The 113,703-nt window shown below is 43.2% G+C and overlaps 5 protein-coding genes, 1 long non-coding RNA gene and 1 other non-coding gene across 9 annotated transcripts; 2 read left to right on the top strand and 5 right to left on the bottom strand.

The window, feature by feature from the left end:
- Nucleotides 1–27,383: 27,383 nt before the first annotated feature.
- Nucleotides 27,384–28,617, bottom strand: lky (leaky). Its single transcript, XM_017174639.2, has 2 exons — nucleotides 28,485–28,617; nucleotides 27,384–28,407 (listed from the first exon to the last, which is right to left on the bottom strand). The coding sequence occupies exons 1-2, from the start codon at nucleotides 28,531–28,533 to the stop codon at nucleotides 27,524–27,526; spliced, it is 933 nt and encodes a 310-aa protein (XP_017030128.1). The 5' UTR covers nucleotides 28,534–28,617; the 3' UTR covers nucleotides 27,384–27,523.
- A 2,789-nt stretch (nucleotides 28,618–31,406) lies between these two features.
- Nucleotides 31,407–50,058, bottom strand: Dop2R (dopamine D2-like receptor). Of its 3 annotated transcripts, XM_070288628.1 has the most exons (10): nucleotides 49,198–50,058; nucleotides 48,938–49,128; nucleotides 36,205–36,314; nucleotides 35,873–36,125; nucleotides 35,191–35,489; nucleotides 34,283–34,338; nucleotides 34,033–34,231; nucleotides 33,540–33,674; nucleotides 33,314–33,414; nucleotides 31,407–33,237 (listed from the first exon to the last, which is right to left on the bottom strand). In XM_070288628.1, the coding sequence occupies exons 1-10, from the start codon at nucleotides 49,994–49,996 to the stop codon at nucleotides 33,026–33,028; spliced, it is 2,355 nt and encodes a 784-aa protein (XP_070144729.1). In that variant the 5' UTR covers nucleotides 49,997–50,058; the 3' UTR covers nucleotides 31,407–33,025. The 3 variants fall into 3 exon arrangements, with proteins under 3 accessions (XP_070144729.1, XP_017030058.2, XP_070144728.1); XM_017174569.3 differs by having other exon boundaries at nucleotides 34,033–34,338; XM_070288627.1 differs by having other exon boundaries at nucleotides 34,033–34,335.
- Nucleotides 47,331–47,402, top strand: TRNAP-CGG (transfer RNA proline (anticodon CGG)). The gene has a single exon. It is a non-coding gene; the product is annotated as a tRNA-Pro (tRNA).
- A 177-nt stretch (nucleotides 50,059–50,235) lies between the features above and the next one.
- Nucleotides 50,236–77,328, bottom strand: LOC108080034 (uncharacterized). The gene is made up of 3 exons (XR_001770895.3): nucleotides 76,624–77,328; nucleotides 61,024–61,091; nucleotides 50,236–50,411 (listed from the first exon to the last, which is right to left on the bottom strand). It is a non-coding gene; the product is annotated as an uncharacterized lncRNA (long non-coding RNA).
- LOC108080033 (uncharacterized) lies at nucleotides 65,992–67,166 on the top strand. Its single transcript, XM_017174610.3, has one exon. The coding sequence runs from the start codon at nucleotides 66,177–66,179 to the stop codon at nucleotides 66,918–66,920; it is 744 nt and encodes a 247-aa protein (XP_017030099.1). The 5' UTR covers nucleotides 65,992–66,176; the 3' UTR covers nucleotides 66,921–67,166.
- Nucleotides 77,329–87,602: 10,274 nt separating the features above from the next.
- LOC108080002 (G2/M phase-specific E3 ubiquitin-protein ligase-like) lies at nucleotides 87,603–88,612 on the bottom strand. The gene is made up of 3 exons (XM_070288433.1): nucleotides 88,403–88,612; nucleotides 87,841–88,340; nucleotides 87,603–87,776 (listed from the first exon to the last, which is right to left on the bottom strand). Exons 1-3 carry the CDS (start codon nucleotides 88,502–88,504, stop codon nucleotides 87,692–87,694), a joined length of 687 nt encoding a protein of 228 aa, XP_070144534.1. The 5' UTR covers nucleotides 88,505–88,612; the 3' UTR covers nucleotides 87,603–87,691.
- A 237-nt stretch (nucleotides 88,613–88,849) lies between these two features.
- On the bottom strand, nucleotides 88,850–89,472 carry LOC138929189 (pineapple eye protein-like). The gene is made up of 2 exons (XM_070288487.1): nucleotides 89,168–89,472; nucleotides 88,850–89,109 (listed from the first exon to the last, which is right to left on the bottom strand). The coding sequence occupies exons 1-2, from the start codon at nucleotides 89,470–89,472 to the stop codon at nucleotides 89,019–89,021; spliced, it is 396 nt and encodes a 131-aa protein (XP_070144588.1). The 3' UTR covers nucleotides 88,850–89,018.
- Nucleotides 89,473–113,703: the final 24,231 nt, after the last annotated feature.

Genomic DNA, 113,703 nt, shown 5'->3' with positions numbered 1-113,703 from the left:
TTCTACTCTATGCGGGCAATAAAATAACAATCAACGCAAGCCGCGGTTGTTTGGATGGATGGAGACCCAAAAAAGGGGCCGAGGGAGTGGAGAGTGGGCTGCCAGTGCCACAAGCCAAAAAACAGTGGCCAAACAAAGAAGGTAACAAGATTCAACGAACTAAGAAATACCCTTTAAAGCTAACAATATACTTTCCCTACCTCAGCAAAAAGAATTCGAACCATTAGAGCCTTTCTAGAATTTTTTAAAATTATTTTTTAAGGTTAAACAATAATTTAGAAAATTATATAAACACAATTCTGAGTTAGGGTATCCTTTGGCAAGAGAAATCTGCTTCTGGAACTCCAGGAGCACCAGTGATGGCTAGTCCTTAGGGTCCTTGGCGCACTTGCAGGCCTCGCACTTTGCATTTGGCATTGGAGGCTGCTGTTGGAACAAAACTAATAAAATAAATTAAATCGCTTAATTGAAGTAAATTGCCTATAAAATTGTTTTTCGAAAAGCAGCCGCAAGAGGTGGTGGTGATGGTGATGGTGGTCCCTGGCCTTGGCCATAATTGAGTAATAAATTCAAATATTTATTGCATCAACAAATGTACAAATTGTGTAAGGACTTGGAGTGTTAAGTGTTCCCCAAAGAGAATGGACGGCTTTGGGCAATTTCAATTAAGTTACCAACAAGTTGGGCAATCCTTTCCTAATGCTACACATTTTTGCACTATGCTGTAAAAAAGAGAACAAAAAAACAACAAGGGGGCGCACAAAATGGCAGCGCCATCGGGGCGTATGCGTAATATGCATAAATATTGAATGACTTTTTGGTGTGACATCAAGCGATGTGCACTCAACACTTAAGCACACCCAGAGAGAGAGCGAGAGAGAGCCACGACGGGGAAAGTAAAGTGAAAGCGTATGTAAAATACTTTCACGCGCCCAGTGAATAATTTAAGAGCCCAAGAACACCGAGCACAGCGATTCGAGTTTCGAGTTTCCCAGTTTTTCTGCTCCCAGCTTCCCAGCAAATTCCAGCGGAGAAAGCCCATCAAGTTTGCACCCCATCTCGGGCGGCTTCATCAAGCCACTCCACGGCCGAAAAATGAGTTACTTTACATAACTAAGTAATTGCCAGGCGGCCGGGGAGCGACACAAACGTAAAATTATTATAAACAAACCATTTGGCAGTCGTAAAAAAAGAGAAGAAGAAACTCACCCAAGCTGTCAAGCGAAGCCGAAGCAAAAATGAGCAAAAAATCGCATAAAAGGTCCTCGCAAATTTCTTCATTATGCAAACATCGGCTGGCAAGGAGTATAAAATACAAAACATATTTAAATGCAATAAAGCAAAACGCAGAGTGGAAGGGAGAGGCTGAGGCCTTGGACAGCGGGAGGTAGAGGCCTCCACCTCCCCCATAGACATACTTGAAAGTGTGAAAGCACGAGATTCCAAAAGGGAATGAAAGTTATGGCGTTATTAGGAAATCATAACTTAAGTGGCAGGAATAACTCAAAAGGATGGGGATAGGATATTATTTGAATTATCTTAAGATGTATATTTTTATTTTCAACATTTTAAATCTATAAAATAGAAATATACAGAAATAACAAAGAATCTATATCATTAATAATAATTTAATTTATTTTAAACTTTAAATCTAAACCAGCTTCCCATAAAACTGGGCACCAAAGTCTAAAGTCCAGTTGCTTCTACCAAGCATTTAGTTCCAAATGATTGGATTAATTGAGCATAGTCCAAGTGCGAGAAGGGGATTGGTTGAGTTTACAGCAGTATAGCCAAAGCCACCTAAGAAACCCAAGCAGATTGTTCGTCCTTCCGACTGCCCATCAATCAGATTAAAATTGAAATTCCAGCTGTTCAAAATGGGCCTCAATCCGTAACCCAAGTTCAAGTCCAAGCAGATACTATGTAGGTTGGCTCACTCACTTAATATTTGGCCAACAGCTTCAAGTGATTTACGGAGATTAGGGCCTGAAAGGAGCTAGAGCTGAAGCTGAAGTAGAGGCCGTAACCGAGACCAAGACCGAAGCCTGGCTGGATGAAGCTTTTGTAAGCTGATTTTCCTGCTGGCCCTCCTCCGCCTATTGTCTAAGCTCCGCGCCTTATCCTTGTGCGCTGCTCCTTTGGCTGCCCACGGGGCCATTTGGAAGTCACTACCATTGCCTTGGCTGCATTATGAGTTAGTTGTGCGGCCAACTAAAACGCCATACAATTTATTATAAACGACTGCGGGACTCCGGGGGCCGGCCACCCGAGGAGCCTAAGCTGCTGGAGCATGTCCTTGGTCCTTGGTTCTTCTAGCATCTTGACTGGCTTCTGGCTATGCGAGCAGCTCTTGCTCCCTGCTCCTTGCTGCCTTGGCTCCCTTTCCGGCTGGCCACCTTTCACCTTTCCATCCTTTGGTCAATGCATTCAATGCATTTCAATTGCCGGCCACACACAACATTTTAATTTGCTCGCCACGAGTGGCTTAGCTTGGGTGTTACCAGGAGTGGGAATGGTCTTAAGGCTAGGGATTTGGGATTGGGATTGGGACTGAAAAGGAAAGATGGTCAATTGGCTATAATCTGTAAAAGGAAATATTGGGATAAAATAACTTAAATTGATGTATAAATCTATGTATAAATCTACTCCTTTTTTAATAAATTCAAGTTGTCAATGAGATTATTATCATAAAAACTATCATATTTCATTTTAAAAATGTATTTAAATATAATATTATCTCCCCTTCAATATTATTTAAAATTTATAATTACTTTGTCCTTAAATCTAGCTAAATGTTCGAATAATTAACCAAAAACTTTATTACGATTTAAATTTATTAATTGATTTCAAGGGGATTTCTCATACCCACTCGACCCCTGACCTCTGTGCTTCTGCCATAATTGAGACTGGTATTGAATTTGATTTTCCACTGAAATAAGAGTCGATTGTTGGAATAATAAGGAGCTCATCAGTACGGGATTAGCACTCCCTGCCACCGGAAGCGAGGCAGACGCAGAGGAAGGGGAAACACCACCCCCCGACCACCTGAATCTGTGACCTTCAATGGATTTGTGGCTTTTCAATTAGCCAGCGACAGAAATGTCAGCGGGCGAAAGGGAAAAAAATGAAGAAGGATTTCCATTTTCACACTCAAGTGTCAGGCATGGGCGGGTAGCCGAGATGAGCTACCAGATAACGCGGCTCCGAAAAGGTCCTGGCAAACAGGATCAAGAGGGGGAAGGGGTAAAGCAACAGAAAAGGGAAAGGAAAACAGGCTGGCGACAGGAATAAAATGCGTGAAAAAGGTTAAGGATTCAGAGGCCGTAGCAGTGTGTCGCTGCTGTCTTGGGCTTTCTAGACTTCAGACTCATGCTTATCCTCATCTTCCTTTTATTCCTTGCCAGGGGAATAAACTTATTTATTTTTTAAGAATATTTTTACACGGAAAAAAGGGTAATATACTTCTTCTAGGAAGCTCAAAATGTATATATTTTAAGGCTTTATTTCTTTTTTATTTAAAAGCAAAATGTAGTATTTTCTAAGTAAATATTTAAAGTATTAATTGATTAATTTAGAACTTATTTATTTCTGTGACATTTTCTCCCTGTGCCGAGGCTAAAATATTATTTTATATGTGACCAGTCTGCCAAGAGCCAAAGTAAACTGGAGACCGTATGGCCTCAAAAGGGGGAACACACCCAGAATCCTTCCTAGAAATGCCTCCAGTGGCACTCGATCCATTAGATAAGCTCTTACAGCTGGCAGCTTTGGTTTGGAAGAGGGGAGTTGTGGTTGTAGAGGGGATTTCCACGCTAAATCAAGCAAATGAAGTGTTAATTGGGGGCAGGGGCTGGGGCCAGGCATCGTTACTTTGCTCCACTTGTCCCACTGGGTAATCCTTTTCCTAAATAATTAATATTACTTCTGTCCTGGTGGGGCTTCCATTTGCTGCTCAATTCGCTTAGTTTATCAGCTTGATTGCTAGAAATTTCCGATTAAATGTGCAAAAATATCACAATTTTGTGGCCACTTCAGCAGTTGGAGTCCCAATTTGAACGTTATACCCTGGCAATTATTGAATTTGAATTGTTTCCGAAACTATTCGATAATTTGGTCTCAATTGTCGTGATTTGTGGCCACAAAAACAGGTGAGCTAATTGGGTTGTCAATGAGCACATTTTCCAACTGAAATTTATAAATTTTGGAAAGAATATTGTGAAATTAAAGTAGTTAAGCTCCACAAAACTTGGCTAATGAAGAAGAAGCCCAAGTGTTATGCTAATTAGTGACTTGATCTTGATCGATTCTGGGTTCGGCACTTCTTTTATTCCCTGATAACTCTCCAGTCGAAGTGCCAATTAATCAATGCGAACCAGCTTGGAGGATTTGGCACACAAACTATTTTCACCGACCAGTCAGAGTCAGCCACTTGTGTGAACTTTCGTCCTCGGTTTTAACCCCTAAACCTGATTAACCCTACCGGGTAGCTATCCCCCTATCGTTCCGTTCCGTTCCGTTCTGTGCAGAAGCTCGAGTTGAACGTTGATGAATCGTCTGCACTTTATGGAAGGCAAAAACATGTTGACGGCTCACTTGTATCCCATATCCTGGCACAATCCCTTGAGCACCTACCCACTCACACCCCCTACTGCACACACACACACACTTATATATATATATTCGCCCACTCACCCTGAAAATCCACGACTAACAAGCCATATTAAAAACGCTCCGACTGCAAGTGCAGAAATCTAGATCCAGATGCATGCAAACATATATCAAATCGGAATGGCAAAGATTTTACCCGACAACGACTTAGGTGCACAGAGAGAAAATAATGGTAAGTTTTTTGTTTCCTTGGAATTATATATTCTTTTGAGATGACTTGTTTTGGTGTGGCCAGCTGCCTTTGAAAAGCAGAAAGTACAGTCACCAAGATAAGACGGATCTTTGACTAAAGAATTGATTTAAAATTATATAAAAAAAAATATATTCTTATCAATAGAAATAGCTTTCAATAACTTTCCTTGGTCACATTAAAATATACAGTGTGGCCAGCCCACTTTGACAAGCTTAACCCTCTAAGCCCCAAGCGATGAAATATTAAAAAAAACGGAGTTGAATTATATTTTTTGGGGTAAATGGTAGCTTTTAATTTCAAAAATGACCTCAAAAAGTGTGTACTAAATGTAGTTTACCTATAAATCAAACAAAGGTAGACTGCTGCAACGCACTATTTCTATAAAATTGCAAATATGCAACTTGATTTGGATTATATAATATCTTACCTTCTCGAACAATAATTTTTATTTGACTGATTTTGAAGATATTTCACTTCTATTGATAGACAAAAAAACACTATATGAAGCACACAAAAATTTTTGCGCGCGAATGCATGATGCATGTAAACAACACGAAAAAAGTCCTGTTATAAAGCTTAAGAGAGCTTTGAAACCTTCTACTCATAAGTTCACATGTTTATTGTGAATTGACTAGTATAATATAAATAATAAAAAGGCTCCTCGTTTTTTAGATAATACAAATTATATAATAAGTGCCTCGAGGCACTTTTGGGTATTAGAGGGTTAAGTACAGGCTCTTTGGCTTGTTTATCGAATTAAAAGCAGATATATATATGGTTTTTTGATATAAAATAAAAATCAATAGCTACCGATTTCGTTTTTCTTGGTCACACTTAAATATAAAGTGTGCCCATACCCATTTACAAAACTCAAGTACAGTCAAGCACAGAGTACTTGGTGTTCTTCCTGTGTAAATGAAAGGGATTGTTACTCGGGGCTTGTGGATATCCTGCTAAGGGGACATCTTATTACGTTGTTTTATTGCCAACTTGGCAGCAAGAACGGGCGAAACACTCAACTGCAATAAGATTAATGACTTTTATAAAATTTATTATTGCCGCTGCTGACTCACCTTCTTGTGATCTGCTGCTCCCGAGACTGACCTCCTTCTCCTCCTCCTCCTCCGCCTGTCTCCTGCACAACTATTTGCTCTTGATGGGAGCAGGAGAACCCTTTAAAGCGTCTCATTTATTATGCAATTGCCGCTGCAGTTCTCGAGTGTTGTTGAGTAATCCCCATGTCCTTCCGAAACTCCGGCTCAAATCAGGACCCGTCGTCTCCTGTTGGCAATAATTTATTAGGGCTAAATTGTCATCGGGGGCATTTTAAAAATCTTTTTTTCGGCGGCGACATTTCGTGTTAGTTGAAAATATTTCGGCGTGCTCGTCATGTGATTAATTATGTGTCCAGGGGGAGCTGCATCCAAGCCCCCACAGCCCGGGAAAAAGCTCACTCACAACTAATGTGAGAAACGTGTCAGCTTGGAGCCTTCAGATTCGCTTGACCATTCAGGAGGAAGGACTGGGACTGAGACTGGGACTGGGACTGAGACTGAGAGAGTGGCTTGCCTGATTTTAAATCAGGTCATCATCGAGTGGCCGGATGCTTAGGAGTTCCGGGAAAATTCCTTTCCCTGATTGCCCGAAATTTGCATGACAAACGCGAATGGTTGTTCCTCCCGGTTTCGTTGGAATTTTTCACAAATTTTCAATTCAATTGAAACGATTTGTAGAGTACTCCTGTCTCTCTATCTGAAAATATGTATTATAAATTAACATTACAAATAAGTACTGAGAATAACCAATAACCTGGCAATATATACAGCTTTTTGTTGTCTTATTTTCCCTGGCTTTCCACTTACCATTCAGCAAGGATGCAGTGGGGAAATATGGTCCATAATTTGTGTCAAGGTTCCATCCGTTTCGCGGTTTAAAGTCTTCTTTTTTTCAGGGTTTTTCTTTTGCATCCTGGGGGCTGCCAAACCCAAACCCAATCCCAACTTGAACCTGGGGCCTCGGCTCCAGCTTGTGCGACGAGTATCAATTATCGTTCATGGCGAGAAATGCATCAAATTGAAATGTTCATTCATGCATTTGCCGGACTGGTGCGGCCCCCTCAGGCAGCTGCTGTCGTTGCTGCTACTGCCATCCATCGATCTGGGCCTAGGTCCTCCTCCATAGCTCCTCCTCCATAGCTCCTCCTCCACAGCTCCTCCTCCTCCAGCTTTTTTTTTTTTGTTTGTTATGTTTTGTAGGCTGCGGCAAAGGGTTCAACGATTTTCAGTTAAAAAGCATTCGAGTGGATGAACAATATTTATTGGTTTCCATGTGGGTCGTCTCTGTCAGTGGGAGTTGCTATCTGGGCGTGTGTGTATATGAGTGTGTGTGTGTGTGTTTGTATGGGTGGGTGTTCCCTGTTTGTGTTCTGCATGTGTGTGTGGCCATGTCCAAGCTTCCGGTGGGCGGTGGAGTCGCCGGAGGTGAACTGAACCGAACCGAACCGGTCAGTGCAGCGATGGCCATTGCCCCAGGGATCGGAACCCCATGAAATTCCACGAAAGGTGGGAGTTATTTCTGGTCGAAAAAAAAAGAGAGAAAAACCTTTAATGGAAAACACAAAAGGTTTGTGGGAATTATGGAATTAGAAGCCTTTGAAGGCGGAGATGAAGCTTGGAGTTACAATATAGATAAGTTGAAAATGGAAATGTGTAATAGCTTGAATGATTTTGTGGGTAGTAAGTAAGTAAGAAATTATCTTTTTTAGAATTATGAATTATTTTTGTAAGAAATTTTAAATATTAAACCCCTCCTGTGACTTCTTCTCCCACTTACCCAAAGTTCCAAACGGAAAAGTGCCACTGGTAGCTCTTTCGTTGCGGTTTCGACTTGTTCTCTGATGATTGCTGTGATTAAAGGATCCCGCCCACCGCGGATTAGTGGGGTCGCGAAATAAGCACCCAAAACACACACACACACACCCATTCACATACACACACACACTCCTGGTGTATTGGCGGCAATGCAATGTCGGATTTGCGGCCGCGTTTTCCCTCCGCTTTTCACTGTATTTTCTTTTTTTTTTCTCTCGCTTTTTGTGGCAATTTTCATGTACGGCCTATGTGCGATTTTACGGCTTCCGGTGAGTGGGGGTGGAGGTGGACGTTGTGCTGGTGACATCGGACAATATAAAAACCCAACCCAAACCAAACCCAAAACCCCTTTTGCCTGGCGCTATAAAGTTCAATCGAGTCAGTCAACAATTGGCACAGAGAAAACACACAGAGATCCAGATACAAAGATACGGATACATGTGTGTTGTAGTCCTCGTCGTCTGCCTGTTGTCAAAGTCAATTGGGTGCTTTTTGGGTGGGGGTGGGTGGCCTGTGTGCGGAAAGGTTAAAGTTTTCGCCGCTCTCTCTCGATTCTTTTTCACTTTTCGGGTAGGCTCAGTGCTTAAATACATTTGATTGTAATTCGCTTTTAAATTCGATTCGTTGCGATTTCGTTGCGATTTGTTATTGGATGTAATGGTGCGACATCTGAGCCCACTCTCTCTGTGTGTGCTTGTGTGTGTGTGTGTGCGAGTGTGTGTGTTTTGGGCCATTTTGGTTATTGTCGGGTTTTCTGGGCTTTGCGCTTTGGGTCGACTTACATATGTGATTAATGCGGGTCGCCAATGCAATGGGATCCTCATGCTGTGTGCGTGTGCTTGGTTCTTGGTCCTTGGTCCTTGGCCCCTTCGTTTTTGTTCTTCCCAGCCGTAGGTTTACTTGGCCAAATCGGACTTTTGGCCCTCTGCTTATTTATTGAGGCTCTCCATTGATTCGGTCAGCCGTTGGTAGTTTCAGTCGGACTTAATTTATTTATTATTTCGTTAATTGTGGCCTTGACCAAATGCCAGATAGCTTTGATTGCTAAGCTGAATGCTTTGTCCCAGGCAAATACTGTAATCAGGTAGGGTCTTTCGATGACGATGGGGTTTTGTAAGGAGAAACAAATAAGAAATTAATACAGAGAGAGGAGAGGCATTAAAAACGGTGGATTTAGTAAACATTGAATGATTTACGAGTTGTTCCTTATCGGGACTCTCAAAGATCAAGGCGCTGCGGCATATATTCCATAGGTCCGCCATTTTGTAAACTATTGTTTATAGCAAATTTTCTTTACCATCTTCGATCCCCATTTTAACTATCTTCAAAGTTTCACAATGTTAACTTGACTCTTTCCTATCAAAAAAAATTCATGAAAAATGCCCTAATTCTAACCTAATTCACTCCCAAGGCATTCCTTGGTGTACATTTCGTATATGGCCAACATCCCTAAACCTGTTATCAATTAGCCATGGCCAACAAGGCATAGAATGTCACAAGTCTGTTTTGCTGATTGACAAATCTGAGAAGCCCTGACGAGTGGGATTACAGGACAGGTGTGTTTTCCATAAACTCGACAAATTTGTTGTGCTTACAACATCGATTTGTTAACTCTTTGATCTAGCAGTTTTTGGCCCGTTTTTACACTACCCCCACCCCCTGGAGAAAAGTTTCGATTTGTTTAATTCGTTGTTGTTGTTGGTAGCTGTGTGCTATTTGGCAACAAAGTTTTACCGCATGTCGCACGCACTGCCGCCCTCTGGATGCTACTACTACTACCCCTGGCGCACAAATCATTTTCAAATGCGAAACTTTGGCAAGTTTGCTGCAATAAAGTTGTTTGGTGCCACGCCCATCGTTCCACATGGAGTCCTGTAAGCCTCTGGCACACCCCTTTGCTCCAGTCCCAACTGAAGCCAAAAAAAAAAAAAGAAAAAAAACAACGAAAAGTATAGCACACACCTGGGTCGATGGCTTGTAACTCTTTGGTTTTATGTAGCTGGTAATTTGTGTGTTTTAAAACTGTAAAACGTAAATTTAATGGAACGTTTAGGTGTTGTAAGGCTGCCTGGAAATTGTTGTTATTTCTGCTTTTCTGGCCCTCCTGTGAAAGTGTGGTTGGTAACACGGCATGTTGTTTGTTTGCCGGCTCGCCAGGCTAACCAACTTGCTCCTTGCATCCCTTGGAGCAGAGCTGCAAAGTTTCGATTGTTCGGATTCGGATGCCACTGAGCCGTGTACATTTCATATTTGAATTTCACAGATACTCGGGCATTTATTTGGAGGCGTCGGATGTGTCATTATCTAATTGGTTTCCGGAGTTCTCAGAGATATGGCTTGCTGGGATTTAAAATTCAATGGTTTGGGCTAGGGAGGATAATTAATCGGTTATAATAGCAAATGTTGAACCATTTAATTAACTTAATTAGCTTGATGCTGTGCGACCAAGTGAATCAAGGAAATACTGAGTCAGTGAGTCCTGTGGGTTTTGCAATATCCCTCAACATTTTAATAGATTTTTGAAACTTTTTATTCAACTATTTAAAGTAGAGTAGTCAGGTTCTACTTCAAGGAATTCTCCAGCCTGATACGTGTCCTGCCTTGATTTTATTTCACCAGGATTTCAAGCCTTGCTTTCCTAATTTACTCAACAACTTGAGAGAGTTTCCCTTATCATCTATCCTTACATAGGATCCTCTTTCCACCCACCTGCCTCCCCACCACTCATTTCCCTTATCGCCTGGTCAACACTTTGCACTATTTTGCATTATCTACTCGTACACTTTTCATGTAAAAAGTTTAACCAGCCATGAATTTCCCCGTCACATTCTTCTATAATTTTCTTAACGCAAAGTTTTTGCGAACAATTACGTACGTGTGGTGTGGCCAGGGGGGATGAGGGGATTTACCTGGAGTGCCGTTCGTGCCACTCAGACCTGACGTAGACAGGTGGCTCTCTGGGCAGACAACGTGGATGGGGAGACAACTAACCATATAACTGGAGAAGGAACATGTCGCTGTTGAAGCGGCCAAGGTGAGCTACAGATGACAGACAGCTAGTTGGGCGAGGGACTTGCACTGACAAAAAATAGTTCGACTTAAAAATAAGTAAAATATGCAAAATATGGCAAGCCAAAGTTTGTATAACCTAGCACTTTGCTATTGTTTCATTAAGAAACATGTTTAATATTCTTTAATTAAGCGTAAATATTAAAAGATAACCCTTTTTTTTTGCAGTGCTGGAACAAGCCTCCACATCGTCATAGTCAGCGTTGCCGGCGATGCCGTGGCTTGTCGCAAATAGTTAGAAAACTTTGCACTATATAAGCTTAACTTTTCAAGGGGGAGCCGGCAGAGCTGGCAGAGATCAGGCAGCAGGCGGTAATAATATGACAATAATGACACTGTTGACGGCGTCTGTACAACAAGCCAGCCTTCAGCCAGAATCCAGGATCCGTGCCCTGCCCTGCCCCTAGTTCCGCAAATGCTGGCATACTTTTCAGCGCATTTTGCATAATTTCAGGCGAGCAGCGGGGGTCAGGAGGCCAGCTAAATGCAGTCAGCAGCTCCGTTTAAGCCAACTCGGACTTTAAGGTCCTTTTGGCTTTTGTTTCTGTGCTCCTTGTAGTCGTCCTGTGGCAGGACTGTAGCTGTAGCTGCTCCTGGGCACGGCCTCACTCAAAAAGGAAATGAGAAAAATTTTCTTCATTTCCGTTAAATGTCACTACACTTTGACTCTGGCCAGTTGCCTGCTCCTCTCCCTGAGATGCCTGTTGAATAGCCGCCAGGACCTTTAAAGGTTTAAAGAGCCTCCAATCACAGCCACAAATCTGACCCACAGAAGAAATGTATGTACGCTTGCTACTTTTTAAGATGAAATTGAATTTATACCTTTTTTCTTGTTTAATTCTGCTTGAAGACACAACTGTTAAGAGGTCCATTTCTCTTAAATATTTCTAATATTTTTAATTTAATATTTAAAATTCCTACTTTATGTTGTAACCCCGCTGGCCTGTTGCTCCTGCTCCCCCCACAGTGGGTGCTGACATCACCAACACAAACCTGGGAATCCCCGGTTTCGGGTAAGAGTCGAGTCGTAAAGCGACATTAACTTAACAGCCTTAAAAGCTTTGCTTCGCTGTGCTATCGCTAACTCAATTTTTCACTGCCAGCAGCAGCAGCAGCAGCAGCTGCCAAGTGCCAACAAAAAACTGCCTGCCGCCTTGACAAGACCGAAAATCCAAATCCAAAACACAAATCCAAGTCCACCTCCTAACCCTGTCTCTCGATTCCTATTCCGATTCCTATTTCAAGTGCGGAAACCTACATTATCTGATTTTTATTTCACTTTGTTGGCGACATTTCGTAATGCGTTGCAAATCGAAAACGAGCCAAGGCCTTGTGCGTTGTGTAAACAACAATTTTTTGTTAATTAGCCAAAGAAAAGGCAAATATGAGGGGGAAGAGACTGAGAGAGAGCCCTGTCCCAGCTGTAATTGCCGGGATCTTCTCCGCATGTTTTTGGGGGAATTTGGCAAAGTGAAAGCACTCCCTGCCTGCTGGGTGTAATTAAAGTGAGGAAAATGCTTCGCAGATTACATCGCGATGGGTTCCCAGGACCCGACTTACTGGCTGCTCCATGGACGAAAAAAAGAAGAGGAAACCACACACTCAGCAAAGTGTGTAACCGGATGTTATCTGAATTTTCTACACCAACTTTTAGCAGACATTAGTAGAGCCAGCGAGGGAAGCTTATAATGCCATAGGGTAAGGCATATTTAAAATATATTTTTAAATATATTCTAAAAATCTTTTAAAAATCTTTTCCTTTGAAAACAAGGTTTAAATTTCCTTGGAATTTATATATCTAGACTCCAACTTGTATACACCTTTGGCTGTTGTCTCTACTTGGACATAAAGGCAGCTAAAAGGTCATTTAAAAATCCAGGTAAACTCCGGAAAGCCACTCTGACTGCTGCAGATCTCCGGGAATCACTGCCATGTTTATAGATCGTAAACATATTAAATAATGATGATGGCGCTTTTTCTGTGTGTGTAGCTCTCTCGACTTCGTCAGTAGCTGCATGCACGTGACCCTGGCTGGTTGGTACAGTCACGCCGCCGCACGCTAATGCAGCACGCCACATAGCCAAGGACTCAGGTGTGCTCTCGCCCAGGTGCTCTCAGGTGTTTTGGGTGGGAAACGTGAGCTTGTGACGGAAGTCAAATCGTTATGCTTATTTCTTGTTTGTCTTTCATTTGTTTGTGTATTCCGCTCGCAGCCAAAAGGACTTACCTGTATCCTGTATATACCTGTATATACAACTAAAGTTTTTTCCTTTTTCCCCAAAACTTTCCCACGTCTACTTAAGCGATTTCAGATTTTGTCATCGGCTCTTGAGGTTTTACCATTGAGTAGTAAGTAACTTCACAGACTTAGGGAATTAATTAGGACTTCTTAAGGATATATTCAGGTTTATAAGGAGACTTGAGCTGGCGGAAAGTATGTATATATATCTTTTATTTAAATTATATCAATACAGCAGGATCTTTCACTCTATAACTCTCAAATAATAACCCCTTTTTTATATATTTCAAAAGGTCCTTGCGGCCTCTCCTTGCTTTTCCCTCAAAAATAAACCCCAAAATGTTTCGTTTTGTGTAATAATTACATACATATGTTACACTTGCCGGAGACGAAAACTCTCATATATATTTTTGAATGTTGGGCAATTCGTGTTTGTCTTCTGTTTGTTGATACAATGTTTTCCGTAGGGGAAGAGAGTCGACTAATTAAACATTTTAGCCAAGATGAAAATGAACATTTTTTGAGGCGGGGGGAGAGGCGCTCTCTCGCAAGTCAAATATTATTTTTATGGGTGGAGGAGGCGCACTTCTCAAGTTTCCTTTTTTGGGGTTCCCATTTCTGGTTCTGTTTTTGATTCAGTTCGGTGGCAGGATGTGTCCTTGTTGTTATTGTCCCTGCCATCTGCAGTCTGTTTGCCCAATGTCGAGCCCCCCACTAACATTTACAGCTTTGAAGGATTCCGTTTTTGTGTTCCTATATAAATAAGAAAACTTGAAGCAGTTTTCCATCTTGGTTTTAGAGTTTTCAGTTTCCTGAAAGAGTCTTCCATGAAGTTGTCTCTCTGTTCGTGGACTGGCGACAGGCGAACGCAAACAATTTAATGCCTGACAACGAACCAAATTAAAGCTGTCAAAGGAAATTAAATGCCCCAGTGACAAATACAAATGCCACAGCTGACAATCCAGTGGCAGCACATACGCGGGCCCCAGCTGCAAGGAGGCAGGAGGAGGAGGATGTATGGGACAGGAGGCAGGAGGCAGGAGGCTTGAAGCACGCGGCTGTTGAGCACTTCACTTACCTGTCACGTGTAGGCCAAATAAAATTGAAATTTGCAGGCCAAGCCCCAGCCCAGCTGCGGGGAAAAGTATAAAATGTAGAGCCAAAAGAGTGATGCATTCTCGACAAGGGGATAACCAAGGCGTTGCGAGTGGTGCAGCCTCGACTAGGCGATACCTAAGGTCTAGGAAACATATATAAATAAATTAAAAGGAGTTTTTCCTAGCCAAAATCTATACTATCTATAAGTCAGCCAAAAAAAGCATTAAAATTAATTCGAAAATATGTCTCCAGTTAGTTCTTAAATTGTTAATAATATTGAATTTACCTTAAATATTTATCCTATTGTTACAAAATGTTATGGTTCCCAAATCCAGCATACCCCCTCACCCCTCCAACCATCTAGGGTACCATAACACGAGGGACCCGTGCCGGGGTCAGGGGTAAATGGGTATATTGACATTGCATGACTTGACGCGACTTAAGCACGCCGCAAGTAGCGCATTTTCTCATTTTGCTTTGCAAAAATCATAAATTTTAAACTAAATAAGATATTCAAATAATTTAAACGACATTGGACAGATAATTCTTCTAAAATTTATACATGTACTGCACAAGTTGCCACGCCCACAAATTTGCATTTTTAAGGGGTATCAAAGTGAAAAAATCAATTTTTGTGATGTAAAAAATGAAACAAAGTTAAACTTTGAATGCTCATATCATCTACAAAAAAAAATCTTAAAATTAATTTGATTACAGATTCGAAACCCTTGGAAAATTCTCTATCGAAGTTAATTGGCTTACAACGATTTTTGCAACGCTGATTGTTCGAGAGGCACTACTGTGCGCCGGCAGGCTCATTGAAAAATGTGTCTAAGTGAAACGTCTGTTGATCTTAGGGCACCCTTCACCCCGCCTCAGCAGGACTTACTCGTGCGCCAACTGATTAAAGTTAATATGCACTCATATTGGATTATGAGTGCTGTCAAATGGGCTCGTGTGTTGCTGTGTATCTGTGTATCTTTAGATACAAAGTAAGGCACTCAAGTTGAAAGCTAAAGGCATAGACCGAGTTGAGGTTAATGTCGAAGCGCGTTCACTGGATACGCGCTACTTTTGGCGCCCAAATAGGCCTTCTTCGAGTTTGAGTTCGAGCCAACAATCCAGCCAAGGCCACGCCCCTTCACACCCAAACACCACCATCCCTTACCTATGCCATTCATCATTGTGCGGCGTACATCAAACGGGAGAAAGGAGATGGGAGAGCGGATGGCATGCGACAGAAATACGCATAAATAAGTATGGACATAAATTATACACACGCTCGTTTATATACATATATATATATACATATATGTTTCTATATACAGATTATATATGTGCCTTGTCTGTGATGTGCGTTTATGTATTATGCCCTTTTAAGTCTTTCAAGGCAACACATTTTTGTGTCACATTTTAAAAGCCGCCACAGAGATTCATAGAAGAAATTAACGTGTGTTGTAAGGATTAAAATGCAATTTGCACGCACACCAAACATTTCTTTAATCAAAAATACATTTTGATTTGTATTTTTCGTTGTAAACTGGGGCCTAGTTAAATATTTATTAAGTCACAAAACGTTGTGTTTGGTTTGGTTGAAATATTCACAAGCAAAGTGAGAGATTGAAGGGAATTACCCTAGATTTTTCTTATTTTTTGTAATTTAATTTTTTTTATGTTTAATTTAACTATTAATTATGGCTTAAAGTTTAATGAGTGACTTTGTCTAGGGCTTTAAAGGCCTGACACTCTCGTTTGAAATATGACTTGGCCTTGGCTTCAAGCGGCAAAGTCTGGCTGGCTGGGCTTGGCAAATATGTTGGCTTCCTGCCTCGAAGGATCAATATTTGATATTGGCCTGGCAGAGAACTCTGGGAGGAGGTTGGTAGAGCAGGGATCCATCCGCAACATGGCAAAAAAGTAATTATTGATGTGGCCAAAGATGCTGCTGCTGCTGGCTGGCAAAAGTTTCTGCCATTCGTTTTTGACTTCTAATTGCGGCACAAAAGATGGCAATAAGCCGGCTCTGGACTCCCGGAATGCAGCTGGCGTTTGTTTGGCCAACACTCAGAAAGTGCAGAGTTCCAAAATGAAAATCCCCCAGCGATTGTGCTTGGCTTTTATTTGCATATATTGCGCATACGACGGGTGGGCAAAGGCTAAGGCTAGAGGAGCACCCTGGGACGAGCCCAGTGATTAGTCAGCGCTCGTTTAGGCCAAGTACTCCAAGGTTGCCAGCCAGTCCTAGTGGCAAGGCCATTTAGTTGGCCTTGGGCTGTGGGGGCCATGTTAGCCTTGACCTCGCTGGCGTTTGGGAGTTGCGGTCGAAATGTGAGTGGAAGTTGAAGTTATGGTTAAGGTTGCTGCTGGCCTTTGCCCTTATGGCCTGGGACAGTGGTTAAGGAATTACTGAAACTGAGAAGATTTTTGTTTAATTAATATAAAAGAATTTATAATTATTAATGAATATTTATATAAACTTTGTAAATACAAATAAACTGTTGCTGCTTAACTGAATTCGCTCTCCCCTTGGTTGATTTTTTCGGCTCGCAGGACTCGTTCTCCACTGTGCAGGCTTGCTGGCTGACTCACCTGGCATACACTCTCCACAACACCAACACACACACAGGAAGGCCAAGCTTATTATGGTTGCTTGTACACCTTAATGAGACGGCATAAATCAGCGACAGGAGCACGCACACACACCTCCTCTCCCTTGGCGGCCTGCATAACTGTGAAATGTTAACAAAATACTATTTGATCGCGTGCTCCACGGACTCGGGTTCAGGAGTCGGAGTCGGGGCGGAGGTAATCTCCATATTGAATTGCCTTTAATATTTTAGCGCGAGTGCAGCGCACACGGGGCGTATACGTGATGCGGATGATATTCGGAGAAATGCAAAACTATTTGCATAGTTCAGTGGCATTTTGTTTATGGCCAAACTCTAGGCTAGGATCGGGACTCGGGACTCGGGACTCGGGGCTCCTCTGCTCCCCACGGACTCGATTCCGTTTCGTTGTTAAATTTATGGCATTCATTTTGTGATCAATCGCTTGTCAAACAAAACGGCAAATGGTAAATGGCAAATGGCAGCGACTGAAATGGGAATTTGCGGTCGAAAAATTGAAGAGCCTGGCTGCACAATATTATTGGGAGAGAAAGCGTTTAAATTGCAAAATATGTGTGTGGCCGTAAACATTTCTATACATTTATTTATCTTTCATGTGAGAGCTTTTCCCTATTTTTTTTTTTGCTTTCTGTATGACTGTAAAAACTGCGGCTAATTGCAAACATTTTTTTTTCTCCCCAGGTCACAGAGATTTCCATAAAGCGTTTGTGTGTGTGTAATTTATGTTTGTTTATATGCATATGAGCACGGACACCCACACAGCACCTTTTAATAAACTCGACAGAGCCAGAAATGTTAGATAAGCATAAAGCACACACACAGCACCAACATGAAACGGAATTATGTTTAATTTGAAGAAGGGTTTTGCTTTTTTGCCAGCAAGCATTCCTCCTCGACTAATTCAATATGCCAAGACATTCTGTCTGGCAAACTACAAATGCAAATTGCGAATTTAATATGCCAGACTAAAATAATAATAATAATCAGGCGGTAATCCTGGACCTGGATCGGGTTCTGTGCATACTATTTGCGCAATTAAATGGAATTCCAGCAGCCATCTCTCTTCTTCTCTGCAGGCAGCAGCTGCCGAATGTAATTCATTAAATTAATGAAATTGCACTGCACACAAGAGAGGAGAAGAGATAGAACCAGAGCCAGAACCAGAGCCAAGTCAAGCCAAGATGCTGAGCAACTGCTGAGCTCCAACTGCATTGTTTGCCTTGAGCTTTGAGTGCTTAGTGTCAAGGCAAAGGACCGCCATTCAGGCGTCCATTCAGCCATCCAGATAGCCAGCCAGATATACAGATATCAAAGTGTCCAACTATCCACTCTCTGCACTCTTGGCACATGAAGAAAAAAGTGAAATAGTGGTCGAGTTTTTCTATTAGCGCAGAAACTTTTCACAGCAACACACAAATATATATATATTTACTGGGAAAACCTTTGAAAATGAAATGTTATTTAGTTATTTTCACATTTTATTTAGTTCAAGCTAAATCAAGCCACAACTGAAGTAGTAGTGGAGATGCAACCGCAAATAATATCCTGGCCAGGCCTTTGCCTAAATCAACTGGGCATATGATTTAATTACACAGAGTCACTTGAGGCAACACATTTCGTTATTCTTTGTGGTTAGTTTTAGTCGGAAGTTGTGCTTGGATTGATAATTTTATGAATTTTTTAGTTGCAAATATTTAATGTATATATCTATTATAATATTTAAATAATTATGACAAAAAATCAAATCAAAACAACCAGAATTGACAGGGAAAATATGAAGGCAGCGAGTAATAACAATAGGGATGAGTACCAACGAGTACAGGAAAACGAAGAGTTAGTGAAACGAGTATTTAATGGGAAATATAGAAGGTATTTGTATTTTATACATTTTTAACTTGGAAATATTTAAGTTATTTCAACAAGATTAAGAACAAACAGACGAGTAAGGGCGGCGAGTAATGAGGGTTGGGTTGAGAGCCAGCGAGAACAGGAATGCGACGAGTTACCATAACGAGTCTATAATGGCAACGAATATATTTGTGTTTTACTTGATAATTAATACAAACTAAATAAATAAATTTAATAAAAATACTTTATATTATTTATTTAAATTAGTAGATTATATACAGACATTCTTCGACTTTGTATTATTTGAAGAAATAATAATATATAATAATAATAAAAGAATAAATTCATTTAAATTTTCAAAAATGTATAGACTCTTTCTTTGACTATAAAGCAATATCTAAGCAATCGTTTTTAATAATTTAATTAACAATAATACTTCCTTGTATTCATTTAAATTATTAAATATTTTATAGAATTTTTTCCTGTGCAATCTCCATCGCTTGTGCATCCTTGTAAACCAACATTGGCTTTCAATTGGATTTTGATGTATTTGCTTTGACACTTGCCCTATATCTTGTGAGCCCGCTAACCATCCACGCAACTAGTTGCGCCTCCCCAAGACCAACCCAATTCCCAAGCCCAAATATTGTATTACAGGTGTTTAACAGCGAACAATAAAAATGCTGCCGAGCATAAACACTGGATCGGCGGAGGCAGCAGCATCTGCGAATGGCAGGCCATAAAAATGCTGCCCAAGGCAAAGGTGCAGGTGGAGGTGGAGATGGTGGAAACCAGGAGCCAGGAGCGAAACACGGAAGCTCATGGCAGGGAAACATATTTAAATAAATTCCAATTCGCACACACACACGTGGAACGGGTCTAACACCCGTAAGCAGAGCCAATAAATAATGTTTGCCGGCAAGAAAAAAAGAAGGGAAAAAGAAAGTATGGGGAAAGGGAACAAACAAAAAAAAATAACTGAGCGAAAGAAGCAGGAAAACTTGCAGATACAATTCCATTCAAGACCGCCTCCTGTACCTGTGTGTACCTGTGTATACCTACCTGTCTATCTGCATTTGTATACATTTTTATTGCCAACAATTTCGTTTTGATAGTTGCAGGAGCAATGGCGGCAGTGGCAGTGGCAGTGGCGGGAAAATGGCAGCGCCAGCGATCCCGCACAAAACTCAAACAAAATGGCGTTGAAAAAACAAATGGCGTCATTTACAGAAGGATGTGGAAGGACTCAGTCGCTAGATGTGTGTGTGTGTGTGGGAGTGTGAGTGTGTGAAGCGTGAAAACTGCAACAGCAACAGCGCGTGTTTGCTCATAATTCGGTTATGTGTGAGTGCACCCCACGCCCACCCCCTCCACCGAGCGCACAACTGCTTGCCGAGCATATTGAGTTCTGGTGAATAACGAATGCAATTTATTTGATTGACTGTTTGATTGAATGAAACGGCAGCAGCAACGAGTCCGACCAGAACAAACGGAATGCGGCAACTGCAGTTTTGTAGTGAGAACAGGGCATCCTGCGGCCCAAGGATCTGCACACTGGGAGAAGAGGGGTAAGAGTGAGGTTCATTAATCTCAATTCGTAGAGATTATAGATTTATTTAGATACTATTATTGATGTTTTTTTGTCAAGCTAAAGAATTGATCGAAAAAAATATAATAAACTAAACTATAATTATTTTAGATAATTAGAAACATTGAAGAATTAATGAAATAATTTTAAAAAATACAACATTTGCTGATTATTATATTCCTAAATATTTGATTAGAAAAATATAATACATTAGATAAGAATTATTTTAAATAATTGGGTTAATTAAGAAAATAAATTAAAAAATAGGAAATTAGCTGCTTTAAATATCAGAAAAATATTATAAATTCCGCTGGAATTATTTAAAAAAATTAGAGAAATTAAAAAAGGAAGAGAACCAACGAGAGAATTGAGTTCAAGCGGGTAGCTTTTCATAAACATCTATTTTCCCAAGTAAACCCAATGTTTTTTCCACATTTTCTTTTAACTATTTAAAAATCGTAGTTAATATATAGTTAATAAACAAATTAAAAAATAATAATCCAACCAAAAATCGCATTAGCTAAGTATAAGTTTCTTCCTTTAGTCTACAACTTCTGTTTACAAAAAAAAGTAAATAATTAAAATTAAAATCAAATCGGTTCTTTTTTTAAATTTTAATACTTACCTGAAATATTTCCAAATAGCAAACCAACATCCCTCTACCCATTCTCCCTGTGTTGCTCGCTGCTCGTGCGAGTAACTGACATCAATTCAATTGAAGCCTTTTGTTTTTATTAGGGTTTGCACGAAGGGATTACAACAAATTGAAACATGAAAGTAAAGTGCGCTCCACTAATTTATGAAAAGTTGTTAAACATCCAGGGGAAGTGGGAGCTCCGAAGTCGATACAAACTCTTGGAGCAAGTATAGCCAAAGGCGGCTTCGATGGAAACTTCAAGGACCCATCACAAATCAATTTCCATAAGCAGGAGGAGTCCTACCTCTCCCTTCCACCCCGAAAAAAACTTTTCGCTAATCGCTCATTTGATTACCGAAGTAGATCGCCCCAAGTTCGTAATTGAGGTATTTTCCCTAGCAGTTATTTATCTTCATTATCGCTTAATACTGGCCAGAACTTGGGCACAAAGAAAAATAAAAAGGAAGGAAAAAAAAACGGTGGCCAGTAATTAGAGTTGCCCTTGGATCCCGGGATTCTGGGATTCCGTTCAGTGTATTTGGCCAAGTTGTAAGTGCTGCCCAAGTCCACTTCTAGTTCTTTTTCTCACAAGTTTGCGCTGTTTTTTATGGCGTCCCCGGGTGGACACAAATCACGGCCAGCAGACAACCAACGGCCATCAACGTCACGGGCGACAATCAGGGAACACACGCCAGGAAGGAGGCGGACCAGGAGCAGGAGGAGTCTGGAAGAGAGCGTGCCTAGTAAGTAGTAATCAAAGCATGTCGACAAAGGAAAGTCCAGACAAAGTTGAAAAGTTATTAAAGTTAAACCAAACGCGATTGGAATACCAACTAGTAAGAAGGCGGCAAGAGCAGGGATCAGGGAGCAGCCATGAAATTTTTAACTTTGACGTTTTAGGTTTTATAATTTCCTAAAATCTAAAACTAGTAACCCCTAGATACTAGCTTAAATCATAGAAATCAGAAATCTACAACTCTTTTGCTAGATTAAACCAACTCCAAGTGGAGTCTCCCTAACAACCTTGTTTTCTTCCTTTAACTTGACCCTTAAGCCAGTGTCATAGGGTCTTAAGTCAGCGGACTAAAAGGAACTATGGATGACCTTAAAGGGGAAGGGAGTTGGAGTGGGTATAGCAGTGGGTTGTGCCTAATGAACTGTGTGTGCCTGGCTGAACTTTAAAGTGCCCTCCAATGGGTCAACTCGTATGTATCGGCCAGAGACCCATCTAGACAATAATTGCCTGGACATTAAGCCGAGAACGAACCTTTCTAGGTCTCAATTTCGTTTTATTGCAATACGTATACGCCATATTAATTTCGGATCATGAAATCAACAATAAAGAGGGAGAACTTGACGCTGGTCAAGGAAAACAAGACAAAAACAAGGCCTACAACTTTGTATTGTATGCAAATCCGTTGTATAAGATTTTAATTAACAAAGGCCGCAAATATATATTTTCTCAGTCAGATCTTTTTGGGAAAAATAATCCTCATAACCAGTTATCAAGAGTCCAGTTTTTGGGGGTTTATTTTCTGAGAAATTCCGAGTGTATTAATGCGACCCTGCCTCCAGAATTACTTCCACTCAATAGCAATGTCCCGAATTTCCCCAAAGAGAGCAAACAATTTTATCTTATTTGCCTCTGCACATATGCCCGGGGACTTATCCAGCTGTCTCAGGACCCGGCATGTGTGTGGGTGTCCCCAGCCTGTGGCAACTCCTAAACAACAATTTTATTCCCATTTTTGGCCATCTCCCTGGCTCCGCCTTCGGTTTTAGCTTTTGATTGGGCTAAAATTTTAATGGCACTGCAACGGACACAGGCTACAGGCACTGAGAGAAAAGTAATTCTTGGTTTAATTGCATTCTAAGGAGTTTCTATGGTATACATATATAGCAGGTTTTCAGATAAAGCTAGACACCGATTTTTCTACGTGTGAGCTTGGTCCACTGCCTGGACAAATGTGGCAAAAATTGTGGCAGGCCAAAACGAATAATTTTTGTTTTTGTTTGCCCTGGCTCGGTGCTTTTTCCTGATTCTCCAGCTACAGTTTGTGTTTGTTTCTGTTTTTTCCTCCCCTTTTTTTTTGTGGTTGTTGCTGTCAAACTCTGTTGCAATTCGAGCAGCCAACAAAGTTGGCCATCTCTGGCAACCGGCGCCACCTAAGGCAATGACGTTACCCACTTCAACAAGACCCTCTGAGGTCAACAAATGTAATATTGTCTAGGGCTTAGCTGCTGCTGCTGCTGCTGCTGCTGTTGCTCACAATTTTTGTTGACGTTGCGCTAAACAGCGGAAAAAAAGTTACTTTTCGACTTTGGCGCCTCAGAGTGGAAAGTTTTCCCTCATCTTCCGCCGCGTTGCACTCGCAGTTGGAGCCCGCAAAAGTATGCCACAGATATAAGCGAGTGGAAATGCCAGAGTATGTGTGTGTACGAGTGAGTGTATGAGTGTATAAGTGGGTGTGCAAGTGTTCGAGTGTTCGAGTGTGTAAGTGAAACTGGTGTGCCACTGCAGTGCACTGCCACTGATGTCTGCTGGCATTGAATTGACGCTCACGATTATTTACGCAAAGTGGATTAGAAAATTTTTATGGTTTCGATAAGCCGCAAATTAATTTCCCTTTTGAGAAAGAGAAGGAGAAAGAGAGAGAGAGAGACACTGAACTGAAAGGGCTGAAAGTAAGGCCTGGCCTTGGGCGTGGCTGCCATTCACAGTTAAAGCCAGTGACAGCCGCAGCCTGCAAAGAGCGAAGCCCGCTAAGGGAGAACCCCAAAGACAGGGTTCTGGGACCTTTTTAACCAGCTCTTTGGGAAAGAGTTTTTTTTTTTGTAATAATATTAAATGATTAAGTTTAAAGTTCTCCGGGGTTTCTTTTAAAATTTCTTATATTTTTTATTAAATTTATGTCCTATATTTCATGCCTATTTCCTGGTGTAAATTCTTCACCAAAAAATTGAAACAAATTAATCTCGCATAAATTATTTAAATAAATCCTTCTTTAAAGGGCTCGCTGTCTCTCTCTCTCTCTTTACCTTTGGTGTGGTTTTATGATTGTATTAATATTAACCTGTGTGGCAACAAGTGGTTGAGTTGGTTGAGTCCTTTACTCCTTCCTCAGCATATGCCCCACTTTCCTTGCCGGAAGAATCAAACGGAGTTGGCTTTCGACTTCGGTTGGCTGACGTCAGCGGCTCAACGCACTGAGAACGAGTGAAAAATTGCTGAAAAAGTAGCAATTTCCTTGATTGACGCTCATCAGAGTTGCCGGCGTCCTGGGAGAGAAGCCTTCACATTGGGCTGCTTCACCAACTTCAGCAAACATTTCCGGCGCCATTTCGTTCTCAAGCTACTTACACACACACACACAGACCAACACCTACGCCCCATTTAGATATATATATATACATATATATAGAAGGACTTTTAGAAAAATACTTCTGTAAGAAGGTTCTTCACTTTCTGTTCGTCCTTTTGAGTGACTTGGCTGCCTTTGTTTTACTTCAGCTTCGTTTTGCCGCTGCTACATTTTTGTCTTAAATGATTGCCATAAAAAATAAGTGCACATTATTGTTACAGCAGTGGGAGCGAGAGGGCTAGATGGAGAGAAAGAGAAGGAGCTGGAGCTGAAGAGAGAGAGAGAGAGAGAGAGAAGACTGAGATGGAGACGCAGGCACTTTACAGTTATCCATACGCGTAGTGTAACAAATGATTTTCACAGCATTTTTGCTTTATGAGCTCTTTTAGAGCACCGCGACCTGCCCCTCCAGTCGGAGAACTCTTAAGTGATTTACATGCTTACTTTTGCTGCGGAAGTGCAGCAAGGATACAGCAGCTGCTTCCGGCTCGGCAGAGACCCTATGGTAGTGGGACATCAATTAGGACAATGCTAGAAATAGCCTTTAATAAAAAAATAGGGCAGCAAGTAACGATGTACTCAGTCTTTAAAATAAAGGTTTTATTAAATGGAATTCAGAGGAAACTTTTAATTAATTAATTAAAAACAAAAATCCCTAGTTTTAGAGGAATAGCGATTATCCTTGACTGATATATATCATAAATACAAGGCAAAGATATCAGTCTTAGCCCGAAGAAGGACCTCTGAACATGCACTTGAACCGAACGCAACCTCTGACAACCCAAAAAGAATAAATATAAATATATATTTTTGGCAGGGAGGACCTGCCCTCCCCCATCTGGCTTGCCACTTCCCTTATTTATCGCAATTTAATATTCATCCATCCCTCCGTTGATCCCTGGCTATTTTTAAACGTGGTCCCTGTTACACTCCTGTTGGGGAAGCGGAAACAAATGGCATTTGTCACTCAGTGACACGTGGCCCGGCACTTGGCAATGATTCCCCCTCCCACCCCCCCACAACTGTGGGTTGCAGCAGTGTGGCGGAAAAAACAAGGGCATAAATAGAAGCGGGTAAATTGATTGGACCACCACCAAGCGGCCTTAAAGCGGGCTCCAGAGCCCAGAATCCCGAATCTCCGGGTGCACAATCGCACAAAGGCGACGGGTCCTCGGGGGTGATGAGCCTTTGGCTTTTGTCAAGTGCACCTACCAGTTTTTTTGGTCATTCAGCAGTCAATCAGCCAGTCAGTCAGTCAATCGCCTGGCAACGGCTTTTTACCCAGCGACTGTGCCTGTTTTCAGGTGAAATGTTATTCGCTGGGCTCTCCCTCCTCATAACTGACAGTCTGCCTGTGAGAGACAACACTGCGTATACGCAATGTGACATGGCTAGTAGAGGGAGTGCGTATACGTAATGTTAATCATATGCAGAGGTGGCTATACTATACTACATAAATAATCATTTTAAAGACAAGAAAATGCACAACTTTTAAAGAGCCAAAAATACAAGCAGGAGGAAAGGGAAAAGCAAAGAAACTCACAAATAAATATGCTGAAATAAATCAATATACATAAACAAATCGAATTAAAATCATAAATGAAAATCAAATTTGCAATCACTTTATTTTTTCCTCCATTTCCTTTTCCCTTTGCCAATGTGCCCGAGGCTGCCGCAGGTTCGGTTTTGTGTGCGTGTGTGTGTGTAAGTTATAAATTAATTAAAAACAATAAAGTAAACAAAGAGAAAACAAAATTTTTCGAGTTGTTTTGAGTTTATACTTGGCTGTTTTGAAGTTTACATAATGGCCGACGGACGAGTGCAATCGGTATATGATAATAAAGCTGAGACTTTCGGGGTTTTTTTTTTATAAATATAGAATATATAACAAGAAAAAAAGCTAACTTCGACACGCCGAAGTGTGTATACCCTTGCAGATGGCAATTGGATCACTAAACGTAGTATGCAGTTTGGTTAAACTTAGAAAATCTAATTCAGAACCGCTTTCCGAATTGAATTTTATGCAATAACCAACTTAGAACAGCTTTCCGAATTGAATTTCATGCATTTTTGACTGAGCTAAGTATTTTATTGAAATGTTCTTCATTTCAACAAAATAAATGACTACCAGGGTATGTAGACTTTTGTTAATTTACCTATTGTTCCTATAACAGTTATATATGATGCATACAGATTTATATATGATATATATAGATTTCTAAATAGTTTTACTATTCGACTTTGGAAGGTTCTGCCCCGCTGTAGTCCAACTTCCTGAGTGCGTCTCCTGTTTCCGGCATTTGTGGTGCCCCCTCTCTCCCAAGCCTTTTACCCCCTTTGTCGGTGTATATATATATATATGTCTGCTGCTGTAGCTGAAGCTGAAGCCTGGGTCCTTGTCCTAGCCAAGCCGCGTGCGATCACGAAGCGCATAAATGGCATTTGACACGTGACAAAAATTTTGAATTTTAATATTTGCACCACTGTGTTTCGTGTTTTGTGTTCGTTTCTGCGCCTGTGTGTGTGTATTTGGGTGTGTGCCTCTTGGCTAAACTGAATTTCATTTGGTTTTTCCGCCCCGCATTTGTTTCTTCGATGCCTGTTCTATGACTGGACCCAGGGACCCGTCGATGCTTCGGGGGCTTCGGGCTCCCCTTTTGGAATTTGTTTGCTTCGCATGTGCGGACACTTTGTTCGAATGATGCGACATAATAACTGCCAGGAACCAGTTTTAGGCAAAGCCTTTCCCCAACTTTTGACTGCCCATTAAATATTATGGCAATGCAAACGAATCAACAACAGCCACAATCTATAGCCATACTCACAGCTACACACCCACAATCCCACAATTCACAACCCTCACCCAAAAACGGTGACAAACAATCCACAGCAAACAACAGCAGCCAGCCAGGATCCAGGACATCGAGAGCTGCGGCGGGGAGTAGCAGCAATCATTGGCTGGACATTTTGCATTTTTGGCAATTTTTGGCGACGTGACGGCAAATAAAAGTTAAATGAAAATGAAACTATGCAAATACTGGCGAATTTTCTGTATATAGTATAGGTCTGGGTGTGTGTGTGTGTGTGCGTAGAGACCAACTGCTGGTCATTTGCCAATCAGTCCTGGCCCCCGATTGAAATATTTATCCATCAGTTCGATTCTATTTTATATTATAAACATTAATTAGGGATATATCCACAAAATCTTGCATTTATTAACAATTTCAATATAAAAATTTTTAAAGATTTAAACATCAATAATTAGAGTGAAAGCTTTCAACATGGCTGATGACGGCCAACAATTGCCGGGCGTCACTAATAAATTTAGGAATATTTCTGATTTTTGGAAGAACGATTATTAATACGCTCGCCAACGCCCAGGATATCGGCCACGGTGGAGGTACGCGGAGCATTCACAAATATTGTTGAAGCCGGAACAACCTGAAGCTTTCCATTCTGATTCTGCTTTAGCATCTGGCCTCGTGCATTTCCATGCTTGTATATGTCCTTGTTTTGGGTATTGAGTATTGGTTGGTTGGTGCCGTTTCTGCCTTGGAACACATCACGGACTCGCCCAGGAAACGGTGTTACCTGATCGTCGAAGAAGCCCTCGTAGAGTACGAAATTGTTGACCTGCGGTATGGTGCGCACCAAGCCATAGTGCTTGCCCAGGAATGCTCTCATATTTGGCGAGGGCCTGTCCACCGAGCACTGGAATGCCTTCCAGCCCTGATCGGCCAGCATGCGATCGAAGAGCCGCTTGCCCTGGCCACGGCGCTGGCGAGTCTCGTGGACATAAAAGTCCAAGATGGCTGGGGTGCGATCACAGCGCTGGATGACGCCCTTTTCATTATAAAGGAAGAGGTTTTTGGTGCCCACCTTGAGCAACCCGGTGACGGCCAAGCAACCAGAATCCTTGTCGGCTATTAGGTAAACCATTTGATCGCCGGACAGCTTTCCGGCCACGGTCACCGGCTGGCGCAGGCCCTGGGCAAAGGCCGAGAATTGTCCCATCGAGTTGAGGATCTGGCTTAGCTTGCAGCCAGATCCTGCGGGACGCAGATGATGGGGCTGAATGCGAATGATCGCATCCTGTGGGAAGAACGGCTTGAGGTCAAAGGCAAACTCCACCATGGTTTTCACTTCTGAGTTCCCCGGTTTTCGAGGCGAGCGATGGCCTATTGGCTTATTGTATATTGAGCGATGAGCTATGGGAAGCCAGTTTTTAATTTAGATTTTTTTTGTTTTGTTTTATTTCTGTACGAACGACTCTGACTCTACTTACACTGCTCAGACAGCTGATACAGTGTACCCTGAGGCCAGAAACTTGACATTGAACTTAACAGGGCCTGCTACGTATAGACTTTTAGCCAGGGAAGAAGAATAAAATAAAATTCAAGCAGAAAAGGGGGATCCATCAACCATAATCGGATGACTGTCAAATTATATTGACCCTAACGGAACAGTATGACTACAATGACTACACTCCCTTGATTATATTCATAATTTTAAGAGATTCCAGCCACTCGAAGGAAGCCCTTCTGTTCACTCCTTTTTGTCTGAAAAGTCGTTGGGCGTGAAGTTGAAACGATGCCAGGCCAGGCTGGGAGTGTAATCCACTGGAGAAGCCATGCTTGATTGCACTAAACCCATTGCCTGGGGACCAGGCCCATCCACAGCCACATTCACATTCACACTCACACTCACATCCCCAGACCCACTTACATCCACATATTAATATTCAGCCTTGTATTTAAACTATTTCTGGTCATGTGCATATTTTTCGATTTTGACTTTGCACCGTTGAGTTTCCGGTTGCCAGAATTCCATTCCGGGTCAGAGAGATGCCCAAAGTTAACTGCTAGGGGATTGGGATTGGGTTAGGGTTATGGTTAGGGTCTTGGCAACAAGCAAAGCAGTTTAAACCGGATTGTGCCTTTAATGTGAAAGAGTTTTAGGTATTTTCCAGCTCTCTGTCTCGTTTGGTAATGCCCAGAAAATCACACACACGCACACACATCGACTCCGGGCATATGCCTTTAACACCCCCCCCATTGCCCGGCCTGGGAATGGATATCTGTGTAGTTGTACTTTAGCTTTTGCAATCCAAACGTTAATGGTCTGTCAATTATCGCCACCCAGTGAGTGTAACGATAAGATATCGCTCCCAGGCGCAAAACATTTCATACGCACTGCGAGCCAGGATGTACACACACATATGTATATATCTATATAAATGTATATATATATATATGTTGTGTATGCTTGGGCGAGTATCCGTGTTCCCTCAACACTTTAGTACATCATTTAGTTCGAATTAGTTATGGACATAGAGCACACAACACACAACTCCCGACGAATCGAATGGAACAACTTTTGTGAGAGAAGCTCAATGGAATTCCGGGCAAAGGAGAAGGGGAGGCGTGGCCTCATAGTCGGGGTCAGGCTCTGGTTGCCCTTTTTACATTTGTATTTATGGTTGGGCCAAGACACAGCTCCAAGAAGGCGAAAACAAAATTGGTGTTTATACACTGCTAGAATTTTGGGATAATTATTTATATTTTTGGAGAGATAAGAAGTGGGAAATGGGTTAAACTTGGCAGGTCTAGTATTAAGTTAAGGAACTTTAAGGGTTTTATTTATTATTTATTTCTTTCTGCTGGCCTTTTTCTCTCAGTGCCAGGCCACTTCATATTAAGACGCGGACAGCAGACAGACGGACGTACTCACTACAGTTCGTTCCCATTCTCATTTTCATACCCGGACTGTGTCTTGGTCTCCATTGCCGTCTCTGGAGCTGCCTCCTCCTTCGAGCCGTCTGACTGAGTGCCCATTAGACGATGACGAGTGGCGGGGGTGCAGCGTGGGAGGTGGCCTGGGTGGCTGCCACATCCTGTGGGCCGCGCGTTTATCTATTTAGACGCTTTTAGTTACGGTTTTGGTTTCCCAAGAGGTGGCGACGGCCGTGAGCGCTGTTCGAATTGATTTCACTATCCGCCCGCCCTCCCTTTTGTCTTGCAAAAGTATTTTTATTTCTTTGCCTGCTTATTGGAATTTTATTATCAGCTCATATAAATGCAATAAAATGTTGATATATGTAGGCTTGTATGTGGGCTGCGTACTTACCGAAACCCCAGACGACAGTTTTCAGTTTTCAGTTTACCATTTCCTTTTTTCCTTTTCCCAAAATTGAAAAGTTCTTCCTTGTTTTTTGCCTTGAAATATTTTCAGTTTCGCTTTATTTATTTGAAGTATTCTTATTCTTCCTGTTTGGTATCGTACTTTATTGTTTGTTATTCGCTATTATTACATTCATTAGCTATGGTAATTATTCTTGAAATAGTTTGCTTTTCTCAGAGCTTAGCCTACGGTTTCATTTAGTTTATAATTCTCATAATTTCTCTAGAAAAAAAAATAAACAAACTTGCTCTCTCATTGCTTTAAAATAGTTTTTCTTTTCAGTTTTCCTTTCGCGATTTCGCTAATGTTAGATACATATGAATATATGCTTAATTGGTACAGAGATCTGGCTATGTGTATATGTCCTTGCCGGTGATTATGCGGCGGGGGTCTTAAGAGTACGCTATATCATTCACAAATTAACGATAACGATAACAGATAACAATTCAACGCCTCGGAAACTCAGGCTGCACTTTCGATAAATCAACATTGAAGGTTTTTGTGGTGTTGTTGGAGTGTTTGTGGTGTATTTTTAGGAGTGTTGTGGAGTGTTTTGGAGTGTTTTGGTTTGTTGTAGAGCTTTGTGGTGTCTTTTGGTGTGATGTGTTGTGGCTTACAAGTTCCACATTTACCGATTAGCTATAATTAATAAGCGTTTTCTTTGGAAGAACCTAACTTAGGAGGCCTGCGCACTGATCTGAAAGTAGAGCCGTTTCCTTAGTCTTAATCTAAGCTTAGTCACTAGCCACTAGAACTCTATGCTTACCTTAAAGACACAAAAATAAAAGAGACTCAAACAAACACACTCCGAGTCACGCAAACATGCACACACCGAGATACACTGGAGTTCTTAGGAAAGTATAAAAACAGTTGAGCTTGTACCCGAGTTCCATGGAAATTGGGGCCGGGCACCGCCTAAGCCTAAGTACACATAATCCGAGCTTACGGCTACACAATATTCATTCATATCATATATGGAATTTGTATAAAGTACTACACATGTAGGAGTAAGTGTCTATCAATTATTTGTCACATAGAAACAGTTAAGAGGACGGCTGTTGAAAGCACGGACCAAAGGACGAAGCCGAGGCCCACAGATGATGATGATGATGCCCGGCCGGATCTGGCCTTGCTTCCTCCATCCTGCTCCTGATCCTGGTTGAGAGCAAGGGGCGTGCTCCCAGCAGCGTGACCTGCCAAACTCGAACTCTGACTCCACTCTCAGCCAGCCGATGCCGATGATGTTAGGCCAGATCCCCGGGGGCATCTAGTCTGTCGGGGGCTTGGTCCGTGTTTCAAAAAACTCTGTTTTGATATTACCCTATAGACTATATACGCGATGGGTATATATATATATATATATGCCATGTTCGGTCTTCAGCTGGAGCTCCTCTCCTCCTTGCCATTGCACATTGCTTCTAGCAACGCTCTACGTACCCTGATTCTAGTCCTCGTCCTTGCTATGCATCGTGGCCTCTCCTTGGTACTAACATATCTGATATAGGTAACGAATACGAATACATTCTCTCCGCTCCTTGGTGTCGTACTAGGTACGCCGCTGCTTACCCTAATTCCTAGTCTAAGTGTCTAGCCTAGGTACGACCTCTGGGTTTTAAATGCGCTTACATCGTGTGTCCTTCTTAGGTATGAATATATATATATATTTATATATATTAGCTACTTGAACTGAAAGTCAAACGGAAAGTGCTCTGTAAGCGGGGGCATCATCATCGGGGTCAGGGCTCTTCGAATTCGTTTTGATTTGTGGGGCTCATTTTGGTTTGTGAAGTCTGCTTGTGTGTGTGTGTGTGTCAAGTTGGGCATATAATTCCCAACGGGTTCTGTCTGTGAACGATAAATGCTAGTCGGTTTCAAATCCAGAAAATTCATCGTCGTGTGTGCAGTGTGCGAGTGTGTGTGGTTAAGGGCTCTGACCTCGAGGCCCCGCTTGCTCTACCTAAACCTAACCGATAACCGATAACCGTTAACCAATAACCGTTAACCGATATACGATAACTAACTAACTCTAGGCACCGACACCAAGTATCGATATGGCCTTAAAGATATGCTTTCTTCTAAGCTTACCTATTAGTTTTCATTTGTATTATTTTTCTTTTTTTTTTTTGATCTGGGGGGCAGGATGGGGCGTGGGTGGGCATATAGCTTGCTGCTCGTGATATGTGACAGGTCCGGGAGCAGCTTACAAAAAAACTCTACTACTTCTGTTTATTTTGTTAAAGCGAATCGTATCTTAGGGTGCTAGCTGATCCTATAACCACAACTTATGGCTACTTTTGGGGGTGTGTTTAGCGCGTGTGGGGGACTTTGGGTTTAGCTAAATGTAATTGTTAAAAATTGTACCTATCCTACAGCTCGTAATGCTCTCTCCCCATTGGACGTAGTATCCTAGGGGGAGTTTATATACAGATCTATTTACACAAGTAGCTGGTGCTTAATGCTATTTTGAAACAACCCAGAAAACAAACCAAGTAACTGAGACTTAACTAAAACCCAATGCCTAATTGAGTGGCGGGCTGAGATCCTTGGTGCGTTGATTGCTTGCTTTTGGCACACTTTTCTACTCTGCATATCCATTTCCAATTCCATTTGCCACATCCTGGTTACTATTGCTATGCCCGTGATCAATCACCCCATGTGCATGATCTTTTTAAAGGCCTTGCGGAACTCGGGATTGAAAATCGTATAGATCACCGGATTCACGAAGCTGTTAATGTAGCCCAGCCAGGTGGTCAGCATGTAGGCCGTGAGGCCCGGCCGGCAGTCTTTCTTGAACTTGGCGCACATGGCGTCCATGATGTTGCAGCTGAAGAAGGGCAGCCAGCAGAACAGGAAGACACCTACAGGCGAGGGGTTTACGGATTTTATGGCAGACCCAAAACCAAAACCAAAACCAAAACGCCCCCTTGAACTTACCTAAAACGATGGCCAGTGTTTTAGTGGCCTTGCGCTCCTTTTTGGCCGACGATTTTTCGCGTTTCTTTTTCGAGGCCTTGTGCACCTTGTATATCGTGAATCTATGGACACGCAAGCGTACGGGGCAAGGATAATAAGCCATGGTAAAAAAAAAGGGAGCAAGAAAGGCCGAACAAACTCTAGTTACTAATAACTGTAATTAGGGGCGATGGTAGCCGTTACTCACCTTGACGCCTGCGAGTTCTTCTTATCCTTGCGCGAGGACGTCTTCGATGTGGTCGATAGCGTTGAGTCGTTGCGTGCCAAAGTCATGGCCTCCTGCACCCCATAGCGGACAAAGGACAATGGCTTCATGGCGACGCTGCGGAACGGAAGTTTGGCAAATGCCGGAAAATGAAAACGCAATCTTGGGAAACGGAAAACTAAGGTATTATGGCACTATTTTCAGATTTCAGATTGCCCATTTTGTGGCTTTGTTAGTTTTCAAGGTAGAGAGGAGAGGTGCCTAAAGGTCCTTTGGGTGAGCTAAGTAATGGAAGCTTGTGCAGCGTTTAGGCTTGGATTTCAGGGATTTAATCTGCTGATTGTGTAGCTAAGACATGCTCTTCAAGTGCTTGATGCAGGGAGGGACTGCCTCGAAGGCACTATGACTCTATTTCAGGGCTATTTTCTACTTTAACTGAAATGCCAAATACCTGGAGTTATCGACACCGACTGACCTGAGGGCCGGCTCGCCACGCTTCGGCGAATCATCGGCGGTGTTCCGGCGGCTGCTAACGCTCGATCGCTGCAGGGTGGCACCGCTGGGCAGCGGACTATCCGGCGGGGAGCCATTGCTTGCCGGCGCTGCTGAGATGGCGGCCGCGGAGAAGGAGGAGGCGGAGGCGGGGGCGTTGGAGCCAGCGGCCACGCCCACGCCTGCAAGGACATCGTCAACGTTTGAGGCTGCATAACCAGAATCATGATTACCATTCGGATCGGCGATGACCAATTGCGGCTGTGTGGTGATCTGGGCCACAACGCTGCTGTGGTGCAGAGTGTATTCCATCAGGACATCGGGACATCGGGACATCATGGCGGCATCGGTGGAAGCGGCATTTTTAAAGGACACAAAAAAAGACAGGAAATCGGGGCGCAATGTCAAGATTGAGTTTTAATTAAGTGACGCATTAATTGAATTATTCAGATTTATTATTTTTTTTTTTTTTGTGCTTTCTTTCGCGGTCGCTGCCTCCGTCGTCCTTTGAGTCGGCCTGTCATCAATGGTTTCATTTCGTGTCCTTATTGGATTAAGCAGGCCATCAGGATGCTAATTGACTGCGCTTAATGCTGGCACTCAATGGCAGCGGCGGGAATAAGGCAGATCTGTAGCTGAATGGGGAGTGCCAGGATGGCCAGGATGAGCAGGAGCAGCAGCAAGTGCAAGTGGCAGTGCAATTGCCTTTTGGAAGTGCTCCTTTTATGCCGACAATTGAGTGGCGCCGTTGCGGAACGAGGCCAGCAATTAGATTGACAATTTTGGGAGAAGCCTTGGCAGTAGCTGCTGCTGCAGTCTGCAGGCCACTCAGCAGAAAACAGAAAACAGACTCAGTGCTGGCTTATCTATTACGTGCTTGTGGCACGTGCCCAGGTGGCCAAGGATGCGAGACGATTCTCAACGAACTTTTCGCAGGGCCATCGCAGATAGGGCTGCGCCAGCACTTATCCCTAATGGATAATATTAAAGAGTGCCTCGAGTTTATTATAATTTTAAATAAAGATTGCAGACTCACAAAAGATATTGATAAAGTAAAAAAAAAAAGGAAAACAATTTGGAGGGAAAATCCTTCCTATCAGGTTTCAGACCCCCCAACTCAGGCAGTCCTACGTCTACTCACTTGCCCGTCTCCTCGACAACGGTGGCCAGCATAAACTCGGTGGACTTGTCGTTCACAATGACATGGCAGTCATCGATGTCCGGCGAGATGGCATTCTCGTCCTCCTCCTCGTTGGAACCGCTGGCCGTGTTAGTGGCCGGCTCGTCCGGCATGATCCGGCTGGCGTGTCGACTGCTGTCCAGGGCCGTCTCCGCCAGGCGCCGGGTCTGGGCAATGTTCTCAATGACGCTGCCGCCCGTTAGCTCCGAGAGATGGGGCTTTCTGGCCGCCCGTTGCTTTCTCGCCCGGCTGCGCAGGGCCTAAAGAGAGGGAGAGAGAGAGAGAGAGGAGAGTAGGGGGATAAGAGCCAGGACATGCTAGGCTTGCATCCTTTGAATGTTCCGGATATTCGCTCACAGTCAGCAGTCAGCAGTCAGAAGCTAATGTGCGCAAACAAAAAAAAAAAAAAAAACCAACCGAAAACCAGGAATTGCAAATTGTGAATTGTGCAGGAGTCAGCAGGGATCAGCAGGGTATTGATTCCACACGGCTCGTCAAAATCCGATTTTGATTGGCTGCGGTTTTGAGTGTGATTTATTTTTTTATTTTTTTTTTGAAGACCAATTACGAGACTATTGACTTTACTTCTCACTATTTTTGCTTTAAGAATAAGTCCTTATCCTATATCTCCATTCCCACTCACCTTGAATATGTTCCAATACAGAAACACCATGATAATGCAGGGTATATAGAAGCTGCTCAGCGAGGAGTACAGGATAAAGTCGGCATTGTAGAAGGCGCACACGTCCGGCTCGCGGTTGGGCGTGTTATTGAGGCCCAAAACTATCGGTGAGCCGATAGCAGCCGATATGGCCCAAACCAGCAGTATCGTAAGGCAAACGCGGCGGCTGTTTTTGTGCTTGGCGTACTTTATTGGCTGCGTCACAGCGATGTATCTAAAGGAGCAAATAAATAGAATAATATCGAATAGGATGAAGGATTAGGTTTAGCATCTCCTCGAAGGCGGACACTCACCTGTCTATGGAGATGGCAACTAAGTTGAATATCGATGAAGTAGAACATATCACATCCATGGCTATATAGAAATCACAAACGACATCAGGCAGGGCCCAGGCTCCATTTACCTGCAAGTAGACCAAAGAGAGAGGTAAGGTAAGCTAAGCTCACTTCATTTATTTCCCCAACCCACCTGGTCATATATCAATAACAATATTTTCCCATTTTTCCCTCATGCTGCTGCCGCAAATTAGTTTTAGACTCTATCTCTCTATGGACATCTTCGAGACAGACTCCATAAAAACCTCAACAAAAACGCAAGGAATTTGCCAGGCCAAACAATTTGTAGCACACAAAGGCACATAAAAAAAAGGGACGAGTGGGTCTGACATGGCCACAGCACACATGTGCACTCATTTTTCTGCCCTCCTCCGATCGGTTTGCGTTTAAAGTAGGCAAACACACGAGCTGAAACTGGAGCTGAAACATATTTGTACACACGCAGCCACATGCTCCTGGTGCTTCTGATGCTCCTGGTGCTCCTGGTGAAAGGGAAAGTCAGGCAGAGCATAGAAATGTTCAAAAATAGCTGGGCCAGGTCGCAGACTCAGACTGAGAACCATGGCCGGGGCTAAGCGAGCATAACAAAAGTTGAGCTGAGGAAAGTGGCAAAAAGTTTTCGATATATAAAGACATACGCACGACTGCTCACCCTCCCGTTCGTTATTTTTTTTTTCTTCTCTGGAATATACACATATACGTGCCGGGGCTATGGTTTTTTACAGCTCTCAGCTTTCTCAGCTTTCCGGGGCTTCCTGTCGTATACGCAATGTGGCCCATTGTCAGGCACATTGCGTATACGCGACGTACGCCTGCAGCTGAACTATAATTTATAATGTGTTTTTGGGCATTGAGAGCATAAGTGTATATGCGAATAAAAAGACAGACTCTCTGCTCCTGTCATCTCCGCTAAAGGTTTTTTCCAGCTTGTTTGTGTTTGTGTTTTTGTGCTGTTTGTTGTTCTTTCTGCCGGTGGCGCCAAAACTTTCCTGCCATCGATTAGGGTTCGACTAAGTAAGTGTGGAGTAAGTAGGCGGCCACATTGCCAGCCAGATCTGTGCATTTATTATGTATACTTAATGGTTTCTTCTGGCAAACAAATGTAGCATTTGTCGAATTATTTATGGCTTAATCTTGCAAAGTTTTCTTTGAATTGGTTTTCCCTTCTTTCTATTCTTTTCTCTTCTTTAGCTTTTTTCTTTGGGAAAGCTGCAAGCTTCATTGAATTTTTTAATATTTTTCCAAACCTATTTCCACCCAGCCGGAGTCTATTCCGTTTTGGGTATTGTGTAAGCGATTTCCAATTCAGCGAGAGTGTCTCTCCCCTTCGAGGCAGCAGCAGCAGCTCGAAAATGTTCAATTTATGTATATTGTGAGCATAAAGGCATTTAAAGTCAGCTGTCGGCTACCCTGCTCCTTGGTCCTGGGTCCCTTTTCTCTCTTTTTTTTTTTTTGGCTTCTGGTTTATTTTAGAGAATGGAGAATATCTATGCTATCGCCGTTGCCGTTGCCGTCTCCTTCGACCCTGCCCGTTGTTTGTGTGCGGTTTCTGCAGCAGGGCATAAAATAAATAAATTTATCTATTTGCACAGTCAAAGGCGAGCGCACACACAAAAACCCAAAGGGACAAAGCTTCCCACATTCCACATTCCCCGCTGTCCCGCTCATCTGCAGGATTGCTTCCCGGCACAAGGACTGGGAGGCAAACAAACAAACAAACAAACACACGTAGCATTTTGATAATTGAGCTTCTGGTTTTTATAGTTTGCACGCTGATACGGTGAGCGAGCCAAAGGATATGGCCAGGATGTGTGCCCCACCTAGTATACTTTTCGGCTTAGCCACATTTGCGAAGGATGCGTCAGGCGGCAGTAACTATTTGTACAAATCAGGGGAGCACACACTCGTACACTCGATCTGTATTTGGCTGAAAGGCTCAGACCTTGGGGAATCCTTTCAACGCCCTGAGTATGTGGGTGTGTTGTATATATAGACTCATCTGCCAATAATAGCTGAATGTGAGTTAATCAGTTTGCCAAAGGCCGAGTTTCAATTTACCATGTGAAAATGTATATTTAAAGGGAGTTTTAGTGAGGAAAGTTGGAGATTATACATTGTATATTTATTCATTATTAATTTATTTATACAAAAAGGTTATTTTTAAAGTCTTGATTTCGAATTAAAATAGATTCGTTTAAGACCTTATCTCTGCTTAAATAAATTTCCCAATTTTCCTCAATCTCCAGTGTTTCTCCCCATCAAAAAGAGTAGCATTTTTTAATTAAAAAGAACTCTGGTCAGAGCCAAGGACTTTTGGGTGCACTCAACAAGTTCGAGTCGAAGGACGCGTTAATTAGCCGCCATTACGGCAGGATCTCCTCCGACCCACCATTGCCATCATCGTCATCATCAGCAGCCGCCATTCGCTGTGCATATTTGTTTGTTTGTATTTGCTTATAAACATTTGGCAATGGCAGGTGACGATGCGTCTGTGTCGGTGTATCCTTGTGTATCCTTCTCGCCGCAGCCTCGGTGAGTGTGCCTATGCCTGCTGCCATTTCCTTTTACGCCCGTCAATTGCGCATTTTATTTACCAGTCTCGATTTATTTTATTTTATTTTATTTTATTTTACTTTACTTTACTGTTACTCCTCCTCCCCCCACTCGCTTTTATTTTTCCCTGAGTGCTTTCCGAGTGCGAGGCGGCGGAAGTAATGAAGCGGAAGCGGAAACGAATTACTTTGTAGCAGTTGCTGGAGCCTTGACCTTGCCCCATGTGCGTGTGTTTTCAATTTTATGCATCTTGCCAGGATACCCGGAGAGCCCAGAGAACCCAAAAAGGACCCCGGGCCTTGACGCACGTGTCCCGAGTCCTGTGCTCATCTAGTCCCCGCTCCTGATCCCTGATCCTGCGCTCCTGTTGCGGCTGCTGTTCCCCATTTTTCGGCTATTAAAAGTTTGACGGCCCCCGGGCATCACTCAAATTGTTAGTGACTTGAAAGTGGCCCCAAAAATGTTCATCCAAGCAGCAGCATCATCATCAGCGGCTGGAACTGCTGGAACTGGAAAAACTTCCCTAAAAATGTATGTGGGCGACAGGTGTGTAGGGGCACAAGCTTCTCTTATATTGTCATTCGAGACGGGAGATAGTGTGTCGCTTATCGAACGGCAAAGTAAGCAAAGTCCTTGGTTGCAGGATGTACTTCCTTTTCCCTCTATTCCTGAACCCTTTACCACCAATATTTGGTTTATTTTCCTTGGGAATACAATTAATATCCTAAAAATAAATATAGATATATTTTAGTTATCCTATTTTTCCGCTTATCCTGGGTGTCCAATTCCCCGCAATCCTTTTCCATTGGCAAGTCAATTAGGAGCACTCGAGAGGGCAGCTTTACCTCCTGGCTAAGGACGGGAAACTGGGCCTAGAAAAGGGCCTAGAGCAGCTGCTGGCTGGGCCTAGGACAAAACGCGTGCCAGCCATTAAAAGCTTTTTAAAATTAATTATAAAACCGAAAGTAGACACAGAAAATTTTCCCGAATGAAGCCTACACAGGACCTGACAACCCTTTTTCGGCGCTGTCCTTCGAGGGTGGGTCCTCCAGTATTTTCTTCTTTTTTTTTCTCTCTGTTAACTTCAAACAGATTTTTGATACTTCAGTGGGCAACCGCAGAGGGCATGGGTGGGGGTCATAGCTGGAGCAGGGGGCGTGGCAGGTCGGGCATGCGTAACAAATTGTGAACATTATGCGGCGCAGAAAATAGTTGCCAATGACCCGCCACCACTGCCGCTGCTGTATCGGCCAAGTTAAGTGGCAAGTTCGAGAGGGAAAGGAAAGTTTTCCTGATTTGGGTTTCGGTTCGAGTTCGGTTGGACAGCTTCATTATCGTCTCATTAGAGGCTCCTGATGTGTGTCAGCCTCTCTGGCACACAATTCGCAACTTTTCCATTCGATTTGGGTCGTCGCAGTTCAAAAGGTGACACTACAGGTAGATATATGTAGTATTTTTACTACTGCCAAAGTCATGACATCTAGCTGAGAGGCCAAGAGAGGGTCCAAACCTGTCACAAATACACTAAATTAAGTGACAGTAATTTGATGACTTTAAGGGGAGTTTAGAGCCGAATGGAAGGTATCTTTTCCCAGGAGAATTAAGACTTTTTCAGAATAATATAAATAATAAATATTATAAGGCAGTTTAGATCCGATAATAAGGTATCTTTTGCAAGGAGAACATCCTAATTTTTTTGATGAACATATCCTTTATCCTTGGGAATGCCTAAGGAGTATGTTCTAAACAAACCTTGGCTTAACTTCAAGTTCTTTCCCGATTAATATGTTTCGTGCCAGGCCAAAGTCTGTATATGTGGCCGCTAATCGAGTTATCCACTATGTCCCTGCAGCCTTTTTCCTAACTGGCTTTTCCCAGCCTTGTCAGCTGTAGTTGTTGTTGTTGTTTCGCGATGATAAACGAGTCTCAGCGCCAACGATTTTAGTTGGAAAGCGATAAAGCCGAGGAAAGCGGGCCAAAGGCAGCAGCTCAAATTGGCAAAGCTGCCGAGAGCCTGGGAGCCTTAGCCTGGCCCAAAGCTATCTCTATGCGTGGCTGCATCTATCTCTGTCTGGAAATATGCCATAACATTTGGCTTTTTATGAATTTTCATAATTTGGCGACTGCTTAGCATAAAAATGTCACAGCGGTTGCAGAAAAAAAAAACAAAATATGCTGCTAAGGATTGCCCCGGTTTTATGCCACATCCTATAATACACACACACACACACACGTGTGTGTTTGTGGGTGTTCGCCCCTTTTTGCCTATTTTATGGCTGCCATAAAAGTTTACTTAGTGGCCAGGGCTTGCAACCCAGCGAGAATCCTACCGAAAAAAAAGAACGGCAAGGACGCAAGGACCAAGGCGCGTAAAAGTCATCAAATAATTTGTTTATGTCGCCAAATGCTGCAGTCGCGGCTGGCAGCCATTTCCCTTTAATATTTCATGTACATAAAGTGTGACAAGGAGCTGGAGCCAGGAGCTGCAGCCAGGAGCTGCAGCAGGGCAACGGCACAATAAATTACCGGGAACAGGTCCTGAAAACTCGACACTTGCCAGATGCACGCCTTACTAAAGGGGTACAGAGCAAGAAAAAAGGGGCTAATACATAGAAAAAGATTATTTAATAATTAATTATAATTTTGTTGAATATTAATATCCTTTGAATACTCGTTTTTTTAGGATTTAAAAAGTATTTAAGATCTGAAAAGTATATATATATTTTTCCTTTAATTATCCCCTAATTATCCATCTTCATTAAGGATTATTTTGTACTTTATTTTTGCGTTTAAAAAATATTAATAATATTTTATAAGATATATTATGTTCAAGCTTGCTTCAACCCTCTTCTTACACTCTCTAAAATCCAGCTTTGTTTTTAATTTATGGCTTTCAGATTTTGCACAGTGTAGTGCAGCAGCCGTAGACCATTTTGCAGCGTTGGTAATAAAGTTACCGTTACCAGGGCAACACGGCAATACAGCAAGGAGCAGCAAGGAGCAGCTGGAGCAGGAGAAGGCAGTGTCAAAGCCAAGGAGCAGGAGCAGGAGCTGGCGACTATTAAACGAGTTTCGCATACATTTTCTTACGCCACGCCGACAGACAAAGTTAATTGAACTGGCTGCCGTAATAGACGCACACACACACAGCATATATATATATATATATATATATATATATATATACGGAAAAAGCGGGGCAAAGTGGGGGCCAGTGGGCGGCTTCAGCTCTTGGCCAAGTGACTGCCACTTGATGCTGTTGCTCTTGGTCTTGGCCCTATCAGGAGCACAGGGCAATTAATTGACTTATTTATTAAGTTTATTGTCTGCCCTGGGTATATGCGTGTCTCTGTGTCTCTGTGTGTGTGTGTCTGTGTGTGTGTGGGCTCTTCCCTCTCGCTTGCTCTGCAGCCATTGTCATTGTCGTAACAATTTTAACGTTTTTGTGCGCCATTTTTAATAGCCTCGGACTTGCCCCCAAAAGACCAAGTTGATGCTTATTTATACATACAAATATATGTATATACATATATATTTATATATATATTACGTACACATGTGTGTGTGCTCACTCGAGATTTTCCCAGCTCCTTATTTTCAGCCCCCCAACAAATTAGTTGTCATTAGCGTCGAGGGAAATTTTATTTTGTGATGACTTTTCCAGGCCTCGCCTCTACCCCCAAGGCGACATATTTTTGGGCCTGGATATTGGATATTTATATAGCCATCTGCATGGAAATGGTAATATAATATTTTTGCTCCAGCAACATCCGGCAAAGTGGGTTCCGCTCCTTGCTGATTGAATCTTTTGCCTGAGATGGGGACTGGGATCATGGTGAGGGGTTTTTGGTTTTTTTTTTTTTTGGCCAAATCAAAATCTGTGTTAATTATTCAAGCTGCGCGTGTGGCAAGAGGAGGGCTAGGGGGAGAACCAGAAAAGAGGGGTACAAGGGAAAAGGAAAATGCGACCAGAAACCGAAAGCTGCGGTTCGTGGTGGTCCCGCAACCGGAGCCGGAAGTGCGCGCTTTAACTCGCATGCGTGGCCGGAGATGGCGGCAGGCAGGGAAGGAGCCAGCGACAGGAAGGACAGCAGCCGGGGCTAAAGCTGGAGAAGATTGCAGGCCATATTTTTTGATAGCAACCATTTAGCGAAAGGGCCAAAAAACCCCATCCATCCGCTCATCCGCTCATCCTCTCATCTGCTGAAAACTTTCCGCCGGCGGCCAATTTCATGCTGTTGGATTATTTATTTGAATTGATGTGCGGCCTGCGGTTCGGTGTGGTTCGCTGCCTGACAGGGATTTATATGAAACACCCCATACATACACACACCAAGAACACACCCTACACACACTAACACTAACCGCAGCAGAGTGCTGCGAACAAAGCGCCTGCCTGCTTTCAAGTTGGCTTAGTCAACAAATTGTTGCTGCTGCTGGCCCCGAAGGAGGTTGACTGGGGGTCAGGTCACTGCAGTCTGCACTCAGCACTCGGCAGTCTGTTGTCCTGTAGTCCTGTAGTCAGCAGACATCACATAAATACCCAGGCTAGGGATGGCAGGGACTTCAAAAGCGATAGTCAACAATCAATGATAATTTATTAATTAAGAAATAATTGTTTTGGGTTATTTTAGGAGAGAGGATATAACTGAAACTTGGATATTATATTTATATCTCAATTCTAAATCTTCCTTGTAAAAGGATCGTGCAATATATTGCCATCAGCTAGGGTACATCACCAGGACCTCGCCTCGCTTTTCGGGTGTTTGCAGCTGGCTTTTGCTGCAGCCTGTTTGCTTAGCCACTTGCAGGCACTTTGGCAGCATCGCCGCCAACCGACCGCTCTCTATTTGCCGTTCAAGTGGCTGACGGGAATGCAGAGGCACTGGCTCTGGCTTTTGAGGGACTAGGACACAGGGTCCTCCGGACAGTAATGAGCCGCCTTCCCTTTTACTCACTCCCTCAAACGGCACTTGGGCCAGGCCAAGCATTTGCCTGCAACCTTTTAAATGGCCATTAAAATTAAAAAACTTTACGCCCAGGACTGCGTCCTTCATTCCTCGCTGGGTCCCCTGCCTCTGGAACAACTCGGGGGGAAAACTCTTTTTATTGCCTGCCACATGGAAACAGTTTTTGTGTAGTTTGGCCGATGAGCAGGTGAGTGGACCACGCCCTCTGCCAGCCTGTTTGTAGTTCTATTTTTGCCCCTGGAGTGATAAATGTTTGCCCCCGACCTCCCTCTCCACCTGCATGCCGCACATTCCGGCGAATTCCGAGAATCATTGCGGGGGAGTTTAAAGTTGCAGCAGTTGCGAATTTTTCCAGTTACCTGTTTTCCTGTTTCCCTGACACCTGACGCTTGTTTGTTGGGGAAACTCAAAGCCAATGGATCGAATCATAAGGATATAGAGATTTTAACAATTTTCAGGATTAGCCAAATACATTTTCAGAATGAACAGCCATTACCATTACATGCACTGACGCAAATCCCTGGTGCCCCCCCTCCCTCCGATATCCCAAAAGCAGTCTGGTCCTGGGGCTTCACGGAACCATGGCTCCATGGCTGAGAGTCAGAGAGGTTGACGACACTTGGCCTGTCACTGGCACAACTCTATTTTTAGGACTCGCACAAAATATGATTATTTCCAAGTGGGGAACAGGGCAGGAGGCAGTGCTTTTCCTTTTCCCAAAGAGCCTGCTGCTGCGTCAAATGCTGATTAAGTGCCGTTATCGCCGCCGCATATCCGGCTCCGCCATCCCTCTCTCTCTCTCTCTCTAGCCGGAAGCGGGTCCAAGACCATTCCTTTGGTGGGCTTGAGTCGAGTGGCTCTAGTGACCGAGAGTGGCCCAGTGTGTGTGTGTGTGTGTGTGATTGTGTGTGTACATTAATCAGATTATTTATTTTTTTTTTGCCATGAATTTATGGCAATTTCTGTTGGCTCTTTACGGACTCCTCAAGTGGGTAAAGGAAGCAGCAGAAGCACGAGTGGAAAGAAGAGTGACTGCAGGCTTGAACGATTGACAATTGCCATTTAAGGCTGTTTTCCCAGCACTTCACATCGCTCATACGCCATGATGGCCAGCGAAATAAATTTCACAGTACCACCAAGGCAGCAGCCAAGGCAGAGCCTTTAATAAAAATGATATTTCCACAGCAAAATAAGTCATTTTAAAGAGGTTTTTAAATTTGATGCTGCAATTTTGGAGACCCCCCCCCATAAGCAGGGCATTACCTACCAAAACTGTACGAGGCATTGCCTTGATCCTCTCAGTCAGGATCCCAGGCTCCACTCCCCTGCAAAAGTCAGCTCAAAAACGATGGTCAAGCTGCATACAAAAGCAATTAACAGCGGCACAAAAATACGATAGAGAGAGAGAGAGAGAAAGGCAGCAGGATTCTACTCGTGCAGGAAAAAGAAAGTGGAAATAGAAGGAAGAGTGAGATTCCTCCAATCCCAGACGGAGAGCAAACACAATTCTGATAAGATTAGGGCCCTGGACATGGAGCAAGCACGCAGGCTAGGGCTACGCCAGCTTACTGGGATTATGCACAGCAACAAAAGACTAGTAACCCAACCAACAAAATACTTTTCCTGGATTTCAAGTAAAAGGGTAAAAGTAAACGGGATGCAAAGTCGTATTTTAAAAATAAACTTCTTGAAGAAATTGATTTACTTAATATTTATGTACTATTCCCTTTAATCTCAAAATTTCTTCTATATTTTTGCCACAGTGCACAACTCCTCTTGGCCACAGTCCTGCAGCCAGAGCCCCCTCTTAGCTCCTCTCCCTCCGTTGCCTCGGCCATTCAGTCCAGTGTGCACGCTTTTACACTTTCAATGACCACTTGAATGTCAACAAAAGCTTTCAACTGACATATACAACCACTTAAAATAGAAAAGCACTGGCCTACACACGCACACACGCACACACACATCGACACCCAGCGACACCCTCCCACACCCACTCGCAGGCTGGCGGGGGGGTGGATGGGGAGAGGGACTAGCTAACATGTTTGTGTATTTATTTTAGCCGCGAGTTAAAACGAGCCATGTTCCCAAACAACATCAGCATCAGCATCAGCATCGGCGAAGGGCAGCAGCCTCCGACATGACGTGCCACACGGCGTATAAGTAACGTGTAGTCGCGGAAGTCAGTGTGTGCGTGTGTGTGTGTGTGTGTGCCTTGCCACGCCCATCGCTGACAGCAGAACTGGCCCAGAGCCTCCACCTCCTGCACCCCCTTTGCCCTGGTTGTTTGTCTGTTAGCTTGTGTCATAAGCAATAATTCTCCATTGTTGGCATCTCGTTCGTTCCGCCCTCGGGCTCTCTTGTTGCTTCGCCCTTCGAGGGGGCGGAGTGGGTGGGTCATACCTCAACCTTTGCTGCGCACATTTTTATGAGTTAAGTGCTATCCGGCACAAATGCCAGCGCGCACACAAAGAGCATGGGGATCGGGGACCCGCCTCCCAATCTTCCTCACCTTCATCCCAGGCATCCCATCCTACCTACAGCATCGCTCCCATCGCAGGCACCACTCCTCCTCGCATTTCCCATTTCCTCGAGCTCGTCCTCGGACTGGACCGTGTTACTGCCCACTTATTGTGCTGTTGTTGACGCAAATCCTCTTAACTAAATCAATTTTCATTTGTGTGTTTGTTCGGGTGAGAGTGTGTGTGCGGTATGTCCCTTGGAAATTCCCGTGGACTTGAGTCGCATAATACGTACGTGGACTTGTCCGGGGGAGGGGATTTCCCTTTGTCCCTCGCGATCACGAATATGGGTGACGAGCAGGAACAACAATGGAAATGGGAAAACTATCGGAGAACCAGAAAGGGGAGTGTAAAATAAGGCTACCAATAAGGCATTAAAAAGAAATATTTATATAATATCAAAAATATATTATATTATATATTATTTTTATTTTAGAAAATTAATAAAATATTGTAGTCTACACAATATTATTTGAAATTTATTTATAATTTTTATAATTATAAATAAAATTATAGTTCATCTTTCTAATCTCAACTTGTTTCTTTTTTTTTCAAGTGCAGAAAGCTTGTAGATTCTCGAATTAGAGAGAGACGGCTAGAGGGATCTCCTCCAGATAGAAAGAGAGAGCAACTAACCGCAGCTGGCTCGAAATCAAAGTCGCTTTATTATGAAGCACACAAATTACACCTTCGGCTGACAGCAGGTGGGTGTGCGTAATTAACACCTGACACTCACACACAGGCAGACCAGACTGATGCATTTAATGACAGGTTAAATATGTGTGTGTGTGTGTGTGAAGCCACAGCAGGCGGCTGGCCGTTAATTTGCTGGTAATACGCAAACAACACTTAATCCGCTTCGATTTGCACTTGACCTTCCAGTGGCTCTAACTGGATTCTAGACACAACAAGCCGAAAAAAGCAGGCAAATAGGACTTGGCAAATAACAGAAGATATTAGCCATCGAAGCCTAGTCTCTCTCTCTCTCCGTCTCGCTCTATTCCCTTTTACCACCCACTGGACGGCCCCTCCTTCAAGCGGCTCGTTGGTCTAGGGGTATGATTCTCGCTTCGGGTGCGAGAGGTCCCGGGTTCAACTCCCGGACGAGCCCAAGTCTCTGATCTTTTTTTTTTCAATATTTATATTGTTTTTTTTTTAATTACTTTCGAATTATTAATTATTAATAAATGTTTTTATACACGAAAACAAGGAAATCTAGAACAATAAGCCACAAATACATATTTTTACCATATTAATGTAAAAAAAAGTATAAATACAAACTTCTGCTTGTTTCAACTTCAACTTCTTTTCCTGTTTATTTATTTTTTTTATTTGCAATTTATTATTTGCCAAAGAGAAGCGCAAATAAATTTGTGTTAAACAAACATTCAATTATGCCGACAGGGCAGTTTCTTGTGACAAGTTGCACATTTGTTATTGTTAAATGACATTGGGCTGCACAACACCACCCCCTGTCACTGTTGTTAATTTTATTTTCAGACTTCCAAGGATTTTAATAACGCCTGACAGTTGCAATTGCAATTTGCTTTAAATAAACATGCAATTAATTGTGGCAGCTCTGACGCATTATGACTTTTAAAGAACAATCTGGCATAGCCCATCCCGGTTCCAGCTCCAGGATCCGGCATTTGCCTAGCAAAGCCAAGAGAGAGAGAGGACCGCAATCCGCATGCTGATGAGACCCCAAGAGTGGACAAGGCCCGGATCGCTGAGGCGCTTCCATCAATCTGTCAGTCAGTCAGTCAGTTGGTGGAGCAGAGTCCAGCCAGTCAGCCGGAAGTCAACTCCCAGCGGGACTGGGAGCCAGGGAGGCAGTCTGTCAGACAGTCAGTCAGTCAATCGAACAATCAATCATAGGGAATGACAGCTACTACGTCGGCTTAAGTCAAAGGCACCAGTCCAAGACAGCAGTTCGAGTCGAAGGGTGTCCTGGGGTGTCCCACAAACTGTGTCTGTCTCCTTGTAACTTACACTTACAGGCGAAGAAATACAAATAATCGAGTGGCTTGGACACGTAAAGTGTTAAATTTTTAATGTTAGAGCTCGAATGAGTAGGGTAAAACAGGCAATTACATTATTAGGTGTGCTTTTTGGGCTTAAAAGATTCACTTTTCTATCAATTATCTGGATGATTCATTTATTTTTCACTTATTTATTTATTATTTCTTAAGAATTTAGAGGGTATATTAGGCATTATAACTCGTTCAAGTTAATTTTCATTTATTTATTTAATATTTCTTAAGGATTTGGAGAGTTTTTTATGTCCAGAAAGATCTTTTTCTTGCAGTGTTTTTTAGCTTAAGTCGCTCTCCTTCGATTTCGCACCGCACACATTGATTTATATGCTGGCAGCGCCAAAAATTGAATGTTATTGCTTGAATGGCCGCAATTTAGTAAAAAGCCACGCCCCCTCCTGGCCTTGACCCCCCATTTCGGCAGGACTTGGGTGTCCCACACCCTCCTGCTTGGTTATTTATGAGCGTGTTTATTTATTGTATGACCCAACACTTGATAAAATTAAACGCAAATGGCGGGCAATTTTGCATTTGGCCATTTTGATTTCGGCACCACGAATCCTTATATATATAGAGAGAGAGAGTATATATATAGTTGGGGGCCACTTACCAGAAAATATACAGCAAATGGCATCACGACCACAGCCACCAGGAGATCGGCAATGGCCAACGAGACTATAAAATAATTCGTGACCGTCTGCAGGGAGCGCTCGCGGCACACGGACAGGATGACCAGGATGTTGCCAAAGAGGGTCAGGATGGGGAACAGTATAAGGATGAGCGCCCAGTAGTTGTGGTCCACTGAAAAGAGGCAAACAGGAAGTTGTCTTACCATCTGGTTATGACCAGGAGAGCAAGAGGAATACTCACCCACACGCATGTCTGCGCAGGAATCCGTCAGATTGAGCGTCTCGTTGGTGCAGTTCAGCCGATAGGCGTCGAGATACAGCCCCGTCAGATTCTGCTCGATCAGCAGGCCGCCCACGCCGACGGTGCCGGCGGAGGAGGAGGAGGCGGTGACCACCATGCCCGAGGCGGCAGTGGTTGTTCCCGAAACCGTGCTTCCATTGTAGTTAGGAAAATAATCGTTAAAGTTCTCTAGCAGCAGCATGAAGGTGCTGCCTCCCGTTCCGCCGCCTCCTCCAGCGCCCGTCGCTCCTGCTCCTGCTCCCGCTCCTCCTCCCAGTCCCGCTCCCATTCCGCCGCCGCCGTCGTAGCCGTGGCTGACGGACGCCGTTCGATTGTGCAGCGTTTCCCGCGCCGCCGTTGCCGTCCGCTGGAGTAGCTCTGCATCGCCGAAGCCACCAAGCAGGCCGTAGTCCGTCTCCGCGTCCGCCACATTGTCCAGCGCCGCCTCCTCCCCGCTGTCGATCAAAGCGATGCCAGCATCGCCACCGCCCCCGCCAGCAGCCGCGCCTCCAATCCCGCTCTCTAGCTGCTGCTCCACAAAGCTGCGCAGCGCGTACCGGCCCCTGGGCTCCGCCTCCGTTTCCGTCTCCAAGTCTGGCTCCGTTGTGGCAGCCTCCGTCTCCGCCTCCGCCGGCACAAAGCTGACGTTGCTCCGACTGCTCGGGAGCGTGCTGTTGAGCACCTCTCCCAGATCGAGACCCAGCCAGCCCAGAGTGTCGTTGGCTGCCGCCGTGCTATTCTCCGCTCCCGCCGCATCCATGTTCTCATCTGGGCCCACTCCCACACCCGCCGAGCTCAGCAGCCACTCGCTAATGTCATCGATCAGCGCATAGCCGGCATCCTCCGCCTCCGCCTCTGCCACGTCTTCGTACAGCGGCAGGTAGCCGGGTGGCGTCGTGGGGCTCCCAACGCCCGCCGCCGGCTCCCCGCCCACTTGGCCAGCCTCTGAGCTACTATTCAGCAGCAGGTGGTGCATCCTCCTCCACGGGGCTCCGGCGGATGTGGCTGCCGTCGATGTGGAAGTGGTGGAAGTGGTTGCTGCCGCCGTTGTGACCATGCTGCCGTTGCCTTGCCCTTGCCAATTGTTGGGTAAGGGCTCAACTTCTAGTGGGGCGGGGGCGTGGCGCCGGACGCTAGCTGCAACGTCTTCAACGCCAGCGGCATGTTTCCCTTGCCTGCAAAAGAGAGAGAAGGATTTTATGATTTATTAAAAACTAATAAATAAATTTAAATAAATTATATATATAACTAAAATTGTATACAGAATCAATTTGATACATATAAACAATTTAAACTCTATATTTAACCAAAGAAACCCCTTGAATGATCGAAATGGCTGATAAATAAACCCCATCGAGGTCACAGCCCCAGAGGCGATTGCGTTTTAAATCCGTTTACACACTACCAGACACCCGGGAACACACCCACTCCCTCCGCCCCCACTTTGTGCCAATGCAATTATCTATCGAACCCCTCCCCCACCCGCCCATTGCCACGCCCCCGTATCGGGGCATTGCCGCATGTTTAATTAACTCTTTAATCAATTTATTGCCAATTATTCTACAAAAAGCGACAGCGAAAATTGTGTAATTTAATTAAATTAGCAAAAGGTTTTTGTGTTCCACTTTGGCCCCTCCTCTGCTCCTCTGCTCCTCTCTATCCTTTCTCCATTCTCTGCTGAATCCTTTCGTCCTGCCTTCTTGCTCTTACACATTTTCGCAATTTCCGCTTTTGTATTTGCCAATTGACGCTGATTAAAGCCGCCCGAGTCGCTGGCCCATAATTAAAAGATGGCTCGTTGTAGCCTAATGAGAGGAAAGTGGCTGTAAGAGGGTCCAAAGTAATCGGATCCAGCTCCGATCTCCGCGAGATCCTGCGGCTGGCTAGCTGGCTCTTGGCACTAATCAAATTTTTGGGCACACTACCAGGGACACTGGGTAGACGTAGGTCATCGGAGTGGCGCAGTGCCGTGAGTACGTGAGCTTAGACCCGGTTTGCTTTTTCATTAATTACGCCAGCTCAAGCGAGGCGAAGCTCTGAGTCCAACTTGCAGCCCAGTCAAAGTCGAGTAATTAATTTCACTTTCGCCTGTGCGATGCCTTTGGATATGCGCCAGCCGCACGCGACCATAAAGCAGAGTCGGAGATGGAGATGGAAACGGAGATGGAGATGGAGCCGGATCTGGCTGGGTGTTGGTGGATTGTCTGGCCTATTAGGTACACCAATCATGGATGGCACACATCACGGAAACTAACCGCAAATCGAGGAAATCTCTTACCTTGAGGTTTTTTTTTGCAGTTTTTAAACGAAATGTTTAATTACCTCGCTTATTCCTTGAGTTCCCAGGACTTTCTCAGGATTTAATAGACTGCATTCCGCATCGATTTTGTGTAAGGCTGCCCCACACAATTACTCACTGCCAGCCCGGGGAGTGGGTCTAATCACTTGACCCCCACTCAACCTTGAGGGCGCTTATAATATGACGTGGCCAGTGCAATCCAATCCGAGCAATCCCAGCCAATGTCGTGCCTCATTAACAACATCCGGCCAGTGGCAAGGCACTTCCTCCTCCAGCTCCTCCTCGCACCACACGACACTCAATAAATCAGCAAGTGTAATTATTTTCAACGCCATCGTTGAGAGTCGCGTGGTGGGGCTAGGGCTAGGGCCAGGGATCAGGGATCAGGGGAGGCGAAAGTTTGTCAGCGGCATTTTTATGCTGGGCTGGGAGGTGCCCCTGCCAGGCAGGAGGTAGCAAGGCCACACACACACACACACACATGCCGTGGGAATGCGGATGCCCCTGCTCTCAGGGACCTGCCTTACGTTACAATTACAATTTTAGTTTCTGCACTGCGGCTCATTTAAAGTTTCGAGTCCTTTTTCGCAGGAAGTTATAACAAAAAGAATGAGGAGATGTAGGGGAAACTATCCTTTTCTCTATCCATTCTCACCAGATATTACTGTTTATTAATACCAAAAGGCAGCACAAATAAATAAATAAATAAGGAGCAATCTCGTGATATGCCAGGACATGTCACGCAGGTCCCGCGATATCTAGCATCTCGTCTAGCATAACTTTGACCCCTGGCCGTAATTCAAATTGAGTGGCAATCGCTGCTGAGGAATGGAACGGGGGCGCTAAGCAAATTGGTTTCAGATTTAGCTCCAACACGGACACACACACACACATGGCACCCCCCCGAGGGCGAAAGGAATCACGACACCAAAAACGGATCCTGCCCATGCCCATATGTCGCCTGCGGGAGAAAACAGATGCTGCGCGCCTGCCCAAGATAAACAATTTGATGTGCGATGGTCCACATTCACATCCACGTCCACGTTCACGTCCTGGTCGTGTATCGTCCTCTCGCCGCCTGCGGCAACTGCTTGTTAACTAGTTATGCGGCAGCTCCGCTGTCCGAAACTTTAAACATCTGACACCAGAGTGCCAATGAACAGGAACAGGAGCAACTGCGACATGGCACAGCAACTGGGGGGGAAGGAGAACTTTTTACATTTGTGCGACATCAGCATGACATTTGATTAATTCCATTAGGCCAGACGTTGTTGGGTTCAAGGCTCCAGGCTCAAGGCTCTAGGTTTGGGTAGCTGAACAAGCCTGGCAACGCGGCGTATGAGCTATCTACACATCACGTATACGCCCGGCGGGCTGCTTCTAGTAAGTAGCACCTTGCTGCCGGCGATAGCCCTGTAAATATTCATGAGCCAAGACTATTTAGAGGTTCATTTACCAGGGTCACACACAGATTTTAAGGTGCTCTAGGGCGGGTTTCAGTGTTCCAAGAACTTTAAATATTACATTTTGATAAAAAACCTAGCCACAAGGCAAAATTTATCAAGAAAACTTCTTAAATAGCAAAAATAATTACCAAAATTGCCACTATATTTGTGCGAATATAATATATTTGTATATTTAACCCAAGAGTTAAACCAGAAATTGATAAAAATGAATTCATCAAGGGATAAAGAAGCCTAAAATACTTATTACCAGGCTTAAAATAATTACCAAAGTTGGCCCTAAGTATGTAAAAATATTATTTATATTTAACCCCAGAGTTAACCCAGAAATGGTTCCAAATTTATTCGATTCCGGCGGGTTAAAGGTGCTAAAAAAAAAACCGCCCCATTAGCACCCCTTTCAGGGCCGCTGAATGATTTTGAATTTGGCCAAGCAAATCGGAAATTCCCGGCTTAAAGTTATTGTTTGAATGACTGCACCAGATGGTAAGGGGAGAAGGGGGAGCCCAGCTGACAAAGGAAATCGCGACTAGATATATTTTTGTATATGGGACAAAAACCGCTTATCGCTTCAAGTCTACTCAAGCGTCAACAGAGCGATTCATTCGAGAATTTCTTATGCTTCACTGAACCAGAAGTGTCGTCGTCGTGGCCGTCGTCGTCGTTCGCATCCTGACTATATTTATACACGCCCTGAGGTGTGTCTGTGTGTGTGTGTGGTGTGCCAGTCATCCACCCCACATCCTCTTATCGCCATTTACACAGTCTTGCCTGGCCTGGCCTGGTCTGGCCAATGGTTGCCCCTTTTTTGTGCCAACGCATTCGATTTTTCCCCCCGCTTTTCGCCTTTTTATTGTGCTTTTTTTTTGCTCGCGCTGCCCGTATTCTTGTCTAATGGAAAATTATTGAAAAGAAAAGCCAAATTGCACGCTCAATTTTCTGTTGGGCCCGGCAGGAGGCTGTCATGTCCTGTTATTCCTTTCTCCCCAATGATTTTTCCTTTTGATGCAGAAAAAGTAAAGTGCGTCTAAATTGACCAGAAGGAGTGAGTCAAAAAAAAAACTCGCAACGGGCAACTGGGAAATGGAAAATGGGGAAATGGCCTAGGAAAAACCAACGCTGCCCAGCAATCTCAGCAGAAAAGGATAACAGAGTCCGGACTGGGACACTTGGCAGGCGAAAGAAGAGATTAGGCAGTCAGTATGGGATTATGACTCGCACGGAAGGGGGTTCTGGCTTAAGGATTTCATGGACAGGACCCCTAAGGATTTGGGATTTCAGCAGGCGGGAATCCAATTTGGCTTGGCCACCAAATTGGACAATGAGAAATATTAGTTTTCTGTTATTATTAAGAGTAATTATTTGTAATTAAAAATGACACAATTTATTCCATTTAAATTTCCACCTTATAATTTCCAAAAATTTAATGCTGATAATAATCTCCAAGGAATATCCTGAAAAAGGTTGGGAGTGGTAGGTACAAACCAAAAGGTACAACTGGCAACTGACTTTAAACTCGCCCGCGGCCGCTTTAAGCTTATGATTTATTCAAGCAAAACAATTTTGCATTACAAAAGGGCGCCGAGCTCACGGGCCGCTGACCACGGACCAGAAAGCGCAACAAAGTGCTGGACACGGGTTCTCGTCTCTGTTCCTCCATCCCTCAAAAGGGGAGGGAGGTCCTGGCTGGGAGAATTATGCAGTGGGGCACAAAGAAAGTGGCAAGAGAAGAAAGAAAGCTGAAAATGAGCAGCGAACGGGTCGAAATTGCCAAACAAAGGCAGATGCCTGCTCCCAGGAGAGGGCGAGAGGGGGGTGTGTGTATGCCAGGGGTCTGCACTTTACATATATTACAGATGCCTACGGCTCCTACACACGGGTAACTGCTGCGGACCTCCGATTTTCCGAATACCATTTTTCCGCCACACTTTTCCTCACTTTACCCTTTTTGCAATTTTAATTTTAAGCAAAAGTTAATTACCATTCAAAGTCTGAGGGAGGGAGAAATACCCTTTAAATGATATTTCTATAGGATTTTCCACCCAAAATCCTTGAACTCTGACCTGATATTTTCATTTTAATTTGTAGTTTAAGTATCTTATTAATTCTACAAATTTAATTGTCAGAAAGACAATGGCAGGAAAACATGAATTTTCATATCTCTGTTGTTGGCCACATTTCGCTCAGTGTGACAGCAGTGTCCTGCAGGACGTTCTGCGGCAACTCTCGAACAAAGGAAAATATCTTTCATTAACTAATTAGCTTACTTTTTCCATTTAGCGGACGTGGAGCAAGGAGCAAGGCAGCGCGCGAGCGGTGGTCCAATCTCTGTGTTGGTTTTTGCTTTTGTTTCCAGCCTGAAAAGGATAACGTGTAGCCCGGTGCCTGGCATTAAAACACAACTACTATTTCTTCTTCTTTGCTCCTGTTTGCCCCCCCCGTTTAGTCTCCTAGTCTCCATCCTGCACACCCAGGCATCGCCTACGCCTTTGGTTTCTGCCCAACGCTCGTTGAGTCTTTGTTATTTTACGCTTTAGAATTCTTTTGGGCATGCCAAGCCAAATTTGTTCAGCATCCTCCATCATCTGCCACCCTTATTTTCCCCTGCTGTCCTGCCACCCCCCTGAGCATCGAGCATCCCAGCATCCCAGCATCCCAGCATCCAGCATCGAGCATCTGCGGACATTGCTGCTCCGTCATCGTTGTTGCCTCGTTGCCATACACTTTGATTAAAGTGAAAATAAATGAGGGTCCTAGGCAACTGCTGTTGGCCTAGACCCACCGTCTTTTCCAGCCTGGCCTCGGCCTCGTCTGTGGCTCCAGTTCAGCCTTAGGTTCTCCTCGGCTCCTTGCTGTTTCAGTTTCCATTTTTGTTTCCTTTTTTCCTCTTCATTTTTTTTTTTTTTTTTTTTTTTTTTTGTATATTCTCCTCCACTGTGGGCAACTTCATTAGATGGCTACAAATACGAAAGCCGAAAGACGAAAGCCTCCGCCTGCCCCTGTGTATGTTGGCTACAATTAAATAGACCGTTATGACGCCGCTTCACGACCAGGAGGAGCACGAGAACGAGGCAAATTCATTTGAATACGGGCCGCAATCGGCCGCTGGCCCAGTTATCAGGCGCAAATTAGTCAAAGCAACTGCTGCTGCTCCTGCTGCTGGCCTGGGGAAAAAGGGGAGACCAGAGCGTCCTAATTCGATGGCCAACGTTGGCCATTAACACTGCGGAAAACAGGTTGCAGGTTTTCTAGTTTCAGTTGAAGTTAGAACTATATAGTATTTCCCTTTAAAGAGATACTAACTGACTGATATTTTCTAGTTTCTACTTAAAATTGAAACATTTCTTAAAGTGAAAGAATATTTTTCTTAAGTGCACAGGCATCCTTCTTCCAGTAATTCTCCTTGGTCCTGGCCCTTGGCCAAATACAATGGACCAATAAATTGCCGGTCCGCCTTGCTCATTAACTATACACATAGATGCGTGCACTGCGAGATAAAGATACACGGAACATCCTTGTGCCAGGATGTGGAGGATATGGGATGTGCGTCGCCTTCGCGTTTAATTCAATAATGCAGCGGCAACTCGTTTGTCATTTGATGTGTGCGCCACGCCTCTTGCCCGGCCAAGGCGGAATCAGTTAAGGATCAGCACAGGACAGGACCCTGTCCGTAAATGTGTGTGAGTGTGTGTGTGAGGGAGGTGTTCAAGCAAGTCGAGGCTTTCAATTTCTTATTTCCTCGTCGCTTGTCAGATTTTCATGCGGTGTCATGTGCCTGTCTCTCTCTCTCCCCTTCTCTGTCTCTGGGAAATCGATAATTTCATTTCCTGCCGAGTCCTGGCAACGCGTTCTTTAAGCCAGCTTTAATGCCATTCAGCCACTTACAGGGTATGTCTTCGGCTTATCACGGCGTTCGTTTTAAACAATAACTTCATTTGCAGGCAACTTTTTAATATGGCCATGTAAATATATGCAGAGCTCTCCTATCGCACAGGAGCAGGAGCCAGCAGCCAGGACCTGGATGAAGGCCAGGACCACCAGCAGCAGCAGCAGCTCCCAGCTCGCAGCAACTCAATTTAATGCAATTATAGTCGACATAAAATTGATAAAGTGCGCTGCTGCATGAGGCGCCACACTGGACAGGGTAGAGTGCACCTCCCAGGCCTCCCATTTCCAGTTACATCCCCAGCGAACCATCCCCTATTCCCCGTCAGCATCTCCATCCTCACTGGCCCAGTGTGTGTAAGGACACTGGGAAAAAAGGGTAATGTTGTAAAATATAATTCATTTAAAGGAGCTTCCTCTGTTTTCTAATTTTTATATATTTTTTAAAAATATATTTTATGCATTTCTTTTAACAATACATTTTGCTATTCTATATAATTATATTACCCAACAATCCATGGCTTTTCTCTCAATGTTTCCCTGTAAAAACTAATTACCAGTTGGTGCATAGAAATGAACTTTTTATATATTTTCTAAATATATTTTATATATTTTATTCTATACCAAATACAAGATATATATTTCACCCAAAAATCCCTGGCTTTTCTCTCAGTGTTCTTCAGTGAAAATTAATTACCAGTTGGTGCATAGAAATGCAAGGCAACGAGCTGGCCCAAGAGCACATAGAACCACCGCAAGATATTTTTGGTCAGGCATTTTTGCTCTGATTCTGATACTGATTCCGAAGGCCCCCATTCCCATAACCATTCCAAAAGCCACCGGCAAGCACTCGACTGTTATCGGCAACTGTGCGAGATTTCATAAATTTCACTGGCCATGCCAAATTAAAAAGAAAATCGGCCACGCCAGGCCAAAGCCAACAAAAGTTGAATCGTTAAAAAGGCAAAAAAAAACCAAAAAAAAACCCAAAAAATAAAAAAAGGAACGAACGAGAAAACCAAAAATGCGGCAAACTTTTACAAAAGGCATTAAAAATTAAAAAATCAAAAAAAGAAAATAAAGCTGGAAAGAATAAAAAGAACACTGTGTGGCCGAGAAGCGAAAGACTGAGGAGCACAAGTGGGCTAACAGCAGGTTGGTCAAAGCAAAATACATTTATAAGTATATATATATAGATATATATATACATATATATGTATATAGATGTATATAAATATATATTCTTTCGGTTAGTTTAACATTTCTTTTTACCTTTGCGGTTGGGGTCAACTTTTGCTTATATAAAAAAATATATTTATACCTTTGCAGGGTATTTTTTTTATTTTTAAGCAGAAGAAGTCATTTCTGACCTTATAAACCAAATATATTCTTGATCAGCTTTAAAAGCCGAGTAGATCTAGCCATGTCGGGCAGAAAAAAATGTTTTTCAACATTTTCAACATTTTATAAGGGGTTACATCACCAAAATTTTCAAAAATCTATCAAAATTTAAAAATTTTTAATTTAATATACAAATTTATAAACCTTTTAAAAACTAATATAACAAGGCTTTCCAAATTAAAATTAACGCATTTTTGGCTTAGTTAGGGGCTTTTTTAAGCTTTGATTTGTCCATAAAAATTGTATAAAATGTTTTAAAAATGTACGTAAATTGTAATATTACTAATATATAATAATAATACTTAATAAGTTGATGCATTAACCTTTTAAAATCTTACATAGTAAAGCTTTCTATATTTAAATCAACGTATATTTGGATTTTTTAAGATATTTTTAAACTTTGATTTGTCAACAAAAAATGTACCCAAATTTTTAAAAGAAATTTTATAAGGGGTTACATCGTTAAAATTGTCAAAAATTAATAATATATATTTTTAAATATGTTAAATGAAGTATGCAGATTTATTTAGTATTCAGATTTATTTATTTATTATTATTAAATTTATTATTTTTTTTTTTTTCAAACAAAAAACCAGAACAGAAAAGTTTTCCAAATTAACTTATTAAATATTTTAAATAAATTAATTCAATTTAGCTCAATTATGATCAATTTTTGATTCAGTACCCTAATCCTTTAGCCAAATCCAAGGATATACATACTTCGACTACTAAAAATTCGATTTCATCCACATTTCAACTTGTTTTTCCCAGCGAAAATGTTAATAATTGGCTTGGCCGTTCAAGGCGGAAGGACCTTACCATAAATTGCTTGGGATATTATCGTTCCTCGGCCAACGTTGCGTCCTTGGTCGAACTCTCGGAATTGATTACAGTTCATTTCATTTTGGCTTTGTTTATTTCCTTGCTCTCTTTTCATTTTGGCGCACTCAGGACGAGGTACCAGGACCAGCCCAACACCACCACCAGCACCCCCTCTGGCGGCCAGCGGGAGCATTGATATGGCCAGCGATTTTTTTCCATTTCAATATTTATTTGTGTGAGTTATTATTATTATTATTGCCGCGCGGCTCGAACGTACTCAAATATTAATTTCGCGCTTTATTTTTTTTATATTTTTATTTTTGTTTTTGTTTCCTCGCGAATCTGGCTTTCTTCTGTGCCTGAGTTTTATTTGCATTCCGGGGAATTCCATGGCAGCTTCTACTTCGCCATTCAATTGTTGTGGCACTATTGTAAGCCGGTTGTTTCACTAATGCACGGTATTTACACAACATTCAGGAGGAGAAATGTTACATTAAAGGGGTTATAAATAAGGTGGATTTTAAACAAATACCTAGGTTTATGTGCTGAATTCTGGCAAGAGCAGATCCTGCATCCTCTTAGTAAATTCCCTAAATATCTAGAAACAGACTCGCTTCGGTCATTTGATGAATGCCACCGAGTAGCCAAGTATGGACTCATCCATCAGGCAGCTTGTTTATATTCAATTATGTGTGAATAACTCACTTGATCTGCTCGGCAAGCTGGAATTCAAATTTACGCGCTCAGCATTATCCTTTCGCTGGCAGAAAACAATAGCAATAACCGCAAACAAAAACACAAATGCAATTAGAGATTTTTGTGCAAATTTAATTCCCTGGAGGGAGAGGCACAAGCAAATGGAAATAAACAGGATATGGTATTGTGTGTAAGGCTCCTCTCCCCCAAACAATCTGTCGAATTTAATTTGTTGGTTCTGGGCTTTCGTTTCTGTTCCGTTGGATAAATCCGAATTAAGTTGGGCAAGCTGCCGCGATAATTGCATAAGTTTGATTAGTTGCTTCAAGTTGCGGTTTAATAATGCAAAAGCCGATACGATCTGCCATAAAGGCCGCGACCCAATTAACGCCCCATGAATATTTGATGCTGAAGGATAACATATATATCGTGGGATTGATTGTTGGGAGGATTGTGAATTAATAAGGCATCAGCTAATTGGGGGGTTTTGTGCAGGCAAAGAAAATGTATTAAAATAATTAACAAATAAAATATAAATATGCAAAATATATATACATAATAATATATATTAATTTAAAAACCTTTTCCCAGAAACCCTTATTTTTTTTCAACTTTAATTGCGAGTGTCCCATGAGTACTTCTAACTTGAAACTTCTTGCTTGAATATTCATAAACCAAATTGTTTGAAATAAAAAAAAGCAAATTCTTAAGACTTTTGTTTCCTGGAGAAGTTCAGGAATCCCTGACAAAAAAGTACAGTCACCGGTGGTTAAATTATGCGACTCAGCGGCTCATTTAACACCAAAGACAATTTAATCCCGTCTTCAAGTGGGGGAAACCCCCTGATTAGCAGTAGATTGTTGTTGTAATTAATAGACCCACCCAGGGTGCGGTCTCTGCTGTTTCACCCAGAAATCTGTCATAAATGGCACTCGGCCATGGCCAAAATGCAAATCACAATGAGCCGTTTTTATTTTTTCCCTTTTTTGGGACTGGGACCCTCTTATTGTTGTTGAGGCCACAAATATGCGCATAATTAATTGCCGCCTGCTTTTTCGGACTTTTCTCACTGTCGAGTAGATTAAATGGCATTTTGTCAAAGTGTATTCTGTATTTTAATTAACCCCGCAACGAGTTCGAGTGTTGGCTACTGAATACTTAAATACTCAAGTTGTTTTGCGTCAGAGAGAGTTGTAGAGAGAGAGAGAGAGAGATGCTCACCAGTTGTAATGGCCAGTCTCCTTCGATTATCCTGAATCCCGCTGAATCGATGTGCCAAGGTGTTTCGCCTGCAAGGAGAGCAACAAATGGAAATGGTATTCAGTTCTCGGGGACACTCGCCGATGTCATCATAAAAGTTGCAAGCGTATCTGACAGCCATGTCGAGAGGAGACTGAAAGCCGCTCATGTCACTTCCAGCTCAACTTGTTCTTAGAGTTTTATGACCAGGATGTCAGGCCTGGGAGTGGTTTTCCAAACAATAACTTTTAAGGCTTAAAATTAAACATTTTAATTGGAAATGCAGCCAGTTAGCCTTCATAACTGATCTCCTACAACCCAGTAAAATCCCCACTGGTTCCCCCTCAAAATCTGCTCACATAAGGGCTTAGCCCTCGAGGATCACAGGTAACATGGCTCATTCGGAAGCCTCCTCATCGGCATCAGTAGCTAACAAGTCCGGATCAGGGATGGCCTGGGCCCTTTGCTTCGGGTCCTAATTGAAACGTAAGCCACCCACCCCTCCTCTGACAAGAGGCCAGGATGCCATGTAACCAGGATGCGGGCGAGTCCCGAAACTTCCTCTTTTTTATTTTTTTGGTTGCACAAAAACACACACATGCAAATGGTTGCATTTTTGAGTTGGTAATCCGCGCCAAAACAAAGCCAACAACGAGGTGGAAAAAGCGAAAAAAAAAAACAGAAAACATAATAAACGGAAACAGGAGGCTTTCTCCCTTTTTTTGCCAGCATTGTTTCGGTTTTTGTGTTTAAATGCACTTAGTAAGGGTGCTCCGGCTGCCTGGAAGAACTTGCTGGGACTGAAAATTCAGGTACTCTCGCCACTCGGGGCAGAGAAGTGCCCACGAAAAAGGCCAAATTAAAGCTTCGGTTTAAAGGCTATTTAAGGTTTTTCTTAACCTAAAGGATCTCTATTTACCAGAGAGTTTTTAACTATATTCTAATGTTTATTCTTCCAAAATCTTAAAACAATTTACACTATAATTGTACACAAAAAAAATGACCCCAAAGAATGATTCATGAAACTCCTTCTTCGAAGGTCTGGAGCTGGAGCTAGAGCTGTTCTCTTGGGCCTAATAGCGGAATATTTAATTAACCTTAATGGGGAATCCATACCCACTCGTGCATGCTCTTTCGCCGCTGCTTATAATGTTTACTCATTATGTCAGATTCTATCAAAGGCAGAGAGCAGCTCACCCCGGCAGGGCATTATTTTTATGGCTTTTGCTCGAGAGAACAACTTCCTGGAAGAGGGATTTTGCTGGCAGACAAACTTTTGGCTCTATATCATGTGGCTGTCATTGGAGCAATTCCCCCTAGAAGAAGCCCCTGTTTCCTGTTTTTGGTTACTCTGGGCATCTAGGGTATCCAGGACCCGTATATTCCCAGGCAATATGAGAACGCCCCAAGTGCGAATTTCGCGTAAATAAATTTAATATCTGACGCAATCTGCCAGGAAAAAAACAAAAAACCCGAGAGCGAAAAGCGAACAAAATAAAAGGAAAAAGTGAAGAAAAACCTACGAAATGTTGTTTTTGTTGTTGTTTTGCTCGGTGTTTCGGCATTTTGTGAGCGATAAAGGGAACGCGAACGTAAACGAATTTGTAACTCGATGATGCTCACTCTGTGTCCGTGTCCGTGTCCCAATTTCATTATGCAAAAATCCGGAAAAGCGGCAAACACCCAGACATGTCGACTCTCTCTCTCTCTCTCTAGTCTAGAATGTGCTGAAAAATGATTAAACAAAACATTTGGAAATCGGGAGTCCAGAGTCCGGATGCTTATATATCATGGATTTCCATTTCGTGAATAAACATTTGACCAGCGGCAGGCAGCTTAGAAAAATGCTGCAAAAACATACACAACAGATTTTTGAGCAGTGTTTTCCAGTTTTTTTTGATATATTTTTCTGCTTTTATAGAGGATAGCTAGTAGCTACCCCTAAATTCCCCCCTCCAGGATATTTCCAGTTTCGGCTGTCAGATCCCCAGATCCCTATCATCCATACATTCAGTTACGTTTCTGAATAATTTCAATGGCTTAGTGGGAATTATGCATCAAAATGTATATCCCCAAAAGCCCCAGACAGAGTCCCTGTCTTTAATCATTTCGAAACTTTGGCCAGTTTCACCAACTGGCCATCGTCTGTTGTCACGGCATTTGCTGCTGTATAACATTTTTATTGCCTATATATTTATCTGTCCAGACTTGTGTTGTTGTTGTTGTTGTTGTTGCCGTTTTTTTGACTTCATCTCATTGGGCTGTAGAATTTTTATGACACTTTAGCTTTGGCCCTGCGCTGCAAATATGCAAATGTTGCCAGCAACATGGCCAGCCTCCAAAAATAAATTTATATGAAAAATGTCCGTGTTTCAGCTTTTCACGCGGCCTCTCAGGAAATGAGGGATGGGGGGAGGGGCTAGAGGCGGCGGAAAACACGGCAGACAACGGAAAAGGGGCGGGGCCATGGAAAATATTTATGCATTTGGCCGTGAGGCCTGTTTAAAAACTCAAATTCAAGCCCAAAACTCTCAGCTGATGAGCGAGTGCTGGGTGATGGGTGGTGGAAATGGCTTTTCCGAGGCGAGGCTTCGGTTCGAGGTTCGACGCTTTGACTTTTTTAGGCTCGCCCCTGAAACTTGAGCGCAGATAAAAGTCATAAAGTTTGTCTCCAACTCCCAGGATACCAGGCTTTCCCCAGCCTAGAGTCCTTATTTTAGAACTCCAATGTATATGTGGGTTGTATATAGAAAGGACGTGCCTTGTTTTAATAGAAATTTAGGCTTAAATTGGTAAAATTTCATAACAAAAGAGCGGGTTTTCATGTTGTATTTAGTCTATGGGAAAAGGAGTTACTGATGAGCATCCTGGCCAGGATATAACAAGGAGTTAAGGCTTTCTAAAATCAGGAAAAGCTGATTTTTAAAAATTAAAGCCTTTAAGATTGGGAGTTGTGTTTCCTTTTTATTTTGTGATAAAAACACACACTATACATATAATCTTTATATATATATGTATATATATTTATATATCCATTTCTCTCTTTCTATATAGTTAAAACCCTGCTCTTTGGCCATCAATTTGACATTATGCAATTTCAATTTGCTTTTGGGGAAATTCAAATGGGAGAGAGACAAAGAAAAGCCAATGACAAAAGCCGAGAACTTTAATTAAATATCAATTTCCGTTGCGGCATCCGATCTGGGTGTGTGTGTGTGTGTGTGTGTGTGTGTATATGCGTATGAGACTGTTGTTTGTTTGTGTATTAGTCGGTCTTTGATCTGTCAAATGGCAAAAGTCCACACACACACATACACTCGCACTGAGCTAGGAACAAAAGTGGAAAAGCCACAGGAAAACTCATTAACTTGACCAGTGCGACAGAGAGGGGGAGATAATGTATGCAACACACACGCACACACACACGCACACTAGGGAAAGATATATGATGGCAGAGCAAACTTTTCCTTCCCTGTTTTTCAACCCCCCAAAATTTCCCTGTTTGCCTGGCCCTTTGTCGTTTGTCGTTCGCCGCTCGCAGGCAAATGGCAAAAGTTTGAGAGATCCCAGATCCGGGATCCTGCTCCTGCTCCTGCTCCTGCCCACTCCCGATCCCCGCCTGGCATTTGAAATGCTAATGGCAGATGAGCCAAAGCCAAAGTCAAAGTCACAAACTGAGATTCGAGCCTTATAATTGAATGTTTGGCCGCACTGCAGCAGCAGCAGCAGCAGGGTCTCCCTCTAGGGGCAAAGGTCAGGCTCCCACAGCCTCAGCCAAACTGTTGGCTAACTAATTTAAATATCATGAATTTAACATAATTATATACAAAAAAAAAAAAAAGACAAAAACAAGGAGACAAAGCAGGGGCCTCCTCTTATATCTCATATTTCATATGAACCCGAGTTTTTCCCAACTCCCAAACCCCTTCTCAACTCTCCAGCTCTTGGCTTTGTGCTTGGGCTAAAATATATGCGGAATGTTGGTGGAAATCTACATAAGCAAATAGTGTGCCACTCTGCGTGTGTGTGTATTAGAGGTCGAGGTTTCTCTGGCAGCGGATGGATGTCCTTCTAATCAAAGTCCCTCTCCTCTGCCAATATATAAACTAAAGTATAAAAAGCCTAGCATCCCCCTTGCTTTATTTGGGGTGGAGGGAAGCATACCCAAACCCCCCTCAAAATCTTCGAAAAAAAAAGAAGAAGCTACCTTAGAGGCAAATAAATAATTTTGTCTTTGACTTTGGCCTAGGCTTTTATCGGGTCTTGTAATAAATTTAAAGTTGTCTCTGGCGCTGACTTGTCCTACGCCCTGCCCCGCTGTCAGTCTGTTTTTTCTTTTTTTTTTAATTTTATTTTCGTCGTGCTCTACTTTTAGTCCCCAGCTAAGCCGGAAGGGATCAAACGGTTTTCCCTGCCCCAAAAAAAAAAAAGAGAAAAAATAAAAATGAGCCAGGCAAAGAAATAACATTTCGACAGACGAGCAGCCAGCAGAGGAGGAGAGAGGGTTGCCTTTGGGTCAATGAGCATCAGAGGTTGACTGCATAATTTATGGACATAAATGGGCGTGACAAGGGATTAGGCGGGTCGACAGGGCTGGACTGGGTGGGTGGGGGGTCACCTAATGACTTGGCCGGGTTCCTCTGAAAAATGCATGCAAATTGTCTGCGCCAGCCAGACCAAATTACAATTAATTGGAAATATGGCTTAGCAAAGTATTAGCCCAGGGGCTGCTTAGCTTTCCCGCTTTTCCTTCTTACTCCCTCCTCCATGTCCTTGTTTCCAGGGATTTAGGCAAGCGCATTAAGTCATCGAGAATTGGCCACAATTTATAATTACTATTTCATATTAATGAATTATTTCAAATATTTGGAATCATCTCTGATCACATTGGCCTGGCCATATCCTTCCCAGCTCCCTGCTCCGACTGCCCCTTCGACTGGCAGCCATAATACTGTAAGTCATCTGTTGAACAGCACTACATTTCTATTTCGGTCTCGTAAATTCCGGCTGAGAGTCAAAAAAAAACAAAAAAAAAATATTAAAAAAAAAAAAAAATCAGCAAAAACGTTGCCGTAAGTTCACACAAAATTTTTCGGCGAAAGCCATCAGTGGAAATTTTCGAGTATCCAAGCAGCATGACATCCGCCTGGGTGCTAATCATCGCCAGCTTGCTGCACTTCGGGGTGCGACGCAGCTGCTTCCTGAATATGGAACAGCTGCCGGTGGTGCCGGACACACTTTTTGCCCGCCATATCGCCTACTGTGCCATGCTGCACTTCCTCTACGACCAGGAGCTCCTGCCGATGCGCTACCGCCGCAGAATGAGTTTGCTGATCGGTTTCCTTGTGGAGCTAGTCCTGGGCGTGGCCTTCATGGAGGTGCTGGGTCAGTGGCTCTGGTTTCGTATGGAGCATTTGGTCTACAGATGCTTCCTGCTCGCCCTGCGCACCTATGGCGGAGAGCACACGGAGATGTTGCAATCCTTGGAGCTGGTCTTTATGCGCGGTGTGATGACCACACTGGCCGCGCTGCTCTGGCTGAACGCCTATGCGGCCACCGAACCCAATCAGCCCGAAGAGCCGCAGGTGGCACCGCCAGCAGCCAAGGCCAGCATGGTCAAGCTAAAACATCGCCCCCAGACGAAGAGGAATGAGCAGCAGCCATCGGCGCGTCGTCTCAAGAGCCAGGAGCAGGCATCGCAGCAGGATCAGAAGCAGAAGCAAAAGCAGAAGATGAAGCTGAAGACCAAGCAAAAGGCGGAGCAAAATCGAAAGCAGCAGAAGCAGGTTGAATACCCGGAGCTCCCTGTGGCGGAGGACGAGGTGGCTCCTCTCGAGGAACAGCAGCAGCAGCACCTGACCGCAACCAGCGATTGCTAGTTGACCTCCTCTGTAAAACGGCGTTCACAATGCGGCCTCAATTAGAGGGCGCCGGGAGAGAGGGACCAGGACCAGGACCTGGGGCTGCAAATGTATTTATTCCAGCCAGATGGACTCTAAAGACTCGTAAAGACCGTGCCCAAGGATGCGGACGGAGCGGAATGGAAAGGGTGCACAGACTGAGAGAAGTGAGATGGAGGACTGAGGCTGAATGATGGACTGCAGTAAAATGTCTATGAAAATTGACTTGGCTTTTCTAGCTTTTGAGAGGCATTGGGGTGTAAGGAGATGCGCGTCAATTGACAAATTGTTGAGGTACTGGTGGAGGTACTACCACCAAGAGTCCTTTTCTCGCCACAGAAAGTCATCAGAACTTTTGTCTAATTTCATTTCGTTTCACTTGAAGGCCAATTTTCGGTTGTTATTATTATTATTCATACAATTTCTCGCAGGGCAGCATTACGTATACGCAGCGTGGTTCGCAGAATTATGAATTTTCCAGGCTCTCAGCCAGTCCTGTGTGTGTTGTGTGTGTGTGTGTGTGTTGTGTGTGTGTGTGTGTGTGTGTGTGTTTGTGCCTAAGCAAACAATAGCCGAGCAGAGCTTTTGTTTATTTTCCCTTCGCAGTTGCTTATGGGCCACCCCACCCCACACCCAGGAAAATTGTTGTGCGTGCCTCGTTCCTTTCCCTTGATGTTTCTGCGGCCCATTTGTTTTGTTGTCCTGTGTTTTGTTGTGTGTATTTTTGGGTATATATGTAGCTACCGAAAATATTTTAAAGACGACCAGCGACTTGGATAAAAGAAATGCGGGGGTGGTGGGGAAAACTTTACCAGACACAGCGATTGATGATGATACCCCGATGCTGCTGCTCGCCGAGTTGGGTTCTGGGAAAATCGAAAATGGGACAACTGGCAGGGCTATACACAGCTACAACTGCTGACTGGCAGATTATGGGATGGAAGCGAGATTAGCGAAGCATTCGCAGTCCTTTGAGAGCCTTAGACTGGAGAGATAACCAAGTTATATCATAAAATTAACAGCATTTTTTTTAAGGGAAATTATTTAATAGTAAATCATTTTCCACTGACGAAAGCTAGCCAAAATGATGTTGTTTGCATGCAAATGACTTTCTGCCTCTCATATTCTATTCATGTTTCACATGCATTAAAAATTGTGCCATAAAAGCCAAACAATAACTTGAGCGGAAATGTCCGGAAGGCCTAGGCTTTTGTGAATAGTTTTCGGAACGGAAATAAAGGAACCAAGTTTATCAATAAAAATAAAACTACTATTTCAGAATAAGAAATAAGAAATGATACTTTAAATATAATTAAGCTTAAAACTATAAGGTCTTGATTATTGCCTGCTCAAGTTAAGAGTCATAGTTCTTTTCATGGTTTTTCTTTTCGCTTGAAGCCATGACAACCCCAAAGTAAGTTTAAGTCCAAGACCAGAATCGAAACACCTTCAGTATTGCACATAAAAAAAATAACCAAATGAAAGTCTCATTCCGCTGATCATTTGTTACAAATCCAATGAAAACTTTCCGCACAAGAGAATGTCCTTCGGTTGGGGCTTCTACCCCGACCGACTCCTGGCCATTCACAGAAGCTGAGGCCGAGAGGACAATGACGGAGCGAAGGCTAATTGGCATCGTCAACATGGGCCACCACCTTAAGGCTCTCCCGCCGTTCTGCAACATGATGCACGCGTCCCACGCTGCGCAGGACACAAAAAAATGAGTTGGCCTAATGATGATACAGCGAGAGCCGCACCCCAGTCCTGGGTCCTGGGCTCTTTCTTACCTCCCCCGCGACATGCAAAACGCCAACAATAAAAATGTCACTTTTGCGTGTTGGTAGCCAGAAGGCAGGCAGAGGCAGGAGGCGGCAGGCTTTCCCACCAAATCGCAAAAATTACTACAAAGGAAGCGCAAGGCGGCAAGTGTTCGTTGTTCTTATCATAAATCACGAAACCGCTCACTGGCCACGCCCCGCTGGAGGGGCTAATTAATTAATTAGCAGCGTCCTCAACATCATCATTAACATCATCATCATGATCATCATGGTCTCGAGCTCTTTGCGTGACAATTCCTTGAGTTTTGCATGAATTATTTGACCGAAAGCGAATTGTCAGCAAAAACATGGCCAACAATTAGCGAATGGAACTTGCACTTAGTTCGTTATCGGCACGCACGCATCACCCCAGCTCGAGATTTATGCGATGGATGCACGATATCCAGGCTCAAACTCCGATTAAGCCGGGTGTTTATACTAGCCCAACCCGTAGAAAGTCGTATAAAGCACCTACACTCATAAAAATGTTTTTCTGTATTTAAGAAAAAATTTCCTAGACTTTTTCTTGTTTGTCTTGATTTTTGAAGGTAATTTTTAAGAATAAAGCCTTTTTTAATGCAATTTTGTTGTATAAATTTGTCTGAGTGTAGTCCAGTCTCTGAAATTTAGCCACCGCCAAACAATTGTAATAGTAATGTTCATGTTAATGCTCCTTTACGACCAATATCGAGCTGCCAACATCTAGTCAAATAATTAGCACTAAATTTTGGGGGCCATAAAATGTTTCCATTTCCAGAGCCTTGGTCAAAAAGGGTTAGAGGAGTAGGGCTTGCAGTGGCTTCCCCCCAGGTTCTAAGGGGAGAATTGGTAAACTCCCAGAATAATTCTTAGCATTTTAGACAGCAAACATCGATACTTTATTGTATTCGTATTGTATTTGCTTGGTTCACATCCTGTGAATTTAATTAGTGGGCTTTTCTTGGCAGAAATGCACTTTAAGAAAAGTCTTCAAACTACTAGTAAACTTTACTAAAATGTATGCATTTTCCCATAATAATTTGCTTCTCCCATGATTGAGCTATATAAAAAATAGCACCCTAAACTGAGTTCTTGCTCCTTTTCCTTGTTTATGTTTATTTTTCAACTGGCACTTGGCCCGATTTCTCGCCAATTTAATGTTCAATTTATTGCTCTAAATCTTGTCTGAAATTCCTATTGAAAAGCATGGCAAGAATCCCAAATATAAAAAAGGCCACAAAATTGCATTTAAACAGGATATATACATGTATTTTTTTTTTTTGTTTTCGCTGCAAGGCCCAAACTTGTTGGCAAGTTTTTAACATTTTTGCGCAACTGGCTTTTGTTTCGTTTTGTGTACGTACGTTGTGTGGCTGTGTTGATATTACTGTTGATGTTGGGCATTGTTTGGCAGCTTTATGAAAATTTTAAGTACATAAAATTTTTATGATTTTTCAACAAGTGTTTGTGTGTGTGTGTGAGCGAAACTGAAGCTCTGAATTTGATTGCCGCACACAGACACTGGGCCTGGGTCTTTATTGCCGCTGTTAATCTGCAAAAATTTGTAACATTTTCCAATTTGGTAATCGTCTGAATGTTTCAAAATGAGCGAGAACATTGTGTGTGCGTGGGGGGGGGTGGGGGGAGTGGGGGGAGTGGGGGGAGTGGCATTGTTTTTGCAAACACAGCCCAGAATTGTAAATCAGGCTCTGCCGGGGAGTGCCTGGCGCGGTCCTAATTGGCAATGAGCCCACTCGGTGTTTACCGCTTTCAATTATAAATTAATGGAGCGGTTTTAGTTGCAGTTCCAGCTCCAGTGGAAGCTCCAGCTTTTACTCCTGCTCCTGCTTTGGGTCCTGCCCTTGCTCCTCCGCCTGCCTTTGATTTCGGAAAACCTTTTGTTTCTAATTTGAATTGAATAAATCAAATCATAATTTTGTTGTTATTATAATATAAACAAGACTTAAATCTTGTGATTTTTTGTAAAAATTCAACAACTGCTCGATGTCCTGTTTTAAAATATTAAAGCAACATTTTTACTTTTCAATAACTCCCGCTTAACGTCCTTTCAGACATAATACTGAGTAATAGTCGTCGTTATATTGCATTTGCTTTCATTTTATTATCCTTGAAGGCGCAAAAATGTAATTGGAATGCGATGGAGGAGAGAAAGAAGTGGTGTGCTTGTACCCAGAACCTGGTCATTGTCGTCCCCGTCATGAGGTGCAGTGGCCACGAATGTTTCTGACTTTTATGCCTGTCGCCTGTCATCGCCCTCGTAGGCCACTCCTCGCACTGACCGGCGGTAGGAACGGCCTGAAGCGGGGTCTTGACCCTCAAAAGGGTGCCCAGTGTACGGGGTGACTTGTCAGGGTGACATTGATTTTCATTCCACACAGTCTCCGCCTCCGACTCAGAGGCACACACATCCCTGTGCTCTTTCCAATTTCGACAGGGAGAGCAGCTGCTGCCTAATTCGAAATTTCTCATAGCTGCTGTGTGCAAAAGAAATGCGGCAGAATGTTTAGACTCTGGTCTTGACAGGGTACTTGCTTTTCGTAGATAGTTTTTCTTTCTGATTATTAATTATTATATTTATTAAATCTGTATTAATAAATATTTAATAAATCCTTTGCTAGCTAAAGATAATTCCTGGCTGTTATTACACCTTATAATCTGTGAATCTGTGTTTGACTTTTCACAGCGTAATCCCTTTCTCTTTGCCATTAATTAATTGCATTAAAAACCTTATTTTTTTCAGCAATTTAACTTCAATTAAGTGACTTCCTTTGTGAGCTAATCCTGCCACCTGCACCTGAAACAGATGATGATCTGCGGCAAACTTGAAACATTTATTTTCTCATTTAAGTAAGAAGTAATTAGTTATTTTGATGAAAGGCTTTTAGTAAAAGGGAGAGATTTGATTAGATGTGTGTGTTTTTAATATAGTTTTTGTGTGTTCTCATTAGTAGTGACTCCTTTGAGTGCATATCTCCTCATGAGAGATTAATGGCGGCGTCTCTCTACGTTTTAGTTTTCAAAAGAAAGTCTTTAATGCTACTTAGAAATATATACACCTCAATAATATCATTTTCCCCAAAAGAATATAACAATAAATAAATAATAAGAAGATTAGTTATTAATTTGCTCAAGGAAATTCTAAGACTTAAACTTAAAAATTAATTATAAAGTTTGCAGTTTATAATTACAGAGATTTTCCTTCGGGTGATAACTGCATGTTGACCTTCCAAGTATTATGTAAATCCCCTTCAGGATCTGGATAATTTTCCTATTTGCAGGTGGCAACAGGTAAACCCCATCGAGGTTCCAATGGCTTGGCGGCTATCGATGTGCCACAGGCAGATGACATAGGAGCAAAGTTTTTCAATTTGAATTCAATTTAAAGTTCTCACAGCTGCTTTGCACCGTTTTACCCCGCAGTCATGGCTGCTTTTCCCGGGCTCTTTTCCGCTTTCCCTGTGTGTGTAGGTGTGTGTGTGTGTGTGTGTACTTCCGCAAGTGCTGAGCTTTCATATTTATTTGACTCCGTTGAAATGCAAATAAATGCAAACATTTACTCAAGAAAAACAAAGTGAATGGAGTGTGTGTGTGTATGGGTGGGTTCCTTAGGCTGTGTGTGTGTCCCAACTCCCCCGCACAATGATAATTATGCAAATGTAATGGCATAATGTCGGCATGATTCCTTTTAGCCAGCAACTCTGAGCGTCTGTGTGTCCCCGTCTGCGTTCCGCCTTGATTTTGTGTAAACAAAATGACGGACGCCTTGAGGTTTATGATACCTGCCGCTCCAAGGAACTGCCACAGCAGGACCCAGGACAAAGAAAAGAGCAGCACAAATCTCTGGGCCGGCGGCCAAATGCGCATAACTCGTTTGGGTACTTGGAGTACTGAGAAAAAATATATCTCTTGTTTTGTTTTCTTTTTAGTCATTTTTATTTTTATTTTTGCATTTCTTTAATATTTAATATTTTATATACAAATACCTAGAACGGTTTTTATTTCTTCTGCGAGAGATGAAGCCCGAAGGAAGCTTGAATTGGTTTTGAAAATGCAACAGAATCTCTAAATCTCTCTTTAAAAAATGCACATAAATTGCAAAATTCTTATTTCAACTTCCTTGATATTTAAATTATTTTATTATTATTATTTATTAAGCTTATAACTTTTTCACGGTGCACCCTTTCGGATGCGGCTCGTTAGCAGCCTTCAAAAAAAAAATTGTACGAAAGATGAAGGGAAAATTGTTTAACGTTCTTCGTATTTTATTTTCCTTTACCTCTCTAACCACCGCCTTTCCACTTTTCCGCTGCGGTTGCTGGCTGGGCCAACTCAGTTTGATGTCTTGCAAAACTAACAAACTGGGAAATGCCTGAAAATGAGACACACAGCAAAAAAAAATTGAGAAAAAAAAACAGATCGTGGGGACACCTATGTAAAGCGGTCGGAAAAGCTCTCGAAATGGGGAAACCTTTTAAGCGTAGAAAACTGGGTTATCCACTAAAGTGCAGCCAGCTGAGTCGAGTCGAGTGGAAGAGCGAGTAAAGTGCAGAAAGCTGTTTGTGTATCCTGTATATTCTGCCCCTGTCACGTCGTTTTTAGATGTACTTTAAAAGATTTAGCTGCACAATCCCCCCCCCCCCCCCCCCCCCCCCCCCCCGGGGGGATGCCCCGTATAGTGGACACACCCAGATACTGGATAGTGGATACTGAAAACGGGATACGGAATACTGGATACTGGATACTGGCTAGTGGATCCTGGATCCAGGAGGCGTGCCTTTGGTAGTGACAAACCCCAGGGTGGCAACCGCAGATAAACTGCAGCCGGGAAAAGTGTGAAGCGAATGTGAAACAATTCCGCTAATTGCAAAAAATGCGATGCCAGGATGCAGGATGCTAGAGGTTGAGGGGGTCACCGCATGCGGGAGTTTGCTCTGCTGGACATTAAAAGGCGTTGCAACACTTTCGCGTGGCTGCCAGCTAGCCAAAGTTTAACTCAATTCCACGAACAGCAGTCTCGAGTTGAGTTTTCTTGCACGGATTTTTCCTTCGCTTTAATTAATTTAATTTGGTTTGTTTTCCTTTGGCCGAGCGAGGGGTGTTTAGTGGGTTAGTGGTCGGTCGGTCGGTTGGTCGCCTCTAAGGCCTTCGAGTGTTGCATTTTTCGCACGCTTTTAATTAAATGCCGCGAGTTTGCTCCGCTTTTATTACTTGGGTGTGTGTGTGTGTGTGTGAGATAGACGAGAAAGGCGTGGGGTTGTGTGCTTTGTTTATGGGCGTGGCCACCGAATTGTTGTTGACAGTTTGATTGAGTTTGCGTTGTGTCAGCGCTTTTCCGCGCGGAAAACAAAACGTTGGCCATAACCGCAACGTATTGTTCCGCGTAATCCTTGTGGCCTTGCCTAGGTGTCCTTTCTAGAAACAAATGGAAAGGGTATACAGAAAGGGTATGTATGACACTTAATTACCCTTGGAACTACTTATGAAATAACCTTTCATATATGTGTTATTCTCTTGTCATCAGCTTTTCTGAAAACTCTTGTAAGAATCATCGTAAAAATCATATCCTTTTTATTTTACAGAAGCTAAGCAACTTCCCTTTTTCCAAAAAGCTGGAATTTTTAATGCCAGCATCTCAGTTATGATGTGAAAAATGCAGGATACTGAGTGGTTACGAAGCGTAAAAGAAGCCCAATTGATGGGCGATACTTTGCCTGTTCCCCGAACATTTTTCGCGTTTGCAGAGAGAGAGAGAGAGAGATCATAAACCGCAGGAACGAAATGCTGCTGGAGTCGGATGACATGGAGGCACAAAGGACCAGAGACCAGGGACCAGGGACCAGAGACCATAACCAGCACCAAAGCTAGGCAAATGAAGTTACGCCACTGTGCATTTGCCTGTGCGCCGACTAACAAGGATAATTGCAAAGGGAAGTAACAATAAACCCAATGATATCGATGCCCAGTTGCACACACGGATAGAGAGAGCGGCGCTGAGGGGAAACAAAAGGAGAGGGCGCCAAAGGAAGCCCAGGCCGTGTCCTGTGGAACGATTGCGCCAGCGAGCAATCAGCGTAAAGTGCGCGCCGCTTTGTAACTGAAACGATAAAAGGGAAAGGACGATGCGAGGTGGAAGCAAAAAAAAGGAGGAAAAAATATAAGGTGGCAGCAGGAAAAGCGTACAAAACCGAACAGAGAAATGGGTAACGGAAGAGCAGGACTCGCAGCAGCAGTAGCAGCTGAGGCTGCGGAAGGGCGCTGCCAAACAGCAGAGAGAAAAAATAATAAAATGTCGTTTATTGAGGGCACTCGAACAGCGAATGCGATTGTTGTACACCCCCGGAATTCCCATTCACCGCATCCCCACTCTCCCTTATTCCATCTCCCCCCCAAAAGCCCCAAGATACTGTCCAACATCCCCGGGCACTTTGCTGGCATCCCGGAGATCAAAGCCCAAGACGACGAACTTCACTTGGCCGAAGCCGAAGAAAGGCATTCCTCGCCGCATTGAGCAACTGCAGCAACTTTGATTGAATTTTATGAGAAATGCCAAGCGGAAGATCATAAATACTGGCTTTTATGCGGCCATTTTGGCGCCTTCATTGTTCATTTGCCAATAATAACGGGCCACCGAAATGGTCCATTACATTGATAATTAATAAAGGCTAATGTGACTCCTCCTGTCCGCTCTCAAAAGCAAATTAATCGTTGGCCGATTGATTTCGATGAGAAACTTGAGGAGTCTTTAAATTTTTATTTATTGAAAAAATTTAAATCTTAAGAAGATGATAATTATCATTTTTCATTTTTTAATATTTAAATTAAACAGTTAATAAATTTTATATTAAATAACAATTAAAAACTCCCAGGGAAATCAGTCCAAATTAAGGTAAAAATGGTAATTTAAATCTTAAAAAGAAAGAAGTACCATTTTTCCTTTTTTTTTAATTTAAGTTAAACAGTAAATGTGTTCTAAAATAGCCTTAAGAAGCCTTTAAATTAGTATTCATTAAAATGGGAATTAAACGCTAAATAAAATTAATGAAGAAAACAAGTACAGATTCCCCTTTTTAATATTTAAATAAAGATTTAATTGAATAAAAATGGACAACTCTGCGGGAAATCAGTGCATTGATCAGGGCGTGTCCAAGTGCAGGCTCAACTATTTCCTAGCCACAGTGCGTATGCGTATTTTTAATTGCAATCGCTCATACGCAGCGTGGGACAAATCAACAGGATGCTGGGACTAGGCAGGGGGTTTATAGGCCACTGCCATTTGTTGCCTTGTTGCCTCCACATTCCCCCCAAACTCCGAACACGGATATCCCATGTCTTGTATCCCCTATCCCCTATCCCTTATCCCGTATCCCGTATCGCTGTGTCCTTGGGCAAACGCTTTCATGCACATTTATCGTGATTAGCTATTAATTGATAATAATTAACTTAAGCACAAGCCACAGATGTTTGGCCCCCCGATGAACATTGGGAGCAGCAGTTGGCCCCCATCCAAGCCAAGAGTTAATGTGTGTGGCTGTGTGTGTGTGTGTGTGGAATTGACGTTTCTGCCGTTGATTTGTCATCTGGATCCGGGAGTTGGCTCCCATTTCGAATCGAATCTGAGGCAAGGGAGCCTGGAGGTGGACTTTAATACGCCGTCATCAAACGAAATTAATGCTATGGCTACCATTACAATATTGTTTTACATTCCGCAGGAATTCTATTTGATTGCCCGCAAAAGTATGCAAAGAATCGCTGAGAAGTGGAAAAGTGGGGGTAAAGAGGAGAAAAATGGGGAAAAATGGAAAACTGCGTGGCAGAGCTATTGTAATTTGTAATTTGAATTCGAATTCATGGCATTTTCTACTTACACAGGTCTCTCTTTCTCTGGTATTTCACTTGGAACTCCTCCTGGCAGCTGTCTAGGATTCTAGGGTCCTGGCTCTCGATTAACTGCTCTGTGTCCTGCTCCTCTTCTCTCTCATTCACCAATTGTTTTATACACACATAGACACTAACTATATATTTTTTGTTTTGCTTGGTTTTTCGGTTTGCTTTTCTTTTTATTTTTTTATATTTGTTTTTTTTTTTGATAACGTGAAAAAAATGTTGAAAAAAAAACAAAAAAATAGATATATAACTTAGCTTAACGCCGACGGATATCTGTTTGGATGTATTTAGATTTTGATACTACGAAACGAACTATATACTATTTATTCTCTTGTGCAGCTTGTTGATTGAGTTGGCTAACATGCGAGTTGGAATGGCAACTAAGGACGCGTGAGACGACGGGGCTAAGAAGCGCGAACACAAAAAAAGAACACAGATTTGGCAACACAAAGTCTTTGGCATGAAATGCTTGCAATCTTCGATTATTTCGATTTAGACTCGGTCCAGTTAGAGTTTCAGTTTCCGTTTCCGTTACGGTTACGGTTTCGATTTTGGTTTCGATTCGGTTTCCTCACTTTCACTTGATCCGGGGTGATGCGATGCGACTGATGTGCTGTTTGGTGTGGAACTGAGCTGAGTGGATGGCTTTAGCTGCTGCGAGATCCGTGCGGCACGTGCGAACACGTTCAGATTTCATAACCAACTGTCGAGTCCTGGCCAGCGGCAGGACCAAAGCAACCGAACCGAAGGACCGAAACTGAAACCGAAACCGAAAGCGTAGCCGAAGCCGAATCTAAAGCCGAGCGTAGGCAAGCCGAACGGAGCCGAGTCCTGTGCCATGCCGGGACCAGCGTTGGTTTCTTGGGCGTGCAAAAGGGCTTTCGAAGTTTACTCTTCGGAGACACCACCAGGGGGGGGGGAAGGGATGTCATGCTGCTGCTGCTGCTGCTGCTTACTGCTGCTATTTCTCGTCCTGTCAGACCTTCGGGCGCCCGTTGGGTGCTGGCCCCAGCATCCGGCTCTCTCTTAAGCGCTCTCTTAAGAGCTCGACCAGGAGGAAGTACCCTGCCCGCAGGAAGGAGGCTCCTTCGGAGGTGGAGCATTAAAGCAGGCGCCCTTGTTGCTCAAGTGTTGCACATTATGAAGCCGAAGCCAGGCATAAAACTTTCACCATTAGCCGCGTTAATGTGACGCGCGCGCCAAATTCGTCAGCTGGCCATTGGTGCAAGGACAGGGACACGGACAGGGACACGAACAGGGACACGGACAGGGACACGACCAGGACACAAGGACATGGGGGCTTAGCGAAAGTTTTATCGACACTTTCGGCCACATCGGGATGTAAGTGGCTGGCCAAATGAAAGCCACAGCAACAGCGAAACTTTATCGCGGTTTCGCGTTGATCTCGAGGATCTTGTAAGTGGTGATTTGCAATGGGCCAGGTGACGGTGTCGGTGGTAGTACCGAAGATATTTATGCCCTCCACTTGGGATCGTAAGTGCTGTCAACGAGACCGGAGCCAGCAGGGCCAGTGTCATTACCACTGCCATGTCACTCCAAAGGAATCGCAACACATGCCGCCTGAGCTCCGGCTTCTCGTCGTCCTGCCTGCCTGCCACTATGACATATTGTATCCACAAGCGTACGTGCCCGGGATGCCAACAAAAGAAAGTTTTGTGCCTGGAGCAGGCTTCATGCCCGTCTTGTTTACGTCTCGCGTTTTCCTTGAGAACCTCAAAAGGCTACACTTGTTAGTGGCGGAAATGCAGTAGCACCGATTCTCAGTCACAGAAAACTCAGAATGGAAACCAAGCCGAGCGGCCACAGGTCCCAAATCAATAAATTAGGGCGGTACTCGTGTCCTTCAAACTCCGAACTCTCCACTAGTCGCTGCTGTTGGGAGTTGTGCCGCTGGGAATGCAAACTTTGAATGGCCCAGGACGGCGACCTTGAGCGCACATTTGACCCACAATCTGTTGACCCCGGAACCCGGCATCAGACCCAAAAAAAAAAGATAAATACATATATGTGTAAAGGACATGCCAGCGGGACAAGTTTGGCACATTTGTCACAGCAGCAGCAGTAGCAGCAGCTTCTCGTGCAGTCAAAGTTAACAACAAGCCTTGTGGGGGCGGATGCAAGTGGGTGCAACATTAGTTCACCGCATTTTATGTCCCCCACATGTTATCCAGCAGGAGGAGAACTTGGAGAAGCACCACTTGCCATGTCAAAAGGTTCTAACGTCGCGTTATTTTCCTTTCCCTGTGTCAGACAAGGGACCCAACCAGTCGGAGCGGGGTGCCCAAAACTTTTTCAGCAACTACAATAATTTAGTATAGTTCACCGAAAAAGTTCCACCTGTCCGCATCCGCATTCCGCCGCCACACAGCCACATCCTCCACCCCCTCACACACATCTGTGTCGGACGGCCATCCATGTGTGTGCGTCTAAAGTTTATTGGTAAAATTTTATTGCAGATTTTTGCGCTACCTGCTTTGGCCTAAAGCTCAGGGCTCTCCCTGCCCTGTCGTCTTGTGAAAATATTTGGGAAAAACTTTTGCAATTTATCTGTTTCATAGCCAGCGACCGAGCCACACACTCGCACACCACCACCCGCAGCACATACATGGGCCAAAAGAAAAGTCCGTTCAGGTATCTTCTCCTGTCGCTGCCAGGCTTAGTCTCTTTGTATGTGTGTGTGCTTTGTGTGTATGTCTGCCCTGCCAAAAAACTTAACAAAAAGCAGACCATAAAAGCTACACAAAAAAATAGACGACGCCGAAAACCAACCAAAAAAAAAAAAAGCAATTGCAAATGAATCGAGTTAAAGTAATTTAACAGTAGATTGTCCCCGTCCACTTGGGCACCCTTCCCCCCGCATCCCCACGCACTCGATTCCCGACCCGGAGTCCAACAGATGGCCGAGTGCTGATAAGTGCCCCGAGTGGAGATGGAGCTGGAGCTGGGATGGAGCCCCAGCTCTTGCCATATATCATTTTCGAGTGGGTCAGCACTTGGGAGCCCAGCTACTAATTGGTTTCCAACTAGCAGAGTGTGAAGCCCAGGGGGGGGGGGGGGGGGACAGGGAGGAAAAGACCAGGCGGTAGGGAAAGAAGTCCCTTCTCCTGGCTATCTGCTTAGGTTGGAAAGCAGTTAATATAATTGAACTAGGACTTCTTCAAGGTCCAAGCAGAGAGAGAGATTCGGAGCATCTAGAGCGTACACCTGGGGGAAGCCTAGACGGATCAGTGAACTTTTATAATTATTAAACAATTTATTATATATTTGTATAACAAAAGACATAAGGTCATACAGGTAGCAACATTCAGTAGTTTCTTAAGTCAATTAGAGAATAAGGATAACCCTTAAGGAAAAGGACACAAAACAGTTGTAACTATGAGCAATTCCTAAAGTAGTTCACTCGAGATTTCATAATAATTTTATAAAAATTTAAGATGAATTTAATAATAATTTATTTATAAAACTTTAACCTCACTTTAAGAAATCAAAACCTTGACATTTTGGACCTTGCCGGTCCTTAGTGGATTTGGAAACCACTTGACTCTGCTGGAGCCTCTTGCAATTGATTCAGTGCGAACCACACGGAATAGGGAAATTATTATTCAAACGTGATGAAAGGCCAGAGAAGAGCCGCCGGAGTCGGAATAGTCAACCGCAGAGCCTTGGATGAGCACGCCCCACAAAAAAAGAACACAAAAAACAAAAAAAAAAAAAAAGACTGTCATCGGGATCTGGGAACTGGAAAGTGGGAGCTGGGAGCTCCCGAAAGGAGGACGAAATGCGAAATACCAAAATAAATCCCAAGCAGCCAAGGCACCAGAGTGTGTGTGCCCCAATGTGGGTGTGTTGGTGTGTGTGTGTGTGTGTGTGTGTGTGAGTGGGTGTGGTGGGTAATAATCTTATCTTTAACTCGGCAGAAACAGAAGCCGTTGTCGTTGTTCTTGTTGTTCCTGTTCCCAGCCTTTGTTGTTGTTGTCAACGCAGCCAGCGACTGTGAAAGGCAGCAACACTGAGAAAAAAAAATAAGGAACATTACTTAAGATTAACCGAATTCAGTAATTTATAATTATATTTTATAACAAAGCCACCTCTTTCTTCAGTCTGCAAAGAAATACTTCTCTTTATCCTCTTTTTTTGATAACTAATTTTTAGTAATTTGTAGATTTAAAACCTTAAAAACCTTAAAGCCTTCCGTTCCTAATTTTTGACATTATCCTCTCAAAATATACCCATCAATTTCCTGTTCAGATCCTTGAATATTTCATGTTGATTCGCATTTGCTGTAAGTTGAATTTTGGCAATTACCTGAGAGAGAACTATAAAGCATTTTCGCTCAGTGTGGCGGCGGGCTGCCATGGCTGCCATTGTACGGTAAATACTGCTACTGCTGCTGCTCCTGCTCCTGCTCCTGCTCCTCCTACTTCCACTGTGAACCCCTCTGCTGTGCCATTTCCATATGGCGTCATATTGCCGGCTGTCATGGGGCAGCGACTGCCGTTGCCGTTGCTTTTCATACAATTGAAATTTGTAATTATTCAAATCGGATTTAAATACACACACACACACACGCACATGGCAGAGGCGGCGGCGGCGGCGGCGGCAAACGGATACACGGGCTGACAGGCGGACGGACGCCGGTTCAGGAGGAGGAAGCCTGGGAGCTGGGAACAAGGAGCATGGCGAAATTTAAAATCAGCGAACAGAATAAAGAAAGCACAGAAATTAAACAAAGCGACTGAAACGAGGACGAAAATAAAAATAATAAAGAGTGGAGCACCACGACGACGACGACGAGCAGCATGGCAGGTGGATGGATACTGGGGGGCAGGTGCATAATGAGCCAAAAGACGACAATGTGCTACGCTCCTCCTACTCCTCCTCCTCCTCTGGAGCTCATTTCGTTCGGCTTCGTCACAGGCCCGTTCCGAGTCGCGGGCTTGTGTGTGTGTGTGTGCGACAACGCCAAATTGGATGAAAATTAATTCATTTTGAAGCGTTAAGATTCTTTACGCGCTAATGAGTTGAAGTGTAAGCACACAAACACACACACATACAGGAGCAGGAGTAGGAGCAGGAGCAGGAGCAGGAGCAGGGTTGAGGTTTGGGGGAATTGCCCAGGCAAGGACAACATCTGCTCTAATGTCCTAGCCACATTTGCCTTGCGGTCTGCTCCATTCCGCATAAGCTTCGTTTTGGCTGCGGAAAACCACACAAAATGAATGAATCGCAGCCAGGACTCTCAACTCGACTCGACTGGTGACGGAGCAAACACTTCATCAAGGCATTGGGCTAACCTCAGACCTGGACATCGGTATGGGTATGGGTATGGGTATGGGTCCAGGACATCCTTCGGCTCAGAGCTCAGTGTTTAGACAACTAATTAAAATCATTAAGTGGTATTTCATTTGGGCCTTAGCCAAAGCCGGCACACATGGCGTATGCGTAACTATTGCCAAGCCAAGGCAAGGCATCCTTACTGCCTGGCATCCTCATTCCAGTGCAATAATCACAACAATAATGGCCATAATGATAATACTCGCAACAAGAACAAATTAAAAACCAAATAATTGTCTAATTATAATTCCCAACTAATGAGTTTCCAAGTGGTTATCTTCATCTCCTCCGCGCTACCAGCTTGCTCTCTCTCTCTCTCTCTCTCTCTCTCTTGTTGTCGTCATCGTGTTGTGTCTTTTCCATTGCAAATTTTTGCCTGACAGTTTTTCGGAGAGGGGGCGTGGCCAGAAGGCGTTGAAGAGTGGTGTGTATTTAGCTAGCTTATCGCTTAATTGCCCCACTAAGAGTGGCAGCGACGACAACAACAAGGACGAAGCTCGACGAACTCGAGTTATGCTAAGTAAACACGAGATGCGAACCACGAAAGGCAAAGTAGGAATTTATCCTTTTCCAAGTTCTGGCTGCACAATGCACTTGGCATCCATCCACCGAGTTCACTGGCTGTTAACCAAGCTCAATGAGTCGAAGAGTCAGTGAGTCGATGAGTCGATGAGTCGATGAGCCTTTGCTGGATTCCCAGGAGCTCGTAGAGACCCCATTCCGAGACGATAATTATTATGCTATACGTATAATCGTTATTTTGCCAATCCAAGTGCGCCCGAAGCCGTTTTGCGGGCGAGCCTGGGCAACTGGAAAGTGATTAAAAACAATTAGTTACCAGTGGGCAGAGGGCAGAGGGCAGAGGACTCTCTCTCTCTGTCTCTGAGACTCTCTGTAACTGTAAGTGATGCTGTGGGCCTGCTGCCTGAAAGCCTGGCCATCACCGGATGACAGGAAGTGCGCACAATGAGTTGACGCAACGGAAGCGAACTAGAAACTCCCGGAGACAAAGAGCAAAGTTGCAGATATCCGCCACTGGCCTTCAATTTATGTAGATGTATATATATAACCCCTTCCAGGCTCATTTTCATCCGAATGCGATTACCGGGCGAGCTGGTTTTTCGTGCATAACTAATGACAAAGTCAGTGATTAAAATGGCCCCGGGGCCAGGCCACCACGAATTGAAAATGAAGAGCCGGGCCAATTGGTTATCAGTGAGCTGAGTGCATAAATTGCCTGTGTTTTGAATATTCGAGTATCCGCCACTTAACTGATCAGCATTCAGCAAAAAATAATAATAATAATTATGATTATAAGGCGTCCCTTGGGGCTATTCCCTTGAAGTTTGCATAAAAGGGAGGTTCTAGGAACGAAGCTTTACTAATTTCATATGGAATATATAAACGGAATTCTAAAGTACTTCATAGTTTCGCATTATAATATCAATTTAAAGTTCTTAAATTATAATTATAAATAAATAAAATCAGGTAAATCTACGAGGAAAAAGTGTAAAACAAAAAACATGAACATCAGAGAGCTTGACCCAATGCATTATTTGCAAAATACACAGGCCACAATGGAGGAGGACCATATACCAGCCGCCAGGATATAAAGCAGCTTGGACAGGTTGGACAGTTGGGCAGTTGGACAGTTGGATAGCAGTTGTACATGTGTGTGTCACCTGCATTCCCTCCGATATGGGGGACATGTTGGATTTGCTCATGCGAGAAATCAACATATCAAAATTAATTTCCCATGCATAAATAAGTAATATGAATGTCAATTTAATGCATAAGAGAGCGGGGGATATCCTGTGACAGGGGGCGGGGTCAGATGGATATCTGTGTGTGCGTGCGCTTGTGCGGTTGTTTGTGTTTCAGCTTTTCCTTTTTTTTTTTCTTGGCAGAAGGTGTAATTTTAATGCCAATAGCCTAGCCATTAATAATTTTCATCTTCTTTCACAAGCATTTGCTTTCTCGTTGTTGATGTTGTTAGGCAACAAACACACAAGAAAACACCACACACACAAACACACATGTATGTGTATATATATATGTTTATATGAGAAAAAAATAAGAAGAGAGAAAGCCAATATGCCGAGCAAATTTCTGTGAATTATGGCAAATTACATTCTTATCGATTTTGGTCCATTTTTTGGTCGCCGCATTTTCTTCATTTTCCTCTTCTATTTTATATACCCTTGCCAAAAGGTATTGTAAAATTTATATAAATTATAAAAATATATAAAACGTATTAAGGAAAAAAATTAATAAAGGAAAATTAAGAACTTTCTAAGCTCAAGACGGTAAATTTTCAGATCATAGCTTTTAAAATACTCTCTAACCAAAGGCAATACAGTGAGTAAGATGCGTAACGCACACATAAGCAGGCAAGCAGATCTAGAACTATATGTACAAAATAAGTCTTGTATAAAAAAAGAGGCAGACTTTCAAGCGCTCGCTCTATATCTGCTAGATTTTAAGAGAGCATGAGCCTTCGTCTGGCGTTACGCATCTTATTCATTACATTTTCCCAGCTCTAACTCTCCTTGTTTCCTTTTTTAAAAATCCAAAAAACATACCTGTAAAATCATAGAACCTAGTCCTCCTCAAGAGTATCCCCAATTCCGGTGCTCTCGAGTTTAGCCAAAATTTATTTTTGGTCGCCGCTTGTTTGCCTGCTTTTCCTTTTGGGGTTTGCTCTTTGCCGGCTGCCGTTGCACCCACAGCTCTTTCAATTTGTTTTTCTTTTTCGCCTTGGATGTGCAGAGATGAAGATGGAAAAATGGAGCAGCCCCGGAACACACGAAAGGTGGGATTAACTAGCCTAAAGGAGATGCCATTAGGGCTGACGGAGCACTTGTGTCTGGGTGTATGTGTCACAATCAGAGATACTTAAGAGCTGACAATTCACCTGGCGAACTGGGGGCGGGGGGGGTCGGAAGTGCTTTATTGGCTGTGCTAGTGGGCGTGGCCATCCCTGTATATTGCAGCGATCTTGGCCAGGCTGGGATCTCGCTTGGCACCTCTTTGAGCAGCCCTGCCCGGGGCATTTGAGCTCAAGATGATCCGGTATGGGGGAAGGCCATAAGATGTTATGGTCTGGAGATTGGGGTGTGAAATTATTTGCTTCGATTTCGCAGTGGAGTGCTCGTGTGTGTGTGCTGTCATTTGCCGTGCCACCGCCTGTCCCCGCCGCTTCTTTATCATGGCTCGCAGGGTAATAAGATAACCTTATTGCATATGTTTATATTACCGTTACAACGATGCGTCCTTGTGTGTGGCGGGAGCAGAGCACCAGCACCTGACAGCCAGCCACACCCCCACCTCACCCAGTGGGCGGTGGGCGGTGGGCGGCGCCTAATAATGTGATTGCCTTGTTATGGCTAAGCCTTATAATGTAATATGTTTGTGTGTATTGACTGGGCCCCGCCGTATCTCTCCCAGCAAGTGTGTGCGTATGAGTGTGTTCGCCAGTGCGTGTTGGATTCACAAATTTATTTTTATGATCATGTGAAATTTATTAATATTTATTGTTGTACGTATTTTTGTATTCCCTTTTTGTCGCTTCTTTGGTTTGGTTTTTATACCCCGCTTTGGGGTATATGCCATCTTTGAAGTCAAAGGATATCTTGAGAATATCATCTCAGACTAAAAAAAAGAGTCCTTTGAAGTCTATAGAGTCCTTGTCTCAAGGCTTGGAAAAGCATTTAAATACCCTAAGAAAACTAGAAACACCTTGAAGTCAAGCTTAAATCACAGCCTGAGGTAGACCTCAGTCGAGTAAGGCCACCATTTGCTCTTACATATATTATTTGTTTTCGGCACATCGAATCCGCCTCTACCTCCGCATCTCCATTCCCGAATGGCTTATTGTTTTTATATGTACTCAACACTGCAGCCAATATGTGCGTTGCTGTATCTGTAGCTGTATCTATAGCTGTATCTGAACCTGAGTCCCTATCTGTATCTGCGTTTAAATCTGTATTCGAAACTGTCAATTGCAAGCACCGTTCTCTGTTGAGAGCCGGGCACGCTCCGGCTGAGCGTGGGCATGGCAGGACGAGGGGTAGCGGTACGCCAGCATGGAGCCGGGCATTAGCCCAACACTGCCAATTGCAATCAGGCCGAATGGCATCCAGTTGCTCAGAGGATTCCGCCTGGCTTTGACTTTTGACTTTACTCATAACTCGAAATGGTTAGGGATTCGGCATAATGGTAATGGCAACGAATCGAAATATATATATGCATTATGGCTTGGGTTAGGCAATCAGCTGAATGGAAATATATTAGAGCCTCCCTTCACTTGTGGGTTATAAAAATAAAAATAAATTATTTCCTGTACTCTCTAGCGTTTTCTTAATATTTTTTCTATTTAATTAAAGCCCTTACTTACTTTAATTTAACATTATTCCCTGCGAGGAAGTACTCTTGTCCTGTGGGAAAACACTTGACTTCGAAGTGAATTTGAATCCCTGAATGAATTTCACAATGAAATGGTTTTGGCCAAGATATATGGGGGATCCCGAACATACAACAACTTCTGGGGTTTTCCCGAAGGATTGTAGCCTCCCCATTTTTTGTACATATATCCCCCCCCCCCATAACTCCTCCTCCAACCCTCACCCAATCCTCCCCAGTTTGTAGCAAGTTTCGCAAGTCTTCCTTGGCGGTGTCGGTGTGAAATCAAATCTCATGCAAATTATACGCCTTTTTACGCATTTTCACAATGATAGTGGGGATCAAGGAGGAGCAGGGGGAGACGGTGGAAGGTGCAAGACAAGTGCTGATGAGTGAAGGGGAATCCCATTTAAATTCTGACTTCAATTGCCGCGCGTTTCGAATTTTGAGTCCTCGGTGAAAGGAGGCGGCAAACCCCCACAAAGGGGGAAAGCCTTCCACTGATGAAGTGCCTCCCTCCCAATGCTCTTCATCCCTCTTTTCTCTACAGGATCCCAACCAGATCCAGCTGTACTCGCATCCTGCCTCAGTTTTACATTTCATATCTGATTTTTTCGTGCATGGTGCTTGTGCCAGGGAAATTTAATTTGTATTTCATCATACATATCTGTCGTCTGCCGTCTGCTGTCTGTTGTCTGCCCGTTGCCGTGTTGCTTCCTGCTCCCTGCCCCGCGCTTTCTTTTCCGTATTCCCATTCCCCCCACAAGAGAACAAAAGTTAAAAGCAACACAAGGGCGGCGGTAAGGAATTCTTTTCGCCAGAAACGAGCAATTGAACGTCGGGGTTTATGTGGGCAAATGGGCGTGGCAAATGCGTTAACACATTCCCAGGGCGACTCCCTCGGCAGAGCGCTCTCCTGTCATTTCACATATCAAATCGATCGGATAAGGCATACACACGTTTCCTCGAAAGGTGCCCCAAAAACTAGGCAATCATATTGCCAGCTAACAGTCCCCGCATCCTTTGTAAATATTTTTTAATACAAAATGCAACAAAAGTAGCAACATTTTAACTTGCAGCTGTAATCTGATTTAAAGCCCTGGCATTTTCCAGAAAACTATTTTCCAGGAAACTGTTTATCCTCTTTTTTTAAGCATTGGCTGCAACTTAAGCTCTCCCAAAAACTTGCTAGAGTCATGCCACATATTTATTTTGACAGCAGTGCAAAAAAGTAAGGATACCAAAAAATATATGAGAACTTTACACCAAAGTTTACATTGTTTTAAATCTAAATCAGCGACCTATTCTTCCATTTGCGTTTTTTACAAATATTTTAAGGACACGCCACCTTTTCTTCATGTTGGGTAAGGTTTTACGCCTGTTTGAAAACAATATAGTTAAAATTTGTAAATATAAAAATTACTCTTTTTCCCGGAACTCACCACTTTGGTATGGAAACCCCAAACAAAGCCACCTCAGCGAATTTCTTTTTGTTCCTGCAAAGAGGACACTTGAGACAACGCTTCCTCGCCATGGACATGTACTGCACGCAGGTGCGATGAAACCATCCGTTCTGGCAGCACGGCGCTTGAAATGCCTGGGCCGTCTTGAAATACTGACCAGCGTTCACTATCGCACCAAGGCATATAACGCAATGATCTTTTGGTTCGGGACGCCTACGGGGCTCCGCCACGTGCTCTGCGCAGAAGGTGTCGAACTTGCCGCCGTATTGCAAGACAGCCATGTTTTCCACGCCGCACTTGGTGTGGAAGTTGCGTTTGCATCCCACGTGGCAGCAGGATAAGTTGGCCCCCACGCGAATGCAGTACTCGCACTTGAGTAGCCTAAAGTGATGCTTCTCCACCCACATGTCTCTGGTGAGGAACTTCCACAGACGGTAGTGGGGAGTTTTATTCTGGAGCCATTTTCCCAGACATAGGACCTGGGAGAGGGAACACATAACAAAGAGACACGCTACATATTCCTTTGTCAAGGTCAACATACCAAACAGTTGCGGTGTATCACAACCTCGGAATGGATACCCAACTCGCCCAAGATCGCCTCGTTTCTCTCACTGCTGCCGCAGAGAGCGCAAGGTAGAACCATGTCTGATCACTGGATTTATTTCACAAACGGAAAGATTGCCGGCAAAAAATTCACAGAAACGCTTTCCTGAAAGCAAGCGTAGAGTCGCGCCAAAATTAAGTTGCCAGAGTGTTTTATTGTGTATTGGAAAACGTTAAAAATGGGGATATTGTTATCGATTCATCGCTGAATGGGATTTCCAATACTACAGAATTACTGAAAATATCGGTGCGTTAGGAATCGATATATAAAAAATGTATTTGAGAAAAAAAAGTGAAGAAAAACGAAACGCAAAAGGTCTTCATCATCGATTTCATTTATAGTCCAAAGTTATATGTGATGAGTACAAATAGTATTGACAATATGTTAGGTTTGCGAAATCCGTACAAGTTTTATCCGCAGATCTTATTAAAGTTTTAACTTTTCAAAATCAAATACGGGACAACGGCATCTCTGGTATTCCCCTCCTGGAGTATGTATAATTTAAGGTTGGAATCTGGTGATGCGGACGACCGGCACACGAGCAACCATTTGGTTAATGAAATGGCCATAATTGGATGGGTGGGTGTCCGCGTTCCCTGGCACGAGACGCCAAGGCTGCCGGCGATTCAGGTAATACATAACTCCTGTGGTCAAAATAAATAATAATAGTTTAAAATGTAAAGTAAAAACTACTCCGTATACCCCCCGAACTCGGCCAGTGCCGGCTTAAAGTCTTCGCCATCGTTCACTACCACACCTAGGCATATAACGCAATTATCTTCTGGTTCGGGACGCCTGCGATGCTCTGGGACATGATCAGCACAGAAGGTGTCGAACTGGCCGCCAAACTGAAGAACGGCCATGTTATCTACGCCACACTTGGTGTGGAAGCTGCGCTTGCATCCCACTTGGCAACTGGTTAGATTGGCCCCCAGCCGATGGCAGTACTCGCATTTGAGCAATGAAAAAGTCATTCCTGAAGAAGTGTCGCGCACGGTATTTGGCATCCTTAGTCTGTACGCATTTGCCTAAGCAAAGGACCTGCTCGCGGGAAAGGGAGCACATAACAAGGAGACACTGTATTTCCGCGTGAAGAAGAACTTACCAAACAATTGCGATGCATCACATTCTCGGCCTGGATACCCAATTGGCCTAATAACATATAATTTTTCTCATTGCTGCCGCACAGCACGCAGGGTTTCCTCATTTTGAAGCTAGGATATTATTGCTAAGCTGAGGACTACAAACACAAATGTACACTTTCGAATATAAAAAGAGCGGGACCGTTCTAAAATGTGTTTTGCTGGAAGCAACTTTTGCGATGACAGTGTTGGAAAATGTTCAAAGTAGAACCGGATGCTTATCGATATCTCTCAAGCTTAAAAATAGAGGGAACTCTCCGATGTCGAATGCAACATTTGTACGCATTCAAACTGAAGACTTTATTTTAATTTTACAAAATTTGAAACTTATAGCTCTTGGTTAGCCCTTTAATTGGTGCTAAGATTGATTGTGATTTAAAAGTACTTCGCTATCATTGAATATTCTCCAATGTTTTGGAACATGAAAATGAAACAGGGCTGTCAACATTTCGTCGTCCCTGGATTGACAATTTGAAAAAAAACAGCTTTTTGATTAAATTTAAATTAAAAAAAAACAAAAAATGGGATGAACCCCAAAAAAATGAATCAATAGGGAGACAGAGATATCACGCAGGTAGGGGTATACCAACGGACGATGTTGACGATCCAAGTCGATGTATTATATATTATATTATTAAATAATATTTTTTAAATTCTATAACTATTCCCTACTTAAATCCCGTACTTGGCCATCTGTAAAGTGTGCATATCCTTGATCCCTGCTCGCCTAGAGCCCCAAATATGCTCAGCTCGTGATGGTTTAATGTCGTGTGAAACAGGGTGGGTGGCGTTCATTATGAGAGCGTGGCATGCAGTTTATCAAGCTATTAGTCAGCAGTGAGCAGATGCCAAGATGCACTGGGAACCAGGAACCAGAAGCCAGGAGCTGCTAACTGAAAGGAGAGAGGAGAAGACCCCGAAGACAGGCAATTGGCAAGTCAAAGTGCAAGATGCACTTAAGCACATCCTTTATGGCGGGCATCCTGGGCAAACAAGTGTGCAACGTCATCAGCTGCGAGTGCGAAGCGAAGCAACTTGAATTGCATTTGATTTTTCACAATTTTTCGCTAAATTGGTGCGAATTTATTTTTCTATTTCCCATAGCAGAGAGCAGATAGAGCGCGAATAAATAAATTACTATGCTCGGCAAAGTCCGGAGGATGTCAGGATACACAGGGAGGTAATATTTGCAATTATTTCCCCCTCGGTTTTCCCCATTATTCTACCCGATGGCAGATATATGCTGGTTATTATTCGATTTTTAATTAAAGATTCCACCCCGCGGAAACACTCGTAAATTATGCGTTAAGCCCGCGCCTCTAAGCTGAGCTCGCTCATGTTGGATATCATTTTCGAATTTTCATATTTTCACGATTGCATTCCGGAAAACTTATGCTGGCTTGTGGATACGCTGCCCGATTAGCGCGATGACAAATGAATGGACATGCATGTGGCGGGTTGATGATGTGCCGGCATCCTTCACGTCCCAGGTAAATTCGTGCAACGTAGCCACATATATAATCCCGGTTAATCTGGTGTCACGTTGATAATGCCATGGCTTTTCCAGACTGCATTTAATTTGATTTCGGAAAATTGAAATGTATCATGGAGGAGAGCAATTATTTACCAATTTCTGGGCTAGTGATTGATGGCAATTCATTGGAAACCAGCTCTAAGTATGTAACATAAGCTTTATAAAAAGGTATTATAATTGTTGTTAAGTTAAATAAATGTTCTTATATCCTTGCTTTCCATTTTACAATCTGAATACTTGCCAGTAACCCTTGATGATTGAGTTGCATGGCTTCTCCATAGCAATCTTTAAGATTTCAATCCATAAAAGACCACTCCTTCCACGCCTTACTTACTTCTGCTGTAAATTACAATACCCACTGCGATTTCTAGCTGGTCCAGTGAACCCATCAAAGGACACTCGGCCATTTCGAGTCCCTCCTTCAATCTCCATTCCGTTCCGTTCCATATCGCAGGCCATAAAACAAGACTGGCCATACCGAACCGAACCGAACCGAAGCGAAGCGATTGTTTGGGCTAAGCGCCCATCAGCTGCTTGGCCACTTTTCTTTAGCCAAGGATCTCCTCCTCCTTCTCCTCCTTCTCCTCCTTCTCCTCCTCTTTTACCTCTCATCCTTTAGACGGTAATTTATGCCTATGGCCCCAAAGTATGCATTGATATTTTGATGCAAAGCAGTTGAGTTAACAACTGACAGGCAGCTGGCACACAGGACCCACAATCAGACCCCACTTCAGGGTACCAGGAGCAGACGGCGAGCCGGCAAAAACTGTATGAAAATTCTAAAGTTTTTACATAACAAGCACAATCCAAGGCGGGACAAGATACAAGGAGACGAAGAGCTAAAAAAAAAAAAAGCAAAACTATAAAGGCGAGCTATGAGTAAAAAACAAGCAAGAGCGCCAGATATATGAGGCTCATTTGCATGCAGGCTGAGCAGAGCAGGAAGTCGGCCAGATGGAGTAGCTCCCGGACACGGTTGGGAGAGAGGAGAGTGGAGTGTGGACAGCGGAGGATGTGGAGGACAGATGGACTCGTTTGCAGTTGGCACAATTTTTCCACTCCCCCGAGCGCAAGCGCGCCCATTCCCGGACCAGAAGATGCCGTGACTTGGGACCCGGCGACTTGAGAAGCTATGCAAATAAGGACGAGGCCAGGGACAACAATCAGGAAGCCGGGGATCATCAGTTTTTTGGGGCGTCAGCTGCAGGTTGGATGCGCAGAGGAGAGCACCTAGCCGCTCACCTCTACAGTGAGCCAAAGCAAGGGGTCAGTCGGCCAGGATGCTGTGGATATATTTCTTTATTAATATCAAAGAAAGGTTGCAGGAATGCGTCTTGGATCTCCAGAATTATATATAATTATTATAACATACCTTTCCCTAAATATTTCGAAGGCAATCAATGAATCTTCGTCAGCTTTCTGGGTCAAATATGTACGAATAATCACTGTACACTGTATCATGATCTATCGACGGCACATCCTTTCTCGCAGTGTGTGTGTGAGTGTGTGGGCTCATAATCTACATAAAAGTATGCATCATAATTCGCATTGTGTGCCTGTTCTAGTGTGTGTGCGTGTGTGTGTGTGTGTGTGTGGTGTGTGGCTGGCTTGCCCCTGTGTTTGTGAGCACGCTGTTTACATGGTAAGCTGCTTAAGTCCAAATCCTTTTAGGTATGTCATGTGGCATCGACGCTTCACAGCCGCTCCATTCCCAGCTCCTCCTCGCTCGTTGTCCTGGCAACTCGCCCCGGGATATTTTGCATACTCAGAGGCACCCCCACCGACCGCCCCCCGACCTCGTGGAAGTGTACAAAACTAAACAAAATCATATATCGATTACAAAGAGAGAGAGAGATAGATTGAAGGGGAGGTGGAAAAGCAAGCAAATCAAATGGGATAGGCTCTCAATTTGGGATGTGTGCGTAAGTGGCTGGCCAGAGGACGAGCTATCCACCTGTGCCACCGATAGCCACAGCTGTCTGAGGCTACTTAGGGTTGCTAGGCGCCCGGCAACGAGATAAGGATAAGGATACCCAGAAACCCTTTTTCCCCCTGCTTTAAATTGGTAGCCCCAGATTGACTTTATCGAAGAGTTTAGAAAATAGTAGAGGAGTAGCGGGATAAAACCTAAAATTAAGAAACTATTTTAATGGCATTTCAATCTTTCTTTTAAATATTTTCCCAAATATCCTGTAATTATATCATTCCAAATTGTAGCTTTAAAATGAAGAAACTATTAATGCCTTTCCAATCTATTCTCCTAATTATTATAATCATATCCTGCCAGTTTTTTGCTTCGTGTCACAATTATACTTCTCCTATTCAACTCCTTTCACAATCTTTAACTTTTCAGCGATTTGACTGCTGACGTGTTAATTGATGACAGAGCCCGAGAGCCCCCACAAAAGGATCCTGCCTCCTGCTCATTAGCGATATGTGTGGCAGGAATAACAAATGAGTGATTCCTCGCGTGTGCAATGCCTCATCGACCTCCGGCATCGTGCTGCCAGCATTCGCCGCCATCTGATACCCAAACTCTGAGTGGCGAGACCACTCCTACGCCACGCCTCAGCGCGGACCGAAAAATCCCACCCAGAGAAACCTCAAAATGCAATTTCCAGCGTATCGCAGCGTATCTGCGCCACAACCGCAGCAAGAAAAGGAGCACCGAAGTGAGTCTGGGGATTTTTAATACCCTTACAGGGTATATATAATTTTAGTCGGAACTTTGGCTCGACGAAGCTTTCTTTCTTGTTTATATAAGGGATATAATTTTTTCTTAAAATCTTTAAAAACAAATTAAAATAAAGACCTAAATAATAACAAAATGTATGTACATTAAGAAAATGTACGTGCATAATATCTAATACCCCACCCCTCAAACCCTAGAAGTAGCTAATCAGTTGGTAATACGTATTTATATATTAATTTTATAATATTATTTGAAAGCTTTCGTGCAGCTTTATGTGTTATAGAATAATAGTTTTGGCTTGGACTTACCTGTAGTAATTTTCTAAACCCGATTGCTTATAGGGCTTATCCGCAGTAAAGGACACTCTGTTGCCTTCCATCTTGACTCTGCAGACTTGGCTGGGATTCATTGATTAATAATTCCTTCGATTGCAGAGATTTTTGTTGTTTTTGCATGAATATATTATGAATTACAGACAGAGAGAGCGAGAGAGGGAGAGTGGGAGAGGGGTTGCTCGAGAGAAAGAGATCTGTGTCTCACTCTCTCTAACTTTCTATCAACCTCTCTCCTCTACCTCTACCTTTCTCTCTCTGTCTCTCTCATATCTCTCTCTCTCTCTTTCTCTCGATCAACCTCTTTCTCTTTCTCGATCAACCTCTCTCTCTCTCTCTTTTTCTTGATCTCTGTCTCTCTCTAGCTACCTATAAACAGAGGCACCGCCGCAGCCTTAGTCAGTGCGCGCCTCCCTTCGTGTTCACCTGCCACGTGTACATCTCTGGATCTCTGGATGACCCCCGGAAAAGTTCTCTTTCGCTGGAAATGTGCCAGTTCTTATCATAATCGTGCAAAATCACCAAGCTTCTCTGGAATCGAAGAAATTCATCATCGATGAAGTCAAGTCTGCTGTGTGAAGATGGCAGCCAAAAGAGTGTCCTTTACTGCGGATAAGTCCTAGCCAAAACTAGGGTATACAAACTTCGGCATGCCGAACTTGGCTTGTTTTCTTTTTTAATACTTTAACGGGGGTAACTTGAAATGGAACACGGAACAGCATGGCTGACGGCGAGGGCTCCCGGAGGAGGAGGCAAATAAAATGCATATAACACGCCTCATCAGCCATAAGCTCCGACTGACAGCAGCACAACAAAATAGCTTGCACTACACACACTGTGCTCCTCCTGACCCCCCGTCGTTACTCATTGTCAGGGGGTAAAAGCAGAGCAGAGCTTGAGCTGCCTTTCAGCATCCTCGAGGAGGGGCGGAGGCGGAGACATGGCCACGATGATGAGTGACTTAGTGAAAACAATTTCTCAGCATCCGACGAAGCTGGAATCCGACTAGCAACCAGACCAGGCCAGGCCAGCTTGGCAGTCCTCAGTCGTCAGTCTTCAGTTGGTTAGCAGAAACGCAGATACGGGAGAGATCCAGGAGATACAGGTGATACAGGTAAATACAAAAGAAACACGGAACAAAAACTAATAAAAAAAATACATACACAAAATAATACAAATAAAATAAATAAAACTATTCTATTTACTTTTATTAAATACATAAATTTTATAAAAAATTTGCTTATACTTCTTCTACAAATAATATATTTTTTGGATCAGTGTAAAGGACATCCTGTACAGTAGCTGATACCATAGATACACTCTCACTGCCAAGTCTAGCTGGATGGATACATTTTGAAAGGATTTTTGCATTTGCCAGGGGAACATCCTGCAACTTGCATCCTGCATTGAAGCCCTTCGCCTTCACCTTCATCCAAAAACCCATGCCAAACGCCACGCATCCTCACACGCTCCTTGGGCCTTTGTAAATATTTATGAAAAGACTGTGAGAGCATGTATGATTTATGACAATGATAATCTCGCATGCTCAATGACGTGTAAAAAATATGAGTTGATATATTCTAGGCAAATATTTAATTCGCAAGGCTTCCAGTTGCCAGCTCCTGGCATCTGTTGACTTTTTATTAAGGCAAATTCAGCCAAAGGAGGGTTGGGAATTTGCCCTGGTAATGGCCACAAAGGTCCGGGAAAAATGGCAAGAATAGGATTCCGGGGGAAAGGGGAGAGGTGCCCCGCCTAAGAAGCGCGTGCTGCATGGGAAATCAACTCAACTCAACTCAACTCGAAGTCGAGGCAACTCAACTCAACTCAACTCAACTGAACCACAACCACTTAGGTGCCTCATCCTGCCCAGGCTGAGGCCAGGAAATCGGCTTCAGCTGCTCCTGAAGGAAAATGGAGGGAGAAGGGGGACAGAAAAAACGTTTACGGCTTACGGATTTCATTCGCAGCTTCGCTTTCATTTGAAATTCATGTTTCATTTTACTATTCTGGCATTTGCACCTGTTCTGGGTCTCAGTCTGTGTCCTGTGTCTGTGTCTGTGTCCCTATTCAATTATCGGATTCCTATTCGGGCATCGGGACATCAGTCTGGGACTGCTCTGAAAAATATTCGGCCATTAATTGCGTTCGAATAACTCAAATTGGCAAATCCCCTTTACGAAGGCCATAACCATATTTTCTACTTATCCAAATCGAATCCCTTGGTCCTGCCAGCCTTTTGGCATCTTTTTTTAGGCTCTAAATCGAAGAAGGGTTGAGCCTGGAATCGAAGATGAGCAGGGATTGGAGTGTAGAAGAAGCGACTGGTAATAATATAATTTATTCAAGTCTAGGGGTCGTTAAGAACACCAAGTGTATGTGGAAAATGAGATTATTCCACCAAATGACCTTAGACATTTACAAATTTCAAGTGATTCCGGATGAAGGTTTATAGAAATTATTATTTTTATAAATATAACTTGGAAATTAGCTTAGAAATTTCATGTGATTTCTGTTGGAATTTGATAAAAATATACTTCTTATAATTAGAAATCAGAATTATAGTTCTTTAAAGGCAAGTCTAGTTGACTTTTCACTGAACTTTTAGACTAAGTCGGTGAGTTTTACAAGTAAATTTAAAAGGCGTATAACTTAAAATTAATGTATAAAATCATTTAAAAGTAAAAATAATAATTTAAAAAATATTTAAGGTATGTACATATACATATATATATATATATATATTATTTATTTAGGAACCCCAAGTGTATGTGGGAAATTAAATGTACAACAAATATTGAAGACCGTAATAATTTAAATAAAATTAAAATAATTTAATAAAATGATTTAAAATTGTGTAATATTATATATATTATTATATTATATTATTATTATTATATATATATATATTAAAATATATATTTACAATTCTATTGCCTAACCAAGACACCGCATCTGTGCAGCCCAAGTAACTCCATCCATGTTCGCCCAGGTTGAGATACTTTCGCCGCCGTTGTTGCCACTGTTTATGCAAATAGGCAGCATGTACGCACACACAGGTTCAGGTTCAGGCTCCGGCTCAGACGGACGGATAAGGATAAGAATATGTAGGTATATGCTGACAAATCGAAGTGGCTGAGGATGAGGATGAGGATGAGTATGACGATGAGGCTAAGGCTGGGAAAACTTGCGCACTGCCAACTGTTTAAAAGTCAGGCCGGAGCCAAAGTCAGCCCGCCAGGAGCCTCGTAATTTGTTGCCTGCATATGTTTTTTTTAGGGTGGAAGAGGGTGGCCTTGGGGTAGGGGTTAGATACACCCAAAGAAAAGCCTCTTGAAAATTCAACTACTCAAGCTTTTGAGCATTAATTAAAGTGCGTACTTCAATCAAGTGCTTTTATTGATAGAAGAAGGGCTCACTAATTGCTGGACAAACACCTGGCGAAAAGGATATTTAAACAGAATATAGACATGTATATTTATCCCAGTGTAGTCATGTCTTTCACGCAGAAGACATCCGCTTTCAATGGCTTGACTTGGACGCATCAAATTCTAAATATGAAATATGCAAAACTGTTGGCACGTGAAATGCGATGCGCGTTGTCGGTAGATCCCAAGTCCTGACTGGGTGGGTGGGTCCTTTGCCTTCTGTGGCAAAAGGACGAATAGACGGGGAACGGCTTAAGGACGCCCGGGCAGACTTGGCTGGGGATTTGTTTGAATTGTCGAATGTGGCTGCCGAAAATTGAGTTGATTGTCGTCATTCAAAATGTGTGTGTGTGTTGGCCGCTCACTTTTATTGCTGTTGTTGCTCGCTCCTCTCTTGATTATGCCGGTTTTGCGGTTTGGCTGTGCGCTGGTGATTCCCGGAAGGACTCAAATTCACTGGCCACAGACATACATACACTCAGCCAAGAACGATACGATGCAAATGCGTTGCAAAGTTTTAAGTCAACTTTTTGGCGGCAAAGGCAGGCGACTCCTTAGCCGCGGCGCCGCCTCCTGCCGTTTTACGGCACTTTCGTGTGAGGCTCAATCAAGGCAAGGACCTGTGTCGCCTGCTCCTGATTGGAGGCAGGCATCTGAGCAGCCACAAGGATCGTGCCTGGGTAAGCCATAACACAAAGTGGCGACACACTAAGGCCCAATCTCATCCTCACACTTCCTTTTCGCCACACACACCTTTTCCCAAGGAGGACTTACGACATCCGCTTCGTGAATGTTGGCCACAAATTTCGAACATCAAAAGGAAGTGGATGCGCGGGCAAAGAAAGGGAGAGAAGAAAAATTAAAGGGGAAAACCCCAAAAACAATTAGTGCGAGAGCAGCCCGATCGGAGAAAGTTAAGACAGCAAGGCTAAGAAGGGATGCCCTTTCATTTTTTCTGAGCTTAAATTCTGTAGGATCTCATATAAAATATATGTATATAAATATTACAATATAATTTTAAAATTAAAAAAATAGAATAAATCTTTATAGCTTAAAGTTACATATATTTTTTATTTAAACAACCTGTGGAAGGACACTTTGTTTCCTCTATCACATCTCCTTCGGTTCCAGCCACTTTTCCACTTTCCTTTTAAGGGTATTCCCGCGGGCTGGCACGCCCACTTTTTTGGGCGTTGCAAATTCGGGCGAATTAAGTCATTTAAACTTTTGAAGCGTGTGATTTTTCTTTCCGGCATAATTTCCACAGGCCCAAAGGCAACAACACACAGCAACAACAAAAACCAAAGTCGAACAATTTTATTTATGGCGAGTTTATAGGCATTCATCATCACGAGAAAAAAAAAGGGCAATGCGATGGTCATGTCCCTGGACTCCTGTCCCCCCTCCTTTGTGGCGATGCATTGTCTGGCTGTATGTGTGTGTGTGTGTGTGAGTTTGGGTGGGGGGAAAAGCTACTTAGAGTGAGTGTGTGCGTGTGTGTTAACATGAGCAACACACGCACTTGACATTTATGTGCGAAACGCAACATTTCTTTAGCATTTTTCTCACGCACAACCACAACGCACAGTCCCCTACTCGCCACACCCCACAATCCACACCCCCACACCCACCACCCCCTACCCTTTACCCTTCCCCTCTTGCTCTCTCTATGATTTATTTGTTGCAATTAAGTTAGCGCGCCGTTGAATTGACCAAAAGGCGCGTGACAAGGTGGCCCTTACATTCCCATTCTCATCCTTCATAGCCACATCCGCATCCTGGTGTCCTGCAGGCGACGTTTAATTGCGGGAATCCCACACACACACACACACACACAACCTTTGCTAAAATCAAATTTGATTAAGGACCCGTCAAAGAGAGCCGCTCAAGAGCAGCAATACTCTCTTAACAGGCAGCAAAGAGCAAGAAGCCGAAGCAGGCTTCGTCCTTTTTTCGGACTTCGAATTTCGAAATGTGTGAATTTGTTTATACTCGTAACAAAGTGCGTAGAGGGGATGCTGTCTCTATGTGTGTGTGTCCCGTGTGTGGAGTGTGCGTGCTGGGCGCCATTTCCTTGGCAGCTTTAAATCGCAAACAAGCCAAAAGCGGAGACAGCGAAATGTATGGCATACTTAGGTGAGTTTTTGGACCAGAGTTTTCCACGCTTTCGGAAAAGCGAAAGGCATAGGAGAGGCTGGGCGCTGTTTGTTTAGGATGGAAAAATGGTCGGCAAATCATTTGCGAGTTAGTTAATATTGGCAGAAGATTTACTTTTCATGTATTTGCCCCTCGCAAATATTTGCTCATATTCGTAGTGATTTCTTCTGATTTAAAGATTATTTTATGTTGGTTTTATTAATTGATTTTTGTGGTTCAAAACACAGGTGATCGTCTAAATGTACAAGTTTTTTTTGCTTTAATTTTATATGTAGTTAAATTATAAATTACTGTTTAAAATATGACGTTGATTTGTCTTTGATTATAGCTACTCTGGAGTAGACAAAATATAATTTAACTTTAGTTGAAATTAAGCAAAAAAATCCCTTACTAAATTATAGTTTTAATTTCAGTAAACATTGTATATTATGGAATAGTCCTGGTTCCAAAATCCTCACAACGAACGCAGGATAATTGAGTTGTCTATGCTGATAAAATAAACTGCATAGTGTCGAACGAATTTATTGCAAATTTACAAAATGGAAATTGCTGCAAATTGTTGCCCAATGAACATCTCTCGTCCTGGCTGCACTTTGCCAGGCAAATTCAATTGATAAAAAGTATATAAATTGGTGTCCTGCATGCGCCCAGGCCAGACCGGGCATTTTCTGCCGTGCTAAATGACCATGATTGGCTTTCGATTGCTCGCTTGACAGACAGATAAAGATGGGAGCTGGGTGATCACGGCTAGGACTTACTTTAAACAAGGTTCAAGGAACCTTAAAGACTCTGGATCAGGTCCCAGCAGGAACAGGAAGCAAACCCCAAGCGGAAACGGAAACGCAGCACGCATTCGGCGGCAGCAATTACCAGGACTTTTTGCATAGAACCCACAGAACCCGGTCTCTGCAATTTGTAATGACTGGCTATTGGCGAAGTTTATGGTTCCATTTTTCGTATTCAAGGCACACCCACCCTCACACCCACCCTCACACACACACACAGAACCACCCCATCCAACACACAACCGCGAAAGCCAGAAGCAAAGACAAACGCACGTGCACATTTTCAATTTCGCTCATTAATTTTAATTATTTTGTAATAAATTGAAGATTTATTGCTTCCAAGTTGCATGTGGCATAATTTTTATCACGTACTCGCTTCGCTTTCCTTGGTTAATGGGGTCCTTGCGCTACCTCAAAGTCAATCAGGAGAGGGATAAATAAATATCATAAATCTTAAACCTTATTCGAAAGTCTAAACTGCCAAGTTTTTGTGTTCATTTTTAAAACTCAAAATCTTAGTTTAAATAGTATTTTATATAAGCTTAAATCCTTTTCAGAAAAAGGACAAAAATAATATATATTTTTATGTGTATAAATTTTATTGAATGTCAGCTAAGAGAGCATTCCTTTGGAGAGCTTTCAAAATGTTTTTTCATCGGGTTCGAACCCATCAGCATCATCATCATAGTCATCATCATCATCATTGGTCAAAGACAGACCGCCTCCATGTCCTGTCAGTCCCCGTCCTGCCGCAATTACAACTGCAGGGATCGGGACCAAACAAGACACAGAAAGGAGACAAAAGAAAATTGTTGTTTCGACTTCCAAGTTGCTTTGCTTTGCTTTGGTCTTTTTAACTTTTTTTTTGTGCCATCACTAATGAGACCGAGACAGCGACTAAGGTCCTGGGCCAGGACCCGGGCAGTTAAATTAAAGCGGCATTTTGTCCGGCACAGGAAACCGCACGAGCATTGCTCAGGGAGCCAAGGAGCTTCTAATTATTTGTGGACATTAAATGAGCCGCCATTTGGAAATTATAGTCCTGCGTCTCAAATTTAGCACTGTGGCAAGCCAGCAAACTGAAACTGTACAAAGGTTTTGTGTAAGGTCCTTGCGACATACTCTCAACATTGTTTCTATTTTTGGAAAGTAGAAAAATGTTTCAAGGTGTTTTTTTGGAAGAGTTTAAGAGTTTCTTTAAGAGCCTTTTCACCTCGGGATTTCCTTTCAAGGTAAAATAAGTAATTTAACTTTTTGCTGTTCAGAAATTGATTAAAAATTAATCAGGAAAAAAATATATAAATATAATAAGAATAATGATGGCTCCTCCAGTTTCCTCCGGCTGCATCCTTGCCCTTCCTAGGGTAACTCTGTAACCTATCCAATGGATACCCCCACCTAATTGCGAGTTCATTTCAAAGGATGTATTCGCTGACCCCCTGACCCAACCCCCTTCTAATTGGTGACCCGTGCGCCTCTGCGCAATAACCATAACCTGAAACGCTCGCTTAACCCACTGAAGCCCGAAAACCACAAACCACTCCGGAGAGTGCGGCTCATAAATTTAGCGCACAACAACAAGGGCGACAATTAAGGCGAAACAAGTGATGTGGGCGTGGCCACTTGCAATTTCAAGGGGCCTTTTGGAGGCGGGCTAAGAGCACCCGGCCGAGGAGAGCGGGGCTAGTGGCCAAGTTGAGGTGGCAGCTGTTCATGTTCATTTCGACGCCTTCCTTGTTTTAATTGTTATCGCTGGGCCAACACAGAGACCGAGCAACATTTGATAATTAGATATTAAATAATGAATGACATAATTGTTTGTGTGCATGACTGTGGCCAGAGGGTGTGAGTGTATAAGTGTATGAGTGTGTGTGTGTGTGTTGGAGGCAAACACTCGGCCACAATGGCGCACTTCCGCTTACACGTATCTCAGTCATTTGCGGTCGCCATTGCCTGTCGGCCATCTTGCCCCAAAAGCCAACACCCACCCACCCACTCGAGTCCCTGCCTACCCTTTAGGCCGCTTTGCAATTGCAATAACTATTTGCGGTTCTTTGGGCCCAACTGACCAGAAGGGGAATTTAATTTAGCTTGAAATTCAGGCCAAATGCCAGGCATTTCCAAGCAACTCGCATGAAATTCAATCGAATTAAAGCCCATTGCCCAGTGCCATCCGGCTCTTAATTTGTGGAAATTACGCAACCATGGCGAAAGGATTTCATAATCGTTACAAATTGATTCGACAATTTGTAGTCAGATCCTGCCAGCATCCAGCCCCTGTCATGTTAATAGCAATGGCCAGCCTAAAACTAAAACTATAGCTTGGCCGGAGGAATTAAGTCAGCGCCTTGGGCCATGATTAATTACTGAGACACTGGGATTCTCCCTTCTTCTGCTCCCACCCCAAAATGATTTATGTCTTTTTAAAGATAGCCATCAACATCAACGCTCAAACACTGGGCCAGCAGATAAGACCGTTGCCACAATGGACCTCCCACTCGGAGCATGTCCATTCCGATCCGATCCGAGGCCGTCGTCGCCATTGCCACCGCCTTCCGACTTCCGCTTCCGGCTGGCGAGTGACCCAAGCCACGTTGTTGACTCTATTTCCCCCCCATGTAAGTGAACTGAAGTCGAGGCCATGATTTGCCGCCGAAATTGTCTATGAAAATGTAAATGTGTAATTATTTGGAAAATGGCAGCCTCCCCCTTCCCGAACAAGAAATAAATCTTGGCCAGGAGCCGGGCATCAGTAGGTAGAAAGCGGAATGGCCACTGGAGGCGCAAGTGGCATCATCAGGAAGCTGCTTTAAATTGTGTGACAAAACATTAAACACTCAATCGGAATAGAGATAGATGGCCACTCAGGCAGAAGTTGGCACATTACGCGAACATTTTCCAGGGAAATTCCATTCCCTAACTTTCAGGGTGATGGTACACACATATAAATATTCGATTTTTCCCTTGAAAATATTAAAAACTTGAAAGAGAACTCTGCAATCGCTGTTTCCCTCAAAAGTAAACTCAAGTCTAAACTCAAGTTCGTCCACATAGAAAAGTGACACCTATAGATCTGTGAAATATCTTTTGGCCAGAAGTCAGGAGTAGTCGCTGGCCAAGGACTAAGGAGCAACGCTAAGCGGATCATTCACTTCTGCCAGGCTGAACAAACAGAATGGACTCCAAAAACGTAACCGAAAATTGTGTAATATTTTAGCAAAATCCTCCTGTTGTCATTGCATTTTCGACAGACCAGGTGTGGCGGCTGCTGGTGGATGGGTGTCGTCCATGGGAAAATGTGGGGAAAAGTTGAAAAGTCATTTGGCATACAATTGCGGATTCACTTACACCCGCACACACACACCCAAACACACACGCACGCTTGCACACAGACAAAAGGCGACCGAATGAATTTGATGTGAAAACTTTAGCTTGGCCAAAAAAGTTTGATGTTTGTGCATCCGTACCGTACCACCTGGCGCCCAACCTGTCTCCTGTCTCCTTCCATCTGCCACCTGCCACCTGCCACCCACTGCACTTCTCACTTACTTAACAGGTGTGACAACGGCAACAACAACAGCTAAACCGACGGAACCGGCAACTAAAGCCAAGTGAATAACTGTGACGATGACAAGGACGAAAAGCAGGGACACGTTTTAGTAGATAAATGCCAGGCACTTAAGTCATTTACAGCCGGCATTTAGATGTACCAGCGACCGAGGCTCAGCTCAGTCCCGACTTACAGCTGCAGGCAAAGGCTGAGTGAATGGTAGTGGAATTTTGGGGTGTGGAACAGGAACTGTGACAGGTATCAGGACAGAGATGAGCAAGGAGCAAGGCTGGGTTAACTAGGTAAGCCCCAAACAATCTGAGGATCACTTTTTTGACTTTTGCCATTAATTGTTCAAGGCAAATAAATAACAAACAACATAAATGTTGATGCATTCTAGGGATATTTATCTATCTATTTGTATTTTCCACCCCAACTATGTCTAATAATAAGTACCAAAGGTCAAGCGCAGATCAAAATCAAAAAAAATATATATGAGATATATTAAAACCACCTGATCCTGAGTCGGAAGCTGCTGTTAATGGCTTTCGCGCTGGCTGCTTCCCTCGTGTTCCAAACAGCCACACCTGAGCTACAAAGTTCCGGTGGTCTGGGATTAGGTGGCAAGAGGGAACTTGGGACACCAAAGGAGGGGGTTGAGTGATGGGCAGAGGCAGCCAGCCCTGTTGGCATTTTGCATTCGGCACTCGAGCAGGTCGAGGAGCTGCAGTTGCCGCCGCCCTCGAGAATGGCTCAGGTGAGTGCGACAATAATGATGATGTTGTCAGTGCGAACTTTCTGGCCAGGCCGAGAAATAGAGGAGGGGTTTGGGGTTGGGGTAAGTGGCAATAAAATAAACCCAAGTGCTTAACACTTGCCAGAGGGGGGTGGCTATATCAGCTGCATCAGTATCTTGGTATTGATTCAGTGGTCATTGTTGGGCTGAAAGGAAAAGTATTCTTTTGAGTTAAAACAGACAAAGGAGGGTAAGGTCTACGTTAAGGTACCAAATTGGAACAAAGAGTTGTTAGAAAATTTCAAGAAATTTATCAAAGGTCGCGGTATAATTGCTTATCCTAAAAATAAATAATTCTTTTCCTGTAATCTTATAGCAACGTTTGGACCCCCTCTTATAGACAACGTCTGAGATCGTTGTTTATAACTGCCAGGCTTCAGGTGGTGCAGCTTGGCTCTGATCCAAGGAAAGTCCTGTCTTGCAGCTAGAAACGTTGTCACAGTCCCAGTCATACTCGTAAATGGCAAACTGCTTAAGCGGCAGAGAGTACAATGTGTGATAAATGTGCCGGCCAGTCGTTAGATATTAGTGTGCTTGCCCTGTGCAGGACCTCCTTTAGCTATGCACGGAGAGAAAAGAAGCTCTTCAGGACCTTGAAGAGAGATATACAAATAGTAGAGGTAGAGTATAGTAGAGGTTAATTTCTAAGGTTATTTCATCATCATCCTTGAGTTACTGTATATCATTTAATTTCCTTATTTCCCTTGATATTTATATACTTTATACTTTACTTATATTTTCTCTCTGTGTGGCCATGTAGGTTCTGCTGGCGATGTTGCCACTGCTGCTGCACTCATAGATGTAAATGGCACTCGAAAATTCCTTTGGGTCCTTCGCCTCCGACTGTCAAGTGAGTGTCTGAGTGTGTTCCTTCGGATGTGTGTGTGTGTGTGTGTGCGTGTCTGTGTCTGTGCAACCTGTAATTGCACTGAGTGAGCCGGTCACACACACACACACACTCACACTTGCTGGTACCACTATCACATGGCATTAACATAGAGAAACACTTAAACAACTTTGACGGATGGCAATGGCCAAAACCGCCGGCTAGCTCTGCTCTGGCTTCTGTCCCCCCCAAAAAAAAAAAAAAAACAGCAAAACCATGCAGTTGCTGCACACCAAACACACACACACACACGCAGAAGATACACACACTAAGACATCATTTTTATGATTTATGTGCATAATATGAGTGTGCGTCCCTTTGGCTTGGCAACAATCGCAGCATACTTAGCAGCGCCGCCTGCTGCAATTTATTGCCCAGCCCTTGCCAGGCCAGCAAGAGCAGCACTGAGAGAAAATGGGTAGTATTTGGTATATATTTTATTTATGGGGAAATACTTAAAGAGCCCAGAAAACTTGCCTACCTTAACTAAAAACATGTTTCTAAAATATAAAAAATATTATTTAAAATTTGTTTAGTTAAATAATTACGTTTTCTCTCTGTTTAACATCTCTCACTCTCTCCCTTGGCTCCTCCTCCCTCCACCCCCGCAAAGAGTCATCAGTCAAGACGCTGGAACCTGTCAACAATTGAATGTCGAAGCTGTCAAATTAAAAAAGGCCCAGAATGAAATTGAATTTTGAATTCAAAATCCTGGAATACAAAATTGTTTTGCCGTCCAAACAATTAGACAAATGTTGTAGAGAGCAGGGATCAGGGCAGAGCAGAGCAGAGCAAGTCCTTTAGCCTAGATGGCTAGATGGGGCTTCGGACTCGCACTCAATCAAAACAAGTTGCGGACTCTCTCTCTCTCGACATGGGAAAACAAAATCAGTTTCCTACTGCTGACCAAAAGGAAAAATCAAGAAAAATTAAAAAACAGAATAAAAAAGAAACGAAGGTCGAGAGGGCAGAACAAAAATGATCATCTTTGTATAATTTTCTAAGAATTTAATTAAATTTTACGTGATTGATTGCATTTGGTTGGATGACGGAATGGGGAGCCCCCCCCCTTGGGGCCCTTAGGTGTTGGACTCCAAAATGATTTTATAATTTTTCGCGACAGGCGGGAAAACAGGAAAAGAAATATATATATATAAGTCAAAGTCAAAGTCGAAGCGAAGGGAAGGCATAATTAAAAATGAAAGCTGCTTAATAAGTTCGCCGAGCGTTCGCCTTTGATGAGCCCATCAAACAAGGCTCCTCCTCCTCATTCCCCTTCTCGTCCTGGCAAGTTAAATAGCAGCTGAAAATGTGAAAATGCTAAGAAAACGCAGAGAGGTAGGGGCATAGTCATTGGCATAGGCCTACAAATTAAGAGACACTTTTATTTTTATGCGCCACCCCTCTTTCGGGGCGACATGCGTGCCAATTGTGGGCCACTCCGGCCCCCAACTTGGCCAAAATAAATGCCAGGGCTTTCGTGTTAATGAGGCAATGCGTCACTGGGAGCTGCGTTGCTGCCACTGCCACTGGTATTGCCACTGCCCTGGGCTTGTCGAGTTCATCAGCATAATTATCAATGGCATTGACTTCATCAGCTGTCGCATTGTTGTTACCATACACACACACAGCCAGAAAGTTGGCCAAAAAAGCTAAAAGGAAGCCGAGACAATGCCACATAAAGTGTGTTAATTGTGGAGATTTGGCCAAAACGCAGGAGTACAGAAATAATGTTCGGCGTGGGCTCAGCTCAAAAAGATAAATCGAAAGTGGGCCCCGGGATTATCGAAGGTGGGTGAGAGCCATGAGGGGATAACTAATTGGGGGCCATCACTGGAGGGACAATTTGAAAAAACGATAACTAAACCGAAATCTCACTAGATTAGGGCCTTTAAATCCTATTAGAGTTATTTTTCGGTGTTGAGCTCACAGGCGTATTAATAGTGAAACAAGGATTTGTTATTTACAAGCTTAACATTCTTTTAAACCTTAAATTCAATTTAATATATTGCAAAATAATCCTAAAAATGAGCATTCAATCTGATGAATTTTTAGGTTTCGCTCTTCTTACAGTTTCGCAGTTCTTACAAAAAGAGAACTCTCTCGTTCGCTACTAAGTGGAAGCCATTACGAATCCTGTAAAGAGAGAGCAGGAGAGTGGATAAGATAAGTGGCCTCAAGAGAGCGAACAATGCTTCCATTCTAAAAGCGAGAGCGAAATTGGAAAAGAGTGGAACTGAGCGGCTCTCTCGTTCGCTACTAAGAGGAACCCTTAAGCTGTTGTTGCTGCTTTGCTCTCTTCAATATAGTTCATGTGTTGACATAGAAAAATAAAATAAAAAAATACTCTTAAGGCCAACCTCTTGTTCTCAGGACTCCCAAAACCCCCAACAAAAGGACGACCCACTTCATTCATTCAATCTACGACCCTTGGCCTTTGGGTAGTTGAGTTGATTAGCGATAATCAAATCAAATTCGATCAGAAGCTAACCTTTTTCACTCCCTGGCCAGACCCAACTCCGGTTCAACTTATCCAATATTTCACGGGCGAAAAGAAGCAAAAGTCATCCAGAATTTTGGGTTTTTTTTTTTTTTTTTGTCGGCTGAGAAACAAAATGCAAATCGTTTGTCACACTCACCAGCAGAGCAGCACCAGCAACAGCACCCACAGAGACTTGCACATATGCCACTTATTTATTCCGCATTACGCATTATTCAGATAAAAATTTCTCAGCTGACAGGAGTCACTCTTCGCCCGCCCTCGTCCTTATGCTTATCCCGATCCCATACATCCCATACCTTCTCCTTCGCCTCAGTAATTGTGTGTGTTGACTTTTGCTGTGCTCGGCAAAAAGCGTTCAAAGCGGGGCAGACGCAACCCTTCAATCAATCACCAGCGCTGACAGTTACGCAAATATCAATCAAAAATAAATCGCATGTTGTATGTAGCAACTTGTTTGCCCAGGTGGGCGTGGCAGCCACCGCAGACAAGGCGAGGCAAGGCAAGGCAAGGCAAGGAACTTGCCATCGGATTAGAGGAAGCCCAAGATGGAAATGAAATGGCGGTATGACGGCAAAGTTGACTTTGGCACGTGGTTCCAGCATTCACCGCTGTCCCGTTGCCACGCACGCTTTATCCTTTGGCCTTGGCCAACACAGCGAAAGGTTGTTGGTAGCTTGTTTCTTTAGGCCAAGATGTGATTGCTTTGCCCGCTAAGTCGGCCTCTAATGAACGAGCATAGCGAGCTTTATTGCATTGGCCATAATAGTTGGCAGCACCTTGACAACGGCTTTTCATGGGAAATATCGAAAAGGACCTTTCCTTTTACCACAATTCTATGTCCCAAAGTTTACAAGGACTTCCAGTTCGGAGAAGTTGATGTGCATTTTTGTAGTTCCTGCTTTGATTGCCACCAATCATTTAGCTAGTTAAGGAGGCATCCTTTCTATTTAAGGTTAAACAAGGGGAAAAGGCTAGGATGTATCGGGGATTCTAATGTAAGAAAGTTTAAATATTAGGGAAATTAAAAATTGTTTCACAAATTCAAAACAGGACACAGTTCCTTTCTCTCACTGTCCACCAAAAAAAGGTATCCTGTTGATGGAATGACGTCGCTGGGCTCTTAGTTCTACACAAGGACAGTTAAGTCGCTGACTTTCTACCACTTTTAGCCTCATTATGGCCAAATGAATGCTCTGCCCTACCTACCAACCTGGCTGCTGCAGCAGCAGCAACAACAACAACAGACTTTCGTGGCAACAAAGGCCGCACCGCCGCCGCCACAAAGCCAAAGGCAGTGCAAGTTTTGGCCTTTGAGCATAGCAACCCTTTTGCGGCCAAGTGCTAATTTATGCGGTTAGTTATGTTCTGCAAGGCTCTGCGGTTGGTAATTGGCCTAATGCTGTCCACAATTAATATTGTATTCCAAAAACAGTTCGTCCTGACCTCGTACCGTTGAGGTGCCGCCTTTAAAGCGGAGGAGGATGCTGCTGAAGTTAACATGAAACTAACACATTGGGCTGACATCTTTGCATGAAATATGCAGAGGGGACATGTGTGAGGAGCAGGAGGTAGGACCGGAAGAGCCTGGCAACTCTTTGGCCAGGACGAAGCAAAGGACCCCGGGGCCGGCGGGCATCTGAATAATTTATGTAACAATTGCGACACTTTTTTCTAGACAAACTCGGAACGAGAGAGGGGGAAGGGGTATCTCTACAAGTTTAATGGCATTGTTGCTCTGGGCCTCGGCCCAAACGTGTCGTAAAAGTAAATAGAGCAAATGCGAATGTGTTGCAGGAGATATTCACGAAGGGATTCGGTGTTGGTGTCGGGTGTCGGGTGTCGGTGTCCTGGCATCCCAGTATCTGGGCGGGGCAAACTGCAGTGGAAAGGGGGGAGAAGCAGAGCTAAGTGAATGAAATATGGAGGCCTAATAAAAATTTTATGAAATAAAAGTGATGACTTTCACTTTCGCCTTTGTTGCCGTCGTACCCTATTCTGTATCTGTGCCCGTGTATCTCTGTATCTTTGTAAGCTGTATCTGTATCTTTGTATCTGTGTGGTGTGGTCACACCCCCCTCGGAACTGTGCTGAGCTGGCACCTGTTGCTTTGCGACCTTCGTGTAATTCACAGCAACGGCAACAACTGACGTGCAATCAAAATGCCAAAAAGAATATTTGTTATTTACATAACACCCATCCTCGGCATCAGCCCAGAGGGAAACCTTTCAAGTTTTTTTCGGTGGCAAGCAATTGATGGCTGTCCTGATGGATAACAATTTGTAGAAGGGATAAAGCCGGAGCCTTTATTGCCGCCAGGACAATGTGTGGTGGCCAGGGCAGGGGTTAAGGGTGTATGAATTGAAGTTCAAAGTTCGACTTTATATACTTTACTTTGTGTATTATTATGTGTAGATTGTCTACCTTTTTTAAGAATAAATTTCAGATTTTAAAAATTAATATAATATATAAAATAAACTTCGAGTTTACTTTCCCAAGAACACAATTTAAGTTTAATTTTTAAAAGAGCAATTCAGAAAAAGGTTTCTCAACAATTTTTTTTTATAATCTCCAAGGATATTCCCATTTGGCAGTCTCAGCTATCCTTGCCAGATGTGACTCTAGGCACGACATTTGCAGGTGTCCAGTGGTGGCTCTTAATATTTAACCACTTTTAAAATGAGAAAAATAAAACTAAATATTTAAAATGAATTTAAAAACCCTTCATACCTACCAGAAAAAAGGGAAATCTTTGCATAGTTTTATGACAATTGTCAGATGTGTGTGTTTTTGTAACTTCATTGCATATTCATGTGTTTCTGAGTATACTCTCAACCCTCTCAGGATGGAAAAAAGGCAAAGGGAATGGGGGGTCAATCCAATTAGAAGTCATCTGGACTCAGTTGTGGGCTTACGCTGCGTATACGCGATGCAGCAGCCAGAGTTTGGCCCATAAAAACAGCTTAGAAAAAAATAGAGAAAAACACACACTCATATGCCAGGGGTGCAGCTTTAAACAACAATTTTTCTCTGCCATTAAATACGTTTTAACTTTTGTTTTCGCCTTTTTCCGCTTCCGTTTTCGCTTTCGCTGTCGCTTTTGTGTTGCCAAGTTGCAGAGGCAGCTTGCCCCATTTTGGTATGCAATAAATTTCGCCACTTGAGCAAAGTTAATAAAGTTACAAATAGTTTAAATATTTATTTACAGTTTTTTGGTTTGGCCAACAATTTGCGCAACGTTGTTCTCTCTCTCTCGCAGTTCATTGTAGTTGCGCCCGCAGTTGTTGCTGCTGCTGTTGCTGTTGCAGCTACGTGACATTGCCAACAAGCCGCACTGCGGGCTTCGTTAAGGGAGGAGAACCAGTAGCAGCAGCCACAGGACATACCCTAACCTGGCACATACATACGTGCATCAGTGCCTCAAGTACCCATGGCCTGTGCTTAAATACCAACAAAATCACAACGAAATAAAATCTAATAAAAACAAAAAAATAGAATATTTTACCTTAGAAGTTTGTTATGACTACGTTAGTTGGTTTTTTGAGGTAAACGTGACAGGCGGTCACATAGACCCAGCTGGACACCCTGCATCCGGCATCCTGCATCCTGCTACGAACGAAACTTAAAATGCGTAAACAATTTTCTTTTGAAAGGTGCCAGGCTCCAGGGCTCTGGAATTCCTTGGAGCACGGCTCAAATGAAGTTCGAGGTGTGTCACTGGGCAGAAACTACCACCTGGGTCAGACATAATTAGCCAGAAACATGATTTCCATATGGTTTCCATGTCGGAAAAGGCCTGAAAAAGAGTAATTTATGCCTGTGACCCGCTTGCATGTGTCTTTAAATGGAAATTCGCTTTCCCCCGTATGAGTTTGTGGCTCTAGGATTGCTTTTCATTAATGAATTAGTCTGACTTTTTCCCAGCAGCAGCTGAGCTGTGTTTTCAGGTTTCAAAGTTGAAAACTCAATGCAGGATTGAAATGGGTGTGGTGGTCAAGGACATACTCTCTGAGAGATGAAAAATCGCATAAGGGAGTAGGAGTCGAAGCTCGGAGTCATTTCCGCTCGGCTCACAGCTGGCTCCAGCAGCTGATTTACTAAAGCAAAAACTAATATGATGCACAGCACTTCAGCTAGGGTACACTTAGGGAAATCAAGTGGAAAATATAATAATAAAGAATTTAAATTTTAAATAAAAGAAAACCTAAACCATTAAGTCATAGTTTTAAGTGTTGATATTCTTTCTATAAATTCCAAATAATATGGCTTTACTTTATTTTGATCTACACTCTTTTCTTGACAAGAAAAATAAAAGAAATAAGATGCGTAACTCAATAAAATATTCTTTAGCTACAAATTTATGATTTCAATTTCAGTTTTACCTTCATTTCTAGACCCTAATTTAGGCTTTAAATATAACAAAATACAGCTTATACAATTTGATATTATTTTTGTATTATTATTTCAATATAAACCCCATTTTGTGGCACAGTGTATGCTCTCTCTCCCGCTCTTACACACACATGGAGCTCTTCATAAATCTCGGTATTAAAAATTGAAAGTCTCAGTGAGCAAGGGAGGGCGAGGCGAGGCGAGAACAAGAGTGACCATTTCGCACACACACACTCGCTGACACACACACATCGTATATCATTACACAGGGCAAAGGGGTTGGGGTGTGAGATATGGTATGTGCAACGATATTTTACAATATAATTATGTCAACTACAGAGCATGACGACAAAATCTCCAACGAGCTCTCGACTTCAACAATACTTTATGTTTCGCGGCAGAGGCGAGGATCGGGGGGGATGGGATGCCCCGCTGGCGCCAGCATATGAAATGATGTCACCCGGCGGGATTACAAGCGGGCTTTGAGATTTCACAGCCAACTATCTGTGCACAGTTTGCACTCTTTGTTGAAAACAATTTAACCCGAAATCTGGACACGGTTTCGACTTCGATTCTGGGCCGGCATTGAAATAAATTCGATGCCATAAATAAATGGCATTACTCGTTCTTTTCCCAGCTGTTTGCATTGTGTCGAGTGTCTACTTTAACGAAATTAATGATAAATCCGCTTCTGCGGAAATCGACGAGCCGCGATAATAAAATGTGATCTCAGCCGAAAAGTAAGTGCATTTGTTAATTTATGCTGATTTCATATAAATATGGATTCAGCGAGAAGTGAAACCTTAATTAATCTGAACATATGTATGAGGCTTTAAATGGCAGAGTTATGTTGGGATGGAGTTATGGGAAGAGGATACGGGGATAAGCCCACCCAGAAACGCAGCACTATGGTCCAGCCGACCACTTTTTTTGGCCAAAATTAATAACTTCGTGAATTTAAGAGATATCAACTTGAAACTTTGCCAATCGTAAAATTATACTTATAGGATGATACTGGATCAAAATTATCCGGATCAGGAAACT

Source organism: Drosophila kikkawai, chromosome X (genome assembly GCF_030179895.1).
Source record: "Drosophila kikkawai strain 14028-0561.14 chromosome X, DkikHiC1v2, whole genome shotgun sequence".
NCBI classification, from domain to species: domain Eukaryota; kingdom Metazoa; phylum Arthropoda; class Insecta; order Diptera; family Drosophilidae; genus Drosophila; species Drosophila kikkawai.
The sequence above is the reverse complement of the archived record's forward strand: the minus strand, read 5'-3'. Positions and strand labels throughout refer to the sequence as shown.

Bases quoted from the DNA above. Each gene is read 5' to 3' on its own strand.
- lky (XM_017174639.2), bottom strand. From the start codon at position 28,533: ATGTCAAGTTTCTGGCCTCAGGGTACACTGTATCAGCTGTCTGAGCAG. The intron at 28,408-28,484 runs GTAAGTAGAGTC...GGCTTCCCATAG, and splicing joins GTATCAGCTGTCTGAGCAGT to CTCATCGCTCAATATACAAT.
- Dop2R (XM_017174569.3), bottom strand. From the start codon at position 49,996: ATGGATGCGGCGGGAGCGGAGAATAGCACGGCGGCAGCCAACGACACT. The intron at 36,126-36,204 runs GTGAGTGTCCGC...TTGCTCCTTTAG, and splicing joins GTTGCCATCTCCATAGACAG to ATACATCGCTGTGACGCAGC. The intron at 35,490-35,872 runs GTGAGTGGGAAT...CCCTCTCTTTAG, and splicing joins TGTATTGGAACATATTCAAG to GCCCTGCGCAGCCGGGCGAG.
- LOC108080033 (XM_017174610.3), top strand. From the start codon at position 66,177: ATGACATCCGCCTGGGTGCTAATCATCGCCAGCTTGCTGCACTTCGGG.
- LOC108080002 (XM_070288433.1), bottom strand. From the start codon at position 88,504: ATGGTTCTACCTTGCGCTCTCTGCGGCAGCAGTGAGAGAAACGAGGCG. The intron at 88,341-88,402 runs GTATGTTGACCT...TCCCTCTCCCAG, and splicing joins TGATACACCGCAACTGTTTG to GTCCTATGTCTGGGAAAATG. The intron at 87,777-87,840 runs GTGAGTTCCGGG...GTTTTCAAACAG, and splicing joins GGGGTTTCCATACCAAAGTG to GCGTAAAACCTTACCCAACA.
- LOC138929189 (XM_070288487.1), bottom strand. From the start codon at position 89,472: ATGCCAAATACCGTGCGCGACACTTCTTCAGGAATGACTTTTTCATTG. The intron at 89,110-89,167 runs GTATACGGAGTA...TTTTGACCACAG, and splicing joins GCACTGGCCGAGTTCGGGGG to GAGTTATGTATTACCTGAAT.